The 144,179-nt window shown below is 41.7% G+C and overlaps 1 protein-coding gene across 1 annotated transcript; it reads right to left on the bottom strand.

Annotated features, from left to right (window-relative positions):
- Positions 1–26,475: 26,475 nt before the first annotated feature.
- On the bottom strand, positions 26,476–137,412 carry LOC137342584 (chloride intracellular channel protein 4). The gene is made up of 6 exons (XM_068006575.1): positions 137,029–137,412; positions 99,941–100,050; positions 77,190–77,315; positions 48,086–48,192; positions 35,191–35,372; positions 26,476–33,739 (listed from the first exon to the last, which is right to left on the bottom strand). Exons 1-6 carry the CDS (start codon positions 137,095–137,097, stop codon positions 33,575–33,577), a joined length of 759 nt encoding a protein of 252 aa, XP_067862676.1. The 5' UTR covers positions 137,098–137,412; the 3' UTR covers positions 26,476–33,574.
- Positions 137,413–144,179: the final 6,767 nt, after the last annotated feature.

The following is a 144,179-nucleotide window of genomic DNA, read 5'->3' as shown; positions in this document are numbered from 1 at the left end:
GAATACAATTCTGCTGCTGCTGATGGCCCACAGCGTCTCATGGATGCTCAGTTTTGAGCTGCTAGATCTGTTCTGAATCTATCCCATTTAGCACGGTGGTAGTGCTACACAACACGTTGGATGGTGTCCTCAGTGTGAAGACGGGACTTCATCTCCACAAGAACTGTGCGGTGGTCACTCCTACCAATACTGTTATGGACAGATGCATCTGCGACAGGTAGATTGGTGAGATCAAGTTCAAGTAGGTTTTTCCCTCGTGTTGGTTCGCTCACCACCTGCCGCAGGCCCAGCCTGGCAGCTATGTCCTTCAGGACTCGGCCAGCTCGGTCAGTAGTGGTGCTACCAAGCCACTCTTGATGATGGACATTGAAGTCCCCCACCCAGAGTACATTCTGTGCCCTTGCTACCCTCAGTGCTTCCTCCAAATGGTGCTCAACATGGAGGAGGACTGATTCACCAGCTGAGGGAGGGCAGTAGGTGGTAATCAGCAGGAGGTTTCCTTGCCCATGTTTGACCTGATGCCATGAGATTTCATGGGGTCCAGAGTCAATGTTGAGGACTCCCAGAGCCACTCCCTCCTGACTGTATACCACTGTACCGCCACCTCTGGTGGGTCTGTCCTGCCGGTGTGACAGGACATACCCAGGGATGGTGGTGGAAGAGTCTAGTACCTTGGCTGAAAGATATGATTCTGTGAGTATAGCTATGTCAGGCTGTTGCTTGACTAGTCTGTGGGACAGCTCTCCCAATTTTGGCACAAGTCCCCAGATGTTAGTGAGGAGGACTTTGCAGGGTCGACTGGGCTTGGTTTGCCTTTGTCATGTCCGGTGCCTAATGGTCCGATGCCGGATGGTCTGTCCGGTTTTATTCTTATTGTGACTTTCTGTCGCGAGATTGTACAACTGAGTGGCTTGCTAGGCCATATCAGAGAGTGTTTAAGAATCAACCACATTGCTGTGGGTCTGGAGTCACATAAGAGGCCAGACCGGGTAAGGAGGGCAGGTTTCCTTCCCTAAAGGACATTAGTGAACCGTTATTCAGGCCATTATGCAGTAAAGTCCTGCTTTACATTAAAAGTTGCCATTCCACAATGCTATGGCCTAGACAGTAGACACTATTTCTGGGTAAATCAACTATACCGATGGTAGCTGCGATGGTCTTAGATTCCCCTCCTCCTTTCCTGATGGAATTAAGAAATTATTAACATATAAACAAGCTCAGTTGGGTGTTCCATTAATCTGACCCCCCTCCACAGGATGAATTTCCTTGAATCCTTTAAAAGAACATCGCCAAGTGTTCTACCTTACCATTGAGAGGCACGAAGGGCCAAATGGCCTCCTTCTTTGCTGTATTCTCCTATGATTCTATGAAATGTAACTACCTGCTGTCGTGTTAGTACTGACCTAACCCCTGTGGTGATAAATCCTGTGAAACAGGAAAGAGAGGAACTGTTAAGAAAAATATTTTCCAGGTAAGATTAATCCTTCCTGTCAAGATGAAAATGTTACTTTTTGCATTATTCAGTTCCTTGGCTATGAAAGAAACATAACAAATTCTTCTCAAACTCCTCGAGGCAACAAACTAATTTACTAGTATCAATAGCAATCGTCTGACGAGACTTATCATTTGACATTGGAGTGCTGAAGTTCTTTTGAACTGTGCTTTGAACTTTATAATGAGTTTATTATTTTTGCTGATTTAAATAAGAAGTGACAGTTCTATGGCATGTGGCACTAAACCACCAGTAATTGGAAAGGGTGAATGCCACAAGTGGAGAACACCAAAACATCACATTTCAATATCGCCGCTGTCTTGTTGTTTCTGAGATTCCAGCACCCACCCACCCCCCACCCCACCCCGCAAAAAAAGCTCCAGTGTTTGTGGGTTATTGTACCCTGTGGGGTGGTATGTACAATACAAACTAGAGAGGTTCCAAGCACAGTCCCTATTCTGTGATGAATTAACCAATCTCAGCCAGGGCAGTAATGGCAGCACCACAACAACAACAACTTGCATTTAAATAGCGCCTTCAACATAGTAAAACGTCCCAAAGCGCTTCGCAGGAGCGATTATCAAACAAAATTTGACACCGAGCCACATAATGAGATATTAGGACAGGTGACCAAAAGCTTGGTCAAAGAGGTAGGTTTTAAGGAGCGTCTTAAAGGAGGAGAGAGAGGTAGAGAGGCAGAGAGGTTTAGGGAGGGAATTCCAGAGCTTAAGGCCTAGGCAGCTGAAGGTTGAAGGCACGGCCACCAATGGTGGAGTGATTAAAATTGGGGATGCGCAAGAGGAAAGAATTGGAGGAGCACAGAGATCTTGGAGGTTGTAGGGCTGGAGGAGGTTACAGAGACAGGGAGGGGCGAGGCCATGAAGGGATTTGAAAACAAGGATGAGAATTTTAAAATTGAGGCATTGCTGGACCAGGAGCCAATGTAGGTCAGTGAGCACAGGGGTGATGGATGAATTGGACTTGGTGCAAGTTAGGATACGGGCAGCAGAGTTTTGGATGAACTCAAGATTATGGAGGGTGGAAGATGGGAGGCCAGCCAGGAGAGCATTGGATTAGTCAAGTCTAGAGGTAACAAAGGCATAAATAAGGGTTTTAGCAGCAGATGAGCTGAGGCAGGGGCAGAGACGCGCGATGTTACGGAGGTGGAAGTAGGCAGTCTTGGTGATGGAGCGAATATGTGGTCGGAAGCTCATCTCAGGATCAAATAGGATGCCAAGGGTCAAATAGGACACCAAGATTGTGAATGGTCTGGTTCAGCCTCAGACAGTGGCCAGGGAGAGGGATGGAGTCGTACCACAATTGTAAACAAAATTGTTTCAGTTTCCTTTGACTAAAGAAAGGTGGCATTCAACTGGGTCTTCCTTCCTAATGGCTATCTAGTCATCCCTGGTACAAAATGTGTATCTGTAGAAGTCAAATGAGGATAGGTGCAGGCTCGTGTGGTGCTCTCCTTGGCTAAATATCCTGCTGGCTCACCCACAAAAATATAGCCAGTCAGCTGAAATAGCAGAGAGCTGCCAAAGAGTTTTCTGTAAGTGCCTCTATCCCTGTCCTGCTGTATTTTCCTTTTAAATACTAGCCTCATGAGCTCTTTGAGGGTCAGACAATTAATCTGAAAAGGGCAGTCAATGGTAAATTGGTTGGCACTCACCATCCCCCATTCCAGTGAGCTGCCTGTTTCCTATGTAACCACATGGAGGGTTGGCAGTCACGAGCCAGGTACTTCTCAATACAGGGTGAGGCAAATTGGAAGGGGAGTCTGCCCCATGCTGCTCTCACTCACCTCAGTAGTTGGGAAGCGTGAGGGCAGAACGGGTAAATCTCTGCGAGTAGGTCACTGATTTGACTCTCAACTCCATTTGGCTTGTACTCCCAGAGACCAGAAAAGAGGGGGGAGGAAGGAGGAACTGGGGGGTATCATCTAATTAATAAGGTTGCATAGCATTCCAGCTCTGTCTCAACTGAAACTTAAACATTCTGCATAAAGCTAGCATTTCTGTCGGTATCTTTACAAGTGCCCCTTGCAAGAAAAATGCCTAATTATATTTAAGTAATGAAATCACTCTCCACCCCTTCCTTACACTCTGTAAAAGAGAAGACCCATTCTCTATCCTCGCAGGCAATTAATCACTTTCCTCACTCTTTTTGGGAATAATCATGCATAATCTTGAGTTATCCAAAATAAGGATATTTTTCTACAGAATTAGACATACCTGCAGACTGCACAATTGATCATTGTTAGCATAGCTGTACTACAGTGACACCTACTTGCCAACAGCAGGTCATCCACTTTTGATCAACTATTGGCTCATCGTGGACTATTTTCACTTCTATGTAATGCAGTATTCATAGGAAAACCTCACCAATGTATCAGATGGAACAAATTAGCTGATGGACTGAGGTTTGCACACATAATAATAATAAATGACAGCAGATGCAGTTGACTTTCCTTATTTTAGTTCACCATTAGCCTGAAATTACAGCTGATTTGAGTTGAAATGCTGCACTGGCAAGTGATTTATTCCAATCTTAGATCAAAGTAAACACCCCAGCTCCTGATATCAGCTCATAAACTTGCTTAGATTGAGTTTTGGTGTCCAACTGGTCTTAGAATTAATTTTCTCATCGAGTGGCTTAGTTTACATTGTAAGTCCTCAGGAGGGACTTGCATATTGCCTTGCACAGTTGTTGAACTGAGACCCTGAAGATTGCAGCCAGGTTGTATTCCTGTTTGTAAGTGTCAACTGCAATATTGCATTCCTCATGTGACAAAATAACAATATCACTTTGCCTTTCCCCTCAAGAAATTAAATTGTGAGATATATTTTCATTTTTCCCAAAATCTAAAGCACTAAAATAACATTTCTCTGACCTTCCAAAGTATTCCAGTGCTACACACGTGGAGTGATGCACTGGGAATCCATTCCAGGCCTCTGGTGATGCCACTTTAAAAGGTGCACAAGAACAACCTCAGCTGGCTGGCCCTTAATTTTTCTTCTCCTCTTGTAAGGAATTACCACCGAATGCATTGCCAGAATGGCATGGCAGACATACTAGCCACTCATCATGTGGGGAATCACAGGCACAAACTTACATCCTATACACCACTGAGTAGCCCATTTAAGTTCCAACATGTTGGGTCAACATGTGGAATCCTTATATTGTTCAGCTGTGCTTCATCCCATCGTTTATTGGTTCCACTATGTCACTGCTCTGGATACTAACCCCTTTTTTTTGATAGGTGCAGGCTTGGTTTTCCACTTGGGACTGGGTACTACATTCAATATGCTTGTATCCAAGTCTTGATTTGGTGGCATTGAAATTGTGTAAAATTCAATTTGATCTTGTGATCCACATTTGTGTTAGGTTCCCCGCGGAAAGAGGACATATGATATTTCTGAGGACATTCTTTCTGTTTAACTCTTTAAGTATTCGAGATGAGAGCTATTCTAGTGTGGTCCAGATTTGGCCATTTCACGTTGATTCATCAAAACTCAAATCTGATCCAACACAGACTACTGTGAATTCAGATTTTAAGACCAGATGGAAAACAATAAATCAACACACGGCAGTGCCATTTTCTGTGTTACATCATGGCAGCAGATATAGGAACGTAGGCCATTTAGGCCATTTAGCCCCTCAAGCCTGTTCCGCCATTCAATGAGATCATGGCTGATCTGTGACCTAACTCCACATACCCGTGTTAGCCCCATATCCCTTAATACCGTTGGTTAACAAAAATCTATCAATCTCAGATTTAAAATTAGCAATTGATTTTGCATCAACTGCCGTTTGCGGAAGAGCGTTCCAAACTTCTACCACCCTTTGCGTGTAGAAGTGTTTCCTAACTTCATTTCTGAACATCCTGGCTCTAATTTTTAGGCTATGTCCCCTAGTCCTAGACTCCCCAACCAGTGGAAATAGTGTCTCTCTATCGACTCTATCAGTTCCCCTTAATATCTTGAAAACTTCGATCAAATCACCCCCTTGGCGTCCAGGTATCATTCTAGTAAATCTATGCTGTAGTCCCTCCAAGGCCAATTTATCCTTCCTAAGGTGTGATTCCCAGGATTGAACACAGTACTCCAAATGTGGACTAACCAGGGCTTTGTATAGCTGTAGCATAACTTCTACCCCCTTGTAGTCTAGTCCGCTAGATATGAAGGCCAGCATTCCATTAGCTTTTTTGATTATTTTCTGTATCTGTCCATGACATTTCAATGATCTATGTACATGGGCTCCTAAGTCTCTTTGGACCTCCACTGTTTTGAGCTTTTCACCATTTAGAAAGTACTCTGACCTATCCTTTTTAAGTCCAAAGTGAATCACCTCACACTTGCCTACATTAAAATCCATTTGCCACAGTTTTGCCCATTCACTTAATCTATTAATATCTCTTTGTAATTTTATGCTTCCATCTACACCGCTTACAATGCTGCCTTTCTCTGTGTCATCGACAAACTTAGATATGTGGCTCTTTATCCCATCACCTAAGTCGTCAATAAATACAGTGAATAGTTGAGGCCCTAACACGTTCAAGAAGAGACCAGACTTACCACTGGATGCCTGCAAAATATTCCTTCTCTCCATTTTGACACACAATTCAAAATTCTGGAACTTTTGATATTTGGTATATTTGCCGCTATACACAGATGAGATGCAGATATATGGCATGGAAACAATGCATCTTATTGGTCTTTCTCCAATCTCAAATTAGTAGTAGTACAAGATATGAAGGAGGAGTGGAGGCTGTAGCAGTTTAACTGTATCTCAACACTAATAATGATATGGTAGGTATGTGTGTAATCGCTGTCCGTCAGTGTTTCCTTGAGGTCCACTGGTACGTGTATCATCCCTGGTATAAAATGTGTATCTGTAGAAGTCGAACAGGGTCAGGGGCATGTTCATGTGATGCTGTCCATGGATGAATAGCCTGCTGACACTCACCCACAAAGAATGGATACTTGGATGAGGGGATTCTCAGATGTCCGGGGAAGCATTTAATGCACCAAACCTGCATAAATGGTTTCAGCCCGGCTTTGGGAATTCTTATTCCAACAACTTTCAAAAGGCAACATTGACATCCAGCTATTCTTGTCAAGTTTGGACTGTGTTTTGCAGCTTCCACAATGCACAATGTTGTTTCAGTGTGTTAGACCATCATAACATGGTGCCAAAATGGTGAAATACAGATTTGATTCACAAACCCCGCTGTTCTTGATCTCAAAAACTCAGGGGTGATAGGATGGGTAAAAGAACACAAGATGCATTTTCGATAATGCAGTTAGAAAAAGGTTACATGGAAAGTCAATTAACTCACCTCATGAACAGAAACTTCACCCTTGTGAGGGGTTTCCTCATGGGGAAGAAAAACAAATCAACCATCTCACCTTGTCTGGGTCACCATTTGGCGCAAGATACTCATGGAGTGAGGTGAGAAAAGCCAAAAGAGAAGAGCCTATTTCAGGTTGTCCTTGCACACTTCCCCTGCTTTCAGCCTTCTGCTTATGCTACTCTTGAATCAGTCAATATGAGTTTTGCAAGATAGCTTGGAATGACTCCTCGGTCAGTTTATCAATCCCTCACTGTTTCCTATCCCAATCATAACTGATTGATTCCTCAGATGGTGTGCTCCATTCGTGTGAGAGAGACTCACATTGAGTAGCACAGTAGCACGATACAATGCAGGTTTATCTAGAAGCCATTGTGAAACCTGAGGTTTCACTCAGCTGGACAATCTTTCTCCATGGGAGGGGATTATGTAATATTACAGAATCACATGATACTTACGGATAAGTAAGGCTATTTTCCCCATCTTAATCCATCCAGAACAATCACACATTCCTCCATTGCTGCATCTTATTGTTTCTTACATGATTCCAGGGTTTTCACCTCCACCACTCAGAGTCCATTCTAAGTGTTGATCACTCTCTGTGCGAAGAAAAACCTCCTGATAAAATTACCTTTCACTGCTTTAAAACCTGTGTCCCCTTGTCCGACTCCCATAAAGTAAATTTCCAGATTAACCTTTTCCATATCATTTACTATCTTATATACCTCTCAGACATCTCCTTTCCAGACTGAAATGTCCAAGTGTCTTCAGCCTTTCCTTATAACTCAAACTCCTGACACTAGGAATCAGCCTTACAGCTCCTCTTTGCATTGCCTCCAGCACATGAATGTCTCCTGTGTTTCTTGGCAACCAGAACTGGACACAATAGTCAAGCTGTGGCCTGACCAGAGTGCTGAACAGTTTGATCACAACTTCCTCTGACTTGTATCCTACTGTTTTGACTATGTAGTTCAACATTCTATTGACTCAATTGATTGTTGCTCTGCATTGACTGGGCACATTGAGCGGTGAATCAATTAAGATTCCTCGGTCTTTCTCAACTTCATCTTCAGCTATTTCAACACCTGTCACAAAGTACATATGTTGCCCATTTTTTCTTCCTATGTGTAATGCTTTGCCTGCATTAAATTTTATCTGCCATTGTTCGGCCCACTCATATTTTATTCAGCTTGTTCTTTAATTTCTGGGCTGCCTCCTTCAATTCCACTGCCTCCTCCTAGTTTGGTATCATCTAGAAATTTAACCAGTTTGCATTGAGTTTCAGAATCCAAGTCATTAATGCAAGTTAGAAACAGTAGTCACCACAACACTGGGACATCCCACTCAGTACTTCTCCCCAACCTAATATTGCCACTCCACCCATTGTTTAATGTTACCCGATATTACTATTCTACGCATTAGCCAGTTTCTTATCCATTCCCAAGTTTTGCGCTGAATCCTCACAGCTTTGAGCTTCATTTGTAACCTTTCATGTAGAACTTTGTCAAGTGCCTCATGGAAGTACAGGGTTCACAGATCCTATCTCCATGTTCTTTTGTGGGCAGAAACATACCAGGCCCTATTGTCCGACTGGATCTTGGGCTGCCCATTTTGCCTGTGGTTTAAAAAAAGTGTCTGACATCGACACAAGTTACCCAGGCTACAGGAATCTTTTCAATGGCCAGCAAGATCCTCTAATAAGGTGACTCTGTTTATGCAGAATCTGTTGATTTCCAATTTTGACTCAGGAGAGGAGGTGAAAGGAGAGCAAACAGAGTAAGTTTTGACTTTCAGGACCACTCTATGGGAGGAGGAGGAGGTGGGGGAAGTAGAGGGTGTGAGGTGACTCACGCAAGGCGAGCCAGTAATTTATTTTCCTTCCCCCAACACTTCATTGCTGTGAAGTTTCTGCTGATAATGTGATCTTATTCATTTTCTGTTCGACCTTTACTGGCAACTTCTTCCAAACTGCATCTAGTGCTATTTTAGCCATCTTATCACTTCTGTGATGCAGTGTGCACTTGCTGCATTACAGCAACTTCTCTTTATGTGAGGAAATGGAAAATCAGGCTGAAAATACCCCAGTGTGGCAGAGCATTATCTGTTTTCAGCCATACCACCACATGGAAACAAGGCATCCTACGAGAAAGGGGAAACAGACATTGTCCAGCTTACACCATTTGAATCATTGCTGCCTTCTGCAAGGAAAGGTTCCATTTATATTGCGCCTTTCACATTGAAAGATCTCAAATTGCTTTACATTGTGAACTGAGTGTGACAGAGCACCAATCAGAGCAGCGTTGGAAGCATCAACAGTCTAGGATATCGGGCCATTCCAGTTCGAGCTGAGCCTGTGGTAATTAGCAACCTGCAAGGCAAGGCATTATTTAAAATGTTTATAGATTATTCAATGAGGTTACTCAGTGGCTTTTACATACAGAGACATGTTTCTTCACAGTAAATAGGAACAGAATAGATTACAAATGGGGAGAAGAATGCAGGAGGGAGGGTCCCCAAATGTGTAAAACAAATTCTAAAATTAAACAGCCTTGGAATGCTATTCAGTGACGTAGGGAGTCATTTGTAAACTAGCACGATAAGATTGCAGGATAGGCTTCAAGTGTTATAGTTGCACCTTGTTCGGAAGCTGACACTGCGGAAGATCCTTCCAAATGATTTGTCCTTGCTAATATTATCAGACGGGTCATATTAAAGTGATGACAGTGTAACTAAATCTGAATTTTACATGACAATTATTTGCTTTTTCTTCTTTCCGCCCTTCTTTTGTTTTCCACCAATGTTCTTCCTTCTGCTCCTTGTTGGGAAATGGTTTCACGAGCAACAGTCACCCTTCAACACCTCACCCATATAACTGCATGAGTCGAGACAGTGAATGTTGGCAGGCTAGTTGGCCACAGGGGCCATCGCTCTAGTGTTCACCTGACGATACACACCCACATCCAGCAGGGTTTGCTGAACAGCGATCAGGATTGAGAACCTTACCCCTCTCTAACATTGTAGAACCCTTAACACTAACTGCTCTGGCCAAGATCAGCTAACATAGCAAAAATCAAACCTGGCCTCTCCCTAGTCTGTGTGTCTCAATTAATTAAGCCTGCGAGTCGCTGAGCCAAATTCAGCACGCTTATTGTTTTTTTTAATTTTCAGTTTAATGAATCATTAATTTTCACCCTCACCCCAGTCAATACATTGCTATTTCTTCTAAAACATGATGTGGAGATGCCGGTGATGGACTGGGGTTGACAATTGTAAACAATTTTACAACACCAAGTTATAGTCCAACGATTTTTATTTGAAATCTACAAGCTTTCGGAGGCTTCCTCCTTCCTCAGGTAAATGTTGGTAAATAACATTTACCTGAGGAAGGAGGAAGCCTCCGAAAGCTTGTAGATTTCAAATAAAAATCGTTGGACTATAACTTGGTCTTCTAAAACAAACAGAGATGTAGTGGGTTAATGTCCCGTTCTTTCCATTTCTCGCATATGTTGCAGAATTTGTCCTCTGGGTCCTAGTTTTGTTCACGATTTGTCAGCCAGCTCAGTTGGTAGACTCTTGTCTCTGAGTTCAAAGGTTGTGGGTTCAAGTCCCACTCCAGAGACTTGAGCACATAATCTAGGCTGACCCTCCAGTGCCAGTACTAAGGGAGTGCTACACTGTTGGAGGTACTGTCTTTCAGATGAGACGTTAAACCAAGGTCCCATTGGCTCTCTAAGGTCCAGCGGCATTATTCGAAAAAGAGAAGAGGAGTTCTCCCCGGTGTCCTGGCTAATAATTATCCCTCAATCACCATCACTGATAAACAAATTATCAGGTCATTATCAAATTGCTGTTTGCAGGAGCTTGCTGTGCGCAAATTGGTTGCCACGTTACCTACATCACAACAGTGACTACACTTCTAAAGTACTTAATTGGCTGTAAAACACTTTGAAAGATCCTGAGGTTGTGAAAGGCGCTATATAAATGCAAGTCTTTCTTTATCTATTCTTGTCATAAATCTGCTAGAAAAAGTTGAGAACTCTAGTGATATCCAGTTGGGAAATGAATTATACTTTTGTACAAAAAATAGCACTAAAATTGTAAGCCAAACTTGGAGTTGGATCAAAACTGATCAGAATTGGTTTATTCAATAGAGATCCTAATAACACATATATAGTGTTTTTAATTAACAAGTAGTAACCCATTGCCACTGGGCTAAATCCTTATCTGAAATGCTGTGCAGTAATAATATTGTAAAAGAGAGAATTACACTAAAATTAATGTTTTGTGTTTGATTGTAAGCAGATGATAACATTGCAAAATATCAACAGATTCCTCCCATATCCAACCAACTGCTCTTAAAATGCATGCTGCAATATTTCATCACTGACTCGGATTTTAATTTGTGTTACTACTTGGAATAACCACAAGATGTCAGTGTTGATCACCAAAAATCAATGGAGCAGAAATTCGTCTGGGCCTGTTTTCGGAGCCAGACCCTGCGCTGCAAAGGCAACATGTGCCCGAACCAAGAGGCCCGAGGCCTGCCTGAAATTGCGTCTCGGGCCTCATTAACATTTTATGTGTGAGGTTGCTGGTGCCTCTCGCACCTCCACAGGCAGCTCACGCATTTGACGAGCACGAATGTCGGGCCGCTATCCTGGGAGGGGGATTGCAGATGGCAACTGTGGGGGAGGGGGTGGGGGGTGATGGTGGTGACTGTGTGATCGGGGGAGTGCTCCCCTTCTTCCTAGCTCCACAGGAAGGCTTTTGTGAAAATTTGCATTAAATAGAACTTACTTTTAGTTATGATGTGGAGATGCCGGTGATGGACTGGGGTTGACAATTGTAAACAATTTTACAACACCAAGTTATAGTCCAGCAATTTTATTTTAAATTCACAAGCTTTCGGAGACTTCCTCCTTCCTCAGGCAAATGAAAACATTTGCCTGAGGAAGGAGGAAGTCTCCGAAAGCTTGTGAATTTAAAATAAAATTGCTGGACTATAACTTGGTGTTGTAAAATTGTTTACTTTTAGTTGGCGGCCGCTGAAGAATCCTGAGCTCATTACTGCCCAATTTCTGTGAGGGGACCTAAAACAGGTGTTAGACCCCTCATTTACACATGTAAAGGATCTAATGCCTATTTTAGGCGGCGCTAGGGATGCCTGAAAAATTACCAGACCCAATTTCGGGTCGGACATTTTCCAGGCGTCCTTACGCGCAGGATGTTGGTCTCTGAAATTGGGCATCGTTGCACCTGTTTTACGCCCCAGGCGAAACGAGGTGCAATATCTACCCATATAAGCCAAAAGCAAGATCACTCAAGAGTTCCATTTTTATATTTCATATATTCCACATTTGATATTCAAAGCTTTTTTTCAAAGAAAGACTTTATTTGAGGGGATGTTAGAATTGATGGCTTCAGTATCCAGTCACTAAAGTGATCTATTTTTGAAGTTCACATTAATGGGAGTCTAATGACAGCGGATTTACAACAGAATTAGAGACATTTACAAGATCAGAGCAGTCTTAATTTATAACAATCTGCAGATACTGTAGTCTTAACTAGCAAAGAGCACGTGCAAAAATCTCCACCACCAATGTTGAAAGTATGTAAATATTACAGTAAACAGAGATGACGTTTTGTGGTAATATCATAGAGCATATTAAGAATTTTTAAACATTAGAACATTTGTCACAGGAGATAAGATAAAAATATACATTAAACTTAACAACAACAGTGTAGCAAAACGTCCCAAGGTGCTTCACAGGAAACTCAGAAACAGTGATATTTAAAGAGGAAACAGTGAGTCAAATTGCAAGCAGTAGTCTATAGGCAAGTCTAGCATTGTCTATTAGCTCAGTTACAGCATGGACCTGCCACGATATAACTCTTGAAAGTGGAGGCAGATTTGTACTGTAATTGTAAATTTTTGTGTGTTTTCAACATTAACCTACAGTGATACAAACTGGAATCCTTTCTTCAATGCAAACAGTAGCGGTGTTGAAACTAAAGGCAGCTGCAGCCAATGGCCACAAGAATGAATGGTTGAAGCCCTCTTCACTCGTACTGTGTGGGGAGTGAAGCAGTTTCCAGCTCACATATATGGAAGTTCCCCATTCTTTGGGGGAGTTATCGAAGCAAAAAAGGATTTAAAACTTAAGCACATAATCTAGGCTGACAGCCGTCGGAGGTGCCGTCTTTCAGATGAGACGTTAAACCAAGTTCCCGTCTGTCCTCTCAGGTGGATGTAAAAGATCCCATGACACTATTCAAAGAAGAGCAGAGTGTCCTGGCCAACATTTGCCCTTCAACTAACACCTAAAACAGATTATCTGGTCATTTATCTCATTGCTGTTTGTGGGAGCTTGCTGTGCATAAATTGGCTGCCGAGTTTCCTACATTGCACTTTAAAAGTACTTCATTGGCTGTAAACGCTTTGGGATGTCTTGAGGTCATGAAAGGCACTATATAAATGCAAGTCTTTCTTTTGTTTAAATTTCTGTGCAGTTTGAAATTGTTAATCTTATTTTATTCTAATAACTTCCCCAGTTGCTAGGAATCTCTGCACAAGCCAACAATACTGAAACTACTTCACTATCTGCACAGGGAAAGCAGAAAGGCTCAGTCTCTCGTCCTGGGGCAACCGTGGAATTTTATTGTTGCACCCTTTGGTGTTAACACCATCCTACTTGATAAATGGGGAGCTTTTGAAGCACGGGCTTAAGAATTCGACAGGACAGGACTGTTTCTTGAAGTGGTTCTGAATTATAAATGGCTCATAAATCTAAAACATTGGATTTGCTTCTCCAGAGTATAGGCACAGAAATGCACAAATTGTTACTTCTCACTATTTCAATCATTAAAAACAGCCCAGGATTTGCTCAGCAGAAATCACTTCAGAAGTTTGGCTCAAATATAGTGAAGTATATATAGTGAAATATTTTAAAATTATTGGTCTGGTGAGCAGTATTAATGGATCACTTATGCACACAATTCCCAGAGTACGTACCAAGCTCCCACCTTCATCATTAATGTATGTGTTTGGGGGGGTTGGGGGGAGGTCAGGAGGAAGAGACGGCCCCCATCCCCTGAAAAAAAAACTATCTTTAATGCGCAGTGGCGTAAACAAAAACAAATTGTATTTAATTGAAACCTAATGATATTTTTAGGAATCACAATGAAGCTTTGATGGCCTTCCAATGTCGCTTGTGGTCAACAACACACATGTCCCACAGATGCAAAAAGGCCACGATACAAGTCTACAGCAAGCTTACTTTACAACCACTCAGTGGCCTACTGTTATTGTTATGGTTCCCTTATATTGGGACTAAAATGTCCCCAATGCTTCAGGCAGGTTTTCAAGGACTCTGCTTCTAACCATGCACACTTCATAATGTAAAGCTACCGATTTCTACAACTAGCCAGCTTTTAGAGTTGGCATACCCGCATAAAAATGTACTCACTGGGGAATGTAACTTTGTGATGTCATTCAACTGCTTCATGTGGGTGATACTTCCTTTTACTCTGAGCAATTGAGGCCTTTGTGGAGAGTGCCAAAGCTGAAAGACACGGTAAGGAGAAAAAGGAAAGGGAAGAAAGGCAGTCAACTAGAAATGAGCATCTGTACGAAATTCAGACATTGGATTTGGATTCCATTTCATGGGGTATCAAACTCGTTTAACTGGGCACAATTATACGATATTTTTTCATCAATGTGACGATGTTTTGGGTATCCACTGGCAAGAAAAATAGCAGCAAAACTCCCAGTTGTCAAGGTCAGAATCTGATGCTCAAGTCGGCTAATGTCAAGTAGTGTGAGATCCCCTCAAAGATGGCTTCTCACGCTGCTTCCACCAGCTGCACTAGGAACATTTTAAAATGCCTAAGGCTTAGATGCAACTACAAGGGAAGGGTTCAATGGGAACAAGCTACCCCACCCCCAAATTTTTCTCCCTCCTACCTACTCTAAATCCAGGTATTGGTTCCGATGCTCCCCCCTCCCTCAGCTCTTTTTAACTGGTTACACCTCAGGCCTAAATGGTTCACTGGATCTCCTGGGAACTTTAAAAACTTTGTATGGAATCTTTTGAAAATGTTAGGATAAGGAAAAAAAAAACAACTAGTTCTCCCCCAACATTCAAAATTAGCGCTGAGTACAAGGGTCCTGTACATTAATTAAAGCACTTCAGTGCTGGTCAGGCATTGGTCAAGGCCTGCAGACTGCACATCGCAGCTGGAAATGAGCTCTCTAAGATCACATAACTACAGCCTACAAGGTGTGTATTTTGCTCGAGGAGTTTATTTGAACAAAGAAGTAAATGTGATTAAACTGGTGAGCAAAACCAGCAGAAAGCAACAATTGACTTTTCATCCATTACTCCCAATATTCTGAATTTTGTTCACAGCATAAGCCGGATTAAATTAGAGCAAACACATTCATCAGTTTCCCCATGGATATCCAGAAGAAGCACATTCGGGTGCTGGGGTTGGCACAGATTGCAGGGTTCCCCCAAGTCTATGACTGCCACCATGTCTCCCTGCGGGCTCCTTCACGAATGGCAAGGACTTCCATTCCATTAATGTGCAACTGGTGTATGATCACCAGCAGTGCATCATGCAGGTTTATGCCCACTTTTCTGGCAGCTGCCATGATGCTTTTACATTGGGGTAATTGTCCACCTCCCACACTCTTTGCCCCTACAAAGCAAGTGAGAGACTGGCTGCTTAGGGGCAAGGGCTATCTCCTGCACACTTGGCTCATGACTCTTGTATAATAATAGTTTACTGTATGCTGAATAACCGCTCTGCAATGGGAACAACATCTAGAGCCACCAATAGAGGAGGACCTTCCAAAATGGGGAGGATACTGATGACAGAGGATGCAGGATGGGTCCAACCATTGCCTGCAGCCTGAGCTCTTCGGTGGCCATTCATTAAAGGATATTTCAGCTGAACAATCCCTGGGACTCCCCTGCATTAACAGTCTCCCAGTCCTACCATCCTTTAACTAAACTGCATCTGCCCAAAGACCAACATAGATATTCATATTAAGTAACACCAGGTCACCAGCTATTATAGGAACATTCTTTTCGCACATTGGTTTCAAAAAGGATTATCCTTTTCCTTACTTGCACAAATGCAGACACACCAATTATCAACCTGGTGTGGTTCCCTAGTGCCTATCTTGAGTGCTCTTTTACTCACTCTGGTCCTTCTTCCCCAGTGGATGAAGTATGAGAGGTGGAAGGCTGCTGTGCCTCAGTCAATGGCTTTTGAGATGCTTAGAGCTCGGACCTGAAGGGGTCCGACTGCAGACTGCAGCAACTTGCCATTTGCCCGGGCAGTCTGGCTGAGCTGGCTGTCTCCCATGCTGCCTAATGCAGAGGAGATGGTTGAGACGGAGTCTGCATACCCCCAGTATGACCATCTCTGAGAGATGCGATTACTGGTGCCACAGACTCCTGCAGGGAGGGCTCAGTGGCAGCTTCTTTGGAGGTGACCACAAGCTCAGTGGTTGACTGCAGAGTGTCCTTGTCATGTGCCAGAGCCCACCCCAGTTGATGGTGGACACCTCCTCACTCTTCGACATGCTACAGAAGCTCCCTGGCAGGAAATTGCTGGTGCATGGAAATTATCTTTCTTTTTAAAAGCTGGACTCCTAAAGTCTGCATCGCTGTCCTCTTTAGTAGAGCTAGGACATGAGCTGGCCCTCCAGTGAATATTTCCTGGACTGTCCTTTCCACCTGCACCTGCTCCTACTCACTTATGCTCAAACAATCACCCAGTATAGACCCTATAACTCATTATCTATGCCATACGGTTATTACCGATTTCTGTGTTGATGCTTGGAAGGGTAAAAGCAAGTGATGGTGCATCTTCTGGAGGGCTCTCCTCTTCAGTCTGTGTGGCTGCAAGACCCGAGTCATTTGATGCATCTAGAAAAAGGGGAGAGGGACAAGGATTAGTCTATAGTGGCAAGGGTAAATAGTAGCAGATGAGTGGTAGTGCAACGAACCACCTGATTGTCTGGCTGAGTGTGTGATTGTGCGATCCTACTGTGCTCTACCTCCAGCCCGGCCATCTCTGGTGCTGTGTGCCCTTTGCCAATAATGTCGATGGCAACTACTTCTACCGGCGTCAGTGTCTGTAGAGTGCCGGGACCACCTTCTGTTCTAGTAGCTTCCCTCCTGCTATGTGCTAGCTTCTACTGCAGGAAGAGTGAAAGTGGGTTAATATGTGCCCTGTTTAAGAGTTTTCAGCATGTATGAAATAGCTTTGTATTGTATACATGATGACGTGAAGAAGCAGCAGGTGTAACCAAGAGGGAGAAGTAGTTAGGAGGGCAGTTGGAGATTTTGAGGATCTGAGTGCAAGCAGAAAAGAGGTGCAGTAAAATGTTCCCTACTAATATGGAGAGAGCCATGAGAAGTGGGGAAGGGAAGAGTTAATAGAGTTGAGGCTAAAGTAAGGTCCTGTAGGGCTGTCCAGAGAGAATGAAAGATGTGAAAGGGAATTTTAACTTGGCAGTCCTGGTCAGATCATTAATTTTTTTCTGCACTGCAGCCAGGTCTTGGGGACACTGCTGTTGGCATTAGCATTTTCTTCCAATTCTTTCCATGCCTGTTGACTAATTTGTCTTGCCACCCATCACCCATCATTTGGGAAAAGGGCATACTTCCTGCTGGTCACTTGTTCAATCAGCATCTCCACCACTGCACTGAAGAGCCTTGGGGCCCTGCAGGAAGTCACTTTGCTTGCTGCATTACAATCTTGCTAGCCGCTATCCCCCATGATAACATCCACCTCCCCTTTAAAATAATACTGCAGGCCTTTAAGTAGAGGCCATTCCACTGGATTTCCCATCCTCCTAATCAGCGTGCAGCCTCTTGGGCGTGCGTTTCACATTGGCAGCTCATATAATTAATTTAACTTAGGCCTGACAATGGAAATGACATGCCAGCTCCTTGGGCAGGCACCACTCATGCCCCATGTACCACCCATCCAATTTACTTTCCACTCAAAAATCACCCACAAGGAGTCATATTTTCAATCAAGGCCCAAATACAATATAATGCACTAAGAGAATTCGTCCTTTCATGAGACAGGTCCCAGAGGTTCCCATTTACTTCTTCACTGTGCTGGTTTCGACTGTTCACGTCTTCTAAACTCCCAGTGTACGATGTACACAAGTTCCTCTGAAATTTTCATTTTTAGTTTCCTGACTTGTTAGCAGCCATTATTTGTGTTAAGATTATCGTGATTTGAAGTGAAAATGATTATGCAAACACTGGACCTCAGTAGCATGACTCAATGGATTTTCTATCATTTCTTACCAGTGCTCGTGACTCAGCCAGTTTGGTCTTCTTTTTCTGCACAGAGTACTCTGGATTCAGGAAATTTCCCCTAAACCCTTCCATCACCATAAACCGACAGAGCACAGAACAGAGTTGAGCCTGTTCTACTGCCATGAAGGAGCCCCATTGTGTTTCTAAAAATGCTCTGCGATATCGGTCAGCACTCATTTCTTCCTGCTGAGCACTCAGTGTCGCAAATGCAGGTCAAGCAGTCTGGTTTGACAGTGCAACAGAAAGATAGAACAGTTGGGATAAACCATATAAGTAGATTGTATAGAAAAACAAATGAATTCCATTTTGCAAATACACTTCACTAATGTTTTGAAAAATATTTGTCTGTGTTGAGAGGCAGAATTTTTGTAAAGTCTGATTTTACAAGAAATTGGAGATATTGATGTCTGTCTCCAACTGCAGTAAGCATTAACAGCTGCTCCGGTAAAACAGGTTAGCCATTTCCTTTGAAACAAAGTGTTTTTGTTAGCATGAATACTGTAATCCAGTTAAGGACTCCCTGTAGAGTCTGCAAAGTGGAATAAGTTTGCTACAAGTGAGTCTTAATATAATTGTGCTTTATTAATGTTTTAAACAAAATTATGATGAACAATAAAAAGCTTGGGTAATCAGCCTAGAGAATGAGTTTAGACTAGCAGCAGAGATTTACTGAAGGTTTTGAGGTATAATGAGATCATTATTGATCTTACTGGGATGTTTTCCAGGAAATTCACTCGAATTTTTTAAATTCTGGAGGGTATATTTGGTCCTTCCTTTGTGGGAGCCCTGAAAACAAATTGGAATGGTATAGTTTTCCTGTCAGAAGTGGAATCTTCTGTCAAGGCAATAACAATTGACTTCAATAGCGAGGTTTCTTTTAGATGAAAGTCTAATTTTGACCAGCAGTTTACTCTCCAGTACCCAGCATCACCCCAAACAAATGATAATGCAACTGCAACTCCACGGGCAGTGTATATCCTGTACTACGTTCCGTTCACCTATTACCATTCTCATTGGCCTCTACTGGCATTCCCACAACATACAGATTTCAAAATATTCATTCTTGTCTACAAATCCTTTCAATAGCCATTCTTCACCCTACCTCTTCTATCTCTTCCAGCCCTACAACCTATCTTGCACCCTCTGCTGTTCTAAGTCTGGTGTTCACCACCCTCCCCCCCAACCCCAACTTCCTCTGCTCCACTATTGGAAGCAACACCTTCAGCCTTCATGGCCCTTTAATCTGGAATTCTGTCCCAAAGTCCCTCCATCTTTCTATATCTCTCTCCACCTTCAAAAGCCTGCCCATCATCTATCTCTTCAACCTCACTTTTTGTCACTACTCCAGCTCTTCTCCCAATTACTGCTTGGTGTCCAGATATCTTTGTACCCTTATCTACTCTCGTGAAGTATTTTAGGTGATTGTTGTTTTGCATCTTTAGAAAAGAACACTTGGCTGTTATTGCTGCAGTTTATCATTTCAATTTAAATCTATTTGAATGAAAGGTTTTGATATGGACAGATCACGTATCTCTGTCCTGGTTAGGGAAATATAAAAAATCCTTAAGAACAGACAGAATATTGAATCAGAATTTGAAAGAAATGGAACTTTGGCATCCAGCTTCATAGCAACAATCAACATAATAACTAATAGGTTATTACTGATGTTACAGCATGTAAGGATTGAAAATGCTGATTACAAGCAGCGAGGTCCATGTAACGAAATCGTGGTCAGACGTATGGTGATTAAACTCCAAAGTTGTGTATCGAGCAATGGCAAATTGAAGGCCACACCGAGCTCTTCAGTACTTGAAAATGAATCACTACTGACTTACAGAAAGTTCAACTGGCCAACAACAGATATCCAGAAAATTCTTAAAGTTGAAAGAACGACCTCCAGACAACTGAAATACCGAACACAATAGAATGGACTCTGCCACCGCAATGGACTTCTTTATAGATGATGGGGATATGGTGCTGAAGTCCAGCCGTATAATAATATGGAGTACCTCATTTGCCTGTAAATAATCCGCTGTTAATAGAAGTACTATTAATAGAATGAACATTGGAAAAATATGGATGCAAAATGCAAGAATTGTGAAATATATGCATCAAGGAAGATTTAAGCATCACTAGAGGTGGGAATGCAAGTAGACAGATTCAGGGTTCTCCAACAGAGAAAAAAATAACTTGCATTTATAGAACACCTTATTATATCTTTCAACGCTCATTTTGAAGGGTTGTTAACTGATAAATAGGCAATGTGGCAAATGACTAGTTAATGGCCTAGAAATTGGGCCACACAGCACTCGTTTTTCAGATGCTATGTGGCCTCTTGTCCACAAAATGATGGGCAGCATGTGCGCACACACTTCTGACCCTAAGTGTCCAGCCTGCCGTGTTGGGTAAGAACAAACAAAAGGCGTCCGCTGCAAGATTGGTTTGCCCTGAAGCAGCTAACGCCATCATTGGCTGCACTCAGGGAAACCAACCCTACAGAACGCCTTGAACAAAAAAGGTAAGTTACTTATGTCTGAATGTGGAGTCGGAAGCAGCAGGAGTGCCCCTCCCGACCCCACATTAAAGCACCTTCCTGATCGCCGCCGCTCCTGGACCCCCTCTTTTCCCCTCCCCCTCCCCACCCCCTTCTCCTCCCCTCACAACTGAGATACCCAACCTCCGGGCTTCCCAATCTCCCTCTGCCTGGCCTGAGATCCCCAGCCTAGGCTCCGATCCTGCAGGCTGCTGCTGGCTGACGCTACCCCCACCCGAGGCCTACGTGCCCCACTGAGGCCCACAATCCCTCCCCTCCTTCCCGAGGCACACAATCTCCCCCATCACTTACCTGTGGGCTGCTGCGGCGCTAGCTGCACACACCTTATTGGGCTCCTCCTGTAGTGCCGTTCCTATTTGAATGAAGTCCAAGGTCCAATATCCAGGGCTCCTGGGGCCCGTTGTCTAGGTCCTGCTCTGGGCTGACGTGGGCTGCTTCATTATCAGGGAGGCTGTGACTGGAGCTGAAACTGCAGAATCATCAACAAACAGCCCCACTCCTAATCTTATGATGTAGGGAAGGTCGTTGATGAACCAACTGAAGATAGTTGGACAGAGAATGCTTCCTTGAGAAACTCCTGTGCAGTGATGTTCTGGGACTGTAAAGACTAGCTTCCAACAGCCACATTTATCATCCTTTGTGTCAGGTATGACTCCAGCCACTGGAGACTTTCTGATAGGTAAGTTGGTGAGAACGAGGTCTAGTAGGTTACTTCTTCATGCTGGTTCCCTCACCACCTAATGCAGGCCCAGTCTGACAGCTAAGTCTTTCAGGACTCAGCCAGCTCAGTCAGTGGTGGTACTACTGAGCCATGCTTGGCGACGGACCATGAAATCCCTCACCCAGAGCACATTCTATGTCCTTGTTTCCCTCAGAGCTTCCTCCAAGTAATGTTCAACATAGAGTTCTGATTTGTCAGCTGAGGGGAGGTAGGTGATGGTTAGCAGGAGGTTTCCTTGACCTTGTTTGACCTGAAGCCATAAGCCTTCTTGGGTCCAGAGTAAATGTCCCAGCACCCCTCCCACTGAAATGTACATTACTGTGCCCCAACATCTGGTGGTTCTATCCTGCTGGTGGGACAAGACATACCCAGGGATGGTGATGAAGGAGTCTGGGTTGTTATATTATAGATATAATTATCTAAGTATGACACTGTCAGGCTGTTGCTCAACAAGTCTGTGAGGCAACACTCCCATCTTGAGCACCAGCCTCATGTGTTGGCAAGGAGGACTTTGCAATATTGACTGGTCTGAGATGGTCTTAGTCATGCTGATATGAAGCTTGGGTCATTGCTGATAGGTCCATCTGAATTTTTTCTTATTGAACTTTATAGCGATTGTTTACAACTGGATGGCTTGCTAGGTCACTTCAGAGGGCATTAAGAGTTAACAGTTTGAGTTGAACTAATAGCCTTTCATGTGGAACTTTGTCAAAGGCCTTTTGGTAGTCAAAGTACACCATGTCACAGGGTTTACCACAGTCCTCAAAGAAGCCGAGGAGGTTGGTCAGGTGGGATCTTCCCCTTCTGAATCCACGTCGACTGATTTTTACCAGGTTATTATTTTACAGAAGATCCTCAAGTTTCCTCCTGCTAATAAATTCCATTATTTTACATGGGGTGAAAATAAGACTGAGTTTGTAGTTGCCTGCTTCTGTTTTGTTGCTCTTTTTGAATACGGGCACCACATTAGCCCGTTTCCAATCAACTGATACCCCCCCCAGTGCCCATCGCCTCTTCATAATGATGGTCCGCGCCTCACAAATTTCATCCCTATTTTTTCTCAGCACTCTGGGATAAGAAACCATCTGTCTCTGGGGATTTGATTTGTTCTGAGCCCTTTTAGCCTTACTAGCACTTTCATCTCATTTACATCAAAGGCATTTTACTTGGGATATCTCCATTTAGGCAAGGCATGTTGCTCATATTGTCCCTTGTGAATATTTGGAAGAAATAATCATTCAGAATATTTACTACTATGTGCTTCTCCTCAGTTCTGAGTCTGTTTGCATCTTTAATGGTTGTTGCCTCTTCGCTGACTATTGTCTTACTGTTGCATCCAAATCTCACCACGTTGTCAACAAAATTCAGAAACATTCACAAGTTACATTTGAAGGTATTTTGCGTGGATAATCTCAAACAGAAGCACTCAGCTGATTGATCATGGAACAAGGTTCTTATTGGAGCCAGGATACTAATGCTCTATTTATACTGCAGCTGCCCATCTGAGACTAATTCTTACTGCCTGGATTCTATCCAGGAAATGTAAGCAAGCCCATTGCTGCAACCCACTCCCTCCCAAGTAACAGAATCTAATCCTTCTTCCCTCAGTTACTGATACGATCAAAATAATCAGTGTTATCTCCAATTGAATATTTTGGTATCAGGCCCCTATTGAGTGTAAGTCTCCTAACTCCCTGCGATCCTTGTTCCATGACCACAGATAACTAGCTTGTGTATATATATATATATAAAATTGTAGATCCGAGTTCTGCCAGTCTAGATAAACAATCAAATGTTCCTAAGAAACCTTTCTAAATTTGGTTCCTTATACCCAAAGGCAAACCCAAATAAGAACTTGTCGGGTGGTATGATTTGTGTGAAGCTTGTGTTTCTTGTATATGTGACTAAATACTGAAAAGTCCCACCCTCAGCTATAAAAAGCCAAATGTAGTTAAGAGTATGTTTGCAGTCCAGAAAAATACTAGGAGGGAGATTTACTCAATGAAGGCATTGGGGGAATGATCCACGAGTTTGCAGATGATACGAAAATTTGTGCAGGTGATAGAGCTGTGGAGGAGGCCCAACAACTTCAAGCAGATCTCAATGTGTTGGGGGAATGGGCCTGCATTTGGCAAATGGCATTTAACGTAGAGAAGTGCAGTGTTTTTTCACGTGGGCAGGGCCAACTTTAAGCACACTTACACTTTGTAAGGAAAAGAACTAAAGCCTGTGGTAGAAGAAAAGATAACTCTCAAAAGGTTCACAACCAATGCCGTGAAGCTATATCTAAAGCAAATAGAGTACTAGGTTGTATTCACAGGACTGTCCATTAAAAAACGAAACATACCATTTTGTCCTTATACAAGATCTTGGTTAGGCCTCATTGAGAATACTGTGTCCAGTTTTGGTCCCCTCACATGATGGGTAATATTGAGGTTTTGGAAAAGGTTCAGAGGAGGGCCACAAGAATGATTCCCAGTTTAAAACAACTTAGCTACCCAGATCTGCTTAAAGAGCTGGATCTATATACTTTAGAGAAGTGTAGCCTCTGAAGGACTAGATTGTGTGCGCAGACAAATTATTTCAATTAGATAGGTTGGGGAGGACCAGGGGTTAAGCATGTAAATTACACAAGGGAAAAAACAGGTTAGATGATAGGGGGTTCCTCTTTTCCTAGAGAATAGTAGACCTATGGAACATGGTGTCAGCTTGTGTGGTGAGTGTTGTTGCACTGTACACCTTCAAGAGAAAGCTGGACTGGTGCCAGACTGGGGAGGAGATTGCATCATTACAATAGGTAGGTACCAAATAATATAAGACATGGTCAATGTGGTCTCCTGGACTAGTTTCGATCACCTAGAGGGATCAAAGAAGAATTTTCAATATTTATTTCCCTAGTTGGCCATGGGTTTTTGATCTGGTTTTTCACCTCTTCAAGGGACTACATGGCACTTGGGCGGGGGGATAAGGAATCTCTTAATGTGATGCAGAAGGCATCTCGACTGTTTAAGACAGACTAGATGAACCAGCTGGTCTTTTTCTGTCCAACATTTTGTATGTTGGTATTTATCAAATGTCCTTATTGTAGCATCACCAAAATGTTCCATCCCTGACTTACTTAATTCATTGAGTATGCAATGTCATCAACATCACAAATCCAGAATTCTTATTGTACAAGTTGAGACATTTGTCCAGTTAAACAATTCCACAAATGCTAGAAATGGTATGCAACATTCAGCTCATGTTTTGTAAGCCAAACCATCACCAACAGATTATCAAACCAATCTAGAATAGCAGTCTGTGCTAGCAGACATAAAAATATTGCATGTTTCAGGCACTTTTATTCTAATTCACATCAATTTATTGCATAATGATTTTCATTAGGACTGCTTATAATGGAAGCAAAGCTCTATTATGCCACAAACCACAAAACCTCTATTATATCTTTGCCATATGAATTTTAGACAGTCCAAAATATAATGAGTTTCCAAAATGTGCAAGAATAATATGGCCAAGAGGTCCAAGATTAAGTCTTTTGTGAAATTTTACAACTACAACCATCTGATGCCAACCAGGGGGACATTCCCCCTGTATAAAACCATTGTGATCAAGGATTTTTTAGGGATCCTGCTTTGAAAAACAAAGCCAGGCAGGAAGACAAGGTAAAGCTTGAGGAAAGGTACATAACAGAAAAGAACAAATGGTTCTTCCAGAAGCTCCGATTCTAATTTGTATATCAGCATAAATAAATATATATTTTTTTTAAATGGACATCTGTTAGCTAGATTCTGCAAAGAATTCTTTTGCCTTTGTGTGGAGGAAAGACGATACACAAATATTTTCTACAAATAGCTGTTAGTCTTGGAGTGAGGAGGAAGGGCAGTGACCAACCAGTTGTGATGTAATCAGGTCAAGTTTGTTCAGCTAGTACCTCAGGTTTTGAAGGAGTTAATGTACGCAAGTTTACCAACGTGAGAATAGATGGAGTTTGTCTGTGATTGCTGCAGCCATTAAGACAAAGTCATGCCAGTCATAAATTTTAATAGGTTTGCCTCAGGCCTGGCCAATTAATTAACTTACCCGACAGGCGTTTGGTAAGCCAAGGGACTGCTGTTCACATCCCATCTACTTGAGTAGTAGAAATAATTAATATTCTAATTATCTGCCTGTTGAAAAATAATCTGTGTATTCTTCAAAGAAGAATTCCTAATGGGCTAGGTTTGCCTTGGTATGGGATGTAGAAAGCCTGCTTTATAAATGCTGCTGGTTTTCCTCAGCATCTCCAGTTCCTGATATCCTGCTTTCTTGTCTGTATTCAAGTTGCAACAGTGGGAGGAGTTCTGTGAAGGAATGGCCTCTTAACATTCAAAAGCTCAGTTAAAAAGACTCTGAAAATGACACTAAAAACTTGAATTTTTCATTTTCAGAAACAATTTAAAGTATTGTGTGATTCAAGTATTGTATTTCTGATTGTCCACTATATGCCTATTGCTTTGAGTAATTACAATTTTTAAAAATAAACCCGACTAATCATTTTAGCCTGGATGTTACTTTCTGACAGTCGGTTGTTTGTTTCTGCCTTTCACTGTGGAAGGTAGCCCACCCATCCTCTGGCAAAAAAGGGTCCTTGTTAAAGTTGTGTCACACTAATCCCATTCACGGTACGCACAAGGTTACAACTTTCATATCATAGGGAATGCGAGTATGTTTATGGAAACTGCCTTTTGCTGTGAACACAAAAAGAGTTGGGAGACAGTCCGCATTGTAATTAAGAAGTCTCATGCATGGATGCCACAAGATTCAAAATGACAGTGCTTGAGTAGTTCTTTGAAGCTCCCATTGAAGAATAGAGTAGACCACTGTAGTGGGATTTCAGGTCCTCTATTACACATTGCTTGACCTTGTTACTGGATATTATTTAGATAAAAACAATTTTTCCCCACTAGTCTCCATTGCTAATTTTTATATCGAGATATACACACGTACAAATGCTACAGGAAACATATCTTGGATGTGAAAATATACATTTTATTTTATTAACAGCTGCCAGCAGTATACTGGTGTTTTTGCAAAATATTTTCAATATACAGTAAGAGATGTAAGCATACTGTACAACAGGGACTGAAACTAATAATAGGCCTGAGGGGCAAAAGGCCCCAAACTGTACACAGGCCCCTACTTTAAAAAAAATTCATTACACTAATCTTCTAATCAAAAATTTTCAGTACTGGGAGGGTACTTGACCTAAATGAAAAAGTACAAGTCTGCAATGTTATGAAATGCACGCTCATGTTCTCTCTTCATTTTAGCCAGTTGGTTAAAGTCACCAACACAGTGGCTAGAATACTTTTGCCACTCAAGCTTCATAAATATAACAAAAGGCCACTAATTTTAAACCAACTCGAAAAAGATGCTGCTGTAGATAAGTTTGGTTCGTTCTTTGTCGACATTGTTCCTTGATGAATGATTAACCTGTCAATCTCAAGCTTGTTTCGACTTGTGGAACACTGTAATGTTTGCCGATTTTGTTTCATTTTTAGGTGTCGATTCCTATCAAATCTCATCAGCCATTACAAAACATTAAACTATGGGCCCTATTGGTTCTGTTGTTCAGATCCATAATGCCATTTAAATGAGAATTGCCGTCAGCCTTTCTGTGGAGCAGAACCGATGCCAACTGTGAACAAAATGAGCTAAAAGTTGCCCATTTTTATTGGTGGTGGTGGATTGGGATTGTGCATCCTTTTAAAACCATTACATTTGAAAAATAAAAATAAAAACTTCAAAGAGAAGCTTCATTTTGAGATCTTCAAATTCACTCCAGTGCGACTAATATAATGTAGTGGATTTCCTGGCTCAGTGTCCACCACTCTTGTAGGTGCAGAGGTGTGTGAGCTCCTTACAGTTTACAGGATTGTGTGTTATCCACAGAAACCCGGATGATAATTCTCTTTTAACACTGTTCAGGCTTTGATTCAATCTGATCAGTGTTATTTTAATGACTTTACACAGTTTCCCAATTTCTGCTTATGAAGTATTGGCCTAGTACTGCACATATGCACTTATATTAAAGTTGCATAACTACTTCTAAAAAACAATAAAAGGTTGCAATACAAAGAAAATGAACATGGAGAAATTATTTTCAGATTACTAGTACCAAAGTATAGGTCTAAGGAGAGCGCAGATTGAAAATGGATCTGAACATTCATTTAATGGCCTAGCCTTTCTATTGAGGTAGCTGCTTTAGAAATTACATGTGAGTTTAAGTTTTCATACAGCTACAGTAAATAGTTACTGTACCAGCATTAACATATCTGCATGTATATGGCAATCAGTACTCAGATTTTAACTTTTACAATAGTGTTAGTAATCTGTTTCAAATAAGGTTGCAGTCGATTCCATTTATTTCTATTTTAAACCATCATCTTAGACAACAGAATAGGGTTTTATTATAGCAAAACGTAGCTTAGAAATAATTGTAGTCTTTCAGCTTTCATGAAGGAGAGATCGTCATCATGATCTACATTTTCATCAGTTCATTAGTGAAAAAGCAGTGTTCCCACTTTATACTTATGTCTAAAAATAAATGGAGGACAATATATCCTGATATTAGGATCTTTTGAGCAGGCTATCATAGCTTGCTCTGAAAGGTCTTCATTTTGCCATTGAGTTCAGTTAATATTGCGACAAGCATTCTAACTGTTGTCTCAAATGTCTCACAAAGTAAAAAAATACATATTTAAAATTGTATTTAAAAATTGGAGTAGATCACTATAGTGCTAAATCTGGTCCAATGCCTTAGTTTTACTGGCCAACAGTGACCCTTTAACAGATGAAGCTAGATTTGACACCTCCTATTAGTATCATATTATATTCAGGGTCAGAAGAATCTCCCAGGGTTGTCCTCCCATATTTAATTGCTATTTTACTGTTGTTAATACTGAAAGAGATTACAATATTTTGCCAAATGTCAGCTTAATCTCCTTTAGATGTTCTCTGAAGATGTTCCTACTTCAAATTCTTAACAGTTTAAGGCAATAGCCAATTAACATTAATCCCAAAAATATCTGCTGCCGTTGGCACTTTTAGTATTGAATAGCCCTTTTGTATGATACAGCAAACAGTAAAAGTTCAGGGCCTGGCACAATTGGTCAACAGTCCAAATATCAAGAAAATACAGTGTATTAGGGCCCTTCTCTTTGGGGGTGATTTTAAACCCCAGGAATGTTCAATATAATATGGACTTTGGAAACATTGTTACAGTTGGGGGCGGGTTGGAGTTGAAAATAGTTGTTTTTGGGGTCGCGACCGCAACCCGGCTTTATTTCCGGGTTTAACATTGGCGCGGAAAAGTACAGGCTTCCCACTGGGAATGCAAAGTCCGAAAATGTTGCGGTTGCAACCCAAAAAAAAACTATTTTCAACTCCCACCCGCCCCAACCCCACCTGTTCTTGGGGTTTAAAATCACCCCCATTGTGTCAAAACACGGTGTGCTATAAAACCCACCATTGGGTTATCAATGCCATAGTAGTTGGAAACTAACTGTTGAAGTGAAGACAATCACTGAACAGAATGTGGAGTCCAAGTTCACGTGAATTTGGGCAAATTGAACTATGACCTGTTCAGATTTTTGTTTTCATTTACAAAATGCAACTGCACATTTAGGTTTAATTTTGGACTTTTAATTGGGAAAATGATGAGCTTTAATCAAGTTCAGCAAAATGGTGCCAGTTTGAATGAAAGTGTGGAACACACTCTCATCCCTTGTGATGTGCCAGATCCCAGATTCACCATTCTAGAGATTTCTATTGGGAATTAGGCTCTTGGATCACTCGATTGATTCTTCCATCTCACCTATAAATCATTAATGAGTATGTAGTCATGAATATGGTGGGGATCGGGGATCCTTGGACCAAGCTAAAGAGACATTACTACTGTCTAATTTGTAAAGCTGAGTTCCTAAAAATTTAATGTATGTCACCTGTACAGTAAGGACCCTCGTCAGGCTTCACATATACCTAGTTGTACATGGCTCAGTTCAGTCTAGTTCAAAGTTTACTAGGGTCTAGGATCTTGGTGGTATCCTTATATTCCATCTGGAGTCTTGGCTTTGCTCCCTTCCAATTTCTGTCAGTCTCAGTCCCTGTCTTTTGATACGCTTGGAGATTACATTGTTTTTTCCCATCTGCTAAGCATTATTTTCATAAATGTTTTTACTGAAGTGTTGATGGATTTTTTAATCTTGGCTGTAACAGTGCGGGAAATTCTAAGTGTAAATATCCTATATACTCAAGTCTATAAGCAAACTTCCTTAAAATAATGTTCAATATAATATGGACTTTGGAAACATTGTTACAGTTTCAGGACAACCTAAGGCAATAAAAGTTGATTGCTCATTATCTTAGGAGTAAATACAAATGACCAATGGTTGAATATGGAATATTGTTGATAAAGTCTAGAAGATCCATGTTGGAAAGCAAATAATAATCCATCAATTCATGAAAAAAGGAAGTCACTCCCAATGGCGACATAAAAGAGAGTGGCGAAGGGATTGTTTTGATCAGGCAGAATGGTTGCCTGTAGCCCCTTCTCCCTTTCTATTGTGGAGCAAATTGCTTGAAAAAGTCTTTTTCTTTCACCTACTTATCCTCCCATCCCACAAGAGCTAGTGTTTACACATTGAATTCGTATTAACTTAGCAGTAACATTACCACCACCCAGCAGAAGTGAATCCAATGTCAGCATTTGCCCAAAGCTTTAAACACTCGAGTCAAATCCAATCTGGGTTCAACCTGGAATAGTGTACTCTGTGTGAACAAAATCGGGCTTGTGTAGGGATTAACAAACCTGCATCTGTATTGAACCAAACTATTGGCGCTTACAAAAGGGACAAAGCAAATAGTTTAAGGAATATTTATTGTAACATGTGAAAATTGAACTGGGCTGAACCAAGGAATTACAAAACCATGTTTAAAGGAGATGCATATTGTCCAGTTTCCAAAAGTAAATGATTTTTAGGAGATGGAAGTACAAGCAGGCAAATTTCATGCTGAGCCCCTCCTGTGACTTTACACTAATATTTGATTTTCTTAGATCATTGCATATATTCCTGAAACTAAGCATTTGTTACCTTTTGACCCCAACAGTCCATTTTACATTGTTTCACTTTAGTACAGATGCAAATTTCTTCATCCCCGGGTATAATTCAGGGGTGAGTTTCCAGGTTTTTCTCACAAGTACAATAACTATCAATCAACCATTACCTGTTCAACGTTCCATTTATTCTATATCTCCAACATGCTATTAACATTAAAAATGAAGAGACAGTGACATTTTCCAGAGTAGAATGGGCAGCTCAAATGATGTACAGCTGGGGAACACTCGCTGGTTTTTGTGGTGCACAACCATTTCTTAAAAGGGCATGTTAACCTTTAGATTATTTTAATAATAACACATTGAGAATTAACCTATTCTACAAAATACAGTAATTCTGCCATTTTGGAACATTTTGTCTTTTAAAAGAAAAATAAAGTGAAATTTTACTCTACTTAAAAATGGAGAAATGTCAACACAAAAAGAAACCCTCAATACAGGGTCCCAAACTAGTAGTTGCATTGTGGAAAAATTCAATTTGAACCATTGTATTTTGTCACTATATAAGGTAGCCAGATTCTGATTCTTTTGGTTTGCTTGCTTACCTAATTGTGTACTCCAGGTGAAACTCATTATTTAAACTATTTAATGGTAATTTGCAACCCAGTGCTCTGGGTAATGTATCCCACCTGGGATTGCTTTCCTTGGGAAACCTGTTTACAATGAAGTCAGCCTGATATCAAGTGAAAAAAAGCACAAAATATGACCACCATCAAATGAGAAAATGCAATTTTACAAATCGGGTTTCTTTACAAGCTAGCAGAGAATTCGCTAAGCTTGTACTGTTACTTACAAAAAAAGAACTTGGGCTTGTTTTCAACTTCTTTCTTTTTTGAACAGGATGTACATTCTCCAGTGCTCTCTGAGGAGCCATTTTCTCTCACCATGTAGCCTCCATCCCCAAAGGTAACAGTCTCGGTTGTAGAGTCTCCAGCATAGCCCTCAAATGCTGATCTACAATCAGCTGGCTGGAGATGTATGTGAAGTAAAGTAAATGAGTTGGCCACAAGTCGATGAAACCCATACAGTTTTGCAGTGCTACACTTTGGTTGTGCACACAAATAGGCAACGATCCAGCTGCCATTTCAAATGACTTTCATTTCTGTGTTCAGGATTATGAAAATGTTTGTAATAAAACCAATGTGGTGTAACTTCATTGTCACTGCATTTCAAAGAGAGTTATTTTATAATGTTGCAACAATCACTTCTACCTGTATTTAAATCATTTTATAACTGGAGTGGTCTTGTGACTTTTATTATCTTGTAGTTCTGCCACCATTAGGGGACGAATAATGTACAACTCGGTCACTAGTTCGGAAAATGGCAGCATGATCTTTATATAAAATCTTTCAAAAAGCACTAATGACTGGCCTTCAATCAAGACGTCAACCTGGGATAACTTCAGATAATATGTATATTGCACTGGGTTGCAATAATATAATATATATATCCTTCATAAACTTCAACTGCATTATTAAGTCACTCTGTGAAATAAGGTTGTCGGGTATATTACATTCTACAACAAGGATTTAATTGATCAATGAGATAATCAACAATGGGAGTGTTCTCTGTCATTGAATTCTGAATATCAGTCATGAACTGGACGTAGTTCAAACATACACTGCCATTGGTTTAGTATTCTGCTGCAGGTAAAGAGGAGGAGGAAGAAATGGCAAAGAAATGCAAGACCAATTTGGACATTTCTTGGAGCAAACCTCTGACAACAGGTGTCCTGTGGAATGGCTGGCCCCACAGTGCAGAGAACTGCACAATGTATCAGGGTTTTTCATCTCTCCCTGGAGAACATCCAAGTTACAAGTGGCATCAGTTCTTTTTGTGCACTGACATGACAAATATCTACTCATGAAGCTATTTGCATATTTCAACTGAAAATGCACTCAGGAAAGCCTACCTTTTTCTTTATGTATTCAAATGAACCACTTAATCGCACTTGAATTTTCAAAAGAAGATATAGGGAGAGCTATTAATGCAGACATTATTGTCTTGAGCTTGTGTATCCCCATAAGGACAATATTGTCCACTTAATAGAAATGTACAAATATTCTATAAACTGGATATTGCATCACCCGCTACAGCCACACATCACCATGTTTTACCTCAGTGCTGATTTGATCAATTTCTGGCTCACCCACCCCTTATATCAACTATAGGCTTCCAGGGCAAACTGATTCTTCTGTTAACTTATCAAAATATTGGTAAAACCAAAGCAAAAAATAAAATGTGTCAAAATAGTTTGGAATGAAACTGAACAATGGGCCAAGTGGGAATATTTTACTCCTGATTAATCAATCACAGATTTGGGGATTATTGCAGCATTATAGATATAATGATAAAACTGATCAGTTGAATACTGTAAGTTATTATATTTAGTGTTTGTATGTGTATTTCTTTCATAATACCTACAACTAAGGCTTTCAAGGCTACTTGCTTAATTAATGGTGGCGGTTACATTTAGGTACTTGTGTTAACTAATGTGATCTGAACCAATTAGGCAACTGTAACCTGTTAACTTTTGAGGCTAAGGTTGGGTTTGTGATATCTACATGTAAATGTGATCAAAATTAACTGTAAGATCAGCAATGTTCTTTTGCTGCTTTTCACATAGCTTATAGAAATACCTATCACAGCACAAGGTCTTAAAGGCATAGTTTCCTATAACAGCTTCCCATAGATATCAAGAATGTCAACTTGGACATCAATTGCCAAATGGTTACGTTCACCTAGGCAACGGCGTACTTAGCTCACGCAACCTTGAAAGCCCTTCCTAAAAATATATATAAAAAGGTAAGGACTGAGATACCTGAAGTTATAATCCAATGGAAAATATAAAATAATATCTGACAACTTGCAAAACCATGCAATAAAAGTAAAGCGTAGTCTGTTAACAAAAGCTTTTCTGTTAGTGAATGCTTGTGCTGGCCTTGTCCACCATCACTTGCTGAGGCGTTTTGCTACATCTGCATAAGCGATTTCAATTTCTTTGTCTCCGGGGCAGGTATTTGTGAATTCATCCCTGGTGTAAGCATTCTGCAGGTATCGCCAGATTCCCGTCATGGATTTGGGGATTTCAAAGTTCCGATATTTCTTTGCTACAACCTAAAGAAGAAAGAACTTGCATTATCATATCCTCAGGATGGCCCTAAATACTTATTAAAAAAATCCTTAAAAGCAAGTGATGATCATTTCAATTATTTCAGTCCTGATGGATTCATGTTTAAATCTCGTTTGTGTTTCTCATCAGTTTATTAATTTCTGATATATGCTACGCTTTGTGGAATATTATTCAATAAACATGCAGTGATCGTCAGTTTCAGTGTCAGTGTCATCATGTCAGTGTCATCATGTGTCAACTGTATGAGCCAAATGGTCTGCTCATGTTCCACAACACTCACTACTGGCAAAAAAAGCAGGTCACAATGACATAAAGTCGCCCCATGAACTTCACAGTATATATTACATGTAAGAAAATAACAGGTATGTGGGAGTGATTTCAAGGCCTGCATTTTATCTCAGGTTTCGGGTGATAGACTGATATCATCCGAACTACCTAATGAGATTGTTGCCTTGTTGTCATTTGCAAATATCCATTGTTCTTTATTTCATAAGGTCTGAAAGGGTCAGTACTTTAATACGCCCATCTCTCTGTGCGTTACTGTTTAACTAAAAATGGTAACAACTGTAAGACCTGCCCTACACAGATGAGATCTAATTATAATCATAAAGAAAAATTGAATCTTTTCTGAAAATAAATATGTAAAATGTTTACTGATTATTGCTGCCTCACAGTGGAACAGAGAAGTATGTTTCACAAAGGCAGCTACTATGGTGAAATTGTTGACTTGCCATCAACTCCTTCTGCAGTCTGGTACCAGGCTGACTTCATTAATTTATTTTAATGATTTCTCTACTTGTTTTTTTTTTGATAACAGGGTGGCTCAGAGTATAAAGGTCCCTGGAGTTGCCATTAATAGCACTTAGTGATTGACAGAAGGATAAGAAGTCTTTGGCCCCGATTTTAACTTCACCCGCCTGACTGAAACCAGGCAGGGGGCAGTTAAAGTGGAGCAGGGGACTTTACCACTCCTTTCCCGCCCCGATCCGGCGGGGTCCTCAAGGCCGGCGGGGTCCTCTTTAAATATACAGATCGGGCTCCGAGGATGTCATCTGCTATTTTAACTGGAGATCAGAGCGGGGGTGTTGTGATGGTTTCCCCGCCAGGCCGAACCTGACAGGAGCTGGATTGTGGGCCAGAAGAGGCCAGGTCGGTAAGTTTTTTTTTTAAAATGTAGGTTTCCTTGAGGGCCAGGAGGAGCATGAGTGCTAAGCTTCAGAAACTGGCTCACTGCAGTGCTAAAGTTGAATGCAAACACGCCCAAAATGTACAGGCAAAACAATGAGTTAGATTGTCCTGGATCACCTGGTCCTGCAGAGAATGTTGCTACCCAAGGCCAAACATTCAAAGATTTTTTAAAAATTATTTGCTTTCTTTGCTGGTGCAAATTTTTATAGTTGACTGAATCCGAACACAATGAGAAATAACTCAGTACCTTGACAATGTGAAGCTTTGGGAGCAGATTGCAGTCTGCGAGCGTCATATCATTTCCATCCAGGAACTTGCGGTTGGAGGCCTTGACATCTTCCATGCTGTCAGCATCGATCTCTTCAGGGAGGGATGTGTTCAAATACTCATCCAGCTTTTGCAGTGTTTTCAGCAGGCCTTTTTCCAGAGCTGTAGAAAAAGGAATGTTATCAGATAGGTTGCACTCCAGTTAAGCATATGTAACCGATTCATTAAAATGTTTCAGAGAAGTGTACAGTAGTAGTAATCCAAATCCATTTAGAAAATTCTGTTTTCATCGCTCCACCATTGGCAGCCGTGCGTTCAACTGCCTAAGCTGTAAGCTCCGGAATTTCCACCCTAAACCTCTCTGTCTCTCTAGCTCTTTCTCCTTCTTTAAGACACACCTCTTTGACCAAGTTTTTGGTCACCTGTTCTAATATCTTATGTGGCTCGGTGTCAAATTTTGTTTGATAACGCTCCTGTGAAGCACCTTGGGATGTTTTACTAGGTTAAAGATGCTATATGAATGCAAGTTGTTGTCTGTACTGGGTGCCCTCACTCAAAGTTTCCTTTCTTTTCCTAACCATCACCAGACCAAGCTATTCCTACATAAAACTGAAATCAAAGCGTATTTTTTATTTATAAAACTTTATGGGGAACTCCAATGAAATAGCATGATACTTACATACAAAATAGTGAAGCTATATAACATTTTCATGCTTTCGGTCAATGTTTTACTGGTAAATCTTGGATATATCAATCTTATTCATATGTCCACATTTTGAAGCATACAGTATAACTGAGTTCAAGAGCTAATTAAATGTGCTTCTGGAGAGAGATGGAACTACAGGTAATAAAAGTAGCTGTTACTCTACTGCTTAAGTATGTGTGGACTGTAGGGAGAGTATGTTCAAGTCCTTGAACATGTTGTCACCTCCCCAATCCATGTCCATCTTTCTTGCAACTCCATGTTTGTATTGTTCCAATCAGGTTTCCGCCTATGCTACAGCACCGAAATGGCCCTAATTAAAGTCACAATTGACATCCTCAGTGGCTGTGACCATGGTGCACTATCCCTCCTCATCCTTCTCAACCTTTTTGCAGCCTTTGACATAGACGAACACACCATCAACACCTCTCCTCTAGTGTCCGGTTCAGTAGGACTGCCTTCGCTTGGTTCCACTCTTACCCAATCATAACCAGTGCATCTCCAACAACCTCTTTGACAAAGCTTTTGGTGACCCCCTCCTCATGACTCCATCTTTGGCTCAGTGTTGATTTTTGTTCGATTATGCTTCCGTGAAGCGCCTCGAAACATTTTTCTATGATAAAGACACTACATAAATGCAAGTTCTTGATGGAAATTACACTGATTACACAATCTGAAGGATAGGCTTTCACCAAACAGAATATAGAAAATGTCATAAAGATAGAAGATCTCAAGACAAGCATAGTTTTCGTTGTTAAATGTTGATTTCACCAGATATTCTCCAGTTGTATGTTTGTTTTTAAAATTTCAGTTCCACTCTCATGCAGGCGTCTCCTGTGCACATCCTATTAGCATACTGTCATGTTGAGCCATGTTCTACATCTCCAATCCTTTTAATTGTTGTATGTTCAAAGCAAGAACAAGTTCTTTATGTCACTGTGATTTTATTCACTCGCTTCTTCCCTGGCTCTCCACAATGACTGGTATTATAAATATAGGTACTATACTTAGATACAAGTGATTGTTCAGCTTCTATATCTGATGTCACTGTTCTAGGAATCTATGCCAATACCATACCAGAAGTGGCACACGCGTGCAAAACAAAATAAAGAAGAAAACATACAGCAATGGAGCCGTCTGCCTCTATAAATTGCACAACTCCACTCAATCTACCCAAAGGGATTCAAATGTTGGGTGAGGTTATAGCACGAGCAGGGCAACGGGCTGTTTGAATTGGCTACCAGAAGTGAGGTATGGCTTTCATTGAAATTGGCCCTGATGATGATTTAGTGCACCGCATACTGCACGTTTAATTTAATCATACAAAAGAATGGCTTTTACATTGTGTACATTTGTGAACTCGTTCTGCCAAATATTACTGGGATAAGCTCTACCACTTCAAGAGAAGCAGCTTTCCCAGGGATTACATTTGAGGCATTCATCATGTCGGCACTGAAACATCCTTCAAGAGAACATTAATTTGCTGCTTTTCATGATGCAGTTCCAGTTGATTCAATATCATATTACACAGAAATGATAAAGTGTGTGACCTGACCTTCAAAGCTACTTTGCTTAAGTGCAGTAGAAAATGTTAATGTACATCCTCTATCAAACACATTGCAGGAAAACATATTCTTTACATAATAAAAATTAACGTAATTCTTCCCCAACCGCACTGTGCTGCAGAAGAGGGAGTGGTGGAACTGTGCATTGACAAATCAGCAGGATTCACTGATCACGGATACAATACATTCTCTTGTACCTGAGCATATTGCCCTAGCAATGCAAGATTTGGGGTCAAAAACGGTAATTTTACTTAAACAGAATCTGATCCAGATAGCCTCAGATCACCATATCCTTCAGACAGATTATTTTACAAAACAGAGTAAGCTTCTTTGAACATGGGGGGAAATCATCTTTATGATACTCATATGGAGTAGTCCAAGTGTAAAGATGGGACAGGGGAGCATTACAAAGGGCTTATTCTCAGTCGGATGACATTAGTACACTTAAGATTTTATTAATGTTGTTATCTGGCCTCCACTGGGATATGATATCCTACATTTCAGCCTAATGATATTCCCTCTTTCACATATTAAGAATGAATGAACTTGCATCTATATAGTGCCTTTCACATCTTCAAAACCTCCCAAAGAGCTTCACAGCCAATGAATTACTTTTGAAATGTAGTCACTATTGTAATGTAGGAAAACGCGACAGCCAATTTTGCACACAGCAAAGTCCCACAAACAGTAATTTGATAAATGACCAGGTAATCTGTTTCGGTGGTGTTAGCTGAGGGATAAGTGTTGGCCAGGACACCGAGAGAACTCCCCTACTCTTCTCCGAACAGTGGCATATGACCTTTTATGTCCTCCTGAGAGGGCAGACAGGCCTCGGCTTACTGTCTCATTTGAAAAACAGTACCTCCAGCTGTGCAGCACTCCCTCATTGAAGTGTCAGCCCAAATTATGTGCTCAAGTCTCTAGAGTGGGGTTTGAACCCATGATCTTCTGATTCAGAGGTTAGACTGCTACCACTGAGCCTGGGCTGACTGCTATGAAGAATTACTCCTTGGGTACAGTACCAGGAGGGTGAATGGCACTTGTGGAACTGTAACCAGAAGAAATAATACGTTCAGGAAATGAGGATGAGAGAGGATGGTGTAAAAAGGAGGGAAAATTAGCTAGAGCCTTGAGGCAGGGGTTGGCAGGTCAGAATCCTGGCTGTGTGAGTTCCCAGCAACTGGGGTTATATAGAACTCCACATAGTATTTAAAATTGAATTGGCCTGCACTTCATTGTTAGCCTGGTATCTCCTTGGGAACCTGGGGCGGAGAGTGCTGCACAGAGTGTGGCTTCAAATACTGCATTGAGCCACTTTGCAGATACCCAGGACGTATGTTCGTACTGTGGCCTGGATGTAGATGTTTTTCGTATTTATGTACGATGTAAGAGGTTGCAGCCCCTCTTCCACTATTTAAAGGGGCTGCTGCTCAATTTTTGGTTGGACTTCAGTCCGATGCTGGTGATCTTGGGTCACCTGGTGCGTAAGGTGGAGAGCAGATTAGAGGACCACCTCATAGGTCTGCTGTTGGGCCTGGCCAAAAACCATAATTTATTGGTTCAGGGTGCGTAGGATCCATGGGGTACAGTTGCTCCAACAGCTTGCCTCAGTTTTGTGGCCCTGTGCATGCCCCGGTGGCCCTGAAGATGGATCACGGGCTATCGACCAGTATGCTTGAGGCCTTTTGCAACCAGTGCAGGATGTTAATTGTATTATTAGGACAAATAGTTTTTATTTTTATTTTATACATATCAGTTTGGGTGGACTGTTTGTGTATTAGTAATATTAGTGTTGACCTCCTAACGGGGCACTTGGAGCAATGTTTTAATCCTGATGGCACTGGGTTAGCCCAGTGTCACTCTACTGGTCCACTCCAAAATAGTCCTGGTATCTTCTCTTCCCCCTGTCTCCCAATGATGGTCTCATTTCAGGCATAAGAAGGGCTAAATACACTTGGAACAAAATAGCCCTCTGAGCTCAGAGGATGAGTTAAACATTGCAATAATAAAGATATTGCTATTGTTTGGGTAGCTTTATTAATGTAATGTTTATTTTAGCAATACACTGAATGAGTTGAAGACAAAGACCAGTCAGTCCAATGAGACAACAGAAACCATAAGGCTGATAATGCTGTCTCTCAGCAATAGCACTGGGGTTGCTGTGCATCAGTTGCTATGTGCACTGTGGGGGCACATGGCTGATCTCGCAGCATAATGTAAGGTCAGCTATATTCTGTATTTTTGCAGTGCTCCCAGTGCTTCGACATGGGAGTACAGTTGAAGTTCTTAGTGTGCTCAATTGCATACAGGCATGGTCATCCCTACTACCATAATTCTCTATTGTCAAGTTTTGGGGGAGAGTACATGCCAAACAGGTGTATTTGCACCCTCGTTCTCCATTAGGACCCATCCTTACACTGCCACTCATGTTTGCAAGGCCATGCTCTTGTATGTCATCCTGTCCAAAGACACCTGCCTGTACACAGACTAAGATTCCCTAAGAACTATCCACACACTTACACCTAGACTTGCAAACCAGTTACACAGAATTACATAGAATGTATAGCACAGAAACAGACCATTCGGCCCAAAAGGTCCATGCCAGTGTTTATGCTCCACACGAGCCTCCTCCCTCCCTAATTCATCTAATGCTATCAGTACATCCTTCTGTTCCATTCTCCCTCATGTGTTTATCTAGCTTCCCCTTAAATCCATCTATGCTAGTCGCCTCAAGTACTCCTTGTGGTAGTGAGTTCCACATTCGAACCACCCTCTGGGTAAAGAAGCTTCTCCTGAATTCCCTATTGGATTAATTAGTGACTATCTTATGGCCGCTAGTTCTGATCTTCCCCGCAAGTGGAAACATCTCCTCTACATCTACCCTATCAAACCCTTTCATAATGTTAAAGACTTCAATCAAGTCACCTCTCAGTCTTCTCTTTTCTAGAGAAAAGACCCCAGCCTGTTCAATCTTTCCTGATAGGTATAAACCCTCAGTTCTGCTTTGATCCCAGTAAGTACTTTTTGTACTATCTCCAGGACCTCTATATCCTTTTTATAATATGGAGACCAGAACTGTTCACAGTACTCCAAGTGCAGTCTAACCAAGGTGCTATACAGGTTTAACACAACTTCTCTGCTTTTCAATCTGATCCCCCTAGAAATGAACCCCAGTGCTTGGTTTGCTTTTTTATGGCCTTATTAACCTGCATTGCTACTTTTCATGATTTGTGTATCTGTACCCCCAGATCCCTCTGCACTTCTGCCCCATTTAGATTCTTATTATCCAAGCGGCATGTGGCCCCTTATTCTTCCTACCAAAATGTAATACCTCACACTTATCTATATTGAAATTCATTTGCCAATTACACACCCATTCTGCAAGTTTATTAATGTATTCCTGTATTTTGATGCAGTCCTCCTCGGTATTAACTATACCCCTCAATTTGGTGTTGTCCACAAATTTTGAAATTGTACTTCCGATTCCCGAGTCCAAATTGTTTATGTGAATGGTGAACCACAGTGGTCCCAGCACCGATCCTTGTGGAACACCATTTCCCACCTTTTGTCAGTCTGAGTAACAGGGTAGGGACAGATAAGGGTTGCAGTACAGCTTTAAGAAGCTGTCAGCAAGGCTCCAAGAATTTTCCCAAACTTCCTTTGACCAACTAGACCAAAATAGTGCAGAAACAATGAATTGCTAAGAGATACAGCAAAACAGCAAAGTACTTTCAACAATATGGACCCCACTGAAGGTAAAAAGATTCCCTTAAACCACCTGTTTTATATAGGTGCTTAGCCTATGAGACACTGCTAAGGCACAGGGATTTTTTAAATTTCAAAATATACTTTATTTCATAAAATTTAAAGATACCACAATTCTAAGGCGTACAATTTTAAAACAATACAACACTGATTGTACATAATACGATTCCAATATTACAATTTAAACACAGTACATCTCTTATAATACATGTTGTACAATACAAGGTGGGATGGCCTTACACGGTGGCCTTTCCCCTTAGCACCTTTGCGTAGATCGCACCTCGCTTCAGTGCGTCCCGCAGCACGTACTCCTGGACCTTGGAGTCGGCAACACTTGGTAGCGGACAGCTCCTTCAGCTGGAAGACCAGCAGGTTTCGGGTGGACCAAAGGATCTCCTTCACCGAGCTGATGGTCTTCCAGCCGCAGTTCATATCTGTCGCAGTGTGCGTCCCAGGGAACAGCCCATAGAGCACAGCGTCCTGTGTTACCGAGCTGTTGGGGTGAACCGGGACAGATACCAACCCATCTCTCTCCACACCCTCTGCGCAAAGGGGCAGTCCATCAGGAGGTGGACAACGGTCTCCTCCCCGCCGCAGCCTTGAGGGCAGCTCGTGGTGGCGCTGAGATTCCGTGCGTGTTGGAAGGACCACATTGGGAGGGCCCTTCTCACTACCATCCAAGCTACATCCTGGTGCTTGTTGGTCAGTTCTGGCAACAAGATGTTTTGCCAAATGGCATTGACAGTCTGGTCGGGCAGCTGCCCGATCGGATCCACCCTCTCCTTTCCTTGCCGGACCCCCAGAATGTTCCGCGTTGACCACTGTCTGACGGCCTTGTGGTCGAAGGGGATCCTCCTCAGGAACTTCTCCACCTGGGACAGGTGGTGGGGTACGGTTCAGCTGGACGGAACGTCCTGCTTCTGCTCAGCCAGCGTGGCCAGACCCAGCCTTCTCAGTGTGTTAACAGCTAGAAACTCAGCACGTAGTGACACTTGGTGTTTGCATACTGGGGCTCTATACACATCCTGAGGTAAGGCACAGGGATCATATTATGAGGACCTCTTCTCATTATTGTGACAATTCAAGCTTTTAATGAACCTTATGGACAGGCTACAAGTGCTCATAGCACTTCTGGGTCCCACTGACGGCAGTAGTGCAGTATGGGGCATAGAATAGGCTCCAAGTTTCTCAGCCTGATAATAGAGAGGTCTGGAACCCAAAGCATAGAAGCAGGACTGCTTTGGGTGACTCCAATCATATTATTGGCACCCATGACTATTTTGCACCTGTAGTAAGCTTTATTGTGTAATTAGAAAACTCCATTCCCCAAGTGGCTTGGAGATGAGAGAGAGGGATCACTATCCTATATGTAATTGTACTTTTACTGCATTATGTTTTCCTTTATAAAAAATTGTGATGACGTGTGTGGTTCTGTTTCTTGATTAATTGTAATTAACTTCAGCCCAGTTTTTTATCTTGATTTTAACATAGTGTTGGTAAAAACAAACAAAACAAAGGACCTATATGACAGAAAATGTTTTGGAAACCTGCAGATGATGTTAGATGCTCAAATGTTTCAAAATAATATTTCAGTGTCTTTAAATAGCCTCAGAGTATTTTTCACTGAGGTGATGCCAAATGGCTAATGTTCACTTTCATTGGCTTTGAGCGAGCAATTCATTCAAAAGTGATACTGATACTGAGAGAGCTGGACTGAGTTGTCAGTCCCAGCTGTGTGATAACTAATCTCCACGGGGTGATATGTTTGCTTTTTTCAGTGGCCCTGTTAGTCCAGTAGCCAATTAGAGGGGGATGAGGTGGATTCAACAATTCCATTGTCTCCATTTCCATGAAGCTACCCAGTGTCTGCAAGGAAATGAGCTCAGTCTTACATCACTTCAGAGGCTGAATTCCTGAGAGTTGCACAATCCTTAACCCTCTGCACTCATTTATTAAAAATCACTGATTATCACACTACAGCTGGCTGCTATGAGGTTGGGTTTTAAAATTAGGTTTAATTCACTCAGAACATTTTAGAGTCTTTCATGAATTTAAAGATCACTGCACTACAGGAAAATTTGCAAACAAATAGAAAAGTACGTGAAGATATATTTATATAAAAAAAGGAATAAGCAAAAACATTTGGAATTCCCCTCCTCCCTCCCTGCAGAATCATGTTACGCTATGCTCCACACGCACCATCAGCCCAGTATCTTGCCCAGGTCACCACTCTTCATGTTTTCAGGGTAAGTTCTTTCATTATAGCGTGTGGATCTCACTTATTCTTTTTGTATCGTTAAAAAAACAAATACATAGAACTTCATCTGTAATGTATATCCATCCTATCCATATTAACAGTGACTGTCTTGTCAGTTGTAAGTTCATACAATTTTTAAAAAATTAATTCTCAGGATATGGGCATCGCTAGCAAGGCCGGCATTTATTGCCCATCCCTAGTTGCCCTTGAGAAGGTGGTGGTGAGCCTTCTTCTTGAACTGCAGCAGTCCAAGTGGTGAAAGTACTCCCACGGTGCTGTTAGGTAGGGGGGTTCCAGGAATTTGACCCAGCAACAGTGAAGGAATGGCGATATATGTCCCAGTCGGGAAGGTGTGTGACTTGGAGGTGTTGGTGTTCCCATTCACCTTCTAGAACAAGTGTGTCCAGTCAGATCAGGGCTGCCAGTGGGACATGGGTCAGCTCAGGATTGCTACTGGGTCAGCTTGGGTTGGGCTGCCAGTGGAAGTCAGATCAGGTCTAGGCTGTGAATGAGAGTCGAGTTGGGAAACCATGTTTTTCAGTCAAACGAGGCAACAGGACCTCTCATCACAGTGTGTAATACTGACTTCAAAAAAAATCTTCACTCAGCCATTTGAATTAAGCTTTGCATATTTCATAGCAAGACAAACAAAATAGTTGCATTTATGTTGGTTATGTGCCAAATTTAGCTGCTTGATAAGTGTGAAATGAGCAGTACTACTGGTGTGTTCTGATTGATCAGTTTTCTGTTATTCCCATTTCTAAATTCATGTTGGTTGGAAACAGCTGATGTAAAATTGGGAGCACCTATCATTTTGATTGATGGCTGTTAAACATGAACAAAAATTGAGTTATCAATTCTTTTTGAGGAAAATATACTCTATGAATGAGGTCAGGAACTGGCTTGGCTGTGACACCCCCACAGTTGAATAGCCTGAATATCACCCTCGGGGCTTATGAATAAAAAGGGCCACATGGAGGAGATGCCAGTATCCGTAGAACTGTTCCTCAGCGTGAACCAGCACCTTCAGAGGACAAAGGGCAAAAAGTGCTTATTGGTAAGGAGTTATTGGATAGGTCAGACAGAGTATAAAGCTCCCTCCGCAGTACATTGTCAGTGCGTCCGCCCCATACCTGAACTTAAAAGAGTGCCCATTTCTATATAGTTTCCCTTTCCCTCAACTGGGTGTTCTAGATGCCCCCTAACAGTGTCAAACTCATGTCTGTTTGTGCTGAATGTGAAGAAAGTGAGAGAGAAAAACAAAAGAGGCTTTCATCTTGTTTGGATTCACTCCCAGAGCCTAAATGAAAGTCTCTCTGATGTGCTCGATAAATTTAGCTGGTTAGTTGCAAGAAGATAATAAAAAATGTCATCAAGATTCACAGGTTTAGATTTCTCCTTCAAAATGGAGGGTCTGTTATACTTTTCTCCTGGTATTATAGTCAACTCCAGATAAGCACATTACCTGATCCTATGGGACAAACCACTTCTTATTTACCTCTATTGTACAGAATTCCTAAACTAAAGTCAAAACAACAACAAACAACAATAACAAAAACTACAACCTCGCATTTATATGCAAATGTGGATCGTTTCAGAGCGCTTTACAAGAGGTAGAGGTGGAAACTGAGCCATAATACAGAAAGAAAAACTTAGGGGATGATCAAAGTGAGAGGTTTTTTGTGAATCTTTTGGAGACAAATAGCAAGATAGCAAGCAAAGAGAAGTGAGCATGGAAGTGAATTAGAGAGCAATGAAAGAGCACCTCCAATGGTGGAGAAAAGGGAGATAAACAAGTAATAATCAAGAGTCAACGGGGACAGGTGAATGTTCCTCTAGTGGTGTGCAGCGAGGCCATGGAAGAATTTGAACACAAGCACTAGGATCTTTAGATCGATTCCCTGATTCATAAGGAACCAATGAAGTCCAATGAGGACAAGGGTGATGGGTATGTGGGAATTTGTGCAGGAGAGGACTTGGGCGGCAGAGCTCTGAATTAGTTGAAGTTTGTGAAGGGTGGAGCTTGGAAGCAAGTGAGACGAACATTTGAGAAGTTGATCCTTGGGATGATGAAAGGTTTCAAAAATGGTGGGGATGAGGTAGAGCCTCTGGCATGTTTTCTTACCAGCTCATTTTTTTTAGCTCCCAGAACTATTTGCATGTTCTCTGCTCATCCTTTGGCATCAGGTGGAATGCAGGCTGCTCATTGGAGTGCCCATCATGTTACCTTCTAATGCTCAAAGGATCTCTTTCTGAGAAGGCTGCAAATAACCAGTTGGAGAAAAACACACGTTGGTGGCAGTCGATCCAACCAGAGACACTTCACCCATTATGAGGATCAGGCCCCTCAAATAAATGGGGTGGAGGCCATTGAGGGAGTGGGCAAGGTAGAGCTTGGTGGTTTTGTGCCAGCCCAACAAGTTGAGTGTTTCCTCCAACATTTTATTTTTGCTAGCCACTCAGTAACTAACAGGCAGCCCCTCTGCTGCAAGGTTCAGTAGTGGCCTTGCTACTGCATCTACAGCAATTGGCTGCTTACCATACACTAATACACATTCCCTTTCTTTCTATTTAGGGGTCTTTCAGGATGAGGAAGCTGGCAGCAGGGAGCAACAGCAATTAAGAAGAGAAAGTCACAGAACCGGTATACAAGGATGATGCAGTAGTTGTAATATATTTGGATTTTCAAAAGGCCTTTGATAAGGTACCGCATAGTAGACTCATGACTGAGGTCAGAGCGTGTGGAGTCAGGGGACAAGTAGCAGAGTGGATAGCAAGCTGGCTACAAAGCAGAAAATAGAGAGTAGGGGTTAAAGGTTGTTCATCAGATTGGCAAAAAGTGGGAAGTGGTGTTCCACAAGGATTGGTGCTGGGACCACTGTTGTTCACCATTTACATAAACGATGTGGACTCGGGAAGCAAAAGCACAATTTCAAAATTTGCAGACGACGTTAAATTGGGGGGTATAGTTAATACCGAGTAGGACTGCGACAACATACAGGAAGGCATTAATAAACTTGCAGAATGGACGAGTAATTGGCAAATGAATTTCATTTTGGTAGGAAGAATAAGGGGACCACGTACTGCTTGGATAATAAGAGACTAAATGGAGTAGAGGAGCAGAGGGATCTGGAGGTACAGATATACAAATCACTAAAAGTAGCAATGCTATCCTGCATAAGGCCATAAAAAAAAGCAAACCAAGCACTGGGGTTCATTTCTAGAGGGACAGAATTGAAAACAAGTTATGTTAAATTTATATGGAACCTTGGTTAGACCGCACTTGGAGAACTGTGAACAGTTCTGGTCTCCATATCATAAAAAGAATATGGAGGCACTGGAGAAGGTGCAAAAAAATGATTTACTAGGATGATACGAGAACTGAGAAGTTATACCTATCAGGAAAGATTGAACTAGTGCTCTTCTCTCTAGAAAAGAGAAGGCTGAGGAGTGACCTGATAGATGTCTTTAAGATTATGAAAGGATTTGATAGTGTAGACGTAGAGAAGATGTTTTCACTTGCGGGGGAGACCAGAAGTAGGAGCCATAAATATGATAGTCACTAATAAATCCAATGGGGAATTTAGGAGAAACTTCTTTACCAAGAGTGTGGTTAGAATGTGGAACTCGCTATCACAAGGAGTAGTTAAGGCGACTAGGATAGATGCATTTAAAGGGAAGCTAGATAAACACGAGGGAGAAAGAAATAGAAGGATATGCTGATAGGGTTAGATGAAGTAGGGAGGGAGGAGGCTCATGTGGAGCATAAACACCAGCATGAACCAGTTGGGCTGAATGGCCTGCTTCTGTGCTCTACATTCTATGTCATTCTATGTAACTTCTATTTGTGGAGAGACTCTTGTAGCACATCTCTCGCTTCTGGACAGGATGCAAGAACAGCTTGTCATCTGATAGACAATCTCGCTCTCTCACATCTACCTTCCACTTCTCCCTCTCTGTTGAATTTTTGAATTGTTCTTGCCTTAATTATATCAATAGTTCTATGGTTGGTGCTCCTTTGAACTCCTCTAATTTGTTTATTCTAAGTTTGGAATGCACAATCTTACATCTCCCTACATTCCTGCTGTGCTGAAATTAAGAGTCATTGCACAATTGCTTACTCTAATTTATTCTTTCCCAGAATTTCAAGTCTGCAGAACTCCTGGCTTCCCCGTCTTTTTCTCCTCCTACAATCTTCAAACTTTTAAAAGCCAAGTTTAGCATCACTTAATTGCTATTTCCTAATTTACCTTGTCTTCTATTTTACTCTGTTCATGCTCGGTGCTGTTCTGCACTACCAGCCTTCACCTTGGTTTCTCAATACTTTTTTTTAAAGCTTGGCCAACACCTCGTTATACACAAGGAAGTCTCAAATGTACTCTCTCAAAATGAAAGAAGTTAATCCATAACCAAACTACACAACAGTGTCCATTAGAGACACTCCAATATGGAGAAAGGCCTCTCCAAATTAAATTCAGCATGGTTAACTTAGACAATATATTCTGTATATGTTAGTGAGTAGAAATTCTGAATTGGATACTTAGTACTCAGAAAATTAATGCTGTTATTCTAACAAACTGCTTACCTTCATTAGCCTCTGGCTTGGAGTTTTTGATGTAAGCTGAGAATTTCGCAAAAATATCATTCCCAGCTGTGTTGGACTCTGGGTGTTTTGTGCCAAGCTTCATGTACCTAGGAACAAAAGGTATATTGAGTGAGAAATTCAAACAAAATGGCTATTGCAAATGTTTCAAAAATGGATTTAATCTACATTATAAATGTAGTGGGGCTGCTCCACAACCAGGGAGAAAATTGCTGCTTTAACCTTCATGGTTCTGCGAGCCCATTTCCTAACACACTGACATATGGGAAACATGTTGAAATGAACTCATCATCATGCAGAGGTGTGAACTGTATCACATAATAAAATGCATTACTGGTGACAAGGTGCCTGGAGCTCGATTATGGGACTGTTAATACTGGCAGACATCAAAAATATTCAGTTTAGTCTTGTGTGTAGAAAAATCATAGCTCTATAATATCCATCTTATCATACATTCATTTGGTGTAATAATCAATTGGGTTGAATTTGTGTAACTTGACCCCATTGTAACTGGCAAGACAACCAGAAATCAGCCACAGAGGTGGTGTTAATGGCAATTTTGGTGCGCTATATGTGGAAGCTCTATAAATTGGCTGCCCAGGACAGGATGTGGGGTAGAAACAGGTTTAAAATGAGAAATGAAAGAAAGCCAGGGAGGAGGGAATATACAATGCTGAATGGATTATGTGTATAATGAAGACAGGCAGTTCTAATGTGATTTTTAAATGATGTGTGGCAGTACCACACCGCCATGAGTGCATGAATCATTAAAGGAACCTTCATACACCATAGGAACATATGCACCTGATCTTTTCAATGCAGTTATTATTAAATTGACCTTTCTTACTAATATACATCACTCCACTATTAATGCATTGTGTCACTATTAACATATCTCTCCACTACTAATATATCACACTACTGATTCAACAACTGAAGTACCAGCAGTATAACAAGTGTCATTAACACGTTGATTATAGGAAACAGTTCACTGCATGAAATGAACATGGAGCAGCATCTTATGGCCCAGTTCTACTGTGGGTTTAAAACTGCTTTACAACTAGGGAGAGAAGCCACTGAACTGATAGCAAAGTTGAGAGAGACCATCTGGAGAAGACATAATCTCATACCAGTCTAGCTTGGTGCTGATTGCAGTATGACTTCAACCAGTGCAAAGCAAACTTCAAAAAGGTCATTTTTAAACGTTCTATTGTTAACCGAGACCATCAGCCCTTTAAACATGTTTCCCATATGTCAGTGTGTTAGGAAATGGGCTCGCAGAACCATGAAGGTTAAAGCAGCAATTTTCTCTCTGGTTGTGGAGCAGCCCCACTACATTTATAATGTAGATTAAATTGTTAACCGAGACCATCAGCCCTAAATTAAAAATTTAACTGGCAATGGACATCAGTAAACAGAGCTCTGCACACATGTGTAAAGCAGGTATCTACAGAACTCTGCATTGCTCTGAGCAGGTATTGGTCTCAAGCCAGTATCTGCTGTATAATTGCAGCATTAGCCAGATTGTAAATCAGTATTAGTCTTTCAAGACAGAGGCAGATTAATCAATTCATATTAAATTAGGATTCATCTTTTTTTCCTAAATGAATTTTGAGCTAATCAAGGTGAAGGATGTTAGCACTGGGAGGGATAGAACATTTTGTATTTCGGACACCCATGGTCAGCATAAAGCACTCTCAAGGTTAGATGCAGAGTACAGCTCCCTTTTCTCTGTCCTCAACCCACTCTACCCTTCCTGCGGTCTCTCTGAGTGAAATTACCGATTCAATGCCCATTAGTGCTGAATTAACAGCAGATTCCATAAAGGTCAAAGGCCAGTGTCCAAGGATTAAGTAGAACTAAATAACCTGGGAGTCATTTCAGTTTCAGAATACATAGAATCATAGAACGGTTACAGCACAGAAGGAGGCCATTCGGCCCATTGAGCCCGTGCTTGCTCTTTGTAAGAACAATCCAGTTAGTCGCATTCCCCCGCTCTCTCCCCATAGCTCTGCAAATTTTTTCCCTTCAAGTATTATCCAATTCCTTTTTGAAAGCCACGATTGAATCCACCACCCTTTTGGGCAGCGCATTCCAGATCATAACTCGCTGTGTAAAAAAGTGTTTCCTCATGTCGCCTTTGGTTCTTTTGCCAATCACCTTAAATCTGTGTCCTCTGGTTCTTGACCCTTCTGCCAATTGGAACAGTTTCTCTTTATTTACTCTATCTAAACCCTTCATGATTTTGAACATCTCTATCAACTTTCTCTGCTCTAAGGAGAACAACCCCAGCTTCTCCAGTCTATCCACATCACTGAAGTCCCTCATGCCTGGAACCATTTTAGTAAATCTTTTCTGCAAGCTCTCTAAGGCCTTCACATCCTTTCTAAAGTGTGGTGCCCAGAATTAGACACAATACTCCAGCTGTGGCCGAACCAGTCTTTTATAAAGGTTCAACATGATTTCCTTGCTTTTGTATCTACGTATCTATTAAAAAGCCCAATTGAAAGGATCCCGTATGCTTTTTTAACCGCTTTCTCAACCTGTCCTGCCACCTTCAAAGATTTGTGCACATATACTCCCAGGTCTCTCCGTTCCTGCACTCCCTTTAGAATTGTACCATTTAGTGCCTCTCCTCATTCTTCCTGCCAAAATGTATCACTTTGCACTTCTCTGCATTAAATTTCATCTGCCATGTGTCTGCCCATTCCCATCAGCCTGTCTATGTCCTCTTGAAGTCTTTTACCATCTTCCTCACTGTTTACTACACTTCCAAGTTTTGTGTCATCTGCAAATTTTGAAATTGTGCCCTTTACACCCTTGTCCAAATCATTAATATATATCACAAAAAGCAGTGGTCCTAGTACCAACCCCTGGAGAACATCACTGTGTACCTTCCTCCAGTCTGAAAAACAACCATTTACCACTACGCTCTGTTTCCTGTCACTTAGCCAATTTCGTGTCCATGCTGCCACTGCCCATTTTATTCCATAGGCTTCAATTTTGCTGACAAGCCTATTATGTGGCACTTTATCAAATGCCTTTTGAAAGTCCATACATACAACATCAACTGCGTTGCCCTCATCAAAGCTCTCTGTTACCCCATCAAAGTTAGATGCAGAATACAGCTCCCTTTTCTCTGTCCTCAACCTACTACACCAGCCCTGGACTTTACAGCCCTGAAAATGATACCGACTCTAAATGTTCTGTTAGACTTCGGTCAGATTGTTGCCCCACTGTCAACAATTTAGTTTCAGTTGACCCGTTGAACTTAATCGCTTAAAATCTAAAATAAATAAAGGGGTACGCACATGGGACATGCTCCCTGGATCCTTCAACAGGCTTCTGTTTCTAAATTGTCCAGTTTTATTTTTGGTTGTTTTAATCTGAATGAAATGTTTAGTTGTGCTTCCGATAGCTTAGTAAGTTTATCCAGTGAGAAGCTGAGCCATACAGACTATGGAGATCACAGATTCAATCCCCTGGTCTGTGCCGAGTTAGCTGATCTCAGCCAGGACAGTGATCACACTGCAATTGGCCTCATTGACCCTAGGTTGGAGGGGGGGAATCCAGGTTTCCCACTCCCGATCGGAAGAAAAATGACAAAAAAAATCAGCAATACTGCGGTTCGATATATCCGGAATATTCCTTGCAGCACGTGTTATGACAGACCTGCGCACTATTTTGTTCATGTTTTAAATTTAATTTCTCCCTTCCCTTTCTCTCCTGAATTAACACAGTTGGAAGCAGCACTTCAAGCTTCTTCTAAAGTGCTGACTACATTCTTAACAGCAGGATTATAGTGGCACATTACTCATTCTACAGTTACACACACCATCTGCTCCTGACAGGTCTGCATACTACAGCTTTACTGATATTAATATTGCAGAGTTGCTGCCTGCATCATTGTGATCATCACCATTGAGAAATGTCTCTAAACTTGAACTACCCATGAATACAGCAACCGAAGAAGAAAGAGTCAAACTGGACTCCTCCGGAGGGTCGCTGCCCTAAGCTTGACATGTATGCTCAAGCTGTCAGGAAATGGGTCAATGCCAGATTCATCAGCCGCACTCAAGACAGTCCAGAATGTCACCCGAGCACAACGCAACGCCATCGACGCTCTCAAGACCAACCGCAACATCATCATCAAACCAGCGGACAAAGGAGGAGCCATCATCATACAGAACAGAACGGACTATTGCAAAGAAGCATACCGACAACTGGACAACCAGGAACACTACAGACGGTTACCTGCAGATCCGACCAAGGAACACACCCACCAGCTCAACAAACTGATCAAGACCTTCGATCCAGACCTTCAAAGCATCCTACGCGCTCTCATCCCACGCTCTCCCCGTGTGGGAGACTTCTACTGCCTCCCAAAGATACACAAAGCCAACACACCCGGACGTCCTATCGTATCAGGCAACGGAACCCTGTGTGAGAACCTCTCTGGATACATCGAGGGCATCCTGAAACCCATCGTACAGGGAACCCCCAGCTTCTGTCGCCACACTACAGACTTCCTACAAAAACTCAGCACCCACGGACCAGTTGAACCAGGAACACTTCTCACCACGATGGACGTCTCATCACTCTACACCAGTATCCCCCACGATGACGGCATCGCTGCAACAGCATCAATACTCAACACCAACAACAGCCAATCCCCAGACGCCATCCTACAACTCATCCGCTTCATCCTGGATCACAATGTCTTCACCTTCGACAAACAGTTCTTTACCCAAACACACGGAACAGCCATGGGGACCAAATTCGCACCCCAATACGCCAACATTTTCATGCACAAGTTCGAGCAGGACTTCTTCACTGCACAGGACCTCCAACCAACGCTATACACCAGATACATCGATGACATTTTCTTCCTATGGACCCATGGCGAAGAATCACTGAAGAGACTACACGATAACATCAACAAGTTCCATCCCACCATCAAGCTCACCATGGACTACTCCTCAGAATCGGTTTCTTTCTTGGACACACGAATCTCCATCAAAGACGGGCACCTCAGCACCTCACTCTACCGCAAGCCCATGGACAACCTCATGATGCTCCACTTTTCCAGCTCCCACCCTAACCACGTCAAAGAGGCCATCCCCTATGGACAGGCCCTGCGAATACACAGGATCTGCTCAGACGAGGAGGAACGCGATGGACACCTACAGACACTGAAAGACGCCCTCGTAAGAACGGGAAATGACGCTCGACTCGTCGATCGACGGTTCCGACGGGCCACAGCGAAAAATCGCATAGACCTCCTCAGAAGACTAACACGGGACGCAACCAACAGAGTACCCTTCGTCGTCCAGTACTTCCCCAGAGTGGAGAAACTACGCCATGTTCTCCGCAGCCTTCAACATGTCATCGATGACGACGAACACCTCGCTATGGCCATCCCCACATCTCCAATACTCGCCTTCAAACAGCCACCCAACCTCAAACAGACCATCGTTTGCAGCAAATTACCCAGCTTTCAGGAGAACAGCGTCCACGACACCACACAACCCTGCCACGGCAACTTCTGCAAGACATGCCAGATCATCGACACAGACACCACCATCACACGAGAGGACACCACCCACCAGGTACATGGTTCATACTCCTGTGACTCGGCCAACGTTGTCTACCTCATACGTTGCAGGAAAGGATGCCCCGGAGCATGGTACATTGGCGAGACCATACAGACACTGCGACAACAGATGAACGGACACCGCACAACAATCGCCAGACAGGAGGGTTCCCTCCCAGTCGGGGAACACTTCAGCAGTCAAGGACATTCAGCCACCGATCTTCAGGTAAGCGTTCTCCAAGGCGGCCTTCGAGACACACGACAACGCAAAATCGAACAGAAATTGATAGCCAAGTTCCGCACCCATGAGGACGGCCTCAACCGGGATCTTGGGTTCATGTCACGCTACACGTAACCCCACCAGCAAAAAAAAGTTATCTGTTTTTAATACAACGGGTCATTCTCTGTCTTTCTCTTCCTTTCGGATGTTTCTCTCCCTCTCTCTCTCTTTTGTGTTCTGGCCGTTTGTGTATTCGGTGGTCCTGTAGGTAACATCACTCTGTCTGAACACTTTGATTGCCTTGACAATGGGCAGTTGGAAAGATTATCTGTAATCACCAGATATTGTTCTCTGACTATAAATGCGATAACCTTCCATAGAATCCCACACTCGCTCACCTGACGAAGGAGAAAGCCTCCGAAAGCTTGTGATTTTCAAATAAAACAGTTGGACTATAACCTGGTGTTGTCAGATTCCTTACATTACCCATGAATTTGACAGAGAAAGAAACACTTACATAGAATGTATAGCACAGAAACAGGCCATTTGGCCCAACAGGTCCATGCCGGTGTTTATGTTCCACATGAGCCTCCTCCCTCCCTAATTCATCTAACCTTATCAGCATATCCTTCTATTCCTTTCTCCCTCATGTGTTTATCTAGCTTCAGGGCACAATGGTTCAAAGGCTTAAAAAGATTGGTGTGAAGCTGTCACCACTTCATGACAAAAATCCTCCATTTCACAATTAACCATGTCTTAAAAATAACAGGAAACTACTGTTGTGCTTTTTGCCTCAAAAAACATGTTTAGGCTATACTGCAAAAAAAATCAGAATCAAAAAAACAAAACTAATCAGCACTGGGTTACCTTCAGCACTGGACTACCTTCAGCACTGCACTACCTTCACCACTGGGTTACCTTCACCACTGGACTACCTTCACCACTGGACTACCTTCACCACTGGGTTACCTTCACCACTGGGTTACCTTCAGCACTGGACTACCTTCACCACTGGGTTACCTTCACCACTGGGTTACCTTCACCACTGGGTTACCTTCAGCACTGGACTACCTTCACCACTGGGTTACCTTCACCACTGGACTACCTTCACCACTGGGTTACCTTCACCACTGGACTACCTTCACCACTGGGTTACCTTCAGCACTGGACTACCTTCAGCACTGGGTTACCTTCAGCACTGGACTACCTTCAGCACTGGGTTACCTTCAGCACTGGACTACCTTCAGCACTGGACTACCTTCACCACTGGGTTACCTTCAGCACTGGACTACCTTCACCACTGGGTTACCTTCAGCACTGGGCTACCTTCAGCACTGGACTACCTTCACCACTGGGTTACCTTCAGCACTGAGCTACCTTCAGCACTGGACTACCTTCAGCACTGGACTACCTTCAGCACTGAGCTACCTTCAGCTGGTAACTCTGGCTAATTCCTTTTCTGTGACACGCACCAATTTAAAGGGGTTGTATTGTCTTTGTAGAGATGGAAGATGTCAACAATTGCAATTGTAGCATAAAATAGTTACGAACTGTTGCCAGTATCAATGCATCTATTCAAGAGAAGGCAGTGACTGAAAGAGTTCCACAATCTTTTCAATAAGGCAACTTTTTAAGTGTTAAATACTCAAACTTTTATATGTATATTTTTGAAACTGCAGTGTTCCACAATTGTAAAACAGCAATGTGGGATATTATAATGGGCTCAGTCCACCACCATCTTGGAATGTGCTATGTTCACCATGATCTGTTAAGAATATGCAAGAAAGCAGGGAAGAAGAAAAAGCTCTTCAATCCATCAAGGCCTTTCCTTTCATACGTCACGTAGAATCTCTCCTAGACCCGACCCAAAATGTTTCATCTCCAAAGGAAAGGATCTCTTAGATTTCTTCCTGGCAACCACCACCGCCCCCCCCCCCCCCCCACCACATTGGCAAATGAAGTAAACCTTCAGCAGTCCTGTTTAAACCCACACTGCACAATATTTACCCCGGACCTGCCAGTGTTCCTGGTACACCTCCACAGTCCCAGTAGTTTAGGTACCATGATCCACATGACATTCTATCTAAACCTTTATCAAGTTCAAAATCAGCTATTCACCAACATTGATTTTTTTTAACCTATTAACTGACAGCATGAAATGTTTTAGCTGCATTAAGGACAACTTAGGAGGAATATGATGATGTGACAATGTGCTACATTTTTTTTAAACAAAATTCAAAACCTTGCCAAACATTTTGTCAGATTATAGAATGTCTTTAAGGGTATGTGGAGTAAAACTCAGCTCCTGATAACTGTGCAACTAATTGGAGAGTTAGATTCCTCTGTGCCACTCCAACGCTGCAGAATTTATGGTCCAGGCAGAACATTTCCTCACAATCCTAATCCAAGAAGAACATTTCTCCCCAGGTAATTATCTTTTCAGTACTTGCTTCTCAGAATAACGTTAACCTATTCTCTGATTTCTCCTGATTGTAAACACAGTCTTGTAAAAATTAATTTATTATGCTGAAGTAATTGAGGCTCAGTTGCAAAATGATTACATTTGCAAATCTGGGTCCTACTTTATCAGATGTAGTTGCTTTTAGAAATCTTAACCCAAGAGATTCATTTCTCAGGAAACTGGTACGTTTATCAGCAATTAAGTTTACAGAACATTTTCTTGAAGTAAAACAAAAATGGAATTATTTACCAGAAGAAAATATGTTCACAAAACCACACAAATAATCTCCAGAGGCTCTTGGTATTTTTGTCCCCAAAACGGTGTGTTTGTGGAGAAGAAGTCCCACTGGCTGTTGGGCTCTCACTTTGGTCTCCATGTGACTTTCTAGCTGTGATTCTTTGTACATTGAAGTGGCTACATCCCAGTATTCTGTTTCAAATGGCAGAGTAAGTCAGGTGAGGGCAGCAATTCATAATACAAAAGAGAAGTACCCAAAACAGGGAAGCCCAATCAATCAGGTTTAAAGAGATAAAGCATTTCCACCATCAAATTATATTTTCAAAAGGTACCGCATAGTAGATTCATGACTAAGGTCACAGCATGTGGAATCAACAACAACAACTTGCATTATAGCGCCATTAACATAGTAAAACGTCCCAAGGCGCTTCACTGGAGCAATTATCAAACAAAATTTGACACCGAGGGGACAAGTAGCAGAATGGATAGCAAACTGGACACAAAACAGAAAAGAGAGTAGGGGTTAAAGGTAGTCAAAATGTAGAACTTGCTACCACATGGATTAGTTGAGGCGAATAGCATAGTCGCATTTAAGGGACAGCTAGATAAGTAAAGGAGAGAGAAAGGAGTAGTGGGATATGCTGACAGGGTTAGATGAAGTAGGGTGGGAGAAGGCTCGTGTAGAGCATAAACACCAGCATAGACCAGTTGGGTCGAATGGGTTTCTGTGATGTAAATTCTATGTAATTCTATGTATTCCCAAACTGTTGTCCACTGCTTCTTCAACCTTGGGAGTGTAATGGGGCTGGGCTACACACTCCTCCACCACCACTATTAATGTAGTTCCATGACTAGTCATCAGGAAATGAGCTTCACGGAATGGGACTGTTCCCCTGATGATCTTTACTCTTTCTTTCCGATGAAACTCACCCACAAAAGTAACTGGTTCTGAGTCAAGTGTGAAAGGAGACAAGGATAGAAAGTTTGGGAATTTGAAACAATGCTTTTGTAATATTTTCTATCACATAACATTTACCAAAAATAAACTTGGCCCTGAATTTCCTCTAGTTACAGCAGGAGTCTGGCAGAACCCCACCGGAAAAAGGCAGGGACCCAATTATATCAGATCCCCACCAATTCCAGGATTGTCTAGTGGCTTTATAAGGGGTGAAACAAGACCTATATCACCAAGAGGGTAGCAAAGTCAAGATACAAGCATATTACTGAAGGCCAGAACATTGAGAGAGATGAGACATACAGGTTTCCGGATGGGTGCAAGTGGGTCCCACCGGATGGGAGAGTGAGGGTTCAAGCCAGGGTGGCACTCTGCCCCCTGAGGAAAAGGTAAGTTACTTTAAAAAAACAAATATGGACATAGATGGCAAAATGGGGTCCGGTGTGTGGGGGGGTAGTCCCCAGGGCAAACCCCATCCAATTAGTGGCCAGGTGCTGGATATTCCAGCTGCATGGAGTAGGCAGATACTGGAGCTGTGCCTGTAGTGGTGATGGAACCTGCTGGAATGAGTAAATTATGTGCCCTTGAACTGAACCCTCAAACTCTGGCGGAGTCAGTGCTGGAAGGCACTGTTGGCCATGATCCAATGTAACAACTGCGATCACGGCCTGCGGATATTTGGAGCCCTTATCTTTCAAAGTGAAATTATAGAAATATATGGATCCACAGGACAACCTTTGATTGACAATATACCCTTTAGACCTTTCATTTTGTTTTGAAAATGCTACACTATTCCTCCAACAACATTAAACCAGTTTGGACTAAACAACGCAGGTTGACCCAGACAAAAAACTTCCCCTCCCCCGAGAGCTAAATAAATACAGCTGGAAACAGTGTTAAAAATTCATAAAGCAGTTTGATGTAAGGCATGGCCATCACATTCAGTGTTACTCATCTGGTGTGATAGCAAACCACCTGGAACCATGAAACCAATGATGCTAATAAAATATACATCATGACGACCAACTCTACACTCAACTGCTTGTTGAATTAGCTTGGTTTAGATATTCCTTTCTTCAACCACACCTTAGTCCCTCTCCTGAAACAGCGTGTTAACTACAACACTCTTATTGCAGGTCTTTGGGTCATTGTGAAATCCCATTTAGCATTTTCTTATGTTTGCTATTTTTCTTCAACCTATTTGATTATTTCTTTTCATATTACATCTGTCTGATATGTGCGCTGTGCATAAAATCGTGCCAGATGTGAAACTGTACATAGCAGCGCAAGGCTAAATATTAATATTACCTTTTCAAATCTAGATTCATAATCAGGGCTCACAGTCCCGCCACAGAGGGTGATCTAACTGAACTCCAAATTAAAAATTAAATTTGTTGTGACTGCTTGCACACAGGTACCCCATAAATGTACCTGCAATTTGTTTGAGAGTTTATTTTTAATGAATGGAAGCAAGAAGAGGCGGCATGTGGTGCGTGTGGGACGTAGTGGGTGGTACTGAGAAGCTGTGGCAACCGAGAGGAGGAGGAATGAGGCTGCTGCTGTGGAAATATCTGAGTCACAATTCCACTGTCAGTTAATACTAGCATTTGTCTGCAAGCCTCTGCTTTAGCACTGGTATGAGACCTACCCCTGCGGTGAGTCTGGTTTACAAAGGACCAATTCAGAGCATACGATCCAATTTATAGTGGCAAATACAGATCAGATTTTGGCAGATTTCAGGCAACCTGACCTCCATATGCCACGAATGAATAGAACTGAAGGTTCCAGCTTCCTGAGGCCTTGAGGGTCAGACTCCTTCTGTACCTTTCCCTCCTAATAAGGAAAAAAAATACTGAATTCTGTGCTTTGGAAAGTTAAAAGACGTCACAAACTAACAATTGCAAAAATATTAGAAACCAACAGTTCATATGAACTGTGCTTGCCTCTTGCAACTGTTTGCTTTGCCTGACACTGTCTGTGGGTCAGTCCCAGATTTTATTTTTCACCTCTGCTCTATCTCAGTTGAGTGTTTTTTTCAGTTCTAAAAAAGGCTGGAGGGATTAAGCTGTAAGATGAGAGTCAGTCCCTCAGCGTCTCTAAAGTCTCTTTAAACTCTCCCACGGTGGTATTATGAGTATATGGTATATGCATGTGCACACACACACACACACACACACACACTAGTACTGTAGGCCAGGAGTTCCATTGTTTTGTTTCATTAGGAATGATTGCTTTACACTACATTTGATCTGATCTCACGAGAAATGGTTCTTTTGGAAAAGTACTGAAAATTTTGGTTGAAAACTAACTCTGAATCCTTAAGTGTCCTTACTGTGAGGGCAGCTGATTTGTTGTCAGTCAGATCTGCTCAGAAATTGGCATTTTTATTGCCTCTAGGTTTGGCATACAAAATTTTTGCAGTCAGGCAGTAAATCATGCTACATGGAGTAATGGCCGTGGGAATCACATCAAATCACTTGCTTACTTATCATTAATCCCTTTATTCCTCTAAATTTATATTTTCTGGTGAGTTAATCACCTCCTTTCCTACGATAATCACTTTTTTATATATACCTCACTGATATTTCAGAATTGACAGAAAAAAAATCAGCATATTATAATAATGCAGTGAATAGCCTGGATTTTAACAGCTAGGCTGACAAATTGTCCATAGTATAAATGATGCCAATTTATTAAGGATGAAAATTGATTTATCAAAGTGGCCACCTTTTCTTTTGTAACTTTTTTTGCATGTTATTTTCCTTGTCCTAATGCTTTGCAACCAATTCTTTGTGAACCACTTTAGAGAGATTGAGGGAGAAAGGTGCTTTATAAATGAAAATTGTTGCTGTTGACATATGAAGACAAACTTGCTGAGTTGATCACATAGCAACTAGGTGTCCATAACTATACTGGGGACTTTATAAGACGGGATCTAAACATAAAGTCCAAGTCCACCATTAATACCCAAAATGCATTGCAAGAACAACGACCACATGGTGCGACCACAGTGCATCATTCCTTTCAATTAGTTTTGTTATTGTTGGGCACATTGTACAGCAAAGAACTTCAGCATGGGATTTTATAAATGTTTATCAAATTCTAAATCGCGGACTGAGGATTTATTCCAGCACCACTCTCCCCATCAACAGAGAAAACGTTTAATTGTGTGTGAGCTGTCTGCAATCCACGCTTTGGAGCTCAGATTCCATTCCCAAAACACAACTCATCCATAATAAATTGGCATCATTTATACTATGGACAATTTGTCAGCCTAGCTGTTAAAATCCAGGCTATTCACTGGCATTATTATAATATGCTGATTTTTTTTCTGTCAATTCTGAAATGTCAGTGATGTATATATAAAAAAGTGGTTATATTCCCCCAAACTCAGAAAATGTAAAGTTTAACTGGTGTCACAGTGATATGTGCCACAATATTTAAAGCCCATTAAAGTCATGTTCAGGGTGCTGCCTGATATGGCTGTAGTGGCCATTATTTTTTCTGATTTCCTTCTTCAGAAAGAATCAAGACCCTAAATTTGCCATAACTAATGACATGGATATTTTAGTTATTTGATTTCCAGCTCTGACTAAAAACTTACTTAAAAAAACCTGTTTTGTTGGTCTGATCTCTCTCTTAGGGCCAGCGGCTTCAAATCCTGTGATTATAGGGGCTCCTAGTATGGAAGTTCCCCAGTGTCAAACAGCAAATACGCATCAATTAGCTGTTCAGGGACCCAATGAGCAGAAGAACAACTTCTACCAGTGCGCTGATCAGCTGTTCAAGAGTATGGAGAATGGAGGAGTGCAAGTGTCATGTACAATGATAGGGTATAGAGCTGGGAGAGAACGCTGGAGGAAAAAGACAGCAGTTGGAGATTACTGGGGGCAAAGACCACAGTTAAGAGGATCCAGAGATCACTGGAGGAACAGAGAAAGCACCAGAAACAGTCAGTCAAAGTAGGAAAAAGAGAAACACAGCAAAAAGAGGGGAAGAGTAACAGAGATAAAGAAGATAGAGATAGAGATAGAGTAAATAGAAATTCAGAGAGAGAGGAGTGAAACAGATACACAGGGAGAGCAAAAGGGGGAAAGTAACAGTGACTTAGGAGAGCTGGTGAAATTTCCTCTCCTCACTGGCAAACGTTGCTTTTGATTGGTAAAATTGACAAAAACAGGAATTTCAGCTAAAAGAGAGAGTAAGAGAGGAATGCAGAAAGGGGATGAGACAGAAAAACACGAAGAAAACAACAAAGAGAAATAATTTATTGATCTCAGTAACCAGGATAGAGGCCATGTCCTATCTCTTGGTAGAATTGAGAGAAGTGGACCTTCTCTGGATACAACTGGGGACCCTCCATCTCACCTGTTATGTTGTGCCCCAGAACAAAAATAAATAAATTGATAGAGCAGGGAAACACACCAAGCAGAATCTGCCATTTTGCACGTAAAATTCTGAATGTCCCAAGATGATGCATGCCGGACACGTTAGAATAACATCCCATTCCTTCAGTGCTTGACTAACTCAGTCTTTGGAGGTGGGGGGTTGGGGGTTAGTCAGGGCCCATGTAACAGTTCCTGCAAGGTGCCCCAAAACACTTGAGCTGGCCCCACTCTCCCCAGCATTGCTGGGGCTGTCATTTTGGAATCAGGACTCCAAATAGTCATGCTATCCTATTAAGTATTTATTAATGTCATCACAGCAATTCATGCCAAAATTAAAGCAATCAGTTCCTTTAAATATTAAAGGGACAGGGTGCACCATTAAATTGTTCCAAAGTCCAAAGTGTTATAACGAGCTAAAAGAGAGAGTAAGAGAGGAATGCAGAAAAGGGATGAGACAGAAAAACACGAAGAAAACAACAGAGAGTATGCACTTATTAGGGCCTCAGCTGCCATAATTGTTACGATATGGCCAATTTTCAAAGGTCACTCTGTTGGCAGCAAGCACTTGGAAAACTACCCCCTGTATTTTATCCTTGAAACTGCGCGTATGACGCAGTCTGGTAAAAAACCAAATGCTTTTGTAATGAAAAAAAATAATGGAAATGTTTGACAATGTAAATAGGTAAAAAACCATTTCCACTGATCGGTGAGCTGGTATCTGGAGGGTGTATATTTAATATCACCACCAAAGGAACAATGGGAGAGGTTAGGGTTTTTTTTTAACGTAGAGGGTATTTAGGACATTGAATGCCCTACCAGAAATATTGGTGGAAGCAAAATCCAGAACAATAGCATTTAAAAGGGAAGCGGAAGAATATTTGAAAAAGGAACATTTGAAAGAGTATGGGGAAAGGGCAGCGGAATGAAGTGGACAGCTCTTCAGAGGCCCAGCACAGGTGCAGTGGGTCACATGGCCTCGTTCTGTGGTGTAAATTCTTGTGATTCTATATTTTATACAAAGGTTTCACTCCAATGACACGGAAAAGCGGGTGAGTTATGTAGAGCAATCCATATCTGTGGAGCAAAACTCATCCAGGAGAATATTTCCTTAACTCACAGTTTGTAGCAAAAAGTAAACATGTTGTTTATACTCATGTGTACAATTTCATTAGAAGTACATAACAGAGAAAATCTTCCCTCGTTTAGTTACATGGTGGAGACAGTACAAAAAACATCTGCCTCCACACTGCTTCTAAACAGCAGTTTTAAAGCACAGAACAGTTACACAGAGAAGGATTTAGGCTTCTGTTTCTATAAAATTGAGGATTATGTGATATTTCAGTACAATTGGCTACGTAGTTGATTAGGCTCAGTTGGTAACACTCTCGCCTCTGAGTCAGAAGGTTAGTGAGTTCAAGTCCCACTCCAGAGACTGGAGCGCAAAACCTAGGCTGACACCAGAATGCGGTACTGAGGGAGTGCTGCACTGTCAGAGGTGCCGTCTTTCAGATGAGACGTTAAACTGAGGCCCCGTCTGCCCTCTCAGGTGGATGTAAATGATCCCACGGCACTTTTTCGAAGAAGAGTAGGGGAGTTCTCCCCGGTGTCCTAGCCAGTATTTATCCCTCAACCAACACCCAAAAACAGATTATCTGGTCATTTATCTCATTGCTGTTTGTGGGATCTCGCTGTGCAGAAATTGGCTGCTGCGTTGCCTACATTAAACAGTGACTACACTTCAAAAAAGGATTTCATTAGCTGTAAAGCGCTTTGGGACATCCTGAGGTCGTGAAAGTCTTTCTTTCTTTACTAGACACATCACTGCATACTTATCCCATGATGTCGATTCTTGGTAAAGCTCTCTGTGTTCTTTTTCTCAATCATATACTTGTTCATTTCAAGTGCCTTTCATAAATTATGTGGGATTGTTAATAAATGGATCACCACAACAAATTAGTGTAAACTGCATAGCAGGGGAGCACATTTGAAAATTCAGATTTACAGAAAACAATCCAAGATGGTGCAACCACCCAAACACAGATAATTGACATCAGCTCAGTCTGAACTGAAATTTAATTACTGGCCTCAGAAAAAAAGTAAGGTGATGAATTCAGGGCATTTACCTTTGGTTGTCACTCTTGTATTAACAATTAGAACAGGTTTCTTTAAAAGAAAATGAGGATAAACTGACTAAAGATATTCATTTACCATAAATATTCACAGCAAAGAACTGAACCCAGTCAGACTTTCAGCGAGGGATTGGAGCTGACACACATTCCAAATCTGAATCGGAACTAGGTTTGACTTGTCAGAAAAATCAGATTGTAGCCCATTTCTAGCCACTTGGGTTTTTTTCCCCTCCTCCAACATTTGCTTCTCTCCTCACTCATGCTGGGCAATGGTTTTATTGACATTGGCTGCCTTCCTTGACTTGTCCAAGTGGCCATTCTTCAGAAGTCAAGCTGGACAGTGAGTGTCAACAGCCTATTTAATCATAGGGTCACCACAACCAAGCCTTATCATTCCTCGCCTGACATCCACACTGACATGTACACTTTCCAGCAGGGGTTACTGGATGGTTACTCGGAGTGGAAACCCGAGTTGACTTTTACTCCCTTTCCCTGCCCCGAGCTCTCTTGTCACTTGTAGCACTTTCTACTGCTGCCCCAGCTGGGATCAGCTAACTCAGCCCAGACTAGGGATTGAACCTGGGGTCTTCCTGGTCTGTCTGACTCGGTTCCACAGTGGGCATTTACTCCGTGAGCCACAAGGAGAGCCAAACCAGAGATTTAACCCATCTGTCCCTTTAAAAATCTGATTTAAACAATCAGTCAATCGTAATTAATCTGTGCAAAAGTGCTACTTGCTCCTCAGAGGCACTGATTAGAATTCAAATGAGACTTTCAGAGTAACTTATGACCGAAATGTAAACAGCTAAAAATAGAAGCTGGGCCCCGAAAACATCCTGTAGTGCAAAATTACCCTACCATATATGGAAACTATATTATGATGAGATTTACATACTGAGCACCAACAGAAGACTGGAGAAAGGGAGCATTCAAGAAATCGATCCAGGTATTTAAGGTAATTTTTTGTATAACCAAGAACAATGGCCACAAATCTTCCATTCAGTGTAAGATTGTTTAATGTCAAACAGATGCTTTATAATAAAGGCACTGAATATGAATATATCCCCGACTTGACCAAATAAGTCATGAGTGATACAAGTTCAGGGAGTTTTATAGACCCTTCTCCTAATGAGAATTCCTTGTCTGACTTACTGCTAAACATGCTAATTCTACTAGAAGCCGAGTATAAATTAAATTTAGTGAAAATAAGTACATTGCTTTTTTTATTTTTAGTTAGTATTTAATCTAGGCTACAGTAAATGCAAGGATATTTAAATGCTCTGTTACATTACCTTGTAAATTATTTCCCACTCCAATCATTTTTATACCTTAAATGAACTCAATGACTGGTGTGTTTTACGTGTGATCAAAATTGATAATCCCACCCCATGTAACTGCTTTGAATTCATTTATTTCCCTTCAAAATAATAATAATATTATTGCCTGCTTTAGTAATATCTCCTACGTAATAGCAATCAAGGGAAATCAAGGGCTATGGGGATCGGGCAGGAAAGTGGAGTTGAGGTTGAAGATCAGCCATGATCTGATTGCATGGCGGAGCAGGCTCGAAGGGCCATATGGACTACTCCTGCTCCTATTTCTAAAGTTCTTAACACTGCACTTCAAAAAGTGAGTTGTTATGTAATTTGCTTTGAGATGTTTAATGTGATAGGGGGCTTTATAAATGCAACCGTCATTTACCACTACAAATCCCAAACCCTGATCTTCTGATTGGCACCACTGAAAATAAATGGGATACAGCGGGAGTTAAATAACGGCAATTGGAAAATCCAGGCTTCAGTGTTCTAGCTGATTTTTGATCAGTGTTTCTCAGGCGCGAGAGGGACTATTGTTTGAGTGGAGTTTGATGTCTGGCATCAAATCCTAGAACAACCTAGAACAGAGGTTGTCTGGCAAAGACGTCCCGATCCATTCTAAGGAACAGACTGTATCGTGCTAGATGCTGGAATCACCATGGCTGAATCTTTCACCCAAGTGATTAACACAAACAGCACATTTACAAACAGCAACAGTTAGATTGCAAGGCCAAGAGGCCCTCAACACCCCTGGTATAATGTTGCAATTAATTTGGGAGATATTCAAGTATTAACATTTTTGGATTCATTTAAAATCATACTATTGACTGTCCATTTTCAAAATACGATCTAGCAGGTCAAAAACATAATTACGTCATAAACACTACAGACGACATAATAATTGAAATATGGCACAGTTGGTGATACAATCTGTTCAATTGTGCCCTTTCGCCCCCCCAGAACCTGGGTTCAAATCCAACCCAGACAAATGAGGTTACAGTTTCCTGAGTTGTTAAGGGTGAGAAATGAAATGAGCCTATGCAGCCGCCATCCAGTTGACACACAATATAAAATGGCCCGTAATCAAACACTAATCAGCACTAACTGTGCAGTCTCACTCACAGGATTTGTGTCATAGCATTCAGAAATCTCGTCCTGGTGCAGTAAGGGGGAGTTGGAGTCCAGGCTAATCGTGAGAACAGTTCTGAACTGCATTTAACCCATGCTTGATACTGTGACTGCTTTTTACGTGGAAGAATGTTCAATTTTCTAATATAATCTTCTTTTACCTCAAGGAGCACAAAATTCATCCTGAAATCATTTGAAACCATAGAAAATCAGCTGCAGTAACTACACAGTGGAGTGTTTCACCGCCAGACACAAAAAGGGACAGAGTTGCCGTTTCCCTCCAGCACGATGTAGCTGTCAGAGAGACATTCTGAAGATGAATTGCTGTGCAGTAAAATGACTGGGAAAAAAATAGGCTGCTTTGTGCAGTAACTGTTCCTGCAATTGTGTGCAGATGTTAATTACACTGATCAATCAGAGGGAGCACTTGCATCTGATTGGGAATTTGGGAATTGCTGCAACAAAGGAGGAATACAGACTATAAAATCACCACACATTAAACCACCAACAAAGACAATGTAAGAATGGTGCACGTTCAAATCAGCCATATTGTTTCGGTTGTATGATCTGGGTGACATTGCTGCTCATTTTTAAGAATGTTTACCCACATGCCTTGCAAGTCTCCAAACAACTATTAAAATAGGAGGGGTCCCTATATTATAAGCAGTATTCTGCGGATGAACAATTATTCTGAAGCATCTTTTCACAACCAGTGATATAGAGCTCATTTTAAATTACAAAAATGACAAAGAGCAGGATTTTAATTTCAATATGCCTGTGGACACTAATCTTGAGGTTCTTAATGTCACAGGACTAAAAATTGATTTTACATGGTGTAGTGGGAATTGTGCACTATTGAATAAGAATGTGCAATAGTTCCACATATAGAACTAATTTTGCTTTAAACTAAAACCTGCACAGAAAATTATTTCTATAGAGCTTAAAGTGTTATTTTAAAAGCTGTGCAAAAACATATAATGGTAAGTTCACCAAACCTAAACCTCTAGTGGGAAATTGTGTTCAGAGAGAGTGCGAGTGAGAGTCAGCACTGTCATTTTGTAGCCCTATCTCTGGCCTGCTCCCTTCAAACATGTCTGCCCGATGGAAGTGTGTGTTTACGCCATTAAGGCTACGGGCAGGACCTAAACCAAATACTCAAAATAAGCCTGACTTCTCTGATTTTTGTATTATACTGAAAATATAAAAACCAGTCTATGCCATCACTGATGGTGAAAAAATAGTGACAAGCTTCCAATATGAAAATCAGCTCACGTCTACTGTTAGCCAGGACTGCCCAGTAAACAAGACTAATCACATATACTTTAGTGAGACTGAAACACTACTGTAGTAAGTAATCCAGTCAAGAAACCAAATCAATAGTATTACTCTGTTTATGTTAAAACACCCTTGTGTTTTTAAAACCAAAGCTCAATTCAAAGCAATTGATCCATTAAGGAGGAATATTTTCTCTCTCCTTGCAGGAGGTTCTCTTTCAGTTGGAAGGTCGGATTGTCCGAGCCATCAGGGGTTATGATTTAGATGAAATCAGATAAAAATAAGCGTGTCAGGCTAGGCAGTCTGTCATGCTGCTGTAATGTGACTTGTCATTTTTTATTACATTTTTCAGATTTTATCCCCCTTCTCTCCTTTCTTGAATACATGCTGGCGACATGCTGGGACGCTGTTCCAATGAGCCAGTGGCATTCTGGTACTTCATCCAAGTTTCCATGCATCTGGTTTGAATCTCGACAGTGAGTGTCAGCAGACTGTTTTTTTCATGGGGCAATCACAGCCCTGTCCTCACCCAGCATCCACACACACTCACATTCCACCAGCAATCACAACAACAATCATCAGTGGGCTCCCTGTTTCACCTCCATATCTTGCATCGTGCAGAATTGGTATTAAAGGGCACTAAATTGGGCCGTGTAGCGCCCGTTGTTTCAGAGAGATGGCATCTTGGATGCGCACGCATGTTTCCAGCACGATGTGCGCCAGACGCCATCTTGGTATAGGAGTTAGCCCTTGCGCAAATACAGAATGCTGGAAGCGTGTGAAGCAGGGAGAAAATGCGTGCAATCAGTGTGCAACGGTGATTTAAAGTGATAGACACCATTTTCGACCTTAATGCTCAACTCAACGCACAGTCTTAACTCTGACCATCTGAACGTGTCTTATAGTGCCTGAAGGACCCCCACCCCACCAGCGCTATTTAAAGGAGCCATGCAGGTGTTGCAGGTTAGTTGCTGGATTACTGTTTCTGGCTGCTGGAGGAGTAGGAAATGTTTTTTGAAGCTCCCTATTCTTACTGAGAATTCCTGGACTACATTTGAGTGCGTTTTGGCAGGTACTGCCTTACGGATCGGAAAGTTACAACCGTGGTTGAACAACATTCCTGCAAACCATGGGCGGTCTGCTAGGGCTCCCGCTGGGCATTGAGCACGACTGGGAGCATGCAGAGGGGCCATGGATAGCAGGTCAAGCTGCGAGGAGATGGAGGATGAGCAGGCACAGGGCACTGAGCAGGAGGCCCCACCCAATGAGGGCCTTCCGGGACCAATCTTCTCACCTCAACATGACCGAGGAGGATTGCATCGAATGCCTGAGGTTCACCAAGGAAGCCGTGATCGAGATCTGTCAACTGGTGCGGCCACAACTGCAGCGTCAGAGCAGGGCAAGGACAACATTGCCTGTGGCTGTGACGGTCACCGTGGCGCCAAATTTCTATGGTTCAGGCCTCTGCTGGTGACATGTGCAACATCTCGCAGTATGCAGTGCACTGCTGCATGAGGGAGGTCACAGACGCAATATACCAAATGAGGAACAGGTTCATCACCTTCCCTCTCCACAGCGACAAGCAGAGCAAGCAAGCACGGGGGTTCGCTCACATTGCTGGCTTCCCCATGGTGCAGGGTGCCATTGGCTGCGCACATATTGCCCTGTGTGCCCCGCACATCAACTCAGCCGTCTTTGTCAACCGAAAGGGCTTCCACTCCCTCAATGCGCAGCTGGTGTGCGACCACACGCATCGAATCATGGAGGTCGATGCCCGCTACCCTGGGAGCAGTCACGACGCCTTCGTCATGCGGCAGTCCAACGTGCCAGCTATCTTTCACCCGACTCGGCAAGTCAAAGGCTGGCTACTGGGCGACAAGGGCTATCCCCTCACGCCGCGGCTCATGACACCAGTCAGGAATCCACGCACACGTGCACAGCAGGCCTATAATGAGAGTCATGCTGCCACACGCAACAGGCAAAGGTGAATCCAAAGAGCTTCTACAAATACATAAAGGGCAAAAGGGTAACTAGGGAGAGAGTAGGGCCTCTTAAGGATCAACAAGGTCATCTATGTGCGGAACCACAAGAAATGGGTGAGATCCTGAATGAATATTTCACATCGGTATTTACGGTTGAGAAAGGCATGGATGTTAGGGAACTTGGGGAAATAAATAGTGATGTCTTGAGGAGTGTACATATTACAGAGAGGTAGGTGCTGGAAGTCTTAACGCGCATCAAGGTAGATAAATCTCCGGGACCTGATGAAATGTATCACAGGACGTTATGGGAGGTTAGGGAGGAAATTGCGGGTCCCCTAGCAGAGATATTTGAATCATCCAACGCTACAGGTGAGGTGCCTGAAGATTGGAGGGTAGCAAATGTTGTGCCTTTGTTTAAGAAGGGCGGCAGGGAAAAGCCTGGGAACTACAGACCAGTGAGCCTGACATCTGTAGTGGGTAAGTTGTTAGAGGGTATTCTGAGGGATAGGATCTACAGGCATTTGGAGAGGCAGGGACGAATTAGGAACAGTCAGCATGGTTTTGTGAGAGGAAAATCATGTCTCACGAATTTGATTGAGTTTTTTGAAGGGGTAACCAAGAAGATAGATGAGGGCTGTGCAGTAGACGTGGTCTACATGGACTTCAGCAAAGCATTTGACAAGGTACCGCATGGTAGGTTGTTACATAAGGTTAAATCTCATGGGATCCAAGGTGAGGTAGCCAATTGGATACAAAATTGGCTTGACGACAGAAGACAGAGGGTGGTTGTAGAGGGTTGTTTTTCAAACTGGATGCCTATGTCCAGCGGTGTGCCTCAGGGATCGGTGCTGGGTCCGCTGTTATTTGTTATTTATATTAATGATTTGGATGATAATTTAGGAGGCATGGTTAGTAAGTTTGCAGATGACACCAAGATTGGTGGCATTGTGGACAGTGAAGAAGGTTATCTGGGATTGCAACGGGATCTTGATCAATTGGGCCACTGGGCCGATGAATGGCAGATGGAGTTTAATTTAGATAAATGTGAGGTGATGCATTTTGGTAGATCGAATCGGGCCAGGACCTACTCCGTTAATGGTAGGGCGTTGGGGAGAGTTATAGAACAAAGAGATCTAGGAGTACAGATTCATAGCTCCTTGAAAGTGGAGTCACAGGTGGATAGGGTGGTGAAGAAGGCATTCGGCATGCTTGGTTTCATTGGTCAGAACATTGAATGCAGGAGTTGGGATGTCTTGTTGAAGTTGTACAGGGCATTGGTGAGGCCACACTTGGAGTACTGTGTACAGTTCTGGTCACCCTATTATAGAAAGGATATTATTAAACTAGAAAGAGTGCAGAAAAGATTTACTAGGATGCTACCGGGACTTGATGGTTTGACTTACAGGGAGAGGTTAGACAGACTGGGACTTTTTTCCCTGGAGAGTAGGAGGTTAAGGGGTGATCTTATAGAAGTCTATAAAATAATGAGGGGCATAGATAAGGTCGATAGTCAAAATCTTTTCCCAAAGGTAGGGGAGTCTATAACGAGGGGGCATAGATTTAAGGTGAGAGGGGAGAGATACAAAAGGGTCCAGAGGGGCAATTTTTTCACTCAAAGGGTGGTGAGTGTCTGGAACGAGCTGCCAGAGGCAGTAGTAGAGGCGGGTACAATTTTGTCTTTTAAAAAGCATTTGGACAGTTACATGGGTAAGATGGGTATAGAGGGATATGGGCCAAGTGCAGGCAATTGGGACTAGCTTAGTGGTATAAACTGGGCGACATGGACATGTTGGGCCGAAGGGCCTGTTTCCATGTTGTAACTTCTATGATTCTATGATTCTATGATAGGCCTCCTCAAACAACGTTTCCGCTGCCTGGATCAGTCTGGAGGAACCCTGCAGTACTCCCCTGAGCAGGTGGGCAGATTTGTGATGGTATGCTGCGTTCTGCACAACCTCGCCATCTTGAGGGACCAGCCTTTGCCACCAATGATTGGAGAAGATCCTGAGCCAGAGGTGGAAGAGGCTGAGCAGGAGGATGAGGAAGAAGCTGAGGAGGAGGAGGAGGGGGTGGAGCCGGAAGAGGAAGTGGAGGAAGACGCTAGGGTGCAATAGGAACCACACGCTTTGTCTGCAAGGGCTCTGCGTGTTCGCCTGATCTGTGCCCGCTATCAATAATTTGAACTACATCCCCCAACTCACGCCCCATTTCCAACCTCCTCATTCTCCATGCAGCCTATCAGCAGCACGGGTAGCACGAAGCACAGAATTCACGTGCTGCCTGCGTGGGGTCCATCGGGCGCAGGGTACTAGCGCATCATGCTACCTCCGCCCAAAAACGACCCTTGATGAATTTTTCCCCCAAAGTATCATAAGCTCCACCAATGGCTTAGTGAGTAAAGACACTGCCTGGTGTATCACTAAAACAAGAAGATCCCAGGTTTGATTCCTGGTCTGTGCTGACTCCACTCTCAGCATCAGAGCAGCAGTTGTGATGCTACAAATAACCTCAGTCTTCATAAGCTAAGGAAAAACCAGAGTCCTTGCTTCTCATGGCACACCATTACCAATAAAGAAAGTCCAGGAGTGAACATGATCAGGTCTGACTGTGGTGTCATCCATTGCTGAATAGCCTACAAACACTTATTATCCAGGCCCACACATGAGTCAAGTACTGGAGGGCTGTTGGCACTTGTTAAATCGTATCCTATAAGGGGTAACGCCTTCGGGAGATGATGGTAGAAAATTGGGTGAGGATGCTTTTATGTGTTCAACAATCTGATCGGCTTTAGGAACAGTTGGAAGGTGATAATTAGTCTGCCCCTAGCATTTACTTTCCATTGATGCAAATTGATAAGTATAAATGCTGCATTTAATCTCTGCAGCTGGAGCAAATATCTTTGTAACTGTAAGGACTGGAATTTAACACCATTCGAAGAATGAAGGGGGAGGGGGGGGGGAAATGGTGCTTGTAACACATCTGTTGACCTCGATCTGATCACTTCTGCATCACCTGTAGCTGTAAATATTCTTCAGGGTCTGAAATAGCCAGAGAAACTCCTGATCCCTGTGGCATAATGTTACTGAAAGCTCAGATGGAGGAATACTGGGAGATATGACTCCCTTCTGAGGAATTTCTCCCATCATCATTATCACTTATGACCTCTCTGTGTTCCCAGCTGGTGAAAACAGAAGTATTTATCAAGCTGAGCTCGTGCTTCCCGGAATTGTCAGAACTTGATGCACTTTCTTAATGTGTTGTCAAGGGTTGAGGAACTATCGGAATCTCTAAATTAGGGCAAAATCAAGAGAATTGTCAACCAGTCACAACAAGTACTGGTATCACATGATCGTCATAAAGCAGATATAATATGCACCTTGTCAATCAGCTCCACGACATCAGATATAAAATTAGCATTGGATGGCACACTTAAGGAAATTAGGGGTTACGGGGAGTGGGCAGGAAATTGGACATGAATTTAGATTTGAGGTTAGGATCAGATCAGCCATGATCTTATTAAATGGCGGAGCAGGCTCGAAGGGCCGATTGGCCTACTCCTGCTCCTATTTCTTATGTTCTTATGTTCTTAACCATAGCACATTATCAATCCAATAATAGAGCTCCAGCCATGCAGGTTCTTTCTCCCGGTCCAAAAAAATACAGTGGACTTTTTGTGAAATATTTTTCATTTGTGCTAACCCACTGCCTTCGTTGGTAAGGCCACAGCTTTGTGTGAAACTAGACCATAGAGCCTGTAAAAGGGCTCACGTTCAATCTTGGGTCCATGCTGGAGCAGTGGTAAATTTTGCTACAACTGGCAAAGAGCCCCTGAGTCAGGGCTTTTAATCCTGATTGCTATCCAAAAACTCCTCATTGAAAAGATGCGTGGATGCCAGCGAGCACAACATCAAGGTTAGCTTTGATGTCCCTTATAGCTGACTAGCCAACCAGCACTTATTAAATGATTATATAAGTGAAGTAGCAATAGAACCACAACTTGCTCCTTATGTGTGACAAAATACTTTAGATTAAAGAGGAAAAAAAGAGTGAACATGAAACAGGAGGGAAAAGGAGAGGGGGAAAGGGGGGAAATGGAGAGGATTAGGGGTTAGGACCAAAGACATGGTCAGAAAGACGTTCAGGAGATTTTTGAGGCAGGAAGGTGACAAGGACCAGGGAACTGGGCAGGGGGATCCAGAGGGCATGAGCTTTGTGGCTGAACAAGCAGCCACTAATGCTGGAGTAGGGAAAGCAGGGGACAAGGACTACTGGAGGAGTGGAGGATGCGCACAGTGATGTTAGGCAGAAAGGTATCATTAAGATAGGATGGTATGAGGCTATGGCTGGCTTTGAAATTGAGGACGAGAATGTTGAAGCCAACTTGCTAAAGTATGGGAAGCCACTGGAGCTTAGAGATGACAGTGGTAATAGAAGTATGGAACTTTAACTGGGTGAGGAAGCGTGTGAAGAATTGAAGTAAGGAGATTGGCTAGGAAAGCACTGGAGAAGTCAACTCTTGAGATGATGAAAGCACAGACCAGAGTTTTGGTGATGGAGGAGGACGGATAAGTCCAGAGGTAAGCAATGCTACAGAGCTTTAAAAAAAAAGCAGTCTTATCAACAGAGCAGATGGACAGGAGGAAGCTGAGCTTGGGGTTCAGCAGTATGCCAAGGTTCCACATCTCCTGACTCAACATGAGGTGGCAGATGAGAAGGCTGATGCAGTCAAGGCCAGGGGCAGCATGTAGACGATGAATAGCAGGGGACCAGGGATGGATCCCTCGGGCACAACAGAGGAGGTTGTGCAGGCAGAGAAGGAGAATTCATTGGAGGCATTAGAAGGGGGGAGAAATTTCTGACAATTTTTTTAATATAAGTTTTCATTTAAAAATATTTAAAAGAAAATAAAGACTTGCATTTAAATTGCATCTCTCAGAAACATCTCAAAGCATTTCACATCCAATGAATTACTTTGAAGTACAGTGGCTGTTGTCAAGCAGGCAAATATAACAGTCATTTTGCTTGTAGCAAGATCCCACAGACTGCAATGTTATAAAAGGCCAGTTAGAACATAAGAACATAAGAAATAGGAGCAGGATTAGGCCATACAGCCCCTCGCGCCTGCTCCGCCATTCAATCAGATCATGGCTGATCTTCGACCTCAACTCCACTTTCCTGCCCTATCCCCATATCCCTTGATTCACCTTAGTGTCCAAAAATCCATCGATCTCAGTCTTCAATATACGCAATGACTGAGCATTCACTGTCCTCTAGGGTAGAGAATTCCAAAGATTCACAACCCTCTGAGTGAGGAAATTTTTCCTCATCTCGGTCCAAAATAGCCGACCCCTTATCTTGAGACTATGATCCCTAGTTCTTCAGCCAGGCGAAACAGCCTCTCAGCATCTACCCTGTCAAGCCCTCTAAGAATTTTATACGTTTCAATGAGATCACCTCTGATGCTTCTAAACGCCAGAGAACATTGGCCCATTCTACTCAATCTCCCCTCATAGGACAACCCTCTCATCCCAGGAATCAATCCAGTGAACCTTTGTTGCACCCCCTCTAAGGCAAGTATATCCTTCCTTCGGTAAGGAGACCAAAACTGTACAGTACTCCAGGTGTGGTCTCACCAGAGCCCTATATAATTGCAGCAAGACCTCCTTACTCTTATACTCCAACCCCCATGCAATAAAGGCTAACATACCATTTGCCTTCCTAATTGCTTGCTGTACCTGCATGTTAACTTTCTGTGATTCGTGTACAAGGACACCCAAATCCCTCTGACTACCAACATTTCTTAGTTTCTCACCTTTTAAAAAAAATTCTGCCTTTCTATTCTTCCTATCAAAGTGGATAATTTCACATTTCCCCACATTATACTCCATCTGCCACCTTCTCGTCCATTCACTTAGCCTGTCTATATCCCCTTGCACCCTTTTTGGTCCTCCCCACAGCTTACTTTCCAACCTAGCTTTGTATCGTTAGCAAACTTAGATACATCATACTCAGACCTCTCATCTAAGTCACTGATATAGATTGTAAACAGCTGAGGCCCAAGCACTGATCCTTGCGGCACCCCACTAGTTACAACCTGTCAACCCAAAAAGATCTGTTTATTCCAACTCTCTGTTTTCTGTCCGTTAACCAATCCTCAGCCGTGCTAATATATTACCTCCAATCCCATGAGCCCTAATCTTATGTAACAACCTCTTTGTGGCACCCTATCGAATGCCTTTTGAAAATCCAAGTATACTACATCCACTGGTTACACCCTCAAAAAACTCTAATAGATTTGTCAAACATAGTTTCCCCTTCATAAAACCATGTTGACTCTGCCTAACCATATTATGATTTTCTTAGTGTCCTGTTATTACGTCCTTAATCATAGATTGTAGCATTTTCCCTACTACTGACGTCAGGCTAACTGGCCAATAGCTCCCTGTTTTCTCTCTCCCTCCTTTCTTGAATAGCAGGCTATTTGCTACCTTCTAATCCATTCTAGAATCTAGGGAATTCTGGAAGATCAAAACCAATGCATCCACTATCCCTGCAGCCACCTCTTTTAAAACCCTTGGATGTATGCCATCAGTTCCAGGGGATTTGTCGGCTTTTAATCCCATTAATTTTTCCAGTAGTTTTTCCTTACTAATCTTAATTACTTTAAGTTCCTCGCTCTCATTCGACCCTTGGTTCCCCACTATTTCTGGTATGTTTTTAGTGTCTTCTACTGTGAAGACAGATACAAAATATTTGTTTAACGTCTCTGCCATTTCCTTATTCCCCATTATAATGTCTCCTGTCTCTAAGGGACCCACGTTTAATTTGTTGTGGTGGTGTTGTCTGAGGGACAGATATCAAGCAAAACTCCAGGACACCTCCCTGCTCTACTTCAACTAGTGCCATGGGATCTTTAACGTCCACCTGAACTAACAGAACAGACTGCTTACCATCTCATCTGAAGGATGGCATCTTTGTCAGCGCAGTACCAACTCAGTCATGTACTGGAATGTCAGCCTGGATTATTATTATATTCAAGTGCTGGAGTGGGGCTTGAATCTTGCAGCTGCATCTAGCAAGTAGCAGATCAGCATTCCAATTTTTTTCCTTTATTCAATCAATATTAACATACCTGTTACAGATCCAGGCCAATTTTGTTGAAAGCCTGTACCTTTGGTATTTACAAAATGATTTGCTTGAATTAAGGAAGTTTTAAACACATTTCAATGCTTTTTTTATTGCTTGTATGGAATTGGTGGTAATTTTTATTTGGTTACAGCCAGAAGACCACTTTAAATTTTCAGCCACAATTCTGTGCTGTTCATTCATCTAGTTTGATGCTGTACTTGTCCTATGCATATCTGGGAAACAGCATCTTGCGTTCCTACACTGAGGCACTTACCTGGGTGGAGCCAGGATATCCTCAAGGAATTCTTCAATCTTATTGACATCAGTTTTCACTTCTCCGTTGAAGGTTATGAATGGCGGGTGCGTTCCTGGAGCCAGATTTTGCAGGTCAGCTGGTTTCCTATTGATTTAGAAAGTAAGAGAATGAATGTGTCATCAGTTATCATCAGCAAAATAATTGGGCATCCACAATACAGCATGGGATTCATAGAGAGGGCACAGAATGTTAACACTGAGAATCTTTGAGAGCAGAATGCACTGCAGCAACTCGCCAAGGCTTCTTCGAAGCACCTCCTGAACTGGCGACCTCTACTACTTCGAAGGACAAAGGCAGCAGGCACATGGGAACAACACCGCCTGCACATTCCCCTCCAAATCACACACCATCCCGACTTGGAAATATATCTCCGTTCCTTCATCGTCGCTGGGCCAAAATCCTGGAACTCCCTTCCTAACAGCACTGTGGGAGAACCTTCACGGATTGCAGCAGTTCAAGAAGGCGGCTCACCACCACCTTCTCAAGGGCAATTAGGGACGGGCAATAAATGCTGGTCTTGCCAGCGACGCCCACATCCCATGAACGAACAAAAAAGCTCAGCAGCACAATCAATCTACAGTGACAGCCCTGTCATAGTATATTATCCGTGTAGAGCAAGAGAATTTTGAACCTGGTATTACATTAATGGAGTACTGTTGCCTGCAGTTGCAACTTCGCTCTCATAAATTATCCAACCTCCTGAGACCAAATTGAATTGGAGACTCACACTCTTATAGTTCTCGCAAGTTGTCATTGGTTCTCCAGTTAAAACCAAAAGTACAAAATCAGATTGTTTCCCTTTTAGCCACAAGAATCACAGATCTCTGGGTTTGGATAGGAGCAAAGCAGGAAGAAAGATAAATAACAAAGAGAGCCACAATGAGGTTGTTTCCTCAGGACTATTTTACGCAAAGTAAAAGGGGTATTAAAGAGGATTGTGCACATCCTATACATTGTGGAGCAATATTTTAGCACTGTTCATATTGCAAAAATGAAAATGTAGGAACTTGTAATTTGGGAGCACGAGTTATCAGTGCTGTCAGAATATTTACACAGAAACTGAAGCAGGGCAATTGTTTAAAAGAATATGTTTACAGCAACGAGCTGATAAAATGAACTCATTAAAGAAAAATCAACTGTATAACTATAATTAACAAATTTTACAGATTTCACATTACAGAAGAACTATTGAGGTATTAATTACTTTTAAGGATAGAAATTGCAATAATGTTCCTGTTGGATGAATTGTTACTGCTTTTTCATGTTAATTTTTCATTGTTAAGTGGGTTCACCTCTGTCCTAGGATATTACAACTAAATTAAATACAGACTACATATGGTGAAAGGCATTGAGACACCCCACTTTTCAAATGAGGAAGTAATTCATTTTTTTAAAAAGGAAAGTATTATAATAGTTAGCTTGAAGTCACCAATCTGGACTTACAGGCACATAAACAGAACCTATGGATGGTCCTACCATGGCCGTTTAAAAGAACCCAGTGTTTGATGAGAGGAAGTCAAATCAGAATTTTGGTAACACAGAGTAGCACCAATTTTCCTTTCTACGGCACTGCTGGGCACACAGAATGCATTGTGGGGATAAACTGCTCCTGTGAGCGGATGAGTCACCAATTTTTCCAGGCCCGGGCACCATCTCAGCCCAGACCCACCCCCACCGAAGCTGTGATCAGGGGGTAGGAACAGGAATGCAGCTGCAGGCTCTCCCCCGGATGCCGGCATTGGGACCTTCTGACTACTACTAACAAGCATATCTAAATTGCCTGAGGCTTCCATAAAACAGTGGGGTGCTCCCGCAGACCCAGAAATCAATGGAAGTTTCTGGCTCAAGCCGCACCACCAGCTTTTTTGGAGTGCTCCTCTATTTGGGCGCACCATAGGACTGCCCCTCTTGCCCTATTAGAATACTTACACGGACTTGGAACGTATCCCGAAATCTCAGCACAGTGTTGTGAGGGCCGACACCTGATGCAACCACCCTCGTTTCCTTGTCTCTGTGCCTAGGAACTGAACATTCCCCAGGCATGACGAAGAGGAATATGTGCCCCATTCTCTTCTGATCTCCCAATAGCTTAATGAGTAGAAGTGCCAGCTATAAAGATGTAGTACTAATTTCAATGCTCAGGACTAAGAAGGAGAAATCAGCAAAGTCACCACTTCTGATCAATCCAACGACCCTGCCAGAAAGTGCTTGCGCATGGACATCAGGTAAGCACAGGACTGGCCTCAACTGTGATGCCCTCCATGGGTCAATAGCCTGTCAGCATTCACTGGCTAGGCTTCCACTTGAGCCCTGATGGTGTCCATGTAAGTGGACACCAGCAAGAGTCAATACCTTCAGGACAGGCAAGGGAAGGAATTACTAGAAAGATGGGTGTTCGTGAACAAATGTATACTTAAACAAACAATAGCTTATCAGAAGGAGCAGGCAATTAAGCAAACTAAGGGCTCAGTCCTAATATGCAATTGAAAGTGAAAATGAAATGCATTCATTTGGAACTCTGACAAATTAAAGATTTTAATCAGTATCCTGCTTCCAGTTCTCCAAATCTAAATTGACATGTCTGCATGGAATTTGAAAATTAGTATTTTATATGTGCATGTGAATTTAAAATCTGACAATGAATCTTTTGTTGTTTAGTACCAGGCTCAGATAGTGGTGCTTTAATGACCAAAGATTTGTTGTTAACTCTGTATAAGAAATGAATGTTAACAGTATGTGACATATGCACTGCAATGTCCTTTAGTAGTTAATCCTTGAAGGCATTAATTAAGAAACCCCCTACTCTGTTCCAAGTGAGTTTTTAAAAGGTACTTAGCGTCCTAGAATTTCTGACATGCAAATCACCAAATGATCACATTTTAAAAAAAATCTTTATTAACAATCAGACCTCATTTGGTTTAATATCAAAATAGCAAAAAGTCCTACTTTAAAATCAGCAAAAATAATTCAAGAGCAGCAAAAGAGATCACAAAGGATCACAGATGAAAAGGCTAGGGAAATCAGAGAAACAGCATGCAGACCAAAGATTAAGCAAAAACAAGGGAACAAGTGGCATCACGGTCAATTGAAAGTTAAGTTCTAACATTTATTTAAAATGAATAAAAATTAACGAAGAATCACATAAACACAGCAGCAAGTTCTTTGCAGTCTCTGAAGGAAAAATAAAGGGAATACTCACTATAGGGTGGAAGTTATGGTTAGTGCTGTTCTCATATAAATACTAACGTGCCAGTACCAAATCCTTCTCTGCACTATTTTATTGGAGACATTAACACCTCTGTGGAATTTGGTACAAGTATGTTCAAATGAAAACAGTGTCAGACCATAATTTCCAGCCATACATTTCTTACTCTGATAAACTATTGGCTTAGCTTAGTGCTGTTCACACAGTAAGACAAGTCAGTACAGAGGACGACTTAACAGCAAACTAAAATGGCCTTTTTACGTTAAATATAAAAGATTAATAATGTTTCCTGGACTATTAAGAGAGCAAGTCCCATTCAACAACTTACATTTCTGTAGTTCTCCTCATACACAGAGCAACATCTCAGAGCACTTTTTCGTGATGAAGGAAAACTTTACTTCTGAAACACATTCATTCAGGAATGCTTCATTTTTTAGTTTTTATGCTGCAAGTATTACCTGTTCCTCATGCAGTCCTTCCTCCAGTTTACTTTTAACATTTGTTTCTTTTAGCTTTCAGTTTTTGAACCCTACGCATGCAATCTTTAGATCTGCACAAATGTTAGCTCTGGGAGCATTTATACATCAGTTTCTCAATCTTTTCTCAGCATCTTTTCTTGTGACTTTTAAGGATTCCCGGTATCTTGGTTTAAATTCTGCTGGAGTTACGGTTTCCTCTTTTCCCCCTGTTGAGCTTTTCAGCCAGCTGACTTGGTGCATTTTTTTTATTCGTTCATGGAATGTGGGCGTCGCTGGCGAGGCTGGCTTTTATTGCCCATCCCTAATTGCCCTTGAGAAGGTGGTGGTGAGCCGCCTTCTTGAACCGCTGCAGTCCATGTGGTGAAGGTTCTCCCACAGTGCTGTTAGGAAGGGAGTTCCAGGATTTTGACCCAGCGACGATGAAGGAACGGCGATATATTTCCAAATCGGGATGGTGTGTGACTTGGAGGGGAACGTGCAGGTGGTGTTGTTCCCATGTGCCTGCTGCTCTTGTCCTTCTAGGTGGTAGAGGTCGCGGGTTTGTTGAGGCAATTCATTAATTGGAACAACGAGATTCTCTCTGCAGTAGACTCCCGAGTCCTGGCCATGCTCGCTTCATCTCATTGACTTTAACCATGGGCCAGGAGTCGGGCCTGTTTAAAATCTCCTTCCACATTTGCATGGAATTTTAAACTGACAGAGTTCACTTAACAACTCAGAGTCTCCACATTAAACTTGGAAAATTGACATCTCAGCTATTAATTTCTTTCCTTCACTCACTCTGATCTTACTTGCCATATCCTGAATCAAGTCTGTACAACTGCCAGAACAATGTCTGCTTATACTTCCCAGGAGTAAATTGGAAATTATCTCACATGGATATCTGCATCATTTCTATACTGGCAGGGGGCATATTTTTAATCACACTCTTGGTCCAGTTCAGCATTACTTCTTCCAGTCTATTTATATCCATCATGTTTATTCCCTTTACCCAATTACTTTAAGTTGTTTTTTCACAAATTTATCATTGAACAAAACAATTCACTGATTGCTCCCTTAATTTAGGACAACGGATAACTATCTTGGTCCAGGAGAACATCAGCGTCCTAACCTGATGGTTATGCGTTCATATTCAACGACTCATCACTTTCTGCACTTACTGCAACATTTTTGACAGTATAATTGCACAGAAATCTGTCCATCTCATGTCAGAAAGCTACTGTATGGAAACAAATTAGAAAAACTTGAGCCCATTGAAAGAACATCTTCACTCCTCACTTCAGTTTTTAGTATACAGCAATACTGTTAGGGAGTGAGAGACGCTGGCCGCTTAAGGGGAGCGGCTGCGAGGCTTCAGCGCATCAGGGATTGCGTATCTAAACTCCAGAAGCAAAATTCAAGTTCTGAATCCAGGTATGATTTGTCATAGAGCTGACAGTGTACTTACCTGCACAGAAATAGAGGTGCTTTCTAAAGACTGAACTGGGCAAAAAGCCTCAATAAATCCATATGTAATCATTGTGCATCAATTCAGAAATCCCTGATGCTTATTTCTACAGGATACCAGATTCAATTTGAAACACTGCAAAAAAATTCAACCACAATGCTTTGGTTGAACAGTCCTCAGTCTTTACCAGTGGCTTGTAAATTCTGGTTGAAACTCCAGTTGGTTGTATTACCAACACGTTGCCATAACATTGACTCTGATATTATCAGCACCAATACATTCCTATTACATTGGCTCCACATTTATCAGCATATGGCTGAATGCTTAATCCAAATGGAGGAGGTGTACATTCAGAATTACAAATCTATTGGTCCTGAAAACAATAAGCAGCTTAATATAGATGACCATTCTCCTCCCCTCCCCAACACCAATCTCTGACCAAGGAGATGCGGCCTTTAGCAAAGCTGCTCTCTCACTGGATGCCAATTTGATTCATCCTCTGAAATGTCTTTCTTTGTAAGGAAGCTCCTTGTTTCACTTAGGTAATCACTTAGGGGGAATAGGACAATGATAATAGCAGTGCAGCACATTTCCCCATTCCTGCCGTCACATGAATCTCCGCCATTCTGGTGGAGCCCTTGAAATGGGAGGTCCAGGCACCCACCAGAAACAAGTGGAAGCCTCATTAGTCCATTCAAATCAGGGTCCTATGCTATCAATAGGACCCCAATGCTTTTTCAAGGTGCCAATGGGCAGAGCGTGTGTTACGTTATCACATTACTCTAATAGCTGATATTCTTCATTTGTCTTTAACAATTGGAATTGTGTCTTTCCACTATTTGGTGATACCTGCATCTAATGGGTGACTTAGGCTAAAATTGCAAACCCACTATGTGGAGATTTATGAGTGTCAACCTAGGTCATACGACTCTTAGAGCTATCTAATCAAGGTGCCTGAGGAAATCCTTCATTATGTTTTTCACACAGCTGGTAAATATTCTCCCTCAGCTGTTGTATCACCCTATCACATATGGTCATCCTTCAGGAGAGAGAGATATTCAACTTTCCAAACAATTACAGGAAATTATTTAGTGTCTTGGCACTTTTCCATGACCTTTGACCAAGCTAATAGCAAACTGCCCAGAAAGCCCCCTGTATCTAATAGAAGAGTTTTGTATTTTCTGCAGAAGCTCAGGACATGCAATTTACTGTAAACTTCATCAGAAGGAAATGCACTCACAGAGGAAATGAGCAAAACACAAACACTCAGCAATCTGCTTTTTAACAGAAAAGGACACTAAGTTCAAACAATACCAAGTCTCTACATCATACAGCCAGATCTGGAGTACTAGTGAAAGCAATGTGAATGTTACTATAATTGACTTACAACCCACCAAATTCAAAAATCCTTTTTAATATACGTAAAGTGTCTCTTTGAAATGAAACAAAAAGGTGGCTATTTCATAAAAGATAGTGAAAATGTTCATTTGTTTTGAAAAAGCGGCAATGATATATCAGTCCAATTAAGTGAATTTTGAAATCTTATCAGTAAATGCTATACCACTGTTACAATTAACGAAACAGTTGGGTCTTACTGTAAAGTTGTTTTCAATTATAATAAATCTGGTTGTTATTGTTTTATTATTAAATGTTGGATTAATAAAAACCCTAAAAACAGTGATGTTGGAAATGCTCCTTGAAAAAAAAGGGAAAAGTTAAAGTAAATAATCACAGTAAGTAATTTCTCAAAAGAAAATCGATTTTACAATGGATAATTGGGACCTAATCTTTAGGTGACTGGAAATCTTGCAGATAATTAGCAAAGGTTTAATCAGCAGCTATAAATGTATTTAGCGGCTAATGCAGCCAATAAAAGAGAGGACGAAAGCATCCATTCTCCTACATTTTTTTTGATCACAAAATGAGGAGGGCCATTCGCTCATTGTAACTCACCAACCCAGAAAAACTCTGTGGGAAACATTGGATAGGGGCCTGTTCCTGGGCAGGGATAGCACGATCCGCTATTACCCTACGCCCAATGGCCCCTGCACAGGCAGGACAAGACTTTCATCAGGCCTGAGGATTTACCTGCAATCTGCATTGGAAATCGGTGTTGAACGAGGATTCCATGCAATTCACACTTTCCACCAGCAGGGGTGCGCCAATCTCTTAAAGGCATGCTGTCTCTTAAAAATCTCTTAAAGCTAGCTGGTACCTGTTATTTGCTGAAAATAACAGTTTGCTGTCTGCACGGAGTCTGAACAGAGATCAGACATTGCATGCGTAAAACACAGATGCAGGTACCCCCTATGTTTAAAAATTGATGAGTTATGTTAATTGAATAAAGGTTGCGCACTACTAAATCCCACATCCTCCAATCTGCATGCCAGACCTCACCAATCTGCTGATCTGAGTTTGTACCAGGCCTGCGAGAGTGCGTGCACCAAGGTTCTCTGCTGATGCACTAAAGGCCTTGTGCAAGAGGTGGACAGAAGGAGGGACATCCCATATCTGCAGGTAGGGGGGAGGGGGGGTGCAAGCGGCCCTCCAAACATATACCCAAAAGGCAGTGGGAGACAAAGTCAATGCCAGACGCATAGCACCACAAACATGGATGCATTGCAGGAAGAAGTTCAATGCTTTGACGAGTGGTCAAGGTGAGTGAGGTCAACTGTCAAGTGGCATCTCCTTCCATCTACATCACTAGCCGCATCCCAGTGCTCCAAGCATCACGCCTCCCATCACCTACATACCAAAAAACTCTTTCCATCAGTACTCAACTCTTCCAATCAGATACTTCCTCTCACCCTTACACAACAACACTGTTGCAAGCCGGTCACCCACAACTCACAGGCCACACACATTGGCAGCAAGTCAACCATGACAGGCACATCGCCCAGACACACTTGCAGGAAAAGGTGGCGCATATCAGGAGGCAGCAAGTGGCAGTGGCATTTAGCCCCTCGAGCCTGTTCTGTCATTCAATGAGATCATGGTTGATCTGTGACCTAACTCCATATCCCTGCCTTATCCCTTAATACCCTTGGTTCACAGAAATCTATCAATCTCAGATTTAGAATTCACAATTGAGCTAGTATCAACTGCCGTTTGCAGAAGAGCGTTCCAAACTTCTCCCATGCTTTGCGTATAGAAGCGTTTCCTAACTTCGTTCCTGCACGTCCTGGTTCTAAATGTTAGGCTATGTCCCCTAGTCCTAGTATTCAAGTATAGGAGACCTCCAAAAACAGTTACAAATGTCTCAGCAGCCAGAAGCAATAATCCAGCCACTAACCTGTAAATCCTACATGGTCCCTTTAAATAGCACTGGTGGGGGTGTCCTCCAGGCACTCTAACACATGTTCAGATGGTCGGGGTTAAGACTGTGCGTTGACTTGAGCGTTAAGTCCCAAAATGGTGTCTATCACTATAAATCAGCGTTGCACACTGATTGTATCCATTTTCCCTTTACTTTACATGCTTCCAGCATTCGTTACGTGCACCTGCGCTAACTCCAATACCAAGATGGCGTCCGGCGCACATCACGCTGGAAACGTGCGTGCGCAGCCAAGACGCCATCTTGGCACTTTGGGAGTCCGCGTAGTGCCGCAACAACGGGCGCTACACGGCCCAATTTAGCGCCCTCGTTCTCTCTCCCATAATTGTATCCAACTGAATCTTAAACATTTTTAGGATTATCACCTTGATTACACTACCCAGTAGTTCAGTCTCTGTGTTGATCAGTCTGTGTGAAGATCTTCTTCACATCATGTCTAAATTTGTCTTTTTTCTATTGTCATGGTGTAGATTGATGTAGTTTTTCAAAATCTGCCTTTTCTACAATATTTACTATCTTATATACTCTATAAAAATAATTTCCTGCTTTCAAGGCAAGAAAGCTCAACAATCTCCACAATTTCCTCATACCTCAATCTTCTGATGCCAGGGATCAGTCTCAGGAGATATATCTATACATATATATATATATATATATAAAAATGTGGTATGGTGTTTGATATTATAAGGTCCCACAAACAGCAATGAGATAAATGACCAATTAAACTGTTTTAGTAACGTTGGTTGAGGGATAATTATTAGCGAAGTCTCCGGGGAGAACTCCCCTGCCCTTTTTCGAATAGTGCCATGAGATCTTTTACGTCCACTTGAGAGGGCAGAAGGGGCCTCGGTTTAACGTCTCATCTGAAAGATGGAACCTCTGACGGTGTAGCGCTCCCTCAGCACTGCACTGAAGTGTCAGCCTAGATTCGGTGCTCAAGTCTCTGGAGTGGGGCTTGAGCCCACAATCTTCTGACTCAGAGGCGAGAGTGCTACCACTGAACCACGGTCGACATCTTGCATAAAAAACATTCATAAATTCTGGCAAAAATAATCACAATGCAAGATGTTGCAGATGACAGAGTAGGAATAATTAAGTGCATACTTGGGAAATAAAAAAATAACTTGGGGAATTTTATCTGGATATAATAACTACAAGTCAAATAAATGAAACAGATTGGTAACTACCATTGGTAGTGAATTAAACCATCATCTGATTTAAATTTGATACAGGAGCACCAATGAATTTCCTATCTGATGAAGATTACATGAGACTGCAGCATTAATCTAAATTGCAGGAGGCTAAAATAAAAGTGAGTGGATATCCAGGAGCAGATATGCAGTGCATCTGGCAAATTTATGTACACCACTGATGCACAAGAGCTGGGACCAGGACGCAAAAGCCACAGGAATCAACCATAGGAATCCTCAAACAAACAATAATGGAGGGAGGGCACAAAATAAAATAAGATTGTTCTCCAGAAATTCAAGAGTACTTGAACTGTAATAAGGAGTTTACAGTAATAAATGGAATAGCATACAAAAGGGATAAGATTGTAATGGCAAAAAACTTACATGTAAAAAAAATCCAAACGATTCATGAGGGGTGTTTAGATAAAGCGAACAGGCATGGGATGTTATTATTAGCCTATAATAAATCATGCAGTAGCTAATTGCTTACCCTGTTTAAAATTAAACTGACAAGCAGAACCACTGAAATCTCAGCCAGTACCTGAAAGTTAGTCGCAATTTGTTCACGTGGAAGGACAGTTACTGATAGTTATCGAGTACAACGCAACTTACCCAGGGGTATACATGATACATAACACAACAAGCAAAGCAATGATAAATTATATGAAAGCTACTTATTCCTGTCTTTAGTGACAATCGGCCACAGTTTGCAGCTTCAGACAGTTTGCCAAAGAATGGGATCTCATTCACAGAACTTCAAGTTTGAATTTACCACAGTCAAATGGACTTGTGGAGAAGTTACTGTGGATTGTGAAGAATCTTTGAGGAATCTATGGGATAAGGGGAACAATTTGTGTAAGAGTCTGTTAGCTTACCATATTACCCCAGTAGCCTTTTAGAGCAGGCTATCATCAGTGAAGCTGTTTATAAGAAGGTAAATAAGAGCCAATCTACTATCAAGATTTACCGAACCAGTATTTTAGAGAAGCTAAGATGTAGTAAAGAACAAAATAACCACAGAGAAAAGTTTTATTTTAATAAGAGAACACAAAGTCTACCAGCACTGAAACCTGGGAATAGCTTAAAATTACACCACAAATAAATAAACAAAGGACACAGAAAGACACCATCAAGGAGGAAGAACATCCAAGATTTGTAATTGGTACAAACAGGACAGTTGCTTATCTTAGATATTATGTTCAGGACATCAGAGAAGCCAATGAGGAACACACTCCTAAATCACCTATTGGGGATGCAACAGTCAGATACACTCTCCCAACTGTATTAGCTTTATCATGTGACAGATCAGTGACCAATAGAGAAGGGGATTTAAGACCATTTCCATCACCAAGTATCAATGCTGCAATTAAGCAATTAGTTAGATCCAGATTGGACAAATAGGTTAGTCTGCAAGATGGACTTTGCAAGCTAGCAGTGAGTTGCTGAATCTAAAGTTGTTTTAAACTTGAATAAATCTAACGGTTATTTCTTTATCATTTAACGCTCAACTATTAGAAACTCTAAACACAAGATGAACAGAAGAGCAGAGGTTTCACCTCTGCTGAGGATTATGGACAAATATAGACAGCATTAAAAAAATTGGAATGTCAGCAATCCAGAATAATGAATTGGCCAGATAATATCATTGCCCAGTCCATGGTCCAGAAAGAATTTAAATTCTTGGCCAGCCTGCAGCTCCCCTGGGCCACACAGCTTTCACTGCAAAAGCTCAACAGTACAGGAATTTGTCTGAGAATTTGCCCTTGTTTGTATATATAAAAGCCTTTCTTTTGTTCCTCCTCGTTAAAGGTATTTTGACCTCACAATTGTTAGTTTATCGCATTAAAAGGAAAAAAATAAAGGGAGTCCCATTATTGTATTCTTTACGTATTATTAAAATACAATACATGTAGCTGCCATACAGTATGCTACAGGCTATGTCCAAGGTCATGTAAACCCCAAGAGCAATTTATAAGATTGCTGGGACTCTCATTGTGATTTCAGCCTCATATCACTCTACCCATGGCAGCTGTTATAAATGTATATGTAATCTTCTATCTCCTGCTGCTGTGCTGCTTTACCATTTGGGTTTAGATCTTGTGCAGCTGCCTCACCAACTGTAGCATAAGCATTTGTAACGGGACATGGCCACATGACAAGAGGAGAGACAAACAAAGTTATCTCCTTCAACCAAATCTCAGACTTTCAAATATTATACGCAGAAGCAAAAAAAAGCAGCTTATGGCATTTTCTAACATATTCTCTTGCATCCAATTTATGTCTCTAATTCTAGTACTGCAACTGACTCCAACTGCCCTCATCTCAAATACCAAAACAAATACTAAAATCATGTACTGCACAAAAATGCTTTCTGAGATGATTGGCACACTCCATGTTTTTGACAGATTAAGTATTTGTGTTGCTACTTCTTAACATCAAAATCCATCACTGAAAAGGTGTTGAAATTCTAATCTTAAACTTGCTCATGTGCTATGTCCTGAAATGTAACACTAGATAAGTGAAGAGTAGTTATAAGGTAGACAGTCGACTCCGCATTAAAAAAAATGTGATAAGTAAATAATTATGTTGAAAATCTCAAATATTTTTGCAACTGTGCCCCTTTTGTTCACTCCTGCTTTTTGTCCAGATTTCATATTTTATCACAGATTTCACACCATAATCCCAATAACCTACATCATTAAAACCAGTTAAATATAATCCCTCTGCCAGCTGTAAAATGAATTTGGTCAGTCTCATCCCCCTTGTCATTGGACTCCAGGCACAAAACTGACCACAATTTGGCACAATGGTAATCTCATTTAGAGAGATCGGAATCAAACTACATTTTGGAGACAACGTACAGGTAGTTTTGCTGTGCTTTTTCCTACTGGAGGAGACTTGGGATTACTCAATGCTGGTACTGTGTGTCAAAAATGGAAACATTTCCATTCCAGAGCAATGACACATTCACATGATAAGCACAAAAGATTGCCAAAAAATATATCTTTGAAACGGTAATAACAGTATAAAGTTGCCATTATACTTTAGTCTCAAACTGCTTCCTGTGGAGCATGTTATTTAGGTGACAGCCCTGATGACAGAGTCTTGTCTTGCCTTACCAACTAGTTACATTTTAATGTAAGGAGAGAGCTGGTGAGAATATAGGTTCTCTACTAATATTTAAAACTCTGACCTGTCTCCTGAATAACACTGTCATTTTTCCTCTAATGAGCATTGGCGCAAAGGCAATGGTGTAACAGGCCTTCGTATTTCAGGCAATCTTCCACCGGAATTAAAAACAGAAAGAAATATGCAACTGAAAATTCTTACTACTATTTACTGTTAACATCAAAACTTCTCAAGAATGTTTAACCCAATGGGTTACTGTTACTTCAAAAACTTGGATTTGTGTAGCGCCTTTAATGTAGAAAATCGTGCCAAAGCACTTCACAAAGAATTACATAGAATTTACAGCACAGAAACAGGCCATTCGACCCAACTTTGTCTATGTCGGTGTTTATGCTCCACACGAGCCTCCTCCCACCCCACTTCATTTAACCCTATCAGCATATCCTTCTATTCCTTTCTCCCTCATGTGCTTATCTAGCTACTCCTTAAATGCATCTTTGCTAGTCGCCTCAACTACTCCTTGTGGTGGCGATTTCCACATTCTTACCACTCTTTGGGTAAAGAAGTTTCTCCAGAGGTATAATCAAAAGATGAATACCGAGCCAAAGAACAAGACATAACAAGGGGTGACCAAAAGCTTAGTCAAAAGAATTTGGTTTTAAGCAGGGTTTTAAAAGAGGAGAAGGTGGTGGAGAGATTTAGGGAGGGAATTCCAGAGCACGGGGTCTAAGCAGCTGAAGGCACGGCTGCCAATGATGGGGCAAAGGGAGAGGGGGATACATGAGAGGACAGGATATTAGGGGAGAAACAAAGCCTGCGCTTGTACATTGATAGAATACTGTAGGCCTCTTTGGGAAACCCATCCTTTAATCATAGACTCAATGTCGTGCAAGACCAAAGGGACCAGATGCCAGCATCTACCTCCTACAGCACCGGAAAGATACAACAGGGCTGTTAGTCCTCTACAACAACAGTTTTCAAACTTTTTCCTGCCAGGCTCCATCAAAAAAATGATCATAGCTTCTCGTATCCCAATCATCAGGAGAGCTATGAAGGCATGAGTTAGTCAGCCTTGTTGAATCGTGATTGCTGAATCACATTTTAGCCTGTGGGAAATCTGTGAGTTGCCCTTTATACCCAGTAAAAATTTCTTCACATTTCTCGGTTCCCCAGCAACACCTGGGTTGACTTCATGGAACATCTCTTCTTGTTACAGTTGTGCCAGCTCCACCCTGTTATTATACCACCAAATCCAAAATAAAATGTTCCCTACAAAAAACAATTATGATGGGATAACCCACAAAATGTATTGCTGCCTTTAACTATCCTGTATCTTTTAGCAGTGAAAGTTACAAATTCCCAGCAGGTCACTGATTCTCTGTCTGCCTTAGAACCTTCTATTATGGAAAGCATTTTAATCCACCAAGGTAACTAATTGCCACTGTTACCAGTGAGTGTTGCACAGTTATTGTATTTTTTTGGATAATTGGTGTGAAATTCATGTATTTCTAATAATCTTACAGTCGCTAGTGAATTTTTCAAATGTACTTAGCAATGGGTAATATCACCAATGAATGTAATTTTTAAGTTTGTGTGATGGAAACTTAATTGTCTTAATGTGGGTCTTGGCAAAAGAAAACTAGCACTGTTCGCAGGGCAGGGAAGGCATGCAGACAGAATCTGAAGTAGCTGAATGCTATTTAGCTCCAAAATCCGCCAGTATGAAAGGCATGGATGCGAACATATTTAATGGGGCCAGCGCATGAAGATAAAGAGTGTCATAAGTCTTTGTAATAACAAGGAGCTGCAGGATGATACAATTAATGCAAAACACTGAGAGGTTTCATGCTGCTGAAGATCGATTGGATGATGTGGCGCAGTTGGTAGCACTCTTGTCTCTGACTTAAGAGGGTGTGGGTTCAAATCCCACTCCAGAGTCTTAAGCACACAATCTATGCTGACACTCCAATGCAGTACTGAGGGAGAGCTACACTGTTGGAGGAGCTGTCTTTTGGATGTTAATCTAAGGCCCTATCTGGCATAAATGATTCAAAGAAGAGCAGGTGCATTTGCCTGGTGCCCTGGCCAATATTTATCCTTCAACCAACATAACTAAAAATCAGTCATTATCATACTAATGTTCGAGGAACCTTGCTGTGCGCAAATTGGGTGCCCTGTTTCCCACATTACAACAGTGTCTACACTTCAAAAATGAGGTTGTGAAAAGCGCAAGTCTTTCTTTTTTCTAATCCGTTCATGTATGAGCACTTGTACTACTTTTGTATATGCACTATTTTTCCATAGGCTTTAACCTATTTAAAATGAATGAGTTAACACATGCATAAAAAGTGCAAACCACAGGAATGTAGTGTGAGTGCTTGCACATGAACTGCGCTGATTGCAAGTTCTAGTGATGACTACTCCATTGCAAATTTGCTGTGGCCAACAAAGTGATATAACAGCAAGAGAACTTTTGGAGTGGGCTGTTCTCAGCTGCTACAGGAACCGAAGAGGTGATAACACTCCTTGAAAAGTATGTTTACCTCAAGGCATGCCACTGGCAGCAGACACCTGCGTCTCCTGCCACCAGTACAACTTGCAAATGTAAATAGCCAACCTTTCGAATTTCAACAGAATCCTGGACACCCATTTTTGTACATTTTGTAATCTGCCATTGGATTGGCTAAACATACAAGCCCCGATTTTACCCTTGCCTGCCCTTGTTTTTCCTGAGATATAGCGGTGTACATCATGACATTGCTCCATCACACCATTTGTGTATGTCTCTATCTTAGTATCCAGCCTACAGTAGGATCACTAAAGTACAAATTAGCCAAGCAATGCACAAAGGTTGAGAGTCTCTGTTTGACCATTGTCCCGTTACAACTGCTGTGGGCAGACGTCATGCGTAGGGATGCCAACCCTCCAGGATTGTCCTGGAGTCTCCAGGAATTAAAGTTTAATCTCCCAGACACTGCTGCAAGTAACCCAGGAGAAAAATCATAGGGGAATTTTAAAAATTTGTGTGTTTTAATCATTTCCTTTGAACGCTTCCATTTATTAGTTATAACAAATGTTGGAGATGGGAAAAAAAGGCTGTTTGCCTGGGCAGGGCAATTGGAGCAAGGAGGTCATGTGATGAAACCTCCAGCTATACGTCCAACCAGAGTTGGCAACCGTAGTCGCGCGAGGACAGAGTTAGACCAGCTCTAATACCCCCAGGATGAAATCGCCTGCCAGCACTCACTGCCCAGGCTCACACATGAAGAATAGCAACTTAGGTGAGATACTGGATGAGGTGGTGCTCGTGAAACTGTACCCCAACATTAGTCAGCAATTCAGAAGATAACAGGAGAAAATTGAACAGATTGGGGAAATAAAACACATTGAACAGCCTACCTGGGGGAGTGGGCAACATTTTATTTAGTTTACGTAATTTTTTGTTTTGAAGAGCTATGTCTCTCAAGTAAGAATCTGTCCACTAGACCCAACTTCTTTCTTAATAGAAAAATAGATGGTTTTGAGGGGGAAAAAAATCAAAAGCTTTATGTATTGTTTCGGAAATTCTACAATCTATATCATAACGGAAGATTACCCACTCTCAGTGGAAAGTGAGAATTTGAAGATTTGTCCCAACTTTCACTAAACAGGCAATTGCCGTTTGGGGAAAATATGATGTGTTTATCATATGAAAGAATTTGAGGCAACAGATGGACACGGTGCTCACACAAAGCACTACACTACGGAGCTGCGAGACTGTGATGAATGGGGTCTCTGTTTTGCCTGTGCAGAAACCAAAAAGCGGAATCTGTAATCTACTTTTATGCCTACTGCATCCCGTATGATTTCCACTGCTGGTTAACAAAGTCATAGTTCACCAAAGGGTGATATTTAAAATCAAGACAGGAATTTGCCTCATCCATTGCACATTAAAGTATCAGAGTGGGATTTAATCCTTAGAAGTACTCTAATGTTGTTACTGTAGCCTTTTGTGGCTTTTTAAAAACCAAATCTAACACTGTTAAAGCTATTGTAACTCTTACACTGTACTTTCCACAGATCTGCTCTTTCTTGTCACATAAAGGCATGATTCACCGTGCTTAAAAGCTTATGCTGGTACACATATATCCTGTATATACATTGAAAATAAGGCAGCATAATAAGACCAGAGGCCATAATGATAAACTAGTGAAAATAAATTTAAGAAGGAACCTCTTGATGCAAATGGTAATAAATACCTGGAATAATCTGCTAGGGTGGGAGAGATGCAGCTCCCAAAACTGTGAGGGCTGGGAAGGGTGGTTTAGCAGCACAATGCAGTGGGAGAGGTCAGAATTTGGGATGGAACCCAGATCCGGCAGGATTTTTTCCCTTTTCACCCCGATTGGAAATCCTGGCATTTTCAGGATTGGGCTTATAATAATCCTACCTGTTACAATCAAATGTAACTGCCATAAATACATCAAACCATGTATCCCCCTCGCTTACATTCTTAACAATGCTGGATGGCAGGGGTGTTGAATGTCCAGTTAGATGTTAGACTGGCAGAGTTAGGATACTGGAGGGATGAGCTTCAGTAGGCTGAATGGCCTTTCCATCTTTAAGTTTCCTTTTACTCTAATGTATTTTTTAAATTCAGCATGCAAAGTGAATGCCCAATTGTACAGGATAGCACCAAGGTTGAAAAGTGTACAGGAGATGACATAAATCAAAAAGTAATAATTAGGGGACAGAAGCTTAGGTTTTGAAAGCCTGAAGGTTTTAGTTGGGGGGGGGGGGAATGACTGTCAGGTAAAGTATTCTACAGTTTTGAGGTCCTGGGAAAAAAATGAGTTAGAATAGGCAGTTGTGCAATGAACCTTGACTTCTACACAGTGATGATGCAGGGAGGAGGAAAAGTGTGTGGGACCTCATACTTGCAGCTTAGAAGCAACAAGAGAGAAAAGTTGAGAGCATCACTGACCATGGTAGTATCGATTAAAATCGAGTAACATCACATTGGAATTGCACACCATTTCCACAGGAGATGTATACGGTGATTGTACCTACCCCATACGCTAGACAAATGGATGCTCCATCACCAACAAAACTCGTCCTTCTCTGAACTATTGCTTCCACTATTAAGATGGGTATAAAACCTGCTCAATTTACACCATAAATATGACAGCTAACACTGAGACAAAAAACTTACTCGAGTCACACTACCAGAGGCTAAACATTACTGCCGAGGATATTGGCAGATATTCTTTTGTCTATTGTTTTAATGCAGATGGTAACCTGTTTATTTTAACTGAGTTAACACCTCAGTTAAAATAGCAGACAGACAAATGTCATATGAATGCATGGAATGCTCATTTGTAGTAATTTCAGGGATTAGTTGTGACCAGATTGCTACTTTTAGACGGTGTTAACTATAACTAACTCTGAAGTGACGGAAGTGCGATTATATCATGGAGTAGCATTGTGTTATTAAAGTCCATTTGTTATTTCCTTTGCATTATACCCTCCCCACCTGTAGAGCTTTCCTTCTGCCATCAGCAGATTTATTTAGCATTCAAGGCCATGCTAATGCTGACATAAAATATCAGATGTTCTGCCAGGTTAATCTGCTTCAGGATATTGTGAAAACAGGCCTGCATTCCTTGTTTGAAAATATGAAAAGATGAAAGGATGTAACTCTTAAAGGGACATATTTCAACTATTTGATCACTGTAAATTCCAGCTTTCAAACAGTATGCCCAGTTTCTAGAATAAAATTAGGCATTTATCAGCTTTACCCGTTTACTGCCAACATCCTGACACCAATTTGATTTTGTTAACAAATGCAGTTAATATACTTGTCAACTGACTTTTACAGTTAAAGCTCAAACCCATCTGGAATCTCTTCTGTGCAGGTTGGAGATTCACGATTACAGAGCGGCCAGTTCAAGTCTCAAAGATGGTGGCAGAAGTTTGATGTGATAATGTAGATATTTCAGATGTGATGATTTCATATAAAAGATTTTGCATGGAGATCATGCTTTTGCTCAGTGCTAAAGCACTGTGTGGGGTTAAATTGGATAAGGCCCGAATCTGAATTCATGCTGCCTCCTCATTTACCTTTGTAGTGCAGCTTAGAGGCCGAGCTGTGACGTTCCCTCCAGCTTCGGCACTTCTCATCAGCAGGGGGGCCCAAATCTCGCGTGAGTTGCTTGCACCTCTTGAAGGCAGCCTGCGCCTCTTAAAGGCAGCCTGCACCATGTATATAAGTGCAAAATATAAGATATGGGTCCGCACGGAGTCTGAACGGAGATCAGACATCGCGCACGTAAAACACAAATGCAGGTGCCGTCCCTATGTTTACAAATTGATGAGTTATGTTAAAACATTGAATAAAGGTTGCGCACTACTAAATCCCACATCCTCTCATCTGCACACCATACCTCACCAACCTGCCGACCTGAGTTTGTACCAGGCCTGCGAGAGAGTGTGCACCGAGGTTCTCTGCTGATGCAAGAGGTGGACAGAAGGAGGGGCATCCTATAATCTGCGGGGGTGGGGGGGGGGGGGGCAAGAGGCCCTCCAGACATATGCTCCCGAGGCAGTGGGATGCAGTAGGGGACGAAGCCAATGCCAGGTGCACAGCACCATGAACATGGATGCAGTGCAGGAAGAAGTTCAATGTTTTGACTCGAGTGGTCAAGATGAATGAGGTCAACTGCCAACTGCACCACTAGCTACATCCACTCTTCCACACACTATACCCCCCATCACCCATCTAGCAACAAATTCTTTCGATCAGTACTGAACTCTTCCAATCAGATGCGTCCTCTCACCCTCACACATTACCACTGTTTCATGCCGCACACCCACAACTCACAGGTCACGCACACTGGCAGTTATTCAACCATGACAGGTAGATCATCCAAACATCCTGCAGGACACTCACCAACACACATCCCGCTTTCTCGCAGGAGAAGGTGGCGCAAGCGGTAGTGGCATTTAGCCCCTCGAGCCTGTTCCGCCATTCAACGAGATCATGGTTTTTCTGTGACTCCATATACCCGCCTTAGCCCCATATCCCTTAATGCCTTTTATTAACAAAAATCTATCAACCTCAGATTTAAAATTCACAATTGAACTAGCATCAACTACCTTTTGCGGAAGAGGGTTCCAACTTCTCCTACCTTTTGCATGTAGAAGCATTTCCTAACTTCACTCCTGCAAGTCCTGGCTCTAAATGTAAGGATATGTCCCCTTGTCCTAATATTCAAGTAAAGGAGACCTCTAAAAACAGGTACAAATGCATCAGCAGCCAGAATCAATAGTTCAGCAACTAACCAGTAAATCCTGCACGGTCCCTTCAAATTGCACTGGTGGGGGGGTCCTCCAGGCCGTCCAGGATATATTTAGGTGTTCATGGTTAAGACAATGCGTTGAGTGGAGCATTAAGTGCCAAAATGGTGTCTATCCATTTAAATCAGCGTTGCACACTGATCTAATGCATATTCTCCTTACTTTACATGCAGCCGGCGTTCGTTATCTGCGCCTGCGCGAACCCCTTTACCAAGATGGCATCTGGCGCACGTCACGCTAGAAGCGTGCGTGCACATTCCAGACGCCATTTTGGAACTTCAGGAGGCTGCGTAGCACCTAGACAACGGGCGCTACATGGCCGAATTTCTAGCCCAGTGTTGGGTGTGTAGATCTTCCACAATCTTTAACATTACTGAGCTGCGCCACTCTTGAGAAAATCTACCACCCAATTCATTTTGGAATCATTTCATCTACATGGGAAGCAAGTTTCATGGTGAGTATTTTCTACTTACTGAAAGTTGCCATTCGTTTTTTGTCACATTGCTAGTTAATGCCGGTTAGAATACAGAATAGAAATTTCCTTTTTAAATTAGACTTTATAAATAATTTTTTTTGGTAGTGATTAAAGGGAGGGTCAAAGAAAGGACAGAGCTGTGGGAGGGTCATTTTGAGCTATCACGTGATTTTCCACTTTTTGGGTTGGTATCAGTGGAGATAAGGATAGTGCGAAAAGCTCCGGGGATGTCTGCGCAATCATGCAGTGCAATCACTTCCACAGTGTGACTGAACTCAAACTGAGCAAACAAGAAAGAAAGACTTACATTGAAATAGCATCTTTGGCCTCTTGATGCTTTACAACTGATGAAGTACTTTTGAAGTTTGTAATGCAGGAATCTAACAGGACACTTAGAAAATACCAACGGGATTAGACCAAGTCAACATGGATTTATGAAAGGGAAATCGTGTTTGACAAACCTACTGGAGTTTTTTGAGGCTGTAACTGGTAGCATAGATAAGGAATAAGAGAACCAGTGGATGTGGTGTATTTGGATTTTCAGAAGGCCTTTGATAAAGTCCCACATAAGAGGTTAGTGTGCAAAATTAAAGCACATGGGATTGGCAGTAATATACTGGCATGGATTGAAAATTGGTTAACAGGCAAGAAACAGAGAGTAGGAATAAATGGGTCTTTTTCAGGGTGGCAGGCAGTGACTAGTGGGGTACTGCAGGGATCAGTGCTTGGGCCCCAGCTATTCACAATATATATCAATGATTTGGATGAGGGAACCAAATGTAATATTTCCAAGTTTGCTGATGACACAAAACTAGGTGGGATTGTGAGGAGGATGCAAAGAGACTTCAAGGCGATTTAGACAAGTTGATTGAATGGGCAAATACATGGCAGATGCAGTATAACGTGGATAAATGTGAAGTTATCCACTTTGGAAGGAAAAATAGAAAGGCAGAGTATTATTTAAATGGTGATAGATTGGGAAATGTTGATGTACAAAGGGACCTGGGTGTCCTTGTACACCAGTCACTGAAAGCAAACATGCAGGTGCAGCAAGCAGTTCGGAAGGCAAATGGTATGTTGGCCTTCATTGCAAGAGGATTTGAGTACAGGAGCTAGGATATCTTACTGCAGTTATGCAGGGCCTTGGTGAGACCACACCTGGAGTATTGTATGCCGTTTTGGCCTCCTTACCTAAGAAAGGATATACTTGCCATAGAGGGAGTGCAGCGAAGGTTCACTAGACTGATTCCTGGGATGGCAGGACTGTCATATGAGGAGAGATTGGGTCGACAAGGCCTGTATTCACTAGAGTTCAGAAGAATGAGAGGGGATCTCATTGAAATGTATAAAAGTCTGACAGGGCTAGACAGACTGGATGCAGGGAGGATGTTTCCCCTGGCTGGGGAGTCCAGAACGAGGGGTCAGAGTCTCAGGATATGGGGTAGGGCATTTAGGACTGAGATGAGGAGAAATTTCTTCAATCAGAGGGTGGTGAACCTGTGGAATTCTCTACCACAGAAGGCTGTGGATGCCAAGTCACTGAATATATTTAAGAAGGAGATAGATAGATTTCTAGACACGGAAGGCATCAACGAGTATGGAGAGAGAGCGGGAATATGGTATTGAGATAGAGGATCAGCCATGATCATATTGAATGGCTCGAAGGGCCGAATGGCCTATTCCTGCTCCTATTTTCTATGTTTCTATGAAACTATTTTTTTTCTTCTTAAACACAATATACTGGTGGTCAAGGAAACTGGCTGATGATGTGCCCCTTGGAGTAAGTAAAACATTTCCTGTGTCATCAGTGAAATCAACTCCCACCCAACAGAAGAAAATCCCACCCCATGTAAAACTGAGGAATGAGTCGAGGACAAAACAGATTGGCTAGTTCCGCGTTACCTTTTAGTCTTTTTCAGACACTGATTGAAGTTTTTGTTCTCAGTAAAAGCTGTACATAATTTGAGTCATTTGCTTATTTGTTGGAACCACTTGACTGACGAGTGTTTGATTATCCAGCGGCAGCAATCCACTAGTACCATTAGTTACTGTGTATACCATAAAACCTTGGGTATAAAATTGAAAAATATTCTGGACACTCGCCCATAATCTTACCTCTTAAGATCAACTGTTGTGACATTGAAGACCACGCCCTTCAGCCACAAGATCATGAAGAGTCGCTGAGAGAAGGGGCAGTTGCCGATGCTCTCACCATCACTCCCAGCCTGCAGGACAATGAAACAAAAAAAAGTGATCATCACTGCTACAGAACAACTCTATTTTCTGATGACCTTGCAATGTGCCAGTACAATCAGTAAAGGGCATTTTATTCCTTCCTTACTATCCTTATTATTTCTCTCCTGTTAAATCTTACCATAAATGTTCCCAACAGTGTATTGTAAGATTTAAAGTTGTTACACCATGCGAACAGTCAAATTGGTGCAGATCATTAGGTGTTGCCAAACATTAAAGGCCCTGACAACATTATTGCCATAACTGGATAGGCCAGATAGTGGGGGCATCATTGAGTGGCAGACAATCAACACCTAACCATACAGACCAGGAATGACCCAGGTTTGATCCGTGGACATGTGCTGAATTATCTGATCTCATCCAGGGCAGTGGAAGGAGTGCTGTAATTGACCTCAGTGTGCCTGGGTTACGAAGGGGAAAGCTGGACAGCATTGCTGCTCTTGATCACTTTCTAGGGGTCCCCGGTGGAATTACAAGTGTCTCGATGTCTGGTGAGAACTGGATCAGACACAGCTCTGATGCCCCTGACAGCCAACAGTCTGCTGGCGTTCACTGCCAAGGGTTACGCATGAAGACTTGCCAGTTGGGTGACTGGAGAGTGGCCAGTACCCTTGGAACCATAACCCAAGCAGAGGTGGTAAGAAATCTACATTTTTTTAATATAACTTAAAAAATACCGGTCATGATGTGGAGATGCCGGTGATGGACTGGGGTGGACAAATGTAAGGAATCTTACAACACCAGGTTATAGTCCAACAGTTTTATTTGAAAATCACAAGCTTTCGGAGCTTACCTCCTTCGTCAGGTGAGTGAGGGGTTCTAAAAACGCATAGCATATATTAGGCTAGGAGACGATCACAGCAATCAAAGGTGTCGTAGGTGTTCAGACAGGTTAGCCAAGGGAAACATTACATCCCAGTATACTGAATACACAATGGGTCAGATTACAAAGACAGAGAGAGAAAGAGACCCGAAAGGCAGAGAGAGAGAATGTCCAGTTGTATTAAAAATAATTACAACTTGTATTAAAAACTTGTATTAAAAATTAATACAACTGGACACTCTCTCTCTCTGCCTTTCGGGTCTCTTTCTCTCTCTGTCTTTGTAATCTGACCCATTGTGTATTCAGTATACTGGGACTTAATGTTTCCCGTGGCTAACCTGTCTGAACACCAATGACATCTTTGATTGTTGTGATCGTCTCCCAGCCTAATATATGCTGTGTGTTTTTAGAACCCCTCACTCACCTGACGAAGGAGGTAAGCTCCGAAAGCTTGTGATTTTCAAATAAAACTGTTGGACTATAACCTGGTGTAAGATTCCTTACATTAAAAAATACCAACATTCTTTCAACATTTGATATCTTCAAATTGGTCTTGTGGTTTCATGTAGAAATTTGTGTTCAATCTAATACAAATGCTTGGTCCAATAAATCTTTAAAAGTGGTTGTCTGTCCCATTGTTCCCAGTAAGTGACAATCTTCTGAAGTATCCTTTGCGTGACAAAAGATACTATTGTGTGCATGATCCATGGACGTTTTGTTCATTATTTTTAAAGTGTGTGTACGTGGTTAAATTGTCACAGGATTTCTGAGTAAGAATTTCTGAGTAAGAAATCCTGCAAGATATCTTGGGAAGGGTACAGCAGAGCAGATAGATAATGTTCACTGTTTTCCCTGCTGGCTAAGAAAGCAGACCCTGAGTGGGAGTGAAGATATGCAAGACCTGGAGCATTTGGATTGGCAGGGAAGAGATTCTTGTGACCTCTGTCCATATGAATAGCTGAGAAGCAAAGAAAACTGGTTTTACACCATACTTCTCTTTCCCATAAACAACAGATTTCTCTCAAGAGTGAGTAGAGTTTCACAAGTGTTAAAGAAACCTTATAACAGCCTGGTCCAGAAGCCCCGTAGCAGATTAATGGAATGCAAAGAAAACACTGCAGCTCAGGGTTTATTGTTAAGGAAGGCACATCTTTGAAGCTTCTACTTGTAGTACAATGCTCCTTTCCTTGCTCAGTTATTTGTGACAGTTTTTAAACAATCCATCTTCCAGATCTACCATGTGATCTGGCCTCTTCCATTCATGTGCCTGCCCATCACTCCAGACATCGCAGTGCCTAGAAGAAGGGTTGGAATTGTATGTACAAAGGTGGGAGGAGGATGGCAATGAACACAGCTGGGAGATGAATTCCTCTTTGAAGGCTTAAAGCTTGTGAATGTTAGATTCACTCCAAAATTTGAATGAGTTAAAAACGAGAGTAACTTGTTGTTCTAAAAGTTGAATCGGCCAGAAAAGAAGATGGTTACTCTTAACTGCAATGCTGTTGGTGGAAAATTAACATTCCGCCTATTAAGTTTCCTGATCTGGAACATATTGGGCTGCAACTTAATAAGATTTCGAATCATAGAATGATTACAGCACGGAAAGAGGCCATTCTGCCCGTTGAGTCTGTGCCAGCTCTCTGCAAGAGCATTTACTGAACTTTACTCACTTCTGCTGGTTTTTGTCCCCAGGTATTTTCTCTGCTATTTTATTTCCTGTGCCAAAAAGGTTTTAATTATCAAAATCTGAACTCTTTAGTTGCCAGTGACAACTGAGCAGAAATCTAAAAATTTACAATTCCCCAGCAAAAATTATACATTTGCCAGTCTTGTCCACAATGAGATACCAGTTTTGAATTTTATTGATGTTATATCCTCTAACCTGACATCTATATTTATTACTTTTCAGTCAACTCTATCGAAAATGTATTTGTTCAAGAGAAAAAAAGATAAATATAAAATGGGGCAGTTATATCTTGGTTTGGCCTAACATTTTTGCATCACCCCGATGCAAGGTGAGCAATAACTGTAGGATTAGATATCACTGCAGTCTAATTGTGGCAGACTCCTTTTTCTCTTAACTTTATCCTATTTTATATGTGGGTTAATATTGAGAGTTTTTACCCTTGATGTTAGGTGCCCATTACATTCAAGACATATTAGTGGGTGGGTCCAGTGTCACAATCCACTTGTGCCTGTGCAGCCTAAGTGTTCTCAGCCTGGTTCACTGTTGGATCAGTTGCAGCTCACCAGTATCTGAAGTGTACCCTTTATTTAACGACGTGTAGAGTGAAATAACTAATTAGAGATACCAGTCTGGAAAACAGAGCAATGGCCCAAAAATAACTGAATTGTGAACCGCCATAAAACGGCATCAAGTTGAAAGCATTGGCACTTGCACTGCCATTTTGGTGTGTAAACTTTTGCTTGGATTGTAAAACATGTGGAACAATTGATTCTAAGCACCATTTTTCTATGATGTGGAATGAAAAAACTGAGAATTTGATTGAGGCTTAAATGCTTCTGCAGTTGTTCCAGTATTTAATTTATTATACGTATAATTTCTGTTGAGCTTTCTAGGTTTCTAAGAGTGTATTATGGCCATTCTTAAAGCTCCCTGGAGTTAGATGCCAATAATCTCCTTTAATGAGATTTGTCTATTATACGAACAAAGGGTGGATTCCTGGTGCTGGCTTTTGAAGTAAGAAAGCGATTTCTGTGCATGATTTGAAGCACTGTGATATAAATCACAGGGAACAATGCCCAGGGAAGTGTCATATGAAACTGTGGACTTAACCCTTGGAATAGTGAATCGTTCTGTAACCTCAACAACCTGCTGGCAGCTGTACGTTGGCCCATTCTATTGGAAGCTTGCCATTATCAAAGGAAGGAACAAAGGGTTTAAATAGGGCATCTCCCTTTAAGGTATATTTGCTGTTGACTATTCTTCTGTAGGGAGTTTTTAAATTCAAATTATTATTGGTGAACCTGGAAGACTCAGTATTGCCTTTCTTTAGGGAACAAGCTTACAGACGGTATGCGTATTGCCCAGATAATACAGCAAAAATCTGTAGGAAACCAACCAGATACTGTCGGCCTGAGCCTACAGGATCATATAATGCCAAAATGAATATGCCGTAACACCCTCTGTTGCTAAGCTAATGCCATAATGGTCCATTCATGTAACGTACATAACCCCAGAATGACACCCATCCTTAGAAAGGCTTCTGTCAAATCCAAATAAACTATGGCAAAACCTTCAAGCATCATGGGTTGTACAATTACTAAATGCTGAACCAACAGTGTAGAATTTGTCACCAAACGTTGATTAATCACAAAATTTTTGTTTATATACATGGATGTAGTCATATAATATTTTGACTTTTACAGTCAATATTTGATACATGAATATGAAAGTCGGCCACAAGCTTGAAGCTTCCTTACCCAAAAATCCTAAGGATCTTTGGAGGCAAGCATTCGGACACCTCAGCTGCCACATTGAGTTGTGTAGACTTTTATAAATAACATTAAAGACCAGCAAACGTGAGGAATTGTGTAGTTGGGAATTGAATCCCAGAACAATTAATGGGAAAAGGCCATCTCGGAATAGTATATACGCAATTAATACGGTAACAGGGAGTCGATAAATTGGTATCTTCCTGGCTGATCGAGTAACTTCCAGAAATCATAAAGATAACATTCATGTAGTAAAACAAATTGAGACATCCTCATGAACTGCAGGCTCTTTTTGTGCATCTTGCAAAATTGAAAATACCCAGTAACTGTAGCAAAATATCAACTTTTAAGTATTATCGTGTGTTATATATTCAGGTTCTGTTCCCCCCTAACCCTCTAGGAATATACTGGAGATGTTAAAGCACCAGCACAAAAGTGCTCTGCAAAAGCATTAACAACACAGAAGTACAAAACTAGGCCCACGGGATTCAGACTTGTATTATTACATTGTGAGAAAAAATGGAGCAAAAACACATTGAAGTGCAAATTACTGTCGCATTTTATTTTTTTTTAAATGTAGTTGTGTTCATTGTGAATCAGGTGAAGGCAGTCGGAATTCAGTTCACCAAGGACCTTGGACCTTGGGTGTAGAGTGTAATTTGCAACTTTCAAAATATGCATGTGTCTGCCCTCTAATATCTGAAAAAAAATACGTTAGTTAAAATTATATTCCTTCCACTTTTTTTTAAATGAATTATTATTCTGTCTCCTTGAGTTCCCCTATACTGAGAATGCAGGCTGCAAAAATGCCCTTAGGCCTTTGCCATAATATAGCTGCAGTGAGGTACATTAATTACACTATGATGCATATTTGTGCATAACATCATGCCTCTTTGTGCTGTGTACATGTCTTTAAAATATTCTGTTTGACTATGAGTTACAAGCTGGATCCGCCCCAGAAGTAGGGCGGAGAACGATTTGCATCCATTCAACATTATGACCGCAGACCCTGCTATCATTTCTAGGGTTTTAATACCTGCAGCAGCTTAAAGGGGCAGGGATCATCATCATTATTTTTTGCTGAAACAAACGTTAAAGCACACATATGGCAAGTCTTCAGAAGGACACAGTAGAAGTACTGTTGCAGGAAGTGAGGCTGAGCAGGGAGAGTCTCTGACACAAAGGGTATAAAATCCATCTTGGACAGTAGGGCAAAACAGACAATTGTGAAATGGCCGCCCGTTTCACACTCAGCCTGATATTGTTTTCCATTGAAGTCAAAATACCTTTGTTATTCTCTGATGTAATGTTTCGAGGGTCTGGAAATAAAAACAGCTAGTTAATACCCATCTATATGAGTGACTATTCGCACATAACAGAGACCAGAACTGCACAGTTCTGCAGTGTGGTCTAACCAAGGTTCTACATAAATTTAACATTACCTCCCTGCTTTTATATTCTATTCGTCTAGAAATGAACCCCTCTAGAAATGAACCCCATTTCTATGAATTTCCTTGCATTTGTGTCGCTACTTTTAGTCATTTGTGTGTCTGTATTCCCAGATCTCTGCTCCTCTACTGCAATTTCGTTTCTTACCTTCCAAGGAATAAGTGGCCTCCTTATTCCTTCTACCAAAATGACCCACTGTTCTTTTTGCTATATTGAATTTCATTTGCCATTTATCCGCCCACTCAACAAGCATGTTTATTTCTTCCTGTATTTTGTTGCAGTCCTCCACATTATTAGCTACACCCCTAATTTGGTATCATCTGCAAATTTCAAAACCATATCTCCAATTTCTGAGACTAAATTATTTCTGTATATGATGACAATGGTCCCAGCACGGATCCCTGCAGGACACCGCTTCCCATTTTCTGCCAGTCAGAGAAACTTCCCTTAACTCCTACCCTTTGTTTTCTGTTTTGTCGACATCTTTCAATCCATTCCACTCACCCTGACCTTTGTCACAAGTCTCTTACATGTCACCTGAGCAAAGTCCTTCTGAATGGCCATGTATACCACACCCACTGCATTGCCCTTGTCTACTCCTTTTGTTAATTCTTCAAAGAATTGAGTAAGAATTCAATAATGGAGTTTGCGGACCTGCCCACGTATCAGCCAGCAGGGGGTGGGCGGAATGAGGTGAAAAGCCTTAACCCCCTTCTCCAGAGGCAACGAATTCATGGGCCTTTAGCACCAATTTTAAATAGGCAGTCTTTATGACGAGCAGGGAATTTGAGGGCTCCATCAGAATATCATAATTTGCACTGCATTTACTACCAAGCAGTGCTGGTGCAAATCTTGCTATTTTCCGGTCCCCTCATGTCCAGTTCTCACCATCTGAAATTTCTACACTTGTGTCACCAATTCACTTACATGTATTTACATTAAAGGGAAAATAGGAAGTGGAACAGACGGCTTATATCTTGTGCCGGATTTGCACCCGAGAGAACAGGTGAGGGAAAAATCTGTGCCAGAGATTGTAAATGCCAGTATATTCAAGACGATTCCAAAATCCCTATACCGTTAAGGGGTTAATGTGAACACGTTCACTGACGTGAGTAGCAGATGTATCCTGTTCCTTTAAATGTCTGGCTGTCAAACAGTATCTTGCAAGACACTTGTGTAAACAAAGGGGGGTGTGATCCTCCACCTGTGAAATCATGAATTGCATCTGTCGCTCCAAAGCTTTTATATTTATCTTCACTCAGAATAAAAACAATTACCTTTGCTTTTCAAAAAAAAAGTTATGCTGCAACAGATATAGCACTCACTTCAGCACGTTGTGGTAGGTCATGGAAGCTGTGCCTTGTAAGCAGGTTGTACAAGGGACTCATCTAGCCTGACATCCCCCAAGGGAAGTGATTTTAAAATGATGGGGCCTTTTTACATCTCATACAGGACAGTAGAAGGTAGAAAGTTTGAATGCACAAACAAAATTAGTGGGTCTTATGGAAATTATTTTACCACAATTATACATCACGCACATAGTTTTCTCTCAATTTTTCACCTTCTGAAAGCAATGAATCATTGTTGAGGTACGAATGCACTGATGCCAATAACTTACCCAAGTAGCCATTATTTATGTGTGAGCCTCAAAAATAAGTGTCAATGGCTATTCTACCATGTGGGCATCACAGACACGCCCAAACACATCCAGGCCCATCAGAGATCGCTGTATAATGAGCAGGACTTTCCTCCCCCACCCCCACCTCCAATCTAGGACCATCAAGGGTAACTTTAGTGTCCTGTACGTCTGCCTGAGCTGAGGTAAATCACACAGTTTTAATGAAAGGATAACGTATGAATAATTTCTCATCCTAAACAAGTCTCAGGGTACAGATTTATTGCTGTGCAATGAGGCTGGCCATTTTATTATATGGGCCTTTCTCCTCGCTGTCTGCTGCCCCTGGGAATAGTATGCGAGAAAACCACGAAGGCCCATACCCTCCTTCCTGCCTCCGACTTCAGACAAAGCCTCACTAAGTAGGCATGTGGCACAGGCTCAAAATAAACAAGCCTAGCTCAACTTAAAAATAACATTTCATCAAGTCAGCATGATACAGAATGTGAATCAGAGACTCAGTCTATTCATATCATACTCCTAATTCAGATAATTTGCAGAAAGGTACACACCCAGTGCTTTCTGGAGCCCGCGCTAAGAAACTGCCAACTGAAAGAAAATGCTTCACAGAAGCTGAAGTTTATTAATCAACATTTCATCTTCTCCAAGGACTTTGGGTGACAGCATATCCTGTTAACCCTTAAGGCACCAATCAATCCATAGTCATTTATGTTGCTAACATATAACATTAATTTACTTAAAAGAAGCGAAACAAGTTTTGCTTAGGAAGGGAGAAGGGCTAGAAACAATACATTTCACCAGGATTTATGCCACTGTGTCTGCCAACAACCAAGAGGTTTGCCATATTCTACATGTGAAAGAATAGCACAATAGAATTTCTCCCCCAAAAAGCCAAGTTAACATGAAGCTCTGCAAAAAACAAGCATTGCTCACACAAACTATCTTGAAAACCTTTCTGCCCTTTTTGTTTCAGCCTGAGGAGTTCGAACCATTTTAATAAGATGATAAAACGATATTATATAAATTGTTGCTGTTGTTGTTTGGCGAACAGACCTCTACCTTGCAGAGGCTGAATGCCAACTCTCCGACACCTCCTCCTACCTACCCCTGGACCACGACCCCACCGCCGAACATCAAGCCATAGTTTCCCAGACTGTCACTGACCTCATCTCCTCTGGAGATCTTCCCTCCACGGCCTCCAACCTCATAGTCCACCAACCCCACACAGCCCGCTTCGACCTCCTTCCCAAGATTCACAAACAGGACTGCACTTGGAGGCCCATCGTTTCAGCCTGTTCTTGCCCCACCGAACTTATTTCTTCCTATCTTGACTATATTTTTTCTCCCCTTGTCTAGTCTCTTCCAACCTACATCCACGACTCTTCTGACGCCCTCCCCCAATTTAACAGTTTCCAGTTCCCCGGCTCTAACCATCTCCTTTTCACCATGGACGTCCGGTCCTTCTACACCTCCATTTCCCCACCAGGATAGCCTGCGGGCCCTCTGCTTCTTCCTTGAACGGAGGCCCAATCAGTCCCCATCCACCACCACCCTCCTCCGCCTGGATGAATTTATTCTTATGTTGAACAACTTCTCTTTTGATTCCAGTCACTTCCTCCAAATAAAAGGTGTCACTATGGGAACCTGTATGGGTCCCAACTATGCCTGCCTTTTTGTGGGATATGTGGAACATTCCTTGTTCCAGTCCTACTCAGGTCCCCTCCCTGAGCTCTTTATCCAGTACATTGATGACTATATCAGTGCTGTTTCCTGCTATCGCCCCGAACTGGGAAATTTCATCAGCTTTGCTTCCAATTTCCACCCTTCCCTCAACTGCACATGGTCCATCTCTGACTCTTCCCTTCCCTTCCTCGACTTCTCTATCTCCATTTCTGGGGATAGGCTGTCGATCAATATCTATTATAAGCCCACCGACTCACACAGCAACCTTGATTACACTTCCTCCCACCTCGCTTCCTGTAAGGATTCTATTCCCTTCTCCCAGTTTCTCCGTCGCATCTGTTCTGACGGTACCACCTTCCGCACCAATGCTTCCGATATGTCTTTCTTTTTCCTCAACCGAGGATTCCCCTCCACTGTAGTTGACAGGGCCCTCGACTGTGTCCGTCCTATTTCCCGTACTTCTGCCTTCACCCCTTCCCCTCCCTCCCAGAACCATGATAGGGTCCCCCCTGTCCTCATCTTCCACCCCACCAGCCTCCACATTCAACATATCATCCTCCACCATTTCCGCACCTCCAGCTTGATCCCACCACCAAACACATCTTCCCCTCCCCTTTCAGTATTCCAAAGGGACCGCTCCCTTCGTGACACCGTAGTCCACTCTTCCATCACCCCCAACAGCCGCTCTCCTCCCCACGGCAGCTTCCCGTGCGAGTACAGGAGATGCAACACCTGCCCCTTCACCTCCTCCCTTCCCACCGTCCAGGGCCCCAAACACTCCTTCCAGGTGAAACAGCGGTTTACTTGTACTTCTTTCAATTTTGTATCCACTGCACACAATGCGGTCTCCGCTACACTGGGGAGACCAAACACAGACTGGGTGATCGCTTTGCTGAACACCTCCGCTCTGTCTGCAAGCGTGAGCCTGACCTGCCGGTCGCTTGGCATTTTAATTCCCCTTCCCACTCCTACTCTGACCTCTCTGTCCTCGGCCTTTTACACTGTTCCAATGAAGCTCAACGTAAGCTCGAGGAACAGCACCTTATCTTTCGTTTAGGCACTTAACAACCTTCCGGACTCAACATTGATTTCAATAACTTCAGATCATAACCACTGCTCCCATTTTTTCAGTCAGCTAAAGTACAAGGGGGCAGAAGTTATGCTGCAGTTATACAAAACCCTGGTTCGACCGCACCTCGAGTACTGTGAGCAGTTCTGGGCACCGCACTTTCGGAAGGACATATTGGCCTTGGAGGGAGTGCAGCGTAGGTTTACTAGAATGATACCCGGACTTCAAGGGTTAAGTTACGAGGAGAGATTACACAAATTGGGGTTGTATTCTCTGGAGTTTAGAAGGTTAAGGGGTGATCTGATCGAAGTTTATAAGATAGTAAGGGGAACAGATAGGGTGGATAGAGAGAAACTATTTCCGCTGGTTGGGGATTCTAGCAGTAGGGGGCACAGTCTAAAAATTAGAGCCAGACCTTTCAGGAGTGAGATTAGAAAACACTTCTACACACAAAGGGTGGTAGAAGTTTGGAACTCTCTTCTGTAAACAGCAATTGATACTAGCTCAATTGCTAATTTTAAATCTGAGATAGAAAGCTTCTTGCCAACCAAAGGTATTAAGGGATATGGGCCAAAGGCAGGTATATGGAGTTAGATCACAGATCAGCCATGATCTTATCAAATGTCGGAGCAGGCACGAGGGGCTGAATGGCCTACTCCTGTTCTTAGGTTCCGACAGTAATGGTTCTGCTGCTGCCATTTACAGCTACTCCTAATCAATCTTTTGTTTCTTAACCTGATCCATTATCATCTTCCTTGCCTTGCACTATCATCCTTTTTGTCATTTAATCACTCGTGCCCTCTACCCTATCACAGACCTTCCCTTTTGTTCTTTCCTCCCTTCCTCCCCCCTTTCCCTGGCTCTGTACTTGCTCAAAAACTTTAACTCTTTCAACATCTTCCAGTTCTGATGAAAGGTCTTTGACCTGAAACGTTAACTCTGTTTCTTTCTCCACAGATGCTGCCTGACTGGCTGAGCTTCTCCAGCATTTTCTGTTTTAATTGCAGGTTTACAGCATCCGCAGTATCTTGCTTTTGAAACTATTTTATTACTTTTTAAAGGTACTTCAGTAGTTGAATGCATTAATGTAGATGTGGGATTACCAATCAAACCTTTTGGTGTATGTATATGGGGCTGTCAATAAAAATCAGTCAAATTTTACTTCAAATGCAAAAAGTATTGATTAAAGATTTGAATGAAAATCCCAAAAATGCAGCACTGGTGAAACTATGAATAGGAAACTCCGGATGAGAATTTTCCCAGTCGGTAGAGATGGGGAAGAGAGGGAGATGCGCAATGCTAGCAGCTCGACTGAGAGTTGACTTTGTACACTTGTCAGCTATGGCTGCCAGCAGTTTTCTGTGTCTCTGAGCGGAGTCAGCAGTGAATGGAAAAGGAGGTGGGGTCAGGAGTGATTCATGAAACACACCCAGCAGAATGAAAAACCAACTGAGCAAATAGCCACTGAAAACACCTGAACAAATGGCACACAAGGCTTGCCAGGCAGACATTTAAAAATAAAAAGCCTTATTTTAGTGATCTGAAAATATTTTCTGGACAGTAAATGTATTCTCATGAGCAGGACTAGTGCTGAATCCATTACTGCCTGTCCTAGGCAGAATATCACCTTTAGCTTACTGAGATGCTACAGGGTTGAATAAGATCAGAAAATGTTAACTACTCCCAAGTGACAATAAATGTTCCCATCTGCTCTGCTGTAAGAAATCACAGAGTGTTTGTTATTGGTGTTTTTCCAGAAACCACTACAGTTACTCCCCAGAAGTTAGGCAGCAGCAGTTTGGTGATTGCCACTGATGCTCATATACCCGTGTAACCTGGTGGTACAAGTGTGATGGATTGGATAATGTCCCTTCAGTCGTGCTGGCAAGATTATACTGACCACATGCACCACGATGACCTCTTAAGTCTGGAGTAGTGTTGTGCGTGGTCAGGCATGAACAATTATGTTTTGCATCACTTACATGCCCATGCATGCTGTGATACCCCAAGTCTGGAGGAAGCCAGAACAATGAGCATAATCTACCATATGTCCATTATAGTTACTTCCCAACACATTGTCCACCAACCACAGGACTCAGACCAGAACCAGTACATAGGTAAAAATGGCAGCTCTAATGTGTATTTGGATATTACGATACAGAAACATACATTCAACTCTGGGCCTCGTGTTAATCCCTTGTGTTGCATTGAAATGAACGCCATGCTGCTCAATCGTTAAACCACCATTTTCGTCACTTTGAATTTCACAGCTGTATACGAGGACTTAACATCCTATTCACACCACTATAAACCTAACGTTGAACAAAAATCCTATTATAACAAAGGCATAACATAGTAGGATTGTCAGATAATTTGATTCACTAACATTAAAATAATACTGAATAGTGTCTCAACGTCTGTCTAGTTTAAGTATAATTTTAATCTAAGTACAGAGTTTTACTTGTGAATTTCCACTTACTAAATGCCCTTGATTTTTTTTTTAATATTCGTTCACGGGATGTGGGCGTCGCTGGCAAGGCCGGCATTTATTGCCCATCCCTAAGAGGGCAATTAAGAATCAACCACATTGCTGTGGGTCTGGAGTCACATATAGGCCAGACCGGGTAAGGACGGCAGGTTTCCTTCCCTAAAGGACATTAGTGAACCAGATGGGTTTTTATGACAATCCGGTCGTTTCATGGCTATCATTACTGATACGAGTATTTTAATTCCAGATTTTTATTTAATTAATTGAATTTAAATTCGCCAGCTGCCGTGGCAGGATTTGAACTCGTGACTCTGGATTTTAGTCCAGGCCTCTGGATTACTAGCCCAGTAACATAACCACTACGCTACCGTACCCTTGATAGGGTTAGTTAAGCTATGTTAAACAGACATGGGCGTTTCTGGAAAATATGGATTTTAAAGGTGATGACATACCAGTGACATACCTGTTAAAACAGATCAGGTCACTTGCCTGCTCTTTTTACCGGGGAATGGTATGTGGCACAGGGAAACTTTAAGAATAATTCACACTATAACTGTAGTATTTTCACTTCACACCTATGCTACAGCCTGAATCTGGAGTCAGGGTGTAACCAGACACCAGAGCGAAGTGGAGTGAGACTCTTTGGAGAAGAGAGTCTTGGTTCACTTTGCTTCAGAGTCAGTTTAGTTTTAACACCCAATTTACACTCCACAAGTTTAATGTCAGTGCGAAGCTGAAACCATTTCGTACCAACGCTAAACTTAGATTGTAAATGCACTTTAAAACAGTGAAAGAAAATGTATAAAATCTTAAATGTGGGATAAAGAAAAAAAGTCTTCTAAGGAAAAGAATGCAAATCATTACAAATTATGTGATTTACATTAAAACCATACAAATCTCACAATAAATAATTTTACTAAGTAACTTAAACTATCAGGGAGCAGTGCTGAAAGAGTTAATTTGTGAGGTGTCAGGTATCAGGCAAGTTTATGTAAACCCAGGGCCAGACAGATGACTAAATAACAGACTCTTGAGGATCGAACAAACTTAGTCTGTAGTGGGTGCCAGTTTTCCTGTGTAATGCCAACTCTCAGACTCTCCATAGATGACCTAATTAAACCAGCCTGAGTCACTAGAAATCACTGATAGCTGGGGTTGCTTTTAATCCTGAATTTCTTCCTTTCTTGGTCATACTTGAGCAATGCACCACAGATGTGTGATATTTTTATGTTAAAACCACGTCAGGCTTGAAAAATATTGACTCATTATCAGACTGACAGGATCTAATTGCATTGTGATTTCATTTTCTGATCCCTTTTATATCCCATATATATTTTTTAAATGTTCTACCATGGGTTGTACAATTGATACCACATGCTGCTGTCAAGTGCTGTGCCATTGAGGAGCAGATATGATTTCCTTCCTTGTGAATTCTTAATCTCACTTTTATGTTGATAGGGTGAGATGATATAAGGTGGGAGGAGGCTCATGTGGAGCATGAACACTGGCATAGACCTGTCGGGCCGAATGGCCTGTTTCTATATGGTAAAATTCTATGTAATTTATGAAGAGGTGCCAAATGGAAGCTAGTTACTTCCCCAGAAGGAAGAAGGAAAACTTGACCTCAAATGACTGTGAGCCACATCATATGTCTCCTGACTGGTAGCTGGCTGGCTGCCTGCTCTCTCTCTGGCCACAAGAATGATGCAAGGAACTAAAAATTGGTACAGAATAATTAAAACATGCAGAATTCAAATAAAATAATCCATGTTGGATTGAAGTGAAAGATGATCGTTGCACCCTCAAAATTGTCAGAGTGTGCACTATTGACTGTATTGCAGCCAGTTAGAGGCTGACTCTCCTTTTTAAAATATCCTACCATGAAAAATCCTGTCACTACCTGGAACCACCAAAATGTGTATAATTCACAAATAAACTTTGAAAGGGAGTGGCGAACATCACATGATGTCACGAGAAGTATGAATCAGCATCCATTCATAATCGTTCTCATCGCAGTTCGACCAAACTCAATCAGTTCTTTACCTTTTTTTACACGTGGTGTAAACATCATAAACAGTGGGTTACAATGATACAGCTGCTTTATTCTACTCATTGGGAAGGCCTTCATAAAAGTTAATGGCTTAGAAATTCAGCCATGCAGCATATGCAAATAAGGGGCCGAAGGCCTGTTTGAGGCCCCAACTGGTAGATTGGTTTACCCTGAAGCAGCCAGCCACGGTTGCACTCAGGAAAGCCAGGCTGACATGCGGCCTAACAGGCAGTCCTAGGCAGCCTAACAGGCAGTCCTAGGCAGCAACCAACAAGGTAAGTTTTTCAAATATACTTACCTGAATGTGGAGTCGGGAGGATTAAAAGAATACGGGGCCCTGCCACTTTGGTTACCAATCCCCCAACCCGGATAGCAATGCCCACCCCACCGGCTACCGATCCCCCCCGACTTGGCCACCAAATGCCCCCTCCGCTCACCTCTCTTCCTCAATTACCTGAGGGCAGTATGTGGCATTGCAATGGCCTGACCAACGATGCTTTGCTGGGCGAGCTGCCTCTTACCCTCTGCAGCTCGCCCCTTCATGGAAATGAGGCCCAAGGCCCTAAGCCGGGTCACCTCGGGCCTCGCCATTCAGGCGCAGGGATCGCACACTGGACACGCCCGAATTTCCAGGCCAATCACTCATTATATGGATTTATAATGAGGCCTTGAGCTACAATGAGGCCTTCCTCATTCATGGATTAAACTTCATATTCCACAGTTCGCCACCACCTATCCTGTGTATTGCTCATTGGTCTGTTCCACAATAGGACTATTTAATGATTTTCTTATACCTGTTTCTATATCTACAGATATTAATCTGACAGCTTAGTGTAGCAGTGGGCCGAGAATTCACAATTCCTACACTTTTGTTCATTCCTATTACAGTGCAAAGATAGAAAGCAACTTTTCAGACATATCATAGTTTGAAAAAATATTATAAAATAATTTTTCAATTACTGTAAATACCAGGTTTATCCTGCAATATTTGGCATAACTAGTCACATTGTACTGAAACATGCCAGACCACAGATATATTGCCTCCCAGGACTCACAGGTAAATTGTCAAAGCTTTCCAAACATTAGCACAGATTCAACTCATACTTGCACTGCAATTAGTTTCAGAAAACCACAAATGCTCTACTTTCAGGATACATCGGGTGACAAGAGAATGTTTACAATTTGAGAGAGTAATCCACTGAATGGAAGAAAAAACACAAATGCTAGAAGAGCATGGTGTTTGAATTTAATGCAGTAATGGGGAGGGGAAATTGGGGACTTACCAACAAGTTCCAGAACCAAGAAAGGGAATTTCTGTCATTAACATCTTGGGCAGAGCACTAGTTAATGTGGAATCTTTCGAAAATATATCGTCAATGTGATAATTTCAGAATAAAATTGACAGCTTTAAGACCCTGACATGCTTTATGGCATCATTAAACTGCCACAAGGTAGCTATCTCACACCACTGGGCCGAGACCACAGAGGGATTTAAAACAACAACATTTCCCTCAATCCATTCTACTTAAGGAAGCTTTCAGGGCCCATACAATTTTAATGAACACAGCCCCTCATGTACTGAGGCTGGGTATTTTAAGTAGGCTGTGTAGAAATTTCTGAAATGTGACCAAGCACCAAAAGTCCATTTTTAAAAAACACAGTACTTTTTCTTTCCACTTACTCCTTTATCTTATAGTATGGAGGTATGTTAGTTACTAAGTTCTTCTGTGAATTTTCAAAATTAACTAAGAAAACATCAGAACTCCAGCTAAGATCCCACCTTGTGCTTTACCCTATTCTGGCCCCTATTCAGTTGGGAAAAGATGACAGTTCTAATCCGAGGGAAAAGAAAAGCTCCACAGGACCAATCTGTACAAAAAAAAAAGTAACTTGTAAATGACCTTACAAACATTTTGAAAATCAACCTTCACTTTTCTTTCCAGCTTTTAAAATGCCAAAATATCTTTTGACATTAAGGTGTAGAACTGGCTCTCATACCATATTCCTCACACCACTATTTTAATCTAAGAATTAACCCCTTTAAAATAAATAGGATAATGCATCCATAAAAATAGCAAAGACAAGAATGTGGTAGGGGTGTTCTAAGTATGCTGACAATCATTTTTACCCTACAGGAAGCATTCACACTAAGTTTTGTGTGTCAATTAATATTGGGGAAAAGGATTAGGGAAACCGACAGAGCCACAGAGTAGGTCACCATTCACAATGGTATTTGAATGAACTAAAGTAAGCTTATTGTATTCCATAATAATATTGGTGCATAAGTACACAGCACACACTCAGGGACAGGTTATGGAATAATATTTTTAACCTACAAGAGAGGAACACTGTATAATTCATGAGTTTCATATGGTTTCCCTCTTAAGTAGGATAAGCCCGATGTTCCATAATTACCAAGTGAACATTATACTTAAACAGTTTTTCTAGGAATTAAAAAACAAATCATTGGTTTAATAAACATTGAGGTGCTTGCGTCCATTAAGTGGGAAATATGCCAGCAGTGGAACAAAACTGTGCCTGTCCACAGCAAATTGTAAGTGGTTGTTTCTTGTGCACACAGGGATCATGTGGAATCTAGGAGACCTGAGCCTGGTAATGAACTATATGTCAAAGGAAAATATCAGGTTTGATATTTTGACGCACACCGAGACAGACATCAACTGCTGCTTGAAGACCATCAACTCGGTGAAAGACACCCTTTAGTCTGCCTGAAACTTGCTGGTCTTCCAGTGTAAGGAGCTGTCCTTGACCGAGTGTTGCAGACTGGCACATTCCAAAGTCCAGGACTACGTGCTCAGGGATGCACTGAGGCTGGGTGTGGCCATCGCAAAGGCTCTGTGGGGAAAGACTACCGTTTAGAGCCTTCCCACCCTTGTATACCAAGGGGCTGCAATCAGGGAAAAACCCCCTCGGGCAGAACGTAAAATACAAATTAATGTAATGTAATGAAATGTAATGTACCTGTATTGATTGTAATGCAATGAGGCACCCTAGAGTGTCATGAACTGTAATTATATACGATGTGTAACTGTATTGTTGGAATCATATTTGAACTGTACTTTATGTATCTTGCAAATTGTATAATCTGTATTGTGTATGTTTGAAATGTGATATGACAACTGTATTGTATGTATTGTTGCAAATTTTATGAATAAAGTATATTTTTTGGAAAAAAAATCAGGTTTGATCCCTGATCTGACCTGAGTTAACCAAGGTCAGGGCAGTAGTAGATGTGCTACGGTTGGTCCGAGTGTCCTTAAGCTAGGGGGAACAAAATGGCCAGAGTTCACAGTCCTGATTGCTAATCAGGGAACTCCCCTTCCCCACTGCAAGTGCATTGCTGGGGGCATCATGTGACGGCAGGATAAGGCTAAGCATGGAAAAGTAGCCAATCAGCAGTCACTGACAGGAATTGTACCCCAACATGAGTTATCATCTTCCAGGGAACAGCATGAGGGGCGAAATGGAGAAAAATAGGTTAAGGACAGGACCTCAGCCATGTGATCTTTTTGCAATAGGAAAGCGGGAAATGCCCAAGGCCAAAGACCTAACCAAGGTGCTGCTTAGGAGTAAGTATTGGATGTGGTTTTCCAAAAAAAAAAGTCTCTCAGTCTTCACCACTTAGAGTCGCTGGCTCAAACTTAAGTAGGAAGCTATATGCCCACTCAACAGGAAATAGTCACCAAACTTGCCAATAAAAAATAAATTTACAATTTGCTGAGCAATAACATAAATAAGTGAACAGAAATGCTATCCTTGGACAGTAATTATCCTCCAGCTTTTGATTACCTTGGTTGCATTAATAAGTTCTATCTGATATGAATAAATGGGAAGAGATTGGTTCCATTCTAACTCAGCTTAGTAAGCGGTGAATGAGATGTGGGTAAATCAATTGGAATTCTGAGTGAAAGGGCTTTACATTTGTTCAATGGAATTCTATATTTTGGCTGGTTGTTCTTGAGTCAATCATTACCCTGTGCGCGTAGACTCCTTACTAAATATAACAGTCATTCCTTGTGTACCCTAAAGAAAGATTGAAAGATGCTCTTTTTAACTGGTAACAGAAATCCCATAGATTGCACAAAGGAAATTATTGTCTCCGCTCAGAGTTATTTTTGCAGTGTTAAAAATAGTATATGGTATAGTGAATCGTGATGGAAAGGTTTTTCCTGTGTTTCATAACTGTTCCACTGAGCTGAGGTGTGGTACAGGACTTTGAAACGTAGTGTGTATATTAGAGCTTCACACAACTCTTTCATTACTATAAACCCATGGGTCGGATGTTGCCTCCAGGACAGGAAAAGTATTTAATGGGACTTTGTTACAAAATCAAGTACAAACTTTATGCGATTACAAAGTTTGCCAGTTAATTACAGACCTTGGATAAGCTCAAAGCTCAATAAAATGAATGCCTAATAAGAACTCCTTTACCAGTTCCCAGCAGTTTGTAATGAGTTCTAACATTACTTTTACATTTGCAAAACCACCTTTAGCTTTGTGTGATTAATAACATTTCAAATCTGTAAACTAGTAATATGGTCATTAAAGCCCATCCCCCAGCCAGATATGTTCAAGGTCTATCTCAGGATGCCTGTCATTCGATCTCATTTTTGAGAGCAGGCGTTGGTAGTTTTAGGCAGCCTGACCACTGAATAAAGAGTGTTTCACTCCATCTAGGAGAAGGAAGCAAAACTGAAAATCTGTTCACCTTCCTGTACACACACCTCCTGTCAGTGTACTAGGGAGCAGCATCAATAATAGCTACGGCAAGGTCTGTGGTCCAGGCTGTCAGACCCTTTCAGTTGGAAAAGAAATGGCCCGGCTTTATCAGCTATAAGGAAATAAAAGGAAAAAAATCAAAACTAAAAATAGCATTTTAGAAACTTAATTTGTTGTTGCTTATTGTTGAAGATGTACTATACAATGGATTTGACAATATAAGATAATGCCCTCAATAATAACTTCAATTACTGCCAGTTCCACGTACAATACATGTTATTCAACACTGTTATGGACACCCAGCCAAACCTGAGCAGATTCAGGCTGTCACACCTTAAAAAACAAACAGCCAGATTACAGAGAAGAACAACGTATCCCAGGCAGAACAGATTGCAGAGTCTTCCAATATGCACAACACCACGAACATTCAGTTTTAAGATACTGCATCATAACCACGCTGTGCCAAACACAGAGTCACTAGAGCAGGGGTGTTCAAACTGTGACCCCGAGCCCTGGTAAACCAGCCCACAAAGCCCAGGCAACTCATTTCTATTTGCGCATGTATTAGCTCTAGACTTGACTATTACTATGCTCTCCTGGCCGGCCTCCCACCTTGCAGCCTCCATAAATGTGAACTCATCCATAACTCTGCTGCCTGTTTCCTAACTTACACCAAATCCCATTCACCCATCATCCCTGTGCTCCCTGACCTACATTGGCTCCCGGTCCGGCAATGCCTCAAACTTAAAATTCTCATCTTTATTTTCAAATCCCTCCGTAGCCTCACCCCTCCCTATCTCTGTAACTTCCTCCAGCCCTACAACTCTCCGAGGTCTCTGCACTCCCCAATTCTGGCCTCTTGCGCATCCCCAATTTTCTTTATTTATATTAGTGTAACAATTCTGCAAGAATATCTTTTTCTTGAGTCAATCATTATGGTCATAACTAACTCATTATTGGCCTGAATAAAATGAGGGACAATAAAAAAAACCCTACGAGCTGGTAATGGCCACAGTGAACATGTCAGTCGGTGTTACGTGATCATTTTCTGCGCTTTGTCATTTTCTCTATTCCATTAACACATCTCACACGTTTGGTTTGTGACTTTAGTAATTGTTTGAATTATATTGACAGTAATAAATTAGTATAGGTCATCACGGTGTTTGATTGGATAATTGTTTAAATGGCTGAGCCTGTGATATCAATTTTTTGATCTTGTTGCCTTTTTATGATCTCATGGGAACTTCTAGTTTCACAAAAACAAAAATTATCTCTTGTGTAGACTGAGCATGATTACTGAGTCTTCCTTCTGGATTATGATAAATTTCACATGTTTCGGATACACAAGTAACACAGATGTGCCAGGAAGTTCGGTGAGTAAACAAGCATGGATTGAGGAGAGGCATTCACTACATTTCCTAATTCATATAAATTTGTCAGCTGATTTAATTCAAACTACTATAAAAATTGCCTTATAATGTCTGTATTAGATGGACAACTTGTTGACATTTCTCTGATCTTCAATATACTGATATAAGACCCTGTCATCCCAAGAGGAATATCCCTTCCCCAACCAGACAGTCTCCAAATTCCCTTTTACCACAGCTGCAAAGAAACATTTTTTCTATCACAGTCAAAATGCTTCTATGCTGGAAAGAACTACGACTGGGCCTTGTTCTTCACTACACAGTAGGTCTCTTAATGGATCACAGTAAATTCTAAAACAGAATAGTCACCAGCAGAATAAATAAACTCTTGTGCTCAGTGCAGGGAACCAGTTGCTCTGCTTTCCACTGGATGCACTGGCGTCCAACAATGAATGCTAAACTTTTCTTGTGTGTGTCAGCCCCAACATTCAGGCTTTGTGCAATTCTGTGGGTCTACTCCCAGTAAGTGCCATTTTACTTGACAGTATTAAGATCCAATTTGCACTGCCAACTAAAAATTCTGAAATTCATTTAAAATTGGTCTTCAATTCATTCACATATACTGTAAAAGAGGCCATTTTCTCTCTCATCAAGGAGCAGCAACCCAGTACAAATAATCTGAAAATGGCATTAATATATTTGGAAAGCCCTGACACCCATGTGTGAGAAGGGTGTAACTGCATATTTAAAATGTTAGCAAACTGTGGCAATGTGCCACTTATACAACATTCAGCAGTGGTGTAACATGCATCAGAAGCCACAAGGCATTAATAGTATTCATGCCCCTGATTAGTGATGTACCAGAATCAAGATATACCATCACTACTGGAGGAAAGTAAGATAACATTATTTGTGCTCTGCATGTTTGTGTTTGAACATAGGAACAAGAATAGGCCATTCAGCACCTCGAGCCTGTTCTGCCGTTCAATTAGATCATGGCTGATCTGTATCTTAACTCCATCTACCCACCATGGTTCTGTAACTCTTAATAACCACACCTAATAAAATTAGGGTTAAATAGAAATAATGTTCTACATTAACTATTGCTAAGCTGTTATTCCACTTGTCATCTGTACAAATAAATTACTTAAAAGTGCAATTGCATCCAAAGACCCTCCTTACTCTCCATGCAAAGTTAAAATGGATAAATAAAATACTTCATTTTGGGTGCTTCAAAAAAAAGGTTTTGGAATTTGCCTTTGAGGAACAGTACAAGACAACCAATCAAGAACAAAACACTGATTCTGTTTTAATAAAAATACTGCAGTGGGGAGAGGTGAGAACTGCACAATTACAACAAATTGAGAAAGAAAGTGCCAGGGGATTTACCTCAGTTTTGTTTATGCTGCCCTGTTTCAAATCACACTGATGGATAGTCACCTTTAGAAACATCAGTAGCTGGGAGAATTCACTATTAATACCAATAAACCTGATTTAGTTGGACTCCTTCCCGATAAACTGTATTCCTGTTCATTCATAACAAGATTAAGGGTTAAACCAAGTAACCTCAATGAATAAATAATAACCAGTCTAAAGGGACTCTGGTGTATGAAGACAAACCACACCTCTTATGCATTGTCATTAAATCAGTCCAGAATTCTTAGAAGTAAAACTGACGCTGGTTGTAAAATTGATAATTCTAATAAATGTCTTTACAGTGGAATTTACTGATAAGGGTTTTAACCTCCCAGCCCATCACTCGCTGTAAAAAGAAATTTGCGTCACTTGGTAACTGAAACTCACCTTCTAAAATATTATTGGCCACACACTTTACCATATTAATCACCTAGGCGAGTACCAGAAAATATCACACTAACCCTTCAAAATATGCGTTTGTAGCAAGATTCTACCCAAACTCCAGAATTCCATTAGCCTGTCTCTACAGTAGGTCAAACATTTGGGGGGTGATTTTAAACCCCAAAAACGGGTGGATTGGGGGTGGGGGGAGTTGAAAATAGGTTTTTTTGGGTCACAACCGCAAAACCTTTGGATTCAGCGTTCCCAGTGGGAAGCCTGTACTTTTATGCGCCAACGTTAAACCCAGAAATAATGCCGGGTTGCGGTCGCGACCCAAAAAACAACTATTTTCAACTCCCACCCGCCCCCAACCCACCTGTTTTTGGGGTTTAAGATCACCCCCTTGATGACTTACTCACACGAGTGATTTTTTTGGAGGGGAAAAATTTGAAATTCAAAAATCAGTAACAATTCTGTATCTTGCTCTTAACTGGTCAAGTAGTAAAAGCACTATTTACATATTTATATCTGTTATGACTGTAAGACGAGTAGTGAAACTGCTAAGTGTGGCCCATTTTGTTCGGCTTTGGTACAGGCCAGCACTCCAATTTTTAGCATTTTGCTCAGAGGGAGCAAATAGATATGGCATGAGGCCAAATGCTTATCAGAATAAGGTAACACAGACCATTACAATTTGGGAAGCTTCCACAAGCAGGCCTGTGCTTCCCCTGAACTAAAATGTAACCTCTTGGCATGTTGTGAATGGGATGTAGTGTGCCTCCAGGGTAACAATCTAAGTCTTTATAATTGCTGGGTGTTATAATTTGGCTGCTGTCCAGGTTCGTTTTCTTATATCCAGCACAAAGGACCATCTCCATAGCCAAACCCACGCGTCCTAGAAACCAAAATGTGATCTTATGCATCAGGTATTCTGGGAGATAGCGGCCGAGAAATTCAATGGCGCCGTGCCAGTTCTTCAGGTGCAAAAATTACACCTAAGCATCCAATCCAACAGGCGGGGTGTGCTCATTATGCACCGTCCACCATATTGGTGAAGGCAGAAAAAGCGGCATCCAGGGCCCGGTGCCTGAAACAGAAATTAAGCCCTCTCTATATGAAAATAGGGGGTTAACACCTGTTTGAGGCCACCCATGCAAAATTGGGCTGGCCTGAATGCAGCCGCGGTTAGGGCGTTGCCATTGTTCCAAGCAATGCTGCTGTCTGGTAGAGAGCTCCACAGACAGGAGAAACAGTGTGCAAAACATCCTAGAATTCCTTGTAGACTTTTTTGGATCAAACATGAAATCCAGAGAAAAAAAGCGAAACAAATTCCTTCTTTGTCCACAAATACAGCGAGTTAACATGAACATATAAATAAATACGCATCTGCTGAATGACTCATAAACACCCCGATTGTTTTAGGAATTGCAATCAATTCGCATTTCCATTTTCCCGTGTTGTCATTTTCTTTTCCTATATTATATCCTGGTTTTTTAGATCACTATAGCTGAAGCAGGCAGGGATGTGTCCTGCTTCCTGGAATTATAACCTCACTTTGTATGGATTTGCAGTTTCCATTACAGTGCAATTAGCAACAGCCTGCAGTGCTGCAGTCTATCAGCAAAGAACACATGTCACACATCAATTCAACAGGCCATATCTGTCTGGCTATGCTGCCATATTGAAGTGCTTTAGATGTTAATATAGCAGACATAACAGAAGCTACAAGATCCTGTGCATGGATATGCACAAAAATTTATGTTGTTTCTGTGTAATATGTTGTGACTGTGTAATTGTCAGGACAGCAGCAAACATGTCCAAATATCACAGGCCCCTCTTGTCATTCGATTTGTACATGGCAGGGCTTTCATCATAACTGCCATTGTATACTGTCACTTGACATAATAATCACTGCCATCTTCAGAAGATTATCAAAGCAGACATTTGTAGGCAATTACAGACTCTGAAGCCACACAGGCAAAAGCTACCAGTAAATGCAGGAGTAACCTAATCACTGGATAGAATCTCCATGTTTGTCTGAAGTCAGATCATTATAGCTGATGGCTATACAGTGGGAAGCTGTTTATCCAAATATCATTGATCCAAGCAGAGGAGGATATTTTTGGTTGCAATAATTGGTAACCTGTTTAATTAAGCAAAGTGGAAAACATGCCTGCTTGGATATGTGAATACTTGCACTTCAAATCCATTGTTGTACTAAATTAATATTAATTCAGCATGGAAATCAATGCACAGTGTAATGAAATAACTGTTGATGCAGGGCATGCTCGGAGTTCAAGCAGTTTAATAACCAAACAGGTTACCAATTATTACAACCAGAAATATCCTCCTCTGTAGCTGAAATTATAGCAATTACTGTATTACAGGGTCCACATTTTTAACAATTACTTTTAATCTAACTAACATTCTGAGACTTCTGAAAGCAGAGAATGCGCAGATTTTAGTGACCAAAAGCAGATGCACGGACAACATTGTAAAAACGCTGCCCATCTGTGCAAAATGCGGACGGTTGACATCTATGTAAATCACAAAATTAAAGACAACATGGAGGAAAGAGAGGCTGGAACGCAATCTCAGGGTTCAGATGACTTGGGGGACTCACTCTCATTGTTGGTGATGAAACTACTGATTGTGCTATAGCTCTGTAGCCCACTGCAGTCCAACCGTTATTCTACACATGCTTCTGTAGAAGATAGTTTTCTAATTACATTTTCAACATTATGATTCGTAAAGATGCATCGCATTACATGTGAAAACCAACCAAATAGGCTCTAATGTTGAAAATAATCAACACTACAATATGGCTGAACATAAGAAGTCCTTCTCTCCAGGTAAACTCTAATACAGTCTGTAATGTAATTTAAGGAAATCAGTTTGATAATTTAGTCAGTAATACAAGTTACGGTACTAAACATCACAACCATTTCATCTTGAAACACCAATTTTATTTTCTCTAACTGGCAGCGAAAGATATGTTTTTTTTAAGAGGTTTAGAGTTTTAGATTGCTGCTTTTGGAAGGTGCCCATTGTAGCACATGATGTATTGGGCATGAACTGGTGGATGTATTACATGACACTCTAAAGAAGTTGGTTTCAATCAGAACTCAAGTTAGGTGGTGGATAATGGGAACAAAGTACAAGTTTTACACTAATTTTGTTTCTGGACAGTTTTAAAGGACTTCCTTGAGGGGTGTTTCCTGATTACACTTCCGAAACAGTCTAAAAGTACATTGTGTGCAAGTGTTTTTTTAAATCTTTGATTCTACATGCTGCCTACCATCTGCATTCAGATATTTTGGTTTTGTAAACCATAAATTTTTGAAGACATGCTTCTTTTAAGAGTAATTGAAAGAAAGCTTAATTTACCCAGGGGAAAAGGAAGTGCAGAGAATCAAACAACCGTCCAAAAAAACGATATAAGGGGTCATTCTGCGATCCTGTGCTAACAGCAGGAAACTGGGCTCACAAGGAATGAGGGCTGGAGTATCAGGACCACAGTGTTGTAACATTATATCCAACCCATGTTTCCTGCAAGCAGGGCTTCCCACTGGGAGTGCAGGATCACTGAAATACCCCTTATGAAGAAAATGAAGACTAAAAATTACAACTGCTATAATGCTTTGCTGTGTCTACATTGTAAGCTCATCAATGTATGTGATATATCATCACATTAATCATGGTTTTTGGTATTTGTTTTTATCTAGATCTGCTCAACAATAATAAAATTGTAATTGTCTAGGCCCTAAGCTCTGGAATTCCCTCCCTAGACCTCTCCGCCTCTCTCTCCTCCTTTAAGACGCTCCTTAAAACCTACCTCTTTGACCAAGCTTTTGGTTATTTGACCTAATGTCTGCTATTTTGGCTCAGTGTTAGATTTGTCTAATTATGCTCCTGTGAAGTACCTTGGGATGTTGTTGCCTATATGTGCAGGTAAGCGGCAAGATTAAAGGGTACTCTCAGTTTTTAAATTCTGAAAATAATCCTATTTCTTTGAATGTCTGGTGGTCAGAAAAGATGCACACGCAGTTAATCTTTTCTGCATTACTCTTGTACAAAAGCAATTTCTTATTCAAAATCATTTCACATGGGACTGGGTGGTGCAGTGTATATCAAAAACTTTCTACAGTGTTGTCCTTTCATCATTGGATCTGCGGTTTCAATCCCAGCACAGAGGGAACGAAAAAACAAAGTCAATAATGCAAATATTGATAGAAATCAATGGCAGGTCTTTTGTGTAGTGGAAGCAACTTTGTGTACACATGTAAATGTGAGTTTGTGGGGGGGAACGATTTAATTCAAAAAATAAACTTTCAAAGCAAGCTTACAGTCATCTTTTCCTTAGTAAACACCCAGTTTTATATGGTGGAACAGGTAGTTCTGGGGAGGTAGGAGGGCAACACGAGGTTACAGAGGTAGGGAGCGGTGAGACCATGAATGGATTCAAACACAAGGAGGAGAATTTTAAAATGGAGGCATTGGAGGAGTGGGAGCAAATGTAGGTCAGCCAGGAAAGTGGTGATGGGTGAGCGGGGCTTGGTGCAAGATAGGATATGGGTAGTAGACTTTTAGATGAGCTGAAGTTACAAAGGGTGGAGAATAGGAGGCTGGCCAGGGACATGGAATAGTCAAGTGTGGAGGTGGCAAACAACATGGATGAGGGTTTCAGCGGCAGATGGGCTGAGGCAGGGTGGGTGCCAGTTATGGAGGTAGAAGTAGGCGATCTTTGTGATGGGATGTACATGGGATTGGAAGGTCACCTCAGGATCGAATAGGATGATGAGGTTGTGAAGAGTCTGGTTGAGCCTGAGACAATGACCTGGGAGGGGGATGCAAGATGGCGAAGGTATGGAATTTGTGACAGGGACCAAAGACAATGGCTTCAGTCTTCCAAATGTTTAAGTGGAAGAAATTGCTGCTCATCCACTATTGGAAATCGAACAAGCAGTCTGACAACAAAGAGGCAGTGGAGGGGTCAAGACAGGTAGTAGAGAGGTAGAGCTAGGTGTCATCAGCTGACCCATTTCTGCAGATGATGTCGACAAGAGGCAGCATGTAGGTCAAGGTGGGGGGGGGGGGAGGGTGCAAGGATAGAACCTTGAGGGACTCCAGAGGTAATGATGTAGGGACGTTAAAAGAAACCATTGCTGGAGATTGGAGATGGGGTGATAGTTTGCAAGGTCAGACTTTAGTACTTTTGAGGAGTGGGTGATGAGGGTGGTTTTGAAAGGGAGGGAAAAGTAACTGAGGAGAGGGAACCATTTACAATGTCAGCTAGATAGAGACCAGAAAGGGAAATTGGGCGGTCAGCATTTTAGTAGGATTGGTGTTAAAGAAGCAGGAGGTTGGTCTCATGGACAAGATGAGCTCGAAAAGGGCAGGAGGGGAGTTAGGAGAGAAACTAGAGAAAGACATGGGTCCAGGGCTCGTGCAGGGGAGAGCCTGGGGACGGTTTGGTTTGGTGTGGAAGGGGAAGGGGGTAAGCAGCTAAAGCAGCTGAACAGATGGTCTCAATGACAGTGACAAAGAAGTCCATGAGGGAGTTTTAAGTCATTTTTACATTGCTGTGCTAGTTTCAAGAGAGTAGCACTACATAGGTGTCCTTGAGCCACTCTCCCATGTTTATATTTCCAGCCAGGGCCATTCTCCATCAGACATCATTCACATGTAGAACTGGTGTATCTAGCGTCAGGTCATAAGACCCTTGAAAAAGTGGGCCTCCCTTGACACTGGAGCAAGGTGATTTAGGCTTTTTAGATGTTATCTATAGATAGAGATATAAAGAAGCAGGCACCCTCTTAAAGAAACAGGTACACATAATTATGTACCACATATAAATACTGATGAGTCAAATCTGTCTTTCTCATAAAAAAATTAAATTATATCAGAAATACTAAAAGTAATTTGTCAGATGATGAAACATTTTATTTCCTGTTTTGTTTGGAGCCAATAAAGTTCTCCAGCCTTTATACAAAAACAGATGTTTCAACAGACCTATTGAAACAAATAAGCTGCTTATTTAAAAAGGCCATTGTTCTCTCCCTAAATTGTCAAAGAAATTTAACAAGCTGATAAATACATGGAAGATGTTGACTGACTGTGATGCCCTGATGTGTGCACTAGCATCTGCAGGGGTGCAGTATTACTGGATTTCCCCAACAACTGAGTGTTTTGGTTACAATGTGCTTCAAGCATACCAAGTTCACTAAACTAGGCAACATTGTCCCCTCCTGAAGGCATTGGCATATTTTTGGGTTTCAAAAGGTGCCCTCTGATACCTCACCTTAATGACAATCCTTCATGTGTGAGTTAGACAATGAGTGTTGGTGAGCTATTCGACCATATCAGAGCAAAGCCTGATCATGTCCTGACCAAACATCCATACGCACCCACTTCCAGCAGAAGCTACTGGATCTCCATCAGTCGATGTTCCTCTCTCTTAATTACCAGCTATTCAAAGAACTGACTGCTGTGGTTGATTGTAGTGTCTCTACTGCTGTCCAGGCTGAGTTGAGCTAACTCAACACAGGCCAGGGATCATACCTGAGCCTTCCTGATCTGAATGGCTCAGCTGCTCACTGGGTAAACATGCTGAGCCATCAAAGGATGGCTTAATGTACCTTTAACAGAACAAGGATTACACAATGGGTTCCCAGCATCAAAGTGACATGGTCTGCTTCCAACAATTGTTTACAGCGAGTGTTTGAACCTTCACATTTCAGACAAAAAAGAACTGATGTAATATAATCAGCAGCAGCTCTATGCCATTGGCCTGCAAACTTCATCAATAACTGAGATCATCCACTGAATCACAAACAGGGGCAGTTTTAATTAATCTTGTTAAATAATGGCACCAGATCCTTTGAATTAATAATGTATGTCTACCTGGTAACAGGCTAGGAGACATATGCACACAATGAGCCTGAATTGCTTTTGCTTTTTCAATTACCAGCTATTCAAAGAATTAAATATTTGCTTCAGGGAACAGTCATCACACCAGCTATTAGGGTACCTTAAGATAATAGCTCTGGAATAGAGATTAAAGGGATGCTGTCACCCTGGCAAAGTCTCACAGACACCATACCAGATCTGTGTACAGACACATGCAGTGGTGCAATTAATAACACAATAATCTATGTCACTGGCTCATCTCGTGATGGAAATTATTGATTTTTCTAATGCTTTTAATGAAAATCAAGATCAAAGTGCAAAACATACTTGAATAAACTTTGTACTACATTAGACACTGTATCTGAACTGAAAGGATAGACAATGTAGCAATGAGATACTACAGTGACAATGACCCTTGAACAGTTAATGCTTTGTTACCATAGTCTGAGGGCATGGGTAGATTAGGCAGATTGAAGCCTGAGGACCAAAGACAGCAAACTGTTCAAAAGACCCAAACAACCATAACAAGGCAGGAGCTTCATTGCAATATTGATATTCGAATGTGGATATTTTCAATTCGAAATGATAAATTTGTCATTTTAAAATATATTTCAATAACATTTAATATATGAATTAGTCAAACAGAGATGCCATCAGTACTTACTTCCTTCATTGAAAGGATATTGCCACCACAGGCATGCACAATACTTAGACTTTGAGTTGCGTTATCACTATACCACCGATTGCATCTTGTCTTAGTCATTTTTAAATTTTTTATTGAAAAAATACATTGCATATCTTCACACCAAAGAGTAACTGTAAAGCAGTAAACAGGAAACTTTTAGTAGAAACAAAAAGCAAAAAACTGCTAGATGTTGGAAATCTAAAACAAAAATATAAAATGCTGGAAACACTCAGCAGGTCAGTCAGCATCTCTCAAGAACACGGATGAATGAACTGGCAGTTCTGATGAAGGTCTACACCTGAAACTTTGGGGTGATTTTGACTCTGGGTGGACATCAGACAGGTTTTGGTCACCCATCCTTGGTGAAAGGCCTGAGCTATTTTGTTGTCCATCCCTCACTTGAATAATGATGCCAAGATACGAGTGCTGAACGAGCGCTCACAGGTAGCTCATAGGATGCAGGGGGGCGGCGGGGGATGGGGAGGGGGAGGGTATCCTGCGGGACTTCCACGGAGATGGGCAGAAATTCCATATTAAGGGGCTGAGGGTGCGGACATGCCAGCAGCGGGCCATTAGACTTTTGTGGGACCAAGAGAAGCATTTTCCTCCAAGTCTAACTAAAATCATGCACAAAACTTTTATTTAACTGATTTTGGAGCAGTTTGCGGCGGTCCTTTTAAGGACCACTGGTTAAGCCACTTGACGCCTCGGATCAGTGGGCAGAGCATGCTTGGTGCACACTTCGGCCATTAGTACCTCAAAATGGCACAGGATCTTACAACGGAAGTACAACCCTGATTTGCATATTAAAAGTAGGCTCCTGCCTGAAAATGGCTGTCCATTTCCTTCACGGGTTGGAAATGCCGCCAGCCATTTTGGGAGCGGGAATGGGGCAGTAACTGGTGCACGACCATTTTAGATCCACAACCACCTCGTTCCCAACAGGCTGAGACCCTGAAAATCAACCCCATCAACTTATCTCTTTCCTCCACAGATGCTGACTGACCTGCTGAGACTTTCAGTAGGGTATCCTGAACAGACGTTTATCTGAAGACTCCCTATTGAGGCCACTGTACCCCTTTAAAACAATGTGCAACAGCGTAATAAACAGGACAATGGAGCTGCTTAACCCAGTAAGTAGCCCAGCCATACAAACCAGCAAGGTCCCAGGTTCGATTCCCAGTATGCGCCGAGTTAACTGATATCATTTGGGGCAGCAGTAGGAATGCTACAGTTGGTCTTCACACCCTGGGTTAACCAGACTAATATTGGCCAGAGTTCCTATCCCTATTTGCTATCCAACAACTCCTGATGGAAGTGCGTGTGGACATTAGGTTGTCAGAGGACTGGGCTCGCCTGTGATATCCCAATGCAAGAACAGCCTGCTGAGAGTCACTTTCCATGTTCACTTGGGCAAGGTACCAGAGAGTAATTGGTGCCCATGGAACTGTAGCCCAGACTTGTCTCTACCAGATCAGTAATTCTCCCGTCTCCTGATCCTTCTATTCTACTCTTTCTGGTAACACCCTACTGCCAGCTTTAAAAATCATTTTGCTTGCGTATAGGTTAAAAAGTTTTTGAAAACTGAGCAATTACAGCCTTTTGGATTACTGCCCAGAGTAAAATCTGAGCCATTGTCACCAGGTCAGCCTGAAATGAATTCCTGCTAGAATAATGCCAGCTGCTAGTAATTTACAAATGAGCCAAAAGAGACTTAATTCTGGCAAAGAGCAAGTGCGGATGAGCACCCCGGACATATAAAATTCAGAATTCTATGTGGGCACTTTGGAGAGACTAAGGCACCACAAAAGACATGTGTCCACACACATACAATCCGTCCCAGGAGACACGAGATAGGAAGCAATGTCGCACTGCTCTTACAGAAACAACGCAAGCACATGCATCCATAACGATAATCAAGCTGAACAGAGGCAGCAAAAATTTCAAGCAATGATGGAATATTATTTAACTCATCTTTTTGTAACCTTGGGCTGGAGCAGATGAGGACACAGACTCCGCCTCATCATCAGTTGGTGAGATTACATATTTTTTTCTTGCCCTTCTAAAATCCCGATCCTGGCTTCACCCCAGAACAAGAGATAGGCAGATCAGTATCAAACCATTCAGACTTGACCTGACCTTACAGGAGGTATTAGCAATTTGTGGTTCTTTGATGAATTAGCCTTTGTTCTTTGCAGACTCCAGATTTGTCCGGAGAAGTGATGCTATTTGCAGTGAAATAGTACCAAGTACTTTCAAAATAATTTGTTGCTCCAGAAGGTGAGTGACCACCAACATCACCTCCAAATACTTCACTAATCCTGACTATTAACCCTTTGTGCACTGAATTGCCTCCATAAGTTTCATGCTACGTACTTGACTTTCATTTATTAATGTTTATAAAAATAATTACAACAGTTTATAAAATCACAAAGCAGATTTAATGAAGTGTCACAAGAGCACAGATTTCTTTACAAACTTTATTCTTTAAATAAATGGACATAATCCAAATTGTTTAATTTTCTTTTCTCATGGTGCAGAAAGCTCACTGGTTACCAAAGGGTTAACTTTAAATACTGTCATTTACTGGAGCTAGAATTTTCTTTAGACACGATTTGGCCAAATAACTAGACTATTAAAATGCCATCTGTTTTAGATGTAGTTCCAAAAAAATATTAAATTCACAAGCTGTGGGCAACTGTTGTACTGAGTTAGGATGGTTAACCTCAGGGCGGTATAATATTAGTTTCCTGTTAAATAAATGCCTCTTAAAACAGGGCTTCCATTCCTGTAATACCTGTGTAAAGGTTTACTCCCAAATATTTCAACACACACCATAAAGCCAGGAAAATACAGCAGCTTTTTACTTTGGCTCATATCCAGTTTCTATCACGATCAGAGTACAAATCACTCCTACAGTGCATATTTTAAGCCCTGTAAGTGTAGTTGGAAGTTTATATGCCAGTATATTTTTTGTACCAATTTACATAACATTTAAAATAAAGGTGCAAATTCTATGCGGTTCTCTAATGACAGATTCTGCAATGGAAATGCTACAAATCCCTGTTTGGGATAGCACAGAAAAATGTTGTATTTTATAATGGAACAATAGGATGGGACGGGAGGGGCAGATGTAAGCTGTTACTATTTCTGCAGTAGCAGTTTTTAAAATATATTTAATGTTATATAGTTCTGTTAACTAGGTCTATTTATTTGTCTTTTTCTTTAGAATGAATATGTTTTTGGTTTGATATTTTACTGAAATTACTGCCTTTACTGCATCATTTCCTGCATGACATGATTTTTTTTTAAAAATTCACCAAGATGCAGTGCCCTTGAATCTCCTCTCCCTTGGGGATTGTGAAAAGTCTGATACTAATCTGCCCAGTCTCTCCCAGAGCAAAAATGTGGGATTTTCTCGTGCTTGTACTACACCAGCCAACACAATTACAAAAGACTCGTTTCAATTTTCCTTCCACTTATATCCCTTGGTCTTTTGTCAGACTTTCAGTTCAGGTTCTATTTATGTATTGAGAGCACATATTAAGATGTTTTTATTTGAAACTTCTTTAGGTGGAATTACTTCATTAAAAAAAATATATTTAGAATTTTGTTAACTTCCATCCGTTGAGGACAGAGGTTTGTTTGCTGTTATTATATGTGAAGGGTCTGAAGATATTTGCATCTTCATTGGAGCAGTATATTTTTGGACTGTTGCAGATTGACAACAGGAAGGTTGAGATTCAATGGCAGGCCTATGACCCTGAGCCCCCACTCTCTCCCACACTGGCAGTTGGGGTGAGGTGGAAAGCAAAATTCCAGCTCTAATGCAGCTAACAACTTTATGGTGAAGGAAGAACTTGCATTTCATATAACGCCTTTCACGACCTCATGATGTCCCAAAGCGCTTTACAGCCAATGAAGGACTTGCGAAGTGTAGTCACTGTTGTAATGTAGGAAACATGGCAGCCAATTTGCGCACAGCAAGGTCCACAAACAGCAATGTGATAATGACCAGATAACCTGTTTTAATGGCATTGGTTGAGGGATAAATATTGGTCGGGACAATGGGGAGAACTCCCCTGATCATCTTCGAAATAGTGCCATGGGAGCTTTTACGTCCACCTGAGAGGGCAAGCATGGTACCATCTGACATTAACAGTAAATGTGGTGAAACCTGTGACAGGTGAATGAAAACTACAGAGCAAGAAAGTGACATCAATGGAAGTGCACTAGATGGACTTGATGGACTTGCAATATTCCTGCTATGAACCTATTTATGAATTGGAACTCAATATTTTCAAGGCAGCATTAAGCGTCTGCAGGGCTTTTATCAATGACAATTTTTATCCTCCTAAAATAAACCACCAGGTCCCATGTCACAGCAAGGAGCTAAGTAAAAAAAAAGAGTGGATGCATATTTCTGCTTACTGTACACATTCAAATCAAAGGTTTTAATGGATTATTCCTTAGGATGCAGACATGCTGCTTCCCAGACTCCCTGATCAATAAGGAACATCTTAAACTTTGGTAACTACAGCTATTTGTAAAATTAAGTTTAACGTCTTGAATATAAACCACAGATTTGTTTATTAAAACTGATGTTGATCCTGCTGTTCTGAACAGGATTTACACTGATGATGTGACAAGCTGAATCTCAGACTTCCTGCTCACATAATTTTTGATCAAGGGTCTGATGAGGTGGATTCAGTTAATTTGACAAGAAGACTGACATTAACATAGAAAGGTACTGATTCAATATTTTGACTACATTTTTAATCAGGCTATCAACGAATACAACTTTTTAAAAGTATGCAGTGAGCACCCTTATATTTAGAATTTAATGTTGATGCCGTGATTTTTAATTTGTGAGATTTCTTCAATCTGTGAATGAAGGCCACGTGCTTAAGATTTTTAACATTATGGAAAGAAATTTGAAAAATTAACTGGGAGTGAACTTATCTCCACATTAGCTGAATTGTGCACTCCCAATGCAATTCAATAGCACTCCTCACAAAGAAGTAAATGGAATCTACAGCACAGAAAGAAGCCATTCGGCCCCACTGGTCCATACCGGACCAGTGGGGCCGAATGGCTTCTTTCTGTGCTGTAGATTCCATTTAATTGGAGGTCCATGGAACTTTTCAAAGGTTCTCCTCATGTCCCAGGCAACATCCCTCCCTCAAACCACCACCAAAAATCAGATTATTTGATTATTTATTCATTTGCTGTTTGTGGGATCTTGCTGTGCACAAATTTTCTGCCATATTTGCATAATAACATTGCACATGAAAAGTAATTCATTGGTTGTAAAGTGCTTTGGTATATCCTGAAAATGTGATAAGGCACCATATAAATGGTTGTTCTTTCTTTAATACTGTGTGAAGTTGGCCTCCATCGATTGCAAAATGGTTTAGGATATCTTGACGACTTGACAAGGTGCAACAAAAATGCCAATTCTTAATCAGTGAGCGGAACCAGGCTATTCAACAGCAACAGCATCGCAGACAAGCCCAAATCTGTCCAGCTGATGTTCACAAATGCACATTTTCCAATGGCGGGCACTGGACAGAGATCAGAAACAGGAAACATGTCTGAATTTTACCTTCCCTTGCCCAGTGCCACTGAACCAATTGTAGTACCCCTTACCCCTGCACCAGCCGAGATCAGCGATCTCAGAACTGTCTGGACTTCCCCAGTCTGTATGATTCAGTTCCACACTGAGCCATCGAAGAGTTCAAGTCTTTGGTATGTGTGCAGACATTGTATTTAATCATTCTGATGCTTCAGTCAGACGCCTGTTGCCCAGGTAAAATACTTTCCTTAAACAGATCATTCCGATCATGACAGACTAAGAGCTCCATGATATAGATGCTAACGTTCTTTTGAAAAAACAAACTTTCAAAAACTGATGAGGGATTGGAGGGGTCAATGGCCAGATTGCTTACTGTTCCATCTGGACCACTCCATAAATGATAGTTTTGGTACTTACTTATGTAGGAAGCCATTTTATCATACAATTTTCTTAAGCCACACCCAAAAATCTCTTACAGACAGTATAAATATTAACATAATGAAATCTGAAGTCACAGTCTGTGTATGCAAGCAGTTAACTAAGTTCAGAACATTTTCTGTAAGCACTGAGTGAATCAGTTCATTCATACTCGAAGAAATTGCTTCATTTACACAATCTTTACAGCTGGAAGTGTACGTCTGATATCGATCTTAACTGGCTCCTGTTTAGGGAAAGCAACTCTAATCAATGTGGAGTGGTTTAACGCCATCACTGACCCACTATGCCTCCACAAAGCCGCTTCTTGCAGTAACATGTTCCACAGGAGTGCTTGAATTTCACTTAAAACAATGACTTCTAAGCACAACTTTACACAAAAAGAAACCAATATTGTAATAATAGCCATTGTATTCCATATAACTGTCTGTATATAATTTGATTGACAGCTGTGCATAAATTCATTAAAATGTTTATTGACCCACAACTGTTTCACGTAAGCTTGAGAATATCGCACAGATGTAACAAAGCAAGAAAGCAGTGCAAAGCACACCAAAATAGAACTAAATCATAAATTCTTAATTGGTTCAGTACAAAATGTCATACTTTGGAGCTCAATTCTATTTTGAGCAGATACACAGCTATCTAGAGTCAGTTGTTCAGCAGTATAATATTAATCATTTGTTCTGGTGAAAAAAAGGCAACGGACACAGCAGAGCCAAGAGCCTCTCAGACAGCTGTCTGCTGGCTGTTTCTGGAATAAAGAGTCAGATTCTGGCACATCCTACCTTAACAAACAACTCTATCAAAGGATCCTTGTGTCCCTCCACTCCATTCTGTGGGGTCGAGAGAGCCATGTTGAAGTAACTTCAAGATCTCTTCAATAGTCCACTGATTCTGACTTTCTGCCCAAGTTTACAGACTTGCTCCTTTTTCTCTCTGTCTCAGTTCAGACCAACTGCCACAAACCAGCAGAAAAGAGATTCCCTCTTGCGTTTCTGAGCCTGTTGAAATGGTGCTGTTCAGAGTCTGCCTGTCTGTGTAGTAATATGAGTGTCTCTCTCTCTCCCTCTCTTTAGTAAGATGCTTTCTTCAGCCACGTCCTGGGAAACTGGGTGGCGAAGTCTGAAGCTGTGCAGTTTCCTCTCTGCTCACTCTACATGGTCATTGTGTGAAGCACAAACTCGCTGAGGGGAAAAAAAAGCAGCTGGAATATTTAAAGCTGGTGATGTCATGCAGGAGAGGGGAGGGAAAAAAGGGCAGGCTTGTGGAAAGCGTCAAAGCACAAAGCACGAGCAGTCAACAAATCAGATATAGCTAGACCAAAAATGTACAAGTCTGGGCTATTCCTAAACTTATCAACTGTAATTCCACTTTAGGTCACTGATTAGAGGCAGAGTCTAAGAGGTCAGAGTGCTGGAAAAATCCCAAATTCTAAGGTAAAAATATAATCTCTCATCATCATATATTTTTAAATCAACTAACATTTTTTCCACACACCATTTTTTTTCCTTCTACCCCTCTGAAGCTCCCTGGGGTATTTCTTTACGTTAAGTGTTCTACATGAATGGAAGATGTTGTACTCTTTCAGAAAATTACACAGTTGTACTATTACAAAACAGATCTTTTTTGAAACATTTTATTCAAAGGCCAGTGCTTAGAAGACACATTTTGATGTGTTATACCATCAGCTGGACAAATGATGAATGTATTATTTAGTTTCCTTCATTCAACATTTGTTTTTAGGTGAGACATAATTAGAAATCAATGCTGATTGCACAACATTGCTCGATATCAATACATTTGATATTTCAGGATATTCCTCCTATTGATCTGTACATCAAGTTTTTATTGAAATATACAGTAGGTTTTCTCAGATCTCTGCAAATATGGAAGGCAGCAGCGCTCTAATATCAATGAGGCAACCACCGTGGGGGCAACAGTGCCACTGTCAGCAAATGCAGACATCTGCCACTTGCAATTATTTTCTGGTCATGAGGAAAGTACCGCACATGCAGCTGTATCTCCAGTACCGGTACCACCACCATCACCAGCTCCCCCCACCCAAACCCAGTAAATGGGAGGAATTCTAGTGCTGCAAGCCTCCGCATATTTGCAGAATGGCTTCAAGCAGAAACAGTCCTGCAATATATAGACTGTCAATTGTAATTAGACATATAAACATGGCTAGTGGGGGTGGGGCAAAGACAACAACTTGGTATAGTAGAGAGTGCACTTTAGACATTTAGGGTGCTTTGCTAGGTCAGAGTAAAGAGAACTTTACTTTGCATCTAACCTATAATGTATAGGTCTAGTCCTTGATGAAGACAGCAGGTGGATAAACAGAGTTTCATTTCTCCACCAGTGCCATCCCCCAGCTAGATGAACATACACACACCGACAAATATTAAAAATGAATTTGAAAGGAATGCAAACTCTGTGGTGTTTCACAGTCCACTGTACTTTTATTTTTAATTTCTAGCTCACACAACATACATTTTTTAAAAAACTTATCTGGGTTTCTTTACCTGGAGAGGCGAAGAGGTTTGGGAAGAGAATTCCAGAGCTTAGGACCTAGATGGCTGAAGGCATGGCCGCCAGTGCAGGGGTGAAGGAAGTGGAGGATCCAAAAGAGGCCAGAGTTGGAGGAATGCAGAGTTCTCGGAAAGGTTGCGGGGGTGGAGGAGGTTACAAAAATAGGGAGGAGCGAGGCCATGGAGGGATTTGAACACTGGGATGAGAATTTTAAAATGAAGGTGTTGGTGGACCCGGAGCCAATATAGGTCAACGAGCACAGGGGTGATGGGTGAATGGGACTTTTGTACGAGTTAGGATACGGGCAGCAGAGTTTTGGATGAGCTCAAGTTTATGGAGAGTGGAAGATGGAAGGTCGGCCAAGTGAGCATTGAAATAGTCGAGTCTAGAGGTAACAAAGGCTTGGATGAGGGTATCAGCAGCAGATGAACTGAGGGGCAGAGACGTGCGATGTTACGGAGGTGGAAATAGGCGGTCTTGGTGATGGAGCTGATATGTGGTCGGAAGCTCATCTCAGGGTCAAATAGGACGCCAAGGTTGCGAACGGTCTGGTTCAGCCTCAGATAGTGGCCAGGGCGAAGGATGGCAGAGTCAACATGGTTTTATGAAAGAGAAATCGTGTTTGACAAATTTATTAGAGTTTTTTGAGGATGTAACTAGCAGGGTAGATAAAGGAGAACTGGTGGATGTAGTATGTTTGGATTTTCAAAAGGCATTCGATATGGTGCCACATAAAAGGTTGTTACACAAGGTACAGGCTCATGTGGTTGGGGGCAATCTGTTAGCATGAATAGAGGATTGGTTAATGGACAGAAAACAGAGATAAACGGGTCATTCTCAGGTTGGCAGGCTGAAACTAGTGGGGTGCCGCAAGGATCAGTGCTGGGGCCTCAGCTATTTACAATCTATATTAATGACTTAGATGAAGGGACCGAGTGTAATGTGTCCAAGTTTGCTGATGATACAATGCTAGGTGGGAAAGTAAGCTGTGAGGAGGACACAAAGAGTCTGCAAAGGAATATAGAAAGGTTAAGTGAGTGAGCAAGAAGGTGGCAGGTGGAGTATAATGTGGGGAAATGTGAGGTTATTCACTTTGGTAGGAAGAATAGAAAAACAGAATATTTTTTAAATGGTGAGAAACTGTTAAATATTGGTGTTCAAAGAGACTTGGGTGTCCTCGTACAAGAAACACAAAGTTAGTATGCAGGTACAGCAAGCAATCAGGAAGGCAAATAGCATGTTGGCCTTTATTGCAAGGGGGTTGGCGTACAAGAGTAAGGAAGTCCTACTACAGTTGTACAGGGCAATGGTGAGACCTCACCTGGAGTACTGCGTAAAATTTTGGTCTCCTTATCTAAGGAAGGATATACTTGCCTTGGAGACGGTGCAACAAAGGCTCACTAGATTAATTCCTGGGATGAGAGGGTTGTCCTATGAAGAAAGGTTGAGTAGAATGGGCCTATACTCTGTCGAGTTTAGAAGAATGAGAGGTGATCTCATTGAAACATAAGATTAGGAGGGGGCTTGACAGGGTAGATGCTGAGAGATTGTTTCCACTGGCTAGAGAGTCTAGAACTAGGGGTATAGTCGCAGGATACGGGGTCAGCCATTCAAGACTGAGATGAGGAGGAATTTCTTCATGCAGAGGGTTGTGAATCTTTGGAATTCTCTACCCCAGAGGGCTGTGGATGCTGAGTCATTGAATATAGTCAAGGCTGAGATGGTAGATTTTTGGACTCTAGGGGAATCAAGGGATATGGGGATTGGGCGGGAAATTGGAGTCGAAGATCAGCCATGATCTGATTGAATGGCAGAGCAGGCTCGAGGGGCCTTGTGGCCTACTCCAGCTCCTATTTCTTATGTTCTTATGGAGTTGGTGACTAGGGAACGGAGTTTGTGGCAGGGGACCAAAGACAATGGCTTCGGTCTTCCCAATATTTAGTTGGAGGAAATTTTTGCTCATCCAGTATTGGACGTCGGACAAGCAGTGTGACAAATCAGAGACAGTGGAAGGACAGAAGATGTAAGAAGGAAGCCAGTTGAATTAAATCTGTTGGCTGCAGTCACTTTAAGGACAACTCACAATGCAGAAACAACAATTCACTTGGCAAATGCCAACACGAGAGCTGATTTCTGAGCCAGATGATTTGTCTAGGCCTTGCATGTTCCATTTTTCAGGTAATGCTTCCTCCTACATTGATCGTCATTAATTTTACCAACGTGCAGCTCCGCTACATGGTTTGGTTGTAATTGCTACCAGCATTAATCACTATCACCCACAAGGAAATCGAGCCATATATTGTTACATCATGATATCCCCAGTCAGACCCAGGCTCAAGTTTCGAAGCCTCAAGATATCGCTTCACCTGTTGCCACTTGGCTACATCAAGCGGTGCTTCACACTGACTAATAGATATCAATACCATCATTTTGATAGACTTCAGCCACCTTTCTTGTGGCAAACTGCGTTGCAATTTTAGGAATGCATCAGGGGAAAAATAGCCTTGTCCAATGCAGCAAACATTTCCACCATTTCCCATGGAAAAAATTTTAGTCGTTAAAATATGTGTAAGAATACAAAACAGCACAGAACTGAAAAAAGCAACCCATCAAGCCAGCTTCTTCCATAGATCTTTAGCAATCGATCTTTTTCTTTAATCACAGGCTTCAGTTCTATTCCTTGTAAGGTGTAATTGTGTTTCAGCATTGTTTCTGTCCACATGCAAAACACTGTACTTGTCAAAGTTAAATACCATTTGCCAAGTGTGGGTCTATCCCCCAACACATCGAGATCTGCTTATAGTCGTTTAGTCTCCTCCACAGTCTGAACACTCGCACAAATCTTTGTATCATCCGCAAACTTGCGGATCATTCCCCCAACACCTTCATTTAGGCCATTAATCTAGATAATAAAGACTAAAGGCCCTAACACCAATCCCGGTGGGACACCACTGATAACTGGTCACCAAGCACATCCAAAGCCATTGATAACAACATTCTGCCGAAATGACATGGAGCCAACTTTTATTCGACCACAGCAGCTTCCCACTAATTCCGTACGATTCTATCTCGTGGAGTAACCTATTGTGAGGTACTTTATCAAATGCTTTCTGAAAATCCATGTAGACAATGGACCCACCTATTCAATCAAATTATCAAATCTTTTCCAGATGCCATATTGGATGATAATTGGATAGTAGGTTAAATTGAGTGACAATGAAGCAAGGAGGAGGAGAAAATAGAGGGGTTGAATGGGTAGTTTTAAAGGTAAAAGGTAAGGGTAGTGATTGGAGTGAGAGAGTGTTAGGAAGGGAGGAATTAGTGGGAAGGTGAAGGGGTAAGGGTGTGATGGGAGCTAGGGAGTGAGAGAAGCACAAATGATTGGGAGGTTGGGATGGGAAGTGAGTTGTTTAGGGCCACACTGTCCCCACAACCCTCATCCCAAATGAGGACTGCAGCCATTTATGGCTCCTTTCACCACCACACCATCCCACCTCCAACCCAAAAGGAAAGAAAAGAAAAAGATAGATGAGAAGAGGAAGAGGCAAAAGCAACATAAGGACAGCAGAGACAGGTAAGAAAGACCATATTTTCAATTTACCTTGTATAATGCTTTGGGAGATCGACCAATATAAACATATAACATACAATTTATATGTATAGTGCAAAAATATACTTGAGTCGTAAAATATATACAGGAACGTTGTAGTTTTCTCCCCAATGGCATTGGAGAGAGTTGGGGGTAATTTTAACTTTTGGCGACAGTGTAAATCGGGCGATTTCAGAATGGCCGCACATGATCCACCTCTCCTGATTTTTCTTTCTAATGACTTCATTGTAACTATAAAAATAATTATCTGTATATTAAATAACCACTGCACCATTTTTGTCCAATACTAATTTTTTTTTATACAGAATACCTCTGCACTTTTTTTTTGCATTTCCTGCTTCTATTTCCAACTATTGATAATGTAAGAGCAACTTTATTTTGTACTTGCCAAATACTGTATTCATTTAACAGTTCTTAGGGTGACACTTAGGGTGAAAGGAAATCGGGAGAGGTGTTTAAAAGGTGGCTAATCTGATATCGCCCGTTTTACACGATTAACAAAAGTTAAAATTACCCCCAGTGAGTCAGAGGAAACATTGTTCTATAACAATAGGGCTGTTGTTAACAAAGTGTGTTGGGGAAAATGTCACAGGAAGGAAGTACGACACTTGCAGGTTGTGTGCACTATCCATACGAGTGTGTCTCAATCTCCCGTATGCCAGCCCCTTCAAATCATGCCAACTCCTCACAGCCCCAACACCTCCCATGCATGCCCACCCTACTCTCACACCCGAGCCCACTCAAGTAATTCCATGCCCAAACCTTCTCCACATTGCAATATTTTAACCATTGATTCATTGTGAGCAATTCTAGTGTACATATATGTATTTACAGACAGTAAAAGATTTAGCACCAAATGCAGCATTGTGGATGAAGTATATTCAATAAAGTCTTACAGTGTCTTAGTTGGTAAATGCACTGCCAGAGACGAGAAACATCCTAGATTTTATTCCTGGTCTCTTTTGAGTTATATGATCTCAGCCAAGGTGGTGGTAGAGGTACATTAATTAGCCTCCATCCTTTGGATGAGTGTTCCCAGTCCAGGTTGCTATTCAGTGATCCCTGCTGTAATGTGAGGCGAGGACAGGATCGAGCAGTGCTATGATGCCCCACAGCCGAATAGCCTGTCAACACTCACTCTCTAGGTTCATACACGAAGAATGGTCACTTGGGTGAGATGAGGTACAGAAGGGGGCCCAGTTCTCATGGAACTGTACCCCAGCATCAGTTAACATCTTCAGGAGAGGAGAGGAGACGATTGGAAAGGTGAGATGTGCTAAGTCTGTATGCTATGATGCAAGTGTACATAAACACATCTCCAACTTCACTCAATTCAATCCACAGGATGGTGACCATAGAAGTCACACATTGAAAAATTAAGACAAGTTAAAAGATGAGAAAATATCGGCAATATCTTTTGTATGTGAACTTTCCGAGTGTCTGAATGTGAATAGCAATGCTCATCTCTTCACAGGTCTATCAGAATGCAATAGTTACTGCAGTTTGAGGGTTGGGTATTTGTTTCTGCATTTCTTGTCATATGAGTAGTGCTTCAACATCAAGATGCTAAAATGCCACATAGATACTAATGTCAACACTAACAGATTCCACTGCAGTCTGTTTATAGCTTGCCCGTACATTCTGCTGAGGGGTTTCCAGCAACAGCTCAAATGGTACATATAAATCTAGTAACAGTATAGGTAGTACTCACTACATTTTAAAAAAATACACCAACCACTGCCACCACACCATTCCAAAACTAATCGCACTCATCATTGTCAATGGTTATTTTAC

Source organism: Heptranchias perlo, chromosome 26 (assembly GCF_035084215.1).
Source record: "Heptranchias perlo isolate sHepPer1 chromosome 26, sHepPer1.hap1, whole genome shotgun sequence".
NCBI lineage: Eukaryota > Metazoa > Chordata > Chondrichthyes > Hexanchiformes > Hexanchidae > Heptranchias > Heptranchias perlo.
This window is presented reverse-complemented; position numbering and strand designations above follow the sequence as displayed.

What these genes read in the sequence shown, in the direction of transcription:
- LOC137342584 (XM_068006575.1), bottom strand. Translation starts at nt 137,097, where the DNA reads ATGGCTCTCTCGACCCCACAGAATGGAGTGGAGGGACACAAGGATCCT. An exon ending in GATATCCTGGCTCCACCCAG is followed by an intron (nt 48,193 to 77,189) that starts GTAAGTGCCTCA and finishes TTTTGTTCCTAG; the next exon opens with GTACATGAAGCTTGGCACAA. An exon ending in CAAAGCTTCACATTGTCAAG is followed by an intron (nt 33,740 to 35,190) that starts GTACTGAGTTAT and finishes TTTCTTCTTTAG; the next exon opens with GTTGTAGCAAAGAAATATCG.